The 121,814-nt window shown below is 38.1% G+C and overlaps 1 protein-coding gene across 2 annotated transcripts; it reads right to left on the bottom strand.

Moving 5' to 3' along the window:
* On the bottom strand, window positions 8,091-90,921 carry MICU3 (mitochondrial calcium uptake family member 3). 2 transcript variants are annotated; one of them, XM_018042023.1, is made up of 15 exons: window positions 90,496-90,921; window positions 59,122-59,275; window positions 55,312-55,343; window positions 48,913-48,991; window positions 43,698-43,745; window positions 40,335-40,417; window positions 36,792-36,863; window positions 33,615-33,653; window positions 25,146-25,241; window positions 20,379-20,479; window positions 19,701-19,872; window positions 16,502-16,610; window positions 13,563-13,720; window positions 12,459-12,527; window positions 8,091-10,465 (listed from the first exon to the last, which is right to left on the bottom strand). In XM_018042023.1, the coding sequence occupies exons 1-14, from the start codon at window positions 90,883-90,885 to the stop codon at window positions 12,459-12,461; spliced, it is 1,602 nt and encodes a 533-aa protein (XP_017897512.1). In that variant the 5' UTR covers window positions 90,886-90,921; the 3' UTR covers window positions 8,091-10,465. The 2 variants fall into 2 exon arrangements, with proteins under 2 accessions (XP_017897512.1, XP_017897513.1); XM_018042024.1 differs by lacking the exon at window positions 33,615-33,653.

Genomic DNA, 121,814 nt, shown 5'->3' with positions numbered 1-121,814 from the left:
ACTCACTCACTAGGGTATCTGTTACAGTTGTTTGCCCAGAGCCCACAGCTCAAACCCACAGTTGAAAGTATGTTCTGTGGGTCTTTTAAACCCCTTTTTACCGAAATTCCTTCTGCCTCGTGAAATTTAAACCTTATAACATATTGCTGATTTATTCTTTATAAATTTACATTTTGCTTTAGTTATAAACTTAACTTCATACATTTTCTAAAAAGTGAACCCACTTGGAATGTTTTTGTTAAGTAGGGTCCCTAAGTCACATAGTCAATACTCAAGTGGTCAGTTCAGACAGTTCATCAAAACTGCTGTCTGGACACCAAGTTCTCCTAAGGCCTTAATGCTGTGCTGTTGCCATACACCTTGGGTGTCACGAGCAGCACACTTACACCTTAGCCTTCTTTTCTCTTGTTTTTCTCTAACACAGAAACCATTTTCTCCATTAGTATTTTGAGAAACTCAAAGTCCACTCCCAAGTAGTATAAAATATTGTTTTTCTTTCTTTTTTTTTTTTTTTTTACCATCCTGGATCTCACCAAACCCACAGAGACCCCTGTACAGTGGCCCCAGTGTCCACATCCCAGGGAAGGACTGGCTATATAATTTTTGGAGTCTCGTGCAAAATGAAAATGCAGGGCTCTTTGTTCAATAAAGCAGAAAAAAGGGCTAAGGTATTAAAATATAAAGCTTTTTCTTCCTTCCACAGTCTCTCAGAATATCATGATGTTTTTAATTGGCTATTTAATGTCATTTTAAGTAAATGCAAATTTAAAATTTTAAGTTATCTGCATGACTCTTACCATTCACCTTTATATTATGCAATGCCTGTTTAAGGTGCAAATATCAGAGCATTTACCTTCTACGTGAAATCACTGAAACAATATAATTCATATTTAATGGCACAGCTTCTGAGAATGCTTCTGAGGCATTGCGAGTCAGACTCAGGAAGGCTGGGAGGAGGAAGAGAAGCTTCCTCCAGCATGAAGCAAGCCAAGGGCATGCTCCTTCCAGTACGGGGATGCTTCCAAGGTGAGAGCACACCTCACAGGTGTCCTGGGCCCCCGTCCCGTGACTCAGGGTACACACGCACCTGCTCATGATGGCTGCTGGAAAGATGCACCAGGCTTCAGCTGGGGAGCACCTTGGAGAAGTTCAGACAGATATTTCTTCTTCCTATAGGCGTGGTACCCCAACCCATAGTGGATAAGCCACCCTCAGGGTATTGAGATGTCAAAATTAAAAAGCTCCCAGTCCTCAGGTTAGGGGCAGGCTCATCTAATCAAGCCATGCCCTTTGGCTGGCTGCCCACTGAGGCACCATGGCACCACTAGTCCAGGGCATGATGGTCTCCACCATACTCTGCCCCAAGGCTCTGACTGGTGTGAGTGCCCTTCCCCATTCCTACCCATACCTACACTCAGACCCCTGCCAAGGCACTGGATTCTGGAGGCAGTTGCTGCTCAGGGTGGGGAGGGTGAAGCTGGGCAAAGGAGAGGGTGGCCAAGAACCCATCCTGGGGAGTGGGAAGGAGGACTGGGTGTGAGCAGAGGCTCCAAGCCCCTGCACAAGCTCCAATGTCTCACTGACTTCATTTACAAAACAAAAATCCAAAGGTAACGTTATTAATTTCAAGATGCTGACTGCAGGGCTAAGCATTTTATATAAATTTACTTTCTATGAATTATCTCATCTCATCCTTATAACATGGGGGCAGATATAATTTTTAGCTCTAATTTAAGAGATAAGGAACCTGATATAGGAAAGGCAACCTGTCTAAGACCAGGAAATGAAAGAATGGTCTACTGTGATCAGAGTTTATTACAATACTGTATGATCATTTAATACTAGGAAGCCTATAAAGCAGATATATTGCATGTGGAGATCAAACTGGAAAAATGTTTAATTATCTCAGTTGAAGCTGAAAGGCATTTGAGATGATTCAACACTCATTCCTTTTTTCAAACTCATCCAAAATAAGGAAATAAAGGATAGTTTACTCAGAGGTTAAAGCGTCTGTCTGCAATGCAGGAGACCCAGGTTCAGCTCCTGGGTTGGGAAGATCTCCTGGAGAAGGAAACGGTAACCCACTCCAGTATTCTTGCCTGGAAAATCCCATGGACCGAGAAGCCTGCTAGGCTACAGGCCACGGGGTCGCAACGAGTTGGACATGACTGAGCGACTTCACTTTCACCTTAACAAGATAAACTATTTGTCTCAGATTGACAGGAAAATATTATGCTTAATTTGAAACATTAGATATAATCCTATTGAAACAGGAAATCAAAAGATTCCTGCTATTGCTATTAGTATTTTACATTCTTCTGAAAGCTATACTCAACGCAATAATAAAGGAAATAGAAATATGAGCAGTAAGTTAGGAATGGCAAAGACAGTTACTATCATTTGCATATAATATGACTGACAAACAGAAAACTCAAGAGAATCAATAAACATGTCAGAACTAGTAGGAGTTAAGTGGCTGAATAAATCAAATTGCTTTTCCATATACCAACAGTAATCAGATAGAAAATCTAATGGGAAAAATTCCAACTATTAAAAGCAACCATAAGTATGCAGTAATCTAGAAACTAGTAATCTAGATCTGTAAGTACGCAGGATCTAGAAAAGACCTTCTAAAAAAGACCTTCTAAATATGACTTAGATAGCAAAAGCCATAAATCTTGAGAATAAATAACTGAAATAATTGTTTCTGGGTGGGACAAAAGTATTGTAAAGGTATTATAATGTTCCCAAGTCTCAGGAAGTCCTGAGAACCAAGAGAGCTGAGGGTTTAATTCCAGTCCCAAGGCTGGCAGGCTCAAGAGCCAGTGTTTCAGGTCCAAGGGAGGCAGGCAGGAGGAATTCTGTCTTACTTGGGGGAGAATCAGCCTTTTTGTTTTACTCAGACCCTTGACTGATTGGATGATGCCCACTCACACTACAGAAGCAATCTGCTTTACTCAGTCTACTGATTTAAATGTTCAGTTCAGTTCAGTCACTCAGTTGTGTCCGACTCTTTGCGACCCCATGAACCGCAGCATGTCAGGCTTCCTGTCCATCACCAACTCCAGAGTTCACCCAAACCCATGTCCATCGAGTCAATGATGCCATCCAACCATCTCATCCTCTGTAGTCCCCTTCTCCTCCTGCCCTCAATCTTTCCCAGCCTCAGGGTCTTTTCCAATGAGTCAACTCTTTGCATCAAGTGGCCAAAGTATCAGACTTTCAGCTTCAACATCAATCTCATGCAAAAAAAAAAAAACACCTCTCCCAGAAACACCCAGAGTATTGTTCGACCAAGTATCTGGGTCTTCCATGACCCAGTCAAGATGACACCAAAAAAAATTAACATTACACCTCTATAAGCTGAGTTTTCTGTTGGTCAGTCATGTTATATGCAAATGATAGTAACTGTCTTTGCCATTCCTGTATTATTGTTCATATTTCTATTTCCTTTATTACTGCATTGACTAGAACTTTCAGAAGAATGTAAAATACTAACAGTGATAGCAGGAACCTTTTGATTGCCTCAGTAACTTTTCCTTTTTCTGTTATCAGTTTGGATAGCCTGTATTTCTCTGCCTTTATGTTTACTCATCCTTTCTTTCTCTGTCTCAAATCTTCTATTATGTCCATGTGATGAATTTTTATTGTAAATGTTATCTATTTCAATCCTGGAGTTTCCATTTGGTTATTTTTCATAGTTTTAACTTTACTGTATGTAATTCCCACTTCTCCCATTATGCTCATCCTTTCCTTTAAACCTTTTAATACATTGGGTTCACCAAAAAGTTCATTTGGGTTTTTCCATAACATCTTACAGAAAACCCAATACTTATAAGAAATTTTTTAAAGTTCGTATCTATTAACTCAAACATTTGTTTCCATTGACTGCTTTTTCCCCTGGTTAAGGGTCACATTTTCTTGCTTAGCATATATACTTGTTTACTTTACAGCAGATATTACGGATCCTTTTTTCTTTTACTTTTTTTGTTTTTGTGAGTATATGTACTGTCTTTTTTAAAATATATTTATTTGCTAATTTATTTCTGGCTGTGCTGGGTCTTTGCTGCTGCATACAGGCTTTCTCTAGTTGTGGTGACCAGAGGCTACTCTTCAATGGGGTGCACGGGTTTCTCATTGCAGTGGTTTGTCTTGTTGCAGCATGGGCTCCAGGTATGCGGCCTTCAGTAGATGCACTTGGGTTCAGTAGTTGTGGCTCACAGGCTCTAGAGTGCTGGCTTAGTAGTTATGGTACATGTGCTTAGTTGCTCCGTAGCATGTGGGATCTTCCCAGACCAGGAATCAAATCTATGTTCCCTGCATTGCCAAGTGGATTCTTAATCAGTAGACTATCGGGGAAGTTCTGTTGTGGATGTTATTGAAAATATGGATTTTTGCTATTTTCCTTTAGAGTACTGAATTTTGTTTTGGTGGGTAGTTTCTATATTGGCAAATCAGCTTGCTTCTATTGAGGATTAATTTTAGGTTTTATTATGGTCTAGAGTAGTCTTACTCCTAAGGCATGTCCTTAATTTAATTCTTGGGTTGTTCAGTGAGGACTTTACACAGTGGATGATTTGAATTCCAGTGTCTCCTAGACCTGTGTGACCTCCAGGAGCCATTTTCTCATCTCATTTCTTCCATCTTCTGTTTTGTTTGGGCTTCATTTCTCTCTGTTGCAATGTGGAAAGTGCTTCCAGGCAGCAAGCCAGAGTGAATGTAGAGGCCACTGCATGAATGTCCTTCCTCTCAAGGATCAAAGCCTTGAAGTATTTGTTGCACAATGCTGTAGTTTCTAACTCTAATACCAGTTAATCACAACTGGACCCACAACTCCTGAGTTTTTGATTTAATGCCTGCAGGTTCCCTATCATTCTAGTTTCAAGTACCTGTGAACTTTGTTGCTCTGGCCTGAGATCCTCACCTGTGTTCCTTTTTCCAGGGAGTCCAATTTAGGCTACGAGCTACCTTAATCTACCTAGTTAACTGGGGCTTGGCTTGTGGATTATTTAAAATTTTACTTTTACTTTTTTGGGGGAGGGGAGTCTAGCTATTGTGACGAAGTTAACTTCCGAGTCTCTTAAACTTCAAATATTAGGGAGCAAAAACACAAGCATTAACATTATAATCAGAAAAATAACAGAAAAGGACAACAGGTATCTGTATGAATTAGTAATGTAATATTTATGTGGTAATTAATCACTATGAGAAATTGAATTATTAGTACAATCTACTCAGCATTTTGTGCTGCTTAATTTATTTCTCAAGTTCAGATACTAGCTAAAGGACACTTTCCATAGACTTGAATCTTTGTAAATTTTAGAAAAACATATTTAAGTTGACAAATGAAGACTGACATTTGGCCATGCTTTATTTAATAGGCTGAACACCAACCAAATCCTACTCCTTTATTTGTTCATTTTGCAATAAGTCTTGACATCACCTTCTCCACTTTCTTAAATTTGCTTACTTAGCAGGGCACAATGCAGTTCTGATGTACAATCTGATTTCAAAAGAATCTTTGAGACAGCTAATCTTCTGTACACTCACTGTAATTAAATATTACAGCACAAATGGTACGTAAGATACTCACCTTCTTGAGAACCTCTTAGCACCAAAGAGAAACGACATAAAAAAAAGTATAGATTTTCAGCCTGTTTTTTTGGTAGATTTTTCAGCTTGAACTTTTAACTCTTACAGCACCTAGAGCTTGCAAGGAATAAAGCATTATATACCATGGATTAGAAATATCTTTATTAGTTGTCTTTCCTTCTGTCCTAAACTCTCTTTTTACCACATTTTAAAATCTGCTAGAAGATGAATCTCCTTAACCATCAAGCTGCCTGCTCCATCCTTGAAAATATGCAATAGGAAATGCTGTACTGAATTAGACTAGTGGTCCAGTTCAGTTCTTTGTCTCTTCAGTAAACGTCACCAAAATACATTTTGTAAGACAGTACGGCTGCTATCTTTAACTTTCCAATAACTGATATCCACTAGCTTTCCTTTATCAATTAATGTCTTTCTCATCCCTACCATCCAAGCTTAAATATGTGGTGGTTCCATAAGTCCACAATCACCATCATACTTTAATTTTTCTTAAAACTATTACTATCTGGTTCAAGAAGAGGTAACTTAACTCTGGATTTGGTAAATAAATCCATCTAGCACATGACTTTCATGATTTAGTTTTATTTTTTTCCAGACTGAGGTCCTAAGTTTTTAAAATGTGCTTTTCTCGAAAAAGTAAACAAAGACATGGTGAAAACATTCAAATCGCTCAATAACAGCTCATTAAATATATGAGCTTATGGCTCCCTTCATTAAATATACCTATGGTTCCATCTTCAAAGGGCCTTCTGAAAAAAACAGTAGCTAGGCTGTGGACTACCAGGTAGGAGAACTCTGACCAGGCAAAGAGAAAAAGACCTAGCAATACCGATAGTCAAGGTGCCTCACCTGAAGCGGCCCCGCCAAAAACAGCAGTGAGCCGAACCCATCAATCAAAACTCATTTCGTGCACACAGAGCTTCCAATTTGTTTTAAAATACAAACATATAGCAAAAGAAGACCAGAGATTTGAGAAGAACCTTTAATATGAGACCCCAAAACACAAGCAGAATAACGTAATGAGGCAATGATGAAAGAAGAAAACTTCAAAGAAACTGAAATTAAATAATCGGAGAGAATAAAACTTGAATATACAAAACGTGAATAGCAGACAATAAAAAGTAAATTCAGAGGAAAAAAGTTTTCCTATACGTACATATTTATGATACAGATAATTTACAAATTAGGTACAGAAACTAATAATAAAATAGAACAACTGTAATAATATACTATGATAACAGTTACATGAACATGGCCTCTCTCTCCAAATATCTTCTTACACAAATTAAATGACTTTTCCATCTTAATTGGGCACTTACCACGCTCTGTGACTTTTGCAGCTTGAGGTGTGACAGTAAAACTGGCATGAATTTCTTTTTCCTTCTTCACAATTTCGGGAACAGAAGATTTGTTCTTAGAATGGTAGATCTTAGCAATCTCAGCAAATGATTTGTATTCTTTTCCTTATTAAGTTAAAAACTTTCACTTCACTTAAAAAAAGCACTGTATAGCTTCTTGGGCTTCCCTAGTGGCATAGACAGTAAAGCGTCTGCCTGCAATGCAGGAGACCTGAGTTCAATCCCTGGGTTGGGAAGATCCTCTGAAGAAGGAAATGGCAACTCACTCCAGTATTCTTGCCTGGAGAATCTTACGGACAGAGGAGGCTGGCAGGCTACAGTCCATAGGGTCACATAGAGTTGGACGTGACTGAGCGACTAACACATTCAAGTTCACGGCTTCTCTTTAACATATCCAAATTGCCAGCACCACTAATCTTGTGCTTTGGGGCTATTATTAAGTAAAACAATGGTCACTTGAACTTAAGCACTGTGATACCATGACAATCGATCTGATAACTAACAGGCAAGAGATGCTGAGCAAAGGACTGATATGCAACTCAGGAAGGACATAGTGGGATTTCATCCTGCTACTAAGAATGACATACAGTTTAAAACTTATGGATTATTTATTTCTGGAATTTTCCATTTGATATTTTTGGACCCAAGTTTACCACGGGTAACTGAAATCATGGAACATGAAGCCGTGGATAAAGGAGGACTACTGCAGTTTATTTTGGGAACTAGTAGATTTCTAGGAGTTGTCTTGGTAAGATGATGCCTACAAGATACCAACACTAGTCAAATGGGCTGCTGTAGTGTTGGTATAATTATTTTAAGCCATTTAAATGGCCCACCTACAAAGCAAAGTTGATATTCCATTCACATGTAAACTTTCTGAAAGTTTTCCAGTACCCATGATATAATGTATGACTCCTATTAGGCACTTTGAAAGGTTTTATGGCTCTGTGATTTATTTACTTACAGAAGTGTTGATGAGATTAATTTCTTGGCCTGTACTGATATAGCAGACGGCATAAGATCAATGGAGGTTTGGTAATCAGCAAAGATTTTCAAAGTTTATATGTGACATTTTTCAGAAAGACGTTATTTAGTTCACAAATATACACAGAAGCAAAGTACTACATTTCTGATTTGAGAGCAAGTATATTTATTTTATGATAACATAAGAATGTAAGACAGGTCACTTTACAGTTATTTTTTATAATAAGAACAACAGACTACAACTTAAGTTAAATGAAATTCTTAGTATGAAATGATTTTTAGAAGACCATAAACCTTTTATCATATAGTCTCCTGTAAACAGTATGATACTAAAATTTTATGAATAGCTTCATCTTTCCAAAGAATAATTTGTAGAAGATACTGAGAACTGCATACATGTATTTAGTATAGTACTATTTTCAAAGCATTTAAAATTTCTTAAATTGATGTAAACAGTCCAGTGAGATATTTTTACCTTCCATTTTATAGATGATAAAGTTCAAGAGTGATAACATGGAAAATCACCATAGTTTACTACTCTTTCCCATTTCAATTGATCAGAATACTTTATTTATTTGCAGTATAATATTATGCTGCAGTTTTAGATGAATATCATTGTGATAAGCAATAATGAGTAAAGTTTGCATAGGTAGTATTCCTTGGGAGAATGGCAGAATTATTAATAATCATTAATAATCTTAATGAGCTAATTCAGTTTTAATCTTTATTGATAGGACTGTTCTAAATATCAATTTTTCCATGTATGCAAGGTAACTTAGGTTATAAGATAAAAATAAGTTGCATTATTTCCATTATTATACTTTTCCATTAGTTCCATAAATTCTTTGCATATTTTGCATTATTTTTCCATTATTTTAGATAGTAAATAATATTGAAGACATTCAATGAAGGTAAAATGAAGCTGGGCATGTTAAATGAGAAGGTATTTTCACTTAGCCAATCACAACCTTCAAAGCAGGTGAAATTAAATTATACTATATGAAATCCTAAAACTTACGAGTCATATATTTCTATATCAATATAATAAATAAGTCAGATAAAGAATGTAAAAAGTCTACCAAATGTACTGTCAATGCTAACAGCATTTTCTTGGAAATAATAATACTTTTACAAATAGGCTGATGCAGAACGATCAATTTCACATTTAATAACTTATAAAACCAAAGTCAGTATTTATTTTCCTGTGCAAAGCAAGGTAATAGTTGGAGTGTGTGCAATTTATATTTAATACATCCAAGAAGATAAATTAACTATCTTCCACATACAGTATATAAATTAAATCCACTGTTCTATTTTTGTATAGTATCCTTTTATAAACTACACTCTTTAAATTGAAAAGATTTCCAATAAATAGTATTGAGTTATTTTCCCCATGTGAATATTGAATTTTGTTGTTTTTCTTTTCTTTTTAAAGACATTTTAAAATAATGAATTATATTTAAATTATTCATCATTACTGCCTGTTGGGCTCACTAGTCCATGTGGTCCTTTCACAAGAAACAAAACATTAACTTCTACCTAATATATACATCAGTCTTCTAAACCATTTTATATTAGTCTTTATAGTATTCATTTTGATACTACAGACATATAATAATAATATGCAATAAGTTACAGTGCCATAAGATACTAATTTTATTAGTGTTATTAACATGTACCCATCTGCTGTCAGAGCTGCACCATGTTTAAAACAATAATGGCAATAACAGTGACTACTGCTACAAAAACTACCACTGTTTCCACCATCAATGTATGACTTTTTTTGAGAAAGAAAGATCTACATTTTAAATTTCTTTACTGTACACATAAAAGAATACCAGATATTCTGTTGACCTTGGTAAATGAACAAAAACTTAAAAAAAAAACTTTATATGATTCAAACAATAATGCTAATTAAGTACTTTTAAAAGTTAAAAGTACAATGTAAACCATCATATTGTACAGTAGCTTAATTTCTACTTGTGTTTCAAAATGATTTCAGTGTAATTAAAAACCTGGTAAGTAACAGAGATCTATTAACGATTCTAAGGGCCCTAAGATAAATCTCAAGGAATATTCACTTTCTGAAAATAAGTTCACAGTCCAAAACCAAAGGGAATATGTTGCTGTTCATTTTTAAGTTATTTAGATTCCAGGAGTCATACATTATTCAAAAATGAGACAAATTTCTAATAAATTAAAAAAAACATTTAAAAGACATTCTTATATAGTCACTGGAAGAATCTATACACTTCTGAAGGGAATGAAAAAGTGCAGAGTTCAGTAAATAACACAAAAGCTCAACATAACACGCAACATCTGTAATTAGTAAGAAGATGTATCTTATCTGTCTTACGTTCAAGAATTCAGTTCAAGAAAAAATTATAATTAGCGTTTCACCTTTTCCTTCATTTCTACGAGTTCTGATTTCAGTCTTGCTTCTGCCCTCTGAAATGTTTGCTTCTTGGATTTTCAAGTAGATAATAATCCTTTAAACTCTGCTTTAGCAGTACCTAATTTAAAAAATATGTAATAACATAAAAGTAACATTTATTTAGGATGAAATTCGGACATGATGGCATTAATCAGTTACTATAATAATGACAAGAAACAGTGAGGAGCATAATAAAAACACCCAACTGATAATATAAGAATCAGACTTATAAACGATTTCCTTTAACTTAAAAGTTGAATGAAAACTTATCTAATCCTCAATCTTACAAAGTTCTAGAATCAATGTAGTCATTTTTAGCTATGGTTCCATATTCTACTACATAGAATCAATGATGTTAATGTGACACTATTTTAAGTTGGTTAGATACACTATCTATAGAACATATAAATAGTATAATCCTACTGCTTTTTAAAAAAATGTTTAGTTTAACTTTTTATAATAAGGGCAATATAAAGTTCCCAGAGATTAGGGAGACCTGACCTCTGTTAGCTCAATCATGACAGTTACCCCCTTAGCTAAGTAAATAAGCCTGGTGCTGCTGCTGCTCCTACTGCTGCTAAGTCGCTTTAGTCGTGTCCGACCCTGTGTGACCCCACAGATGGCAGCCCACCAGGCTCTGCCATGCCTGGAATTCTCCAGGCAAGAATACTGGAGTGGGTTGCCATTTCCTTCTCCAATGCATGAAAGTGAAAAGTGGAAGTGAAGTCGCTCAGTCGGACTCTTAACGACCCCTTGGACTGCAGCCCACCAGGCTCCTCCATCCATGGGATTTTCCAGGCAAGAGTACTGGAGTGGGGTGCCACTGCCTTCTCTGAAGTAAATAAGCCTACTTATCACTAAATATTTTAGACCAGCAATCCCCTAATTGAGTTCCATAAAACATTAGGCTTCAAAGCTTTGCAAAATATCAACTACTGCTGTTTTCTTCTAGGGAGACAAATCAATAGTGGCATGTTAAGATCTTAGTCCTATTAAAGTATTTAATCATGTTTATTATGATTGTTTATGTTTCTCATAGTTATTTCAAAATAGCTTTGGTCTTTTAAGTAACATACACTGATATCCTATGCATATGGACCTCGTTGGTAATGATGCTATAGACAAATATAAATGCTTTAAGCTTGAGAAAAATAGGAAAAAACAGATATTTGCAAGCATGTAAATGAGCAAAACTTTCATTTCCAAGAACTAATCAGTACTCACAACTGACCAAAATTTTATAGTTGACTTTTTAAAGAAAAAAGAAAAAAAACTGAAAGAAAAAAGGGAAAACAAATCTCTCATCTTGGAGATCATCAACAAGTTTAAGGTATTTCTTTGGGTTGATACAAACTGAACAAATCTCCTGTATCTTCCTCAACTATTTCATTCTCTGGTGATAGTGCAGTAAATAATAGCTAAGATGGTTTTATCATCACATAGAATGAGGAATTCAAATCCTGTTTTGCAGCTGAGTAGCAAGTTATCTCGGGTAATTGACTCACCAAGTCTCTATTTTCTCTGCTGTTAAATGGGATTTCTGTCTGTAAGGATTAAATGAAATATTGCATGTAGAAGAACACCTAGTATAGCGCCAGGCACCCAAAATAACTAAAAAAAAAAAAGTTGTTATTATTGTAGCAGATGTTTGGACTCATGATTCTAAAAAATAGTAAAAGATATCCCTTAGAGGCTGATGATCCTTGATTATACAAAATGCAATCTGGATTCATTATACTGTACCTGCTCAGATACAAAACTGAAGGTTAAACGGAAAACTTTTCAGTCAAGACATTCCATGAGAATTTCAGCTGGAGTATTCCAGTTCATTTTTAGATCACAACTTAATAGTGGCAAACTAACGCTTTGTTATAACAACTATTCTTGAATTACAGTCCAAAATGAAATCCTTATAAGACTGACTCTGAAATTGAGTTAGTGACCTAAGATTTAAAAATAAATTATAATTCCATTTCTTTTAGCTATTACCTAAATATTATAATAGAAAAATAAATGACCCCTTTCTTTTATTGTTACTGAGAAAATTTTGACAAATAGAGGTGCTAACATACTTATCTACTATGAAGTTCCTTCTTCAGACAGGATTTGAAAGTGGGATACTTCTGAACTGTTTTATAACCCTGTGGAACAGAGGATTAAAAGTATAAATAAAATATGAGGTCATAGATATGCAATAAATAAAGCAAAAATAAAAATGCATAACACCTGAGAGAGGAAGACAGTGTCAGGGGTTTATAGCATATAATCATTTATGTGTTAATTTGATCTTGCTACTCTAAAATATTTGAGGAAAAAAATGATTTTCACTTGACTTGTGCCACCAATGCGAATGTTAACAACTAACCACTAGGTGGCAGTTAAATACACAGTATCTTTATCAGGGCAGTTTGGATTAAAACATTGTCTATGATGAGTCTTGATTTTTTGTACATATATTTTTTTCTCTTTTTAAATGTATAATACTCAGAGGTATTCTTACCAAAGAAGGAAGACTGAATATTCTAGCTGAATAGAAAACAGTTTTTTTTTCTTTTTCTATTTGTGGCATATCAAAATAAATTAAATGTGTAAACATGCACTGATTTATTCACCATTTCACTCTTTAAAATATATTTTTGAGATAAAAATCATTGAATTTCTTGAAATTATTTTGCAGTGTGAGATGTGAACAGGAACAAACAGTTCAACAAACAAAAAAACACTTTTTACCTGATTTTCCATATAAAAAGTACTGAATATGCAGTGACTTAAGAACCTCATGTTGCCTAGTGGAAATCTGCATCACATAAAATGAGAAATGGTGATATTTCTTTGTATACTAACAAGTCTTGAAGAGCCAGTGTTCAGACTGAAGTAATAAAAATGTTTGGCAACATCTCCCCCCGACCCCAAACTGGGACAAATACATTAAACTAATTGAGTATGAAAACAAGTTTTTGAAATTCAAACTGATTTTATATTTTAAAAAGTATGACCTTTTATCACCTCAAATTACTTTTGAAAGTAGGTAGGACTTTATGTTTTACTTTTCAAATATATAACATTTCTTGTTTATATACTTAAATATTCATATAAACTATTTCTGAAACTTAGATGGATTTTTTTTCCCCAAGTTTTTAAAAGGAGAGCAATAGGCTTAAAATGTATAGGTTTACCCGGAATCCTCTATGGAGTCTGTCTTTCATAATTCCAATAAATTCTTTATAGCTTAACTGATCATCTTTGTCAACATCAAAAATCTTGAAGACTGTGTTCACTAAATGTGGTGAAAGTTTGAGGCCAGTGGCTACGTAGACAGCACGCTTAAATTCATCTAGATAAATGACACAGAAAAGGGGTAAACCATTAATATTATTTTTATAATATGTGTTAGTTATCAGCAAAGTTATAATGGAAGTTTTCTTTTCCCCCCATAAATGTGGGTCATGATCTTATGTTAATGTAACTCTTTTCATTAATCATCCTATCTTTTAAGTGAAGTGAAGTGACGTCGCTCAGTCGTGCCCGACTCTGCGACCCCGTGGACTGTAGTTTACAAGGTTCCTCTGTCCATGGAATTTTCCAGGCAAGAGTACTGGAGTGGGTTGCCATTTCCTTCTCCAGGGGATCTTCCCAACCCAGGGATCGAACCCAGGTCTCCCGCATTGCGGGCAGACGCTTTACCGTCTGAGCCACCAGGGAAGCCCTCCTATCTTTTAGGGAACAAAAAATTTTTGTGGTTTTGGTTAAAAGGCTTGGTATCAACCACAGATACTTTAGAGGTTATTAAAGTGAATAAGTTCTCAAGGAACTTGCAGTTCAGGTGGGAGATGAGACACCTGCCCAAATAATCACTGCACAGGATCATGCAGAAAGCAGCAACAGAGCTGCCTTCGCAAAGAATTGGACACAACTGAATGACTGAACTGAACTGAACTGAACCTGAATTAAGGTGCTAGAAGTTGCAACAGAAAAAGAAAAAAAAAAAAAAAGGCAGATCTATTCCTAGCACCTGTCAAGAATGATGTTTTTCATTTCCTAGTTCCACAAAGTAAAAGAGCAGCCTTCCATTCTGCACCAGGTAAGCAGGTACTGACTCTTTTTCTCTTTTAAAGGTTGACTCTCTTTCCTTTTTAAGGTTGATTAGTAGATTTACTGGGCTTCCCTGCTGGCTCAGATGGTAAAGAATCTGTCTGCAATGCAAGAGACCCGGGTTCAACCCCTGGGTTGGGAAGACCTCCTGGAGAAGGGAAAGGCTGCCCACTTCAGTATTCTTGCCTGGAGAATTCCATGGACAGAGGATCCTGGCGGGCTACTCATCCAGATTTATCATGGCAATAAAACACTGGTGTGTTAAGGCAGGGCTCCCAAAGATTTTGGTTTTAATTTTTGAAAAAAAGGTTTTTTGGCTGCACTGCATGTGAGATCCTAGTTCCCCAATCAGGGATCGAACCCATGTCCCCTGCAGTGAAAGCATGGAGCTTAACCACTGGACTGCCAGGGAAGTTCCAGGTTTTGGTTTTAAAACACTAAAATGCATTAAGAACATCGAGATCAGTCAAAGGGTGAAATATGAAAAATTTTCAGGTTTATTTTACTCAGTGAGAAAGTGAATAAAGCTATGGAAGGGAGTCACTGTGTTTTCGAGAGAATTGTCATGTAGGGACTCCAGTGTGCCTTCTCCTATGGAACTTGGTAATAAAATAATGAGACTGTCCTCTGAAATTAAACTGGGGGATTAGCACTTACTAGATATGGCATAGGTAAAATCACTGTAAAGAAATAACCAAAACGTCCTTATATGGCAAGAGTATTTAAAAAATGATATGACCACAAGGGAAGGGAAAATGGTCACAGAATCCTGGGAAAGGACTTGACTTGTAAAGCCTCCCCACAGGAAAGGAAGGAGCTGGCCCTGAGGACAACAGCCAATTTTAGGGCAGCTGTCAGTTCAGTTCAGTCGCTTAGTCGTGTCTGACTCTTTGCGACCCCATGAATCGCAGCACGCCAGGCCTCCCTGTCCATCACCATCTCCCGGAGTTCACTCAGACTCACGTCCATCGAGTCCGTGATGCCATCCAGCCATCTCATCCTCTGTCGTCCCCTTCTCCTCCTGCCCCCAATCCCTCCCAGCATCAGAGTCTTTTCCAATGAGTCAACTCTTCACATGAGGTGGCCAAAGTACTGGAGTTTCAGCTTTAGCATCATTCCTTCCAAAGAAATCCCAGGGCTGATCATCTCCTTCAGAATGGACTGGTTGGATCTCCTTGCAGTCCAAGGGACTCTCAAGAGTCTTCTCCAACACCACAGTTCAAAAGCATCAATTCTTCGGCGCTCAGCCTTCTTCATAGCCCAACTCTCACATCCATACATGACCACAGGAAAAACCATAGCCTTGACTAGACGGACCTTAGTCGGCAAAGTAACGTCTCTGCTTTTGAATATACTATCTAGGTTGGTCATAACTTTGCTTCCAAGGAGTAAGCATCTTTTAATTTCATGGCTGCAGTCACTATCTGCAGTGATTTTGGAGCCCCCAAAAATAAAGTCTGACACTGTTTCCACTGTTTCCCCGTCTATTTCCCATGAAGTGATGGGACCGGGCAGCTGTAGCTTTTGGTAAATTAAGTAAAACTGTCATTTTCATATAACATTCTTAAAACTCGGTTAATTTAAGTCCATCTCTAAGAGGTGGCTTTACTGACAAAATTCGGGTTTCTGAGCCAGCAGAGAGTACAGGTCAAGTCAGTAATACAAACAAATAATATGAATGTCAACCTGTGATGATGTGCGTGGCATGGCTGGCTGGCCCTTCTATAGGGAGACACATACCCTTCTGTTACTGAGCAGCCATGAGGTTTTTTTCCCTTTGAACCTTTACAAACATCATTAGCTTTTCCCCATAATATGTGATGAAAGGCAATAATAAGTTTAATACCAAAATTTAGAATATTTCCCTAAACTGTGCTTAGGGAAAATGAATTTCCCATTGATGTATACACCAGACTTTCAGGCAAATGGATGATGAATATGACAGACATATCTAGTTAATTTGTTGTCAAAGGTTGCTAAAGAATTATGGTTTGCTTTTAATTTTTGGAAGTTTATTACTTACCTTGTCCTATAGAACGACTTGCAAAATTATACATATTTAAAGCTATCGCAAAGTCTTCTAGGTTGTTCAAAAACTGGAAAAATGACCTGAATTCATCAAATGTAATGCCCTATATTGGGAAAATACATGTAAATATATTTAGCATTGTCAAATTAATTAAAATAAATATCCACACTTACTAGATATAAATACACTAAGCTTCAGCAATATATCTTCTAAGTAAATATTTCCAGGGTACTTTCTGAAATGTTCTTTCTCCAAATGGAATGTAAAACTTCACTCAATTTTTTCCCATGGGTAATGTGCTACTATTAGCAATGATAGGTGAAAACACTGTCATAACAGCACAGAGTTTAAAAAAATGCTACAATAAAAATGAACTTAAAAATTTCTATTTTATTTCAAGCCTGGATTTTTTAAGCCTTAAAAGTAAATATAATCATTATGAAAAAAATATTTACAAACTTTCTCCTGTACATATATTCTTTAAATATATTTTGACATTAGGTCATTAATGCCTTTATAATGACAATGCAAAATAAAAATGTCCCAAAACCCACAGCAGTGTGCTTTTACTTGTTCCTGCTATGATAAGGCTGTCAGGACAGAGGAAAGAGGTTCAATGCACATAGAGCTCTGGCAGGCCCAGCACAGGGCTTGGGGCAGGATCATGGACAGGACTCAGTAATGTTATTTACATAAAGTGAAATTATTGCCACTGTTATAGCTTCAGTTAAACAGGAGAGTTACTTGAAGTAAGCACAATGTATCTCTGATAATACAAATTTGGACATGAAGAGCTGTATTTAATTAATGTGTTCTTCTTAGCAAAATGAACAAAACTGAGAGAGAAAAATAAACTGAGAAAGGAGTAGAGCTTAGGCTTAACAAATTCTGACCTTCCTGCTGGGGTAGCAGGAGAGGGGAATATTTTATATAATAGGTACGTATGTATTAGGTTGGAAGGAGAGACCTCATTGAGAAGTAACGCAGTGAGCCATGTGTATATCTAAGAGAAGAGCTTCAGGGACTGTCTATCTCTTTTTCTAGTCCTCATGACCTTTGGTCCTCTTCATAATATTTACCATTATCTGAAAAGACATCATTTACTATTTTTCCTTTACTTGTTTGTTGTACCTCTCCAGTGAAATGTATTCCATGAGAGAAGGATTTTGTTGATCTTATCATTTTATCCACAGTGGCTAGAATAAGGCCTAGTAAACAGCAGAATAAAACCTAGTAAATACTATAAATAATAGCTTAATGTTTCCTCGACAAATGAGAGGAAATGAAAAAGCATTTTAGAAATGTAAAGTGCTATTGAAATACTATTAGTTGTTATTCTTTTGGAGAGATGGAAATGACAGGAAAAAGGAAAGGCAGAAGTAAGATGTGGTAGGAACAACACTGGCCGTGAGAGTCTTGGGTTTGAATCCTTGGCAAGTGTCTTAAGTGCCTGAGAGCCTCAGGTTTCCATTTTCTAAAAAAAAGTTGTCAATATCTGGAAGGTTGCTCTAAGGATTGATGAGATAATGCAGAAAAAAAAAGAAAAAATCAATGAGAATCAATGCTGGTTCACTTGCCATATTTTCCCTTCTCACTGTAATGATCTGTTACGTTTAAGATGTGCTATGCTTAGTCACTCAGTCATGTCTGACTCTTTGTGACTCCATGGACTGTAACCCACCAGGCTCCTCTGTCCATGGGATTCTCCAGGCAAAAATACTGGAGTGGGTTGCCTTGCCTTCCTCCAGGGGATCTTCCCAATCCAGGGATCGAACCTAGGTCTCCTGCCCTTGAAAGTGGATTCCTTACTGTCTGAACCTCCAGGGAAGTCCAAGAAAACTGTATGTTTAAGAGATCTCCATCAATGAAAAGTTTTCAGAAGCTGAATTTAACTTAAAAGGAAACTTTCTGTTTTTTATTTTTTTGGCTACCCCACGTAGCTTGCAAGATCAGAGTTCCCGGACCAGGCCATGGCAGTGAAAGCACCGAGTCCTAACCACTGAAATGCCAGGGAATTACCCAAAGAAAATTTCTTATTTTGAAATAATTTGATGTAAAAAAATAGTTACAAAGAATTCAAATGTAAAAATGTATATGTAAAAAACAGTACAGAGAGTTCCCGACACACTTCACCCTAGAACTGAATTTTTTGAATTACGTATTTTTATAATTTTCCACTGGATAAAAGAGAAAAAGCAGATACCTCAAGGCCCTAAATAATACACCAGTAGCTTGAGAAAATAGTACAGTTTCCAATATTTATTCTTAGGGAAGTGTCTATGAATTGGAAGAAATTTAGTTCAACATGTAAAACAGATTAAAAAAAAAAACAAAACCCTAAAAGATTATATAAACCAATAGTCAAAAACATCCAGTCCTTTTTTCCTCATTCCATGGGGACCTGCAGAATTGTCAGCACCATCACAGTGTAAACAAACTCAAACTGTTTGCAAGTTTTCCTTGGATAGATTAACTTGATCCTTCTACAAACACAAATAGAAGGCAATATATCCCAAACATCCCATGCTTTAAGAGGTGCTTGTAACACCAGTTCTATTCGGTTGCAGTGATGCATTCAAATACCACTAGATAATGTAACTGCTCAGAACTGCTGAAAATATGTGCTACTAAACAAACAGACAATCAGTTGTCCCAGGTTCTTAACCATTCATGCCGTCCAAACTCTTTGAAAAACCTCACTTCAACTACTGATAAAATCATTCACTCATCAATAGCTGTCTTCCAGTGACCTTTTATTAAGGGTATTAGGGAAATGAATAAAGTGTGACTGAAATTATGTCAATATAAACTATTTTATATGAGGTGATGTTTACATAGTAGCCAAAGCATATAGCTCAGCAGAATTCTCTTGAAAAATGATATTCATAATGTGAATAAAACAACTGTTGATAACATTAAAGGTTTTCAACATGTCTAAGAAAAATAAGGGTAAAAATAAATAAAAAATTTAATAATTTTAAAAAAGAAAAATAAGGATATGTACCCAGAATTTTAAATTCATCAGTTTTTAAAATTTAGCAGAGCACTTAAGACACATAGGAACAAAGAGTGGAATATATTCAAAGTATGTATGAATCCACAGGGGAGCAGAACTAACAGGACAATATATTTTACAGACCTATATAATTATAAGCTAATAACTGTTAACAAAATAAAAATGAGGATCAGATACCTTTTCTTCAGGTATACTGTAACGCACATTTTCCAAAAATACTGATGTATTTTCCACATTTGTATATCGTAAAAGAATATGAGCAAAGTCTTCTTCACTGATAGTATTCATCCCATTAGAGTAGGAAAGGAATTCTATTTCTAAAACTTCTGTTTGGAGGTTATCCATGAACCTGTGACAAAAAAAATATATAACCAATGAATAAGATAAGTGAAGAGTGATGGTAACAGATGGTACTTGGCCTCTGAAGACTTTTGCTCCTTACTCTGTAAAATGGGCATAACAATACCTTGCAGGGTAGTGATCAGACTTAAAGGAGTTAATGTGTCCTGCCTAGTATTTACTATCATAAATACTATATATGTGCTTATTATTACTTATTGTTACTGTGGCTTACTAAGACTAAGGAATTGGTAATATTCTTTCTTCTGAACACATAGGAAATAATCCAGATATCTAGACTTTTTTTTTTTAATCATTCAGTGACTTCCTAATATATTTATCAATATGACTACTGGTACACAGGCACTGATGGAAGTAGATATTTGTTATATGTTATAGAGAGTATCTTTAGCTAAAATGAGAGCAGCAAAGAGGTGAGTGTCACTGCAATAGATGACTCCTTTCTGACTTTAGTATGTTAACATTTTTCAATACGAGTATAAAAATTAAGCTCACCTATAAAAATCTTCAAAGTTGAGTTCAGCTTTTCCTTTCTTCCCAAAAAAGTGTACAAGAAGTGTAGTATCTGTTACTAAGTTTGTAATGTCATCAGCACGCTTAAAAAAAAATCACAATTTGAAAGTTAGTTACAGAAAAACAGAATAGGAATGTCCAATATCTCCCAAAGAATGTAAATATATTAAAATTAGAGTAAAAAGCATAAAGATGTATCAACACATGCCATTACAGTTAATAAGAAGTTCAAAATGTGAAAACAAAATTATAGATGAAATTGATGTTTATCTTCAAAAAGCTTAAAGCTCTGATTATATAAGAAGTATTCAACCTCACATTGTGGTTTGAGTCTTTCAAGGCCCTTTATGTGACAATACAGATACTAAAGTGTTAGTTGCTCAGTTGTGTCTGACTGTTTGCAACCCCATGGACTGTAGCCCACCACACTCCTCTGTCCATGGGATTCTCCAGGGCAAGAAGACTGGAGTGGGTTGCCATGTGCTCCTCCAGAGGATCTTTTTGACCCAGGGATCGAACCCAGGTCTCCAGCATTGCAGGCAGATTCTTTGCTGTCTGTCACCAGGGAAGCCCCTATGTGACACTAGGTTAGTATAATTTTTGAGTAGTGCTTGAAAGGCACTACTACTTTTACCAATAACTTTAGGTTGAGGAGGTAGACTGATGTAATGGAAAGAGGAAGGGATTTGAAATCAGAAGACCTCAGCTTACTGACTTTTGATCATCGGCTTCCTTACCTGTAAAATGGGAAAAAGCCTATCTGTAATAACCATTTTGAGGACAAAACTAGAATGTGAGTATAAATGAAATATACAAATGTCCTTATTGGTAGTCATAAGATGTTTTGGACAAAAGCATTAAAACCTTTGGAGGGTGAGAGAAGATATCTCCTGTTAATTACAGACATTCTTCTGTGATTCTGTATAATCAACTCTGGTCAGTTTATTATCCAAGGAACAGCTTAACTTAGGAGGAGGAGGAAATATCAAGGTATTGAGAAGCATGCCTAAATGGAGCATAAGAGTGGAGGCTCAAGCTGATCAGAAGTCAGCAAGGACTGGAGTATTCATCTGCGGGCCAGAGGGATGGGATGTGGAAGGGGTCAGGATGGCTAAGAAGAGGAGCAGGGGGCAGGTTTTAGAACAAGTTGCTACTTCACAAATAAGCAGTAGTGTGATGAGCAAACAGGAACAATGAACTCTAGAGTCAGATATCTGAGCTTTAAATCCTGACTTTTTCCCTCATTGGTTAAGTGGCCTTGGGGAAGTTAATCTCACTGAGGATATTATTATCCTCAGGAATAACAGCAGTACTTACCCTAAAGGGTTGTCATGAGGATTAGATAACCACTGTTAGTCAGCACTATCACTGGCATATTGTAAATGCTCAATAAATGTTAGCTATTATTATTAATTTCTGTCAAATCTGTATATTCTAAGAAGTTGAAAAAGGACAAGACAGGAAATAATGTTGGAACTTAATGCAAAAAAATATTTTTGCTTGGTACACTCTTACTTCTTTTGTGTTATTGAAACTACATGTATTATACAGATCTAACAAAATGCCTTACAATGAGGGGATATAGGAACACTAAAGTTAGTGAACTCAGATAACATAATTACGAATGTTTTCCTCTGGTGTTGTCATGTTCCTGATCTCGAGACATAATACACTGAAATGAGATGGCTTTGTTTCACACAGCTTTTAAATAATGACCTCATTCGGCCAGTTTTTCTCATGCCCATTGAGCAGAGCAAATCTTCATTTACAGTCTTTCATCATCAAAATCTTATTAGACTTAGGTTGCACTTATCCAGATAATCCAGATCCACAGAGGCATAAATAACAGTTGGACATTAGAGAGAAAAATTAGAAAATGGAAATGGTGAAAACCTTTTCGCCTCATTCAGTGAAACAGAGTACTGTTGGCAGTCACTGAAAACTATACCAGTATCCTTGGTATCCTAACAGTGTTATACAACTTAAATCACAGGAGCACTGAGACAAAAATAGAGACTTTATCCCTTTGATTCTTGTGCTTATTGTTAAAATAAAATGAATTCAAGTTTTCATAACAAAGCAAAAAAAAAGAACCCCATGGGCCATTTACATGAAGAGCCATTATCTAACTCTGTTTTGACTAAAAATTACTTTAAATGACTTCATAAAAAATGAAATAAATTTAAAAACCTGCATAAAATAAAAATATGTCAAATTATTAAAGAGTTTAAAGAAATTCTTTCAATGTATTTTTATTGATTACTATGCGATAATAATCTTATCAAGCTCTATTCAACGGCTGGAGGAAACCTTCAAACTCTTGATATATTAGTGAAGGTTTTAAATAACCTACTAAAACTTATTAAGGGTTAGTAATGTTTAAAGCAAATAAGAAAAAAATCTAAATTTCATCTGTAAAGCTCAAAACAGTTTGTATAATTCCAGTACTCACAGACTGTACTCAACAGTTGCACAATAGACATAATATACTATGAATTTATTATCTATTATTTTGGTTAGAAAGTGGTATAATTTTTCTGAAAGCGGCATATTCACATTTTCATTATCACAGGGTTATACTATCACTGAAAAAAATCTATGGTTAGAAACAGCTCTGAAATAAGCATATGAGAGGCTAGTATCAAGTTTACCTACATTATGTAAAGAGACCTGCTTTACTCTCAATATTTACATTTTAAATATAAAAGAAACAAAGAAATACAAATATATACAGATCTAAGCTTTCTGTCTGAACTAATTTGAATACTGATACTATTAACAATTCAATGTTACACTGGCATCTGTAATAACTGATAAGGAATTATAATGAGTTGGAATTTAACTACAGCTAATTCTCAATTATCCTCTCTAATGTTAGGAAGGTAGTAACGGAGATAATCCCTCAATAATTATTTTACCTGAAAACACAAGTTTTGCTTTCTTTTCATTTTACTTCATACTTCCCTTCATCCAATTTATTTTCATGATGTTTTAATTAAATTAGTCAGCTTATGATTATAGCTGTGGATTGATTACAGTCAATGGTGTGCTAGTAAACTAGCTTGCAAAGGGAAAAAAAAAAAAGCCAGATTTGTGGTGTTTGCCAATGTCTAATACACTCCTATCACGGCCACTTTGAAGGTATCAATGGGATGTCACAGAATGCTGAGTTGGGAAGAGATGTGCTATAAAAGCCAGCCCCAGCACAAGTCTGAAAGAGCAATAAACATCTTCAAGAGATCCTATGCGAATCTTATATATAAGATCTTTGAGTATATGTACGAGCCGACTGGTCTTCTGATTTAAACCTCCCAAGATTTAAATTAAAGCAGATTGTGTCTAACTGCAAGAATTTCTTTCTAGCAGAGTTAAATGAGATTAAAGATAGGCGGGAGGCTGAGAGGCGAACAGTCCGTGGTGGAGAGAGATAGCAAGACAGAACTGCTAATTTGAAGCTGGGCACAGCTGGCTTGTAGGGACTCTAAGGACTAGTGTCCCCAGTTGTTCTTACTTTTAGGCACTGACTACTATGTGCCTACATAAATGATTACAGAATCAAGCACTTCTAAAATATGTGTAAGTAGAATATCCATTAGCACTTTATGCCCCCAAATAGCTAGAATTTAAAAAGGTGATTTTTAAACATTAATAATTACTAGCCATAATCACATTATATTTATATATCACATACAGACTAAATATAGGGAAAAATGCTTTATTTACTTGTTTTAGGATTTTAAAATTGAGCACAAGTAGCAAAATTAGCAATTCTAAGTGTCTACCATGCTCTTGAGATGTCAGTTGAGTAACACTGTATATATGGGTAACAGAAGTCATATCTGATCCAGTTTACTTCTCTAGATAGTTTTAAGTGTAATTTTTAAAAACAAAACTTTAGAAAAAGAAATGAGAAGCCAACTTTAAAGACAAAAAGGTAATGAAAAAATACATTTCTTAGTATTTACTGAAAAAGTCCTTTACGATAAGCCAGCCAGCCATCTCTAATAAAGTTCTTAAAAATTCTTAATAGGAAACATAGAACAGTATTCAACCTATAACACATAGCTCATCTTTTAAAATGATAAATTCCTATTAACGGGCAAAAAGAGAGTAGAGTGGTGGGAGCCGTCCGCCTGAGTACAGCAAAAAGGTACGTCTCTATGGAATTCTAAAACAATAATGAGTGATGTAATGGTCGGCCTGCTTTTAATTTTCCATGCACTGGCAATCCTAACCAATGTCAAGGAAAAATGTTCCTCCCTTCCTGGACAGACTGCTCTTAGCACAATTCCCCCATGCCCACTCTGGGTGAGCTGCTCACTATGAATAGTGGGAAATTGGATTGTTTAAATCTACTGTAATTCTAAAGCGTTAGATATCTTTTACTAAGTTCACGTAACATTGAAGTTTATAAGGTTAAAAGAGTCAGTGAAACTATAAATAGTATTTTCAAATTTCCTAAAAGTGATCCTAAAGTGAAAAATAATATTTCCTTTTAATTAGGGTGGAAAGTCAAGTTTCTACAACAAGCAGGTAGATTTAGACAATTAAAGGTGACCTTGCAGCCCCTGCCAGCACAGCTGACATATTCAAATATACCAATTTATATGTAGGAATTATTGCTTTCCTGGAGAAAAGGGAAGATACAAAATACATTTTTGGTTTCATCACTGTGACTCTAAAATGAAACAAGGACCAGATTAAGAAAGTAGCACGTGGTACAAGGACCTAGTTGAGGTCCGATTATACCTCTGCGAGGTCTGAGAAGAGTGCTTGGCTTGTGTTACGTCTTAGTGTATCCCAGTAGCTTCTGGAGACGAGTTCCTCAGCATCTGATTTAAGTACCTGTGGAAGTTTTTAAGAAGCACAACTGAAATCTAAAGAACAGTCCCAAACAATGATAATTTATACACTCTAATCTCTTCTAGCCAAACTTGAAAAGGAAATAAAACACACTAGCTTACCTTTTTTGTTTTCTGCTGCACACAACAGTATTGTATTACATCGCTGGTAAACCCAGGCCATTTTCAAAGCGGTAACGTATATAACCACTATTCCTAAGTACAATGTGGCTTTGTCAAAAAATCACCTTCTTCACTCCCAGGCCCATGCCCTTCTACTGAGACATACATCCCTTCTAAGAAAGTGTGAAATAAAAATTTTATTCACACCTGTGTGAAGTAAATTTATTTGGAGGAGATTTTGGTAATTTTATAGCAACCTGGGAAAATTCTACTTAACTTAAAAATGAATTGTTAGCTAGCATGTGTTAGTGCATCAAAGAGTCAAAATGACCACATCCATACGTTAGAGAAAATTCAGATTAATCCAAAACTTGTCAGGAAGAAGTACGTGAGTTTCAGGCAAACCACTCAGAGCTAATCAAGGATTTCTTAAGTGTATCTATGGTAAATAGATCAGCTACTTTCTGGTTTATCCCAAGGACACAGCACCAGCTTCTACCTCAGCACAGGCTAGTCTGAAGGTGATAATCAAGATGAAGAAGTGTTGTCTAATCTTCATATGAACTGTCGAACTTCAAGCTTAACTTGGGCTGTAAACAAAAGTAATTAAATCTGGTTTCTGTCAGAATTTATCATGGAAGATTTCACAGATTCTCAGGCTTGGTCTTCTTTGGGTTACTGTGAGAAGAAAAATGCTGCATAATGAACCTAGGGGTGAGTGGCTGACGATAAGAGAATTTTCATTTCTCGTGTGTGTTAATTTTCAAAAGTCCAGTGCCCCTAATGAAATAATAAGCATCTGGGAATTATTTCAAAGACCTATATTTTAATTCATAATTATGAACTAGAAAACACTGCCTACTATGTATATTTTAATAAACTCTTGATAAAATGTTTATAATAAGGTATCATTAAGCAGGAGTCACTTATATAACATAGATGTATTTACTACCATAACAGTAAACATAGTAATATGGCAAGAGAGTGTGCTCATCACCTCCTCTAGTAACTAAATAAGCTTTCACCGAGTAAAATTAGCTGAGTGGAGAGCTAACACAGTTCTTTTTCTTTTCCATAGAGATAAGAGAACTTTGATAAATGGTTACTAGATTAAATACTCTGCCAAGTTATCTAAATATTTTGACTGTGGATATATTTTTAAACTGTAACTATAAAGTTGGTATATAATAAAAATAGGATTGTTAAACCAATGAAACTAGAAAATAAGGCTTACTGCACAATTATTAGGAGAATAACAGGAGATTTGTTCTATGAAGCCAGGCCTCTCCCCTACTTTCAAACACTGGTCACCATCACCCCTCCCTGCCATCACACACAGACTTTTATGACAATATTTACAACATATGAAGGGATAAAATTAGTTTGACAACCTATATTGACATGGATCGCTATAGGAAAAAATGTATGTTCTGAGAATAGAAAAGAGAGAAAGGAGGAAGAAAGGAAGGGAAAGAGGAAGAGAGAGAGGAAGGAAGAAGCTAGAGTGAAGCTAGTGTGAAGAATTCAGGTACTGGAACCCTAATCCCCAAGGTGATGGCATCAGGAAGAGGTGGGCCTTTGGGAGGTGATTAGGTCATGAGGCCAGAGCCTGCAAGGATGGGATTGGTGCCCTTAGCAAAGGGGCCTGAAAGACCTCCCTTCCTCTGCCTACCACCTGAGGACACAGTGAGAAGGTACCAGGAAGTAGGCCCTCAGCAACTATCACACTGAGGCTGTTGGCTTGCTGACCTGGGACCTCCAGCTTTCAGAACTATGAAAAAATGAGCATTCATCATAAGTCATCCACTTTATGCTATTTTTATATAGCAGCTCAAACAAACACAGAAGGAAAGAAGTAAGGAAATAAAATAAGGGAGAATGGGAGGCTAGAAGAAGGGAATAAAAAAGGTGGTTAGAGGGAAAAAAAAGACTGATTTAGAGATGGGAATATACCACTGTGGAAAGCAGAACAGTGGTGTCCTAAGGTTGTTCATGTCCAGATAGGCAAATAAACTATATACATAGTATATTTGAGAAAGGTTATACCCAGAGATTAGGTAAACTAGAAGGGAAAAAAATCCCAAAATAGCAGCGCATAGAATTGGTCAGGAAACTGTCTTTGCTATTAGTGATATTTTAAAACACACACAGAAAAATAGAAACAAAGAAAAGAAAATTACATCTTTATAATTTGGGCCAATACAACAACTGTGCCCTGAGACACCATAATCTGAGAATTGTACTTTAAAGTCACACAGGACTGCAGGTCTCTGCAATGTATCACAGAAATACACCCACATACAAGTCTTCCTGGAAAACACACACCCTTAACCCAAGCCTTCAAGAATCACCACAGACACATTCCAACAAATACATGCTCATAATATGAGATCGTGCGTGCGTGCTAAGTCGCTTCAGCCTTATCGGACTCTTTGCAACACCATGCACTTGTAGCCTGCCAGGCTCCTCTGTCTGTAGGATTCTCCAGGCAAGAATACTGGAGTGGGTTGCCATGCCCTTCCATGAAAGAACGTAAGTCACCACAAGTAGGAACTAGCAGAAAAAAACAATAGAACCAGAGCTGCAGATTTCAGATCTGAAATGATTAAATATGGAATACAACATAAGCTTAATAAATTTAAAGAATATGAAGTTGCATGTGACAGGATTTTTTAGGAAAAACAGACTACTGAAAATTATTAGGCTGATTAGAAATAGTAAAACTCCTAGAAATGAAAAACGAACCACTGAAATTTAACTGAACTGAACTATATACAGCTAGAGAGAAAATCATTAAACTTAAAGGTAATATGAATAAACTATACAGAATGCAGTGTGAAAAAATAATGTGGCAAATTAAAGAGGAGTTGACAGACATAAAACATGAATATCTATGAAAGCTCTAGAAAGTCACAGTCGAGAAAATGGGAGGGAGGAAACATTCAGAGAGACACTGGCAGTAAACATTCAAGAAATAATGAAAGCAAACAATCCTCGCATTTGAAAAGCCCAATAAATTTCACGATAAGTAAAAGCAGAAAGATAGACTGTAAGAAAATTGTAGAATAGCAAAGGGAACCTTAAAAGCACCCAGAAAGAAAACTGATTAACTACAAAAGAATAATTAGACCCAAAACGGACTCTTCAATTTCAACAATAGAAGCCAGAAGACTAGAATGACATCACAAGCTGCAGAGAACAAATGTCAATCTATAATAATACACCTAGTAAAATTACCTTTCAAAATAATGGCATGTATACATATATCAAATCATTATACACCTGAAGCTAATATAATATTATACGCAAATCAGTCTCAATTAAAACAAACAAATCCACAGAAACGGAAGAGACTGGCGGTTGCCAGAGGCAGGTGGCTGGAGGGGGCAGGGAACTGGGTGACGGTGGTGAAAAGGGGCAAACTAGCAGGAATAAGGTGAGTGAGTCTTGGGGTGTAATCAACATACCGCCTGGTAACGACGGTCAACAATACTCTACAGTGTACTGAATGCTGCGAAGACAATACATCTTAGTTTTCATCACAAGGAAAAAAAAATTGTAACTAAGTGATGGGACAGATGTCAACTAGACTTACTGTGGTGATTATTCTGTGATAAATATATATATCAAATTATGTTATACACCGTAAACTGATACCATGTTATATGTCAATTATATCTCAATAAACTGGAAAAAAACTAAGGGCAGAATAAAGAGATTTCCTGAGAGAGGGTTTTTAAAAAAATTATCAGAAGATCATCAGTTGGGGATATACTTTGTGAGTATAAGATTATGAGATTTAAGAAGGGGAGAAATTAAAGAGGGAATTACTGAGAAAAGAATAGCAAATTATAAGTAATTTGAAACAAATATGGCTGATACATATTTTAGAAGTCTAACTTGGTAGATTAAAAAAGACAAGGGTAGACGTTGTTTTAAGTACTCATATCAGGAGCAGAAAGAATGGTACTAAAGAAATTTTAAACTCTATTTTTGAGAAAGAGAATAAAGATACACTCCAATCTAAGACTTTATTATTTTAAGTATATTTACTAAAATTTAAAGAATAACTACATAAAGAAAAGAAATACAGTGAATATCTTCTAAACTAAAAATAAATCCAGTTTGTATTTGTATAAATACAAATGAAGAAAGGAGAAAAAAAACAGTATATAGAATGGCTAAAGTGAATCCAAATAAGTTAGTCATCACAGTAGTATAAACTGAATTTCCAATTAAAAAGCCCATGTTATCCACCCAGAAAAAAGAAACCAATAAAGTACACAACATACACTTAAAAAAAAGACATATCCAAAATATAAGGAAAAAAATAGGTTGAAAATGATAAACCAGGCTTCTAGTAATGAAAAGCTAGAAAACAAATGCCAATCTTCTCACTGAGAACAATTGAAGAAACTAGACAAAATATAATACAGATGTATCTTAAAGCATCTTAAAGACACTATCTGCCTTTTATACTGTATTTTCAGGTACAAAAGCAATGGTGGGTAAAATTTCTGAAGCCTTAGTACAATGACAGCAGTGGGACCAAAGACCAAAGTCATTACATTTTTCAGAAACTGTCACATTCTTCAGTTTCATATACTCACATTAAAATAAAATTCACTTAAGAATATACTTGCTGAAGAACAGAACTCATAATTTTGGTAATTTGATCTTTGAGCACACATCTTTTTAACATTCAGTGTGAAGGGAAGCAAGCATAAAGCACTTCTGCTAATGAAGTACTATGGTTGTCTTGAGAAAAAACATCCAGGTGGTGACTTGTGTTGCAAGGTAAATTAGCCACTTTTTTCATGAACCATCATTTTTACTTGAAAGAACAACTGATAAGACAAACTATGGTTATTTAGACCTTGGTATATGGCAGACATCTTTTTGGAAAATGAACACAGTGAGCCTCTAGCTTCAAGGGAAACAACTGATAGTATTTGCTGCCAAAACAATATACTGAATAGACTGAATACAGAAGCCTCTAAGAGAAACTGGCTGTCTTCTAAGTCAGATGTTAAAGAGATTTGAAACAAATGTAAAAATGCTACTTTCCTCATTACATTTTTGAAGTTATTTTTCATAAAAAATGTTTAGGATAACAAGTGAGTTTTTATTATTTTTAAATATATGAATAACTACTTTAAAATTTCTGAGTTTTAATTTCTAATATGGTAAATATAGATAAATATATCCAAAATATGAACAAAACTTCTTTGGATTCTCAATAATAAAGGGGTCCTGAGACCAAAACATTTGAGCACTCTTGCTTATAGTAATAAAAATGAACGAACTAGGACCATTCATTAGATTCAATAACGTAGATGAAGCTGACAATCATGATGAGTCAAAGAAGCAAAACACAGAAAAACTCATATAATATGACCTCATTTAATTGAAGATCAAAGTGGGGAAAATCAAACTGTATCATTTTAGATACATAAAAAGGTTGTAAAATGACAAAGCAGTGATTGACATAAAGGTCATGACTGTGATTATCTTCTCCAGGAGAAGGATTATGACTAGAGATACATAAAAGGGCTTCTTGGGGCATAGTAAACGTAATGCTTAATTTCTTGATCTATATTATATAGTAAACTTCTATTATTTTTTATTTCATATTTACATTTTATCAGCAGCAAATTTCCAAACTAAAATATATATTTAAAAAAAATCAAGGAAAGCTTCATCATTACTAGAGGCAAAAATAGAAAGTAAAAAACACAAAAAGGAAAAAGTCATATGTTAACAAAAATAAAGGTAGTATATTATTTTGACAACTAAAATAGATTTTTAATACAAACACATTTCTAGAGATCTAGGGATAGTATTTAATCAAAGATTTAATTTTCTAAGATAATTTAAGTGATCTAAATATATTCCTATAGAGGCAATAACAAGGCTTAGAAATATATAAAATAAAACTGGAATTACAGGTAGAAATTAATAAGTCTATCATAGGAATGTGTAATTTAACACACTATTTGACCAAACAAGTGGACAAAAATTTAGTAATGACAGAGATTTAAAACACATACTTAATATGTTTGATCATGCATATATTACAACCCTGTACCCCAAGTTGGAGAATACACATTATTTTCAAACAAAGATCATTTATGAATATTGGCATTTAGTCCATAAAACAAGTTCAGTGCATGTTAAAAAATTACATTTTTGGACTCCAATGAAATTTGGATAATAATCTTTAAAAATCTGTCAAATATAAGGCATGTCAAAGTCATGCCTTGACTTTGCATTACTGACCTCATGTTTGCCTTACTTATTCTTCTGGATGTTTTAAATTTCTTTTCACCATAGTAAGATAATCAAGAGTTGACTATATAAGAAATATGAAAAGAATTAGGGTTGTTTGGAACAAAAAAGGCTATAACGTAACTGGCTTTCAGAATATAAAGGAGCATGTTCAATCTTACACTGTAGGAAGGGATAATCTGACAGAGTAGAGGCAAAATATACCATAAGAATGATTAAATTTTGGAACTGGCTACTGCAGACACTACAGAACTTCCATCTGTAATAGTAAAATCCAGGGGTACTGCATTTCCTGAAAGAACTTATCCTTAAAGGTAGAATCTGTTATAATTAGTTCCATGAACTATACTCAAATTACATACTTTATCACTCCAGCTGATCTACAGTTCTGGAAACTAGCAGGTAATTGCCAGCTAATTCATAACATTATACTATTATATTATTCTCTTAGTGTCTAAGTAACTACAATTTGTTTATGTGGCTTAAACTAGACCATATTAGAACCTGTTTCCTTTTAACAATACTACTCCGAAATATATTATTTTTTTTAATGCTTGTCTATTATATGAAAATTATTTATGAGTTTAAAGGAAATATATTAGTTGCCACAGTAGGAAAAATGGCTCATGAAATGACATATTAGATTAGAAAAATAAATAACAAAGTCATAATCATTATTAACATTTATTAAGCTTCATAGGGCATGTGTCATTAGAATCTCTGAGATTTCCATCTTTCACATTCTTATATATTTTTGAAATAATTAACAGAGGAATCTTTAAAAAAAATTTTAAGAGAACAGTAGGCTTTATTCCATGGAAAACAGTGAATTTTGCAGAAAAATTTTAAAGTATTTTGTAAGGAATCAAAACAACCAGTCAGTCATAAGATTCCTATGGATTTGGCTTGTTTTCCAACCCATTCTAGGTCCATTCCTTGTGACTTAGATATTTTACATTTATTTTATGCTTCATCAGCCTTTAGTGTATACTTGAGTCTCAAAGAGAATTAGTTTTTATAGTTTGGAATTTTTATTAAATATCAATTTCAGGAGGCACACAGCTAGAGTCTACACTATAATGGAACCTTTCAATAGGACAATACTGAGTAGGTCACTGTAAATTCGAGAGTTTCTCTCAGGTGGATTTGTATAATTTGAGGGATCTAAGTGACTTAAGGAGGCCAGGGAAAATCAAATGGACTGTGCCTTTTACATTCAGAAGAGACCATGGCCTATTCTCAGTTGTATAGCAACTGGGCTAATCCATAAGCTATGACTTTCTGGGAGAAAGAAAAGAACGAAAGCGTAGCATGAGAAGAATACATCTGGAAGATCATTTGCAAGAACTCCCAATGTTTTCAGGAAAAGACGAGTTTGAAGATCATAATCCTCTTTGAGAAACAACATGATACAGTGATATACTGAACATATCAAGTGCCATCTTATTCAAGACTTTTGTAGAGACCAAAGGCAGTAGGCAAGCATCAAAAGTTTTAGAAAAAAAATGGGGCGAAATACTGAGAACTAGCAAAAGTTTATCCATTAATATCTTTGGTATTAGAATTAAGAAAAGACTGTACATCAGATGGAGAGCTCTAGCTCTTAAAATACCTGTGTCCTGCAGGAGCATAGCCTGAGAATCTGCTCCATAAATTGTACTTAACTCTTCAAATACCACTGAAAAATATAAAAGGTCAATTACTCTACCAGAGTTTTGGGTTCTTGTTCACTCACCTTCACCTTATCTTAATCTAAAGCTAAAGAGAAAGAATTGCTCTGTAAATTTATAGTTTTCTTATAAATCCAGGAAGGAAATAAAAACTGGGGGCTTGGTTTCACATTATTATACTCAATAAATTCCTAAACAGTCTCAATAGTAGATCTGGCTTTATAAAAGAAATAGCATTGTCAAGTATAACAGGTGAGGGCTATTTACATAAAGAACATTTAAAGGGTTGTACATACACTATTAGTAGGAGAATGGTATCCATAAAGTTGAAGACGCTGACATAGAGCACAAAGGGCCAAATGAAGTGTCACATTTCAGAATGAACCCAAGTATAGCAAAAGAAAAAAAAGAAAAAGACGACAAAATAATCAATTAGGAAGGGCAAATCATTATGCTACATTCTCTATAGAGCACGCACACAGTACAAGTGGGATAAATGTTAAAGATGAGTAGCAAAGTTTTTTAAATCTCGTATAATTAAACATTAAGTGAACCTGTGCTCATTTCAACCACTTTCATTCTAACTTTTGATGGGAACTATTGCTTTGAGTTAAACATGGTACTCTGAAGTACGCAGTTTTCCTGAGACATGCTTCAGCAATTCCATGTGCGATCAGGGGGCAGACCTCGATGGAGCAGCATGGTGGTGGGGACAGCATGAGACCTATGCTGGAATCCTGTTCAGTGCCTGTTAGTGCCGTGGACCCAGGCAATTTAATGAACCTCTCTGAGATGGTTTTCTCTTCTGTGCAAAGGTGTGAAGACTTACCTGAGAGAAATGTAATGAGGACTAAATGAGAGTAACGTGTATAATGGAGATAGTACAGACCTTAGCACATAGAAAGTGTCCCAAGAAATATTATGCTCATTTCTCTCTTCTGAAGCAGTTCATTTTGATATGTAAATATTTTAAAATTTATTCTTGCCTAATTTTTGATTTGGGGATGTACTATTCAGTTTAAAATATTCTACTAATTAAAAGAGAATTTCATGTTTCACAATTAGCTAATCTTTTTGAGTATTTATTATATTTCAAACCCTGTTTAGTAGCTACACGATTTAACTCATTTAACCTCCATAATCATCATATGTGCTCATTACTCCTATTCTAGTACAAATGAAGAAACTGAGGCACAGAAAAATTTAAGAACCTGGTTCAAGGTCACAGAGGTAATGAATGGCAGAGCTAATAGTCAAAACTTGAAAAATCTGACTCCTACAATGTCTAACATAATCTATATATTTTCACCATAAGCTAAATTTCAGTTGCTTCAAAACTCAAAAATCTCATCAGTTCAGATATGCATTGTTTAAAATGTGACAGCTATTAATAATGCTACCACTAATTATTACTATTATTGTAAAACACAGTAAAAAAATATTTGAAGAGAGCTGTATTGTCCTAGAGTATTGCTTAGTTCAGAAGCTGTACTAAAGATTATTTCTGGATTGTTTTAAGAAATAGTTCGGATAGCTAAATTCTGTAAGTGAGATTCCAGGAGCATTAATTAAACTGTAACATAAACACCTCTGGGATACCTATGGAGGTCAGTGTCTTTAGCAACATTCATTTCCATATAAGTAAGTGATAGAATACTTAAAAGTTATTTTTATATGTTCTTTAAAACAAGTCTCCTTCCCCATATATTTGCTAGATAATGTTTCACTGATCTACGTATGTTCATATAAAATAACACAATTTAGGGTATACTGATATAATTTAGATTTCATAATGTAGATAGACTTTCCCTAAATAATCCAAGTTAATAAAGTTTTACTATATTACTGTTATGAACTTATTTGCATTATATCATCGGTATTAAATTTACTTCACCTGGGATGCAATGAAGCTTTTGTGCTGACACGGTAGCTTTTCCCAACGTGGGTTGACTGCTATTATTATTCCCCTTCCTCTCTCCCTTTGTTACTCACTTAGGTATTTTAGTAAAGGTTACTGATTAGAATAGGATTGTTACTTTACTGAAAGATCCATAACTCTTTTCTGGAATTAGTATAAATAAACAAACAATTAAATCTGTATCCATTGAAACACTACCTACTTTATCACTGAGGTATACCAAAATATTCATTAACATAATTCAACCTCCTAAATGATATTTTATCAACAACTTGCCTATCCAGTCAATCATTGGCAATCCATCAAAGTTAAAATAATTGTTTACTCTTTCAGTATATTATCAGTAGAGAGTGTCTTCTACAAGTGTCTTCTATAATTTAGTCTATCGCGGAGGTTAAAAAAATACTGATAAATATACCATAGTTAAATATTCTGAGAAATAATAAACATTCATAATCCTGATAATCTGCTTTTATTAATATAAATACACATTTTGTAAATCTACTGGGATGAAAATGACACCCATCTGCTACAAATAACCCATGTTTAAGAAAACCTAATATATATGCTTGTAACAGTGAGAAAAATAAAAAGTGTTGCAACTCTTTGAAGTTAATTATTTGAATTCCAGATAAACCAATTAAACTATTTCACAGGGCCATTAATTTGCAAATAAAACAATTATCATTTACATAGTAACAAAATTCACCATGTTTCTGCTAAGTACCAGAGGAAGAAATATGATACAGTGGGTAAAAGTATAGGTTTTGGAGCTGGCCAGCCATGGGTTCAAATCTTGGCTTTGCCATTGAATAGTTATGGAATTTTAGACAAGATATTAACCTTTCCAAGTGTCAGTTTTCTCATCTATAACTAGATAATAACAGAACTGTTTGGTAGATTAAAAGGGGGCAATGCATGCAAAGCGTCTAATATAAGGCCTCATACTAAAGTCTTAGTACCTGTTTGTTATTTTTACTAAGTGAACCTAGGATGTTGTCAGGCTGAAATATTTACTTGGGACAAGCAAAAAGAAAACTAGAAGGAAAATGGAGGGAAATGTTGCTTAACTCTACCTTCAAAATAAAATGAAACATTACTCTTCCCAGAAAAAGAATCTATAATACATATTTCTATGAATGCAAAGAAACATATTATTTTCTTGTTTTTGCTTCAACATTCATATTATTATAGTACCACTAAATTTACTCACATGTATAATTAAATCTTTGCAATTCACCTTTAAATTTTTACATGCATAATGATCTGTATTAACCTATTATATGATATACCCTTCAAATTTCATGGATAACAACAATATGGATGAAAATGATTTAATGAATATGGTTATGGATACAGATGTTTAATATCAATACTTGATATAAATATTGATATCAAAGCATATAAATACTGAAGTTTTTCTACATAAGAACTTTAGAAAGTTTTCAAGAAACAGACAGATCTAAAGTTACAGGCTTTAATTACTATTTCTCAACATGAATAAAATAATTCTTACCTAGAAAACCCAGCTGAAACCATTATAAATTATTCTTACCAGCATTGCACGCTTTTCTTCATCTCCTTTAGTTTCTCTCTTTTCATTTTTTTTCCTGAATATTTCTTGAAGCTGAAAAGAAAACCAATCAAAAATCAAACACATGATAAGAGTTTCTGGGAATCTATCTAACACCCCATGCTAGATATACTCTAAGAACAAAGAAAATAATTAGCTTCATATACACCAGGAACATTAAAACTAGTATGAATACATTTTCTGATACCAGGTTTTTTCCTAAGAAAAAGTTTTAGGTCCATCATATAGTTTTACTTTATGATAGTATCTCCTATAGTTTATCTTTATTTGTTAAGACACAAAGACATGGAGCCTGTGGTATATACATAAAAAGAGATGAAGCCTACTGAGGAATAAAGGACACTAGGCTTGAGCCCATCTTCTGTCAGAAACCAATTTTATGGATACGGGACAGGTCCTCACTGGGCTCCAATTTGCTCATACATGAAATGAAGATGGACTGAATGACTTCTAAGGTCTCTTTCAGGTAATGGTAGGAACATGGGCTCTGCATGTCTAACCTTTTGAGCAAGTTACTCTAATCATTTAAGGCTTGTTTTCCATATGGGGAATATGAATAATTTCTTACCTTAGAGCAATATTTTTTTTCCTCTAGCTTTACTGATATATAATTGATAGGTCTTATAAAAATAATGTTGTGCAGAGTAGACATTATAAGTAATTACTTAGCACAAGCACATTGCCTGTCACACAGTAACTTCTCAAGAAATGTTAGCAACTATTACACATGGGCTTCCCAGGTAGCACAGTGGTAAAGAACCTGCCTGCCAATGCAGGAGACCCAGGAGACATGGGTTCAATCCCTGGGTTGGGAAGATCCCCTGGAGGAGGACGTGGCAACCCATTCCAGTATTCCTGCCTGGGAAATTTCATGAACAGAGGAGCCTGGTGGGCTACAGTCCATGGGGTCATAAGAGTCAGACACAGCAACTTAGCACATACACCCTATTATACATGGCATTATTTCCTGTTTAAAATCCTCTTTTACACATGGAAGCTTAATTCTATCTTTATCTCAGTTTTCTGGAGAGGTCCCTGTTCTTGTCCGTGTAATTTGAACAGGTATCTCAATTCTTTTACTTCACTTAGTATGGCTAGAGCTGAAATCCAAAATGTATTCCCTCCCAAGATATATAAAAACAATTTAAAACTACAGTACAAACTGTAAATTATTTTATTAACACATATATTCCATACTTTATCTTAGTGAAAAGTTTTTCTCTTTAGCAGGCATTATTAATATTTGCTTTATAAACAGGCAGGAGGATCATAGATTTTACAAATCTATTTTACAAATCTACAAGTAACTCTGCCCAACTCCACCTCTGCTTTTAGGAACTCTTAGCTGTTTATGTGCGTGCGTGCTAAGTCACTTCAGTTGTGTGTGACTCTGCAATGCTATGGACTGCAACCTGCCAGACTCCTCTATCCATGGGATTCTCCAGGCAAGAATACTGGAGTGGGTTGCCATTTCCTCCTCCAGGGGATCTCCCCAACTCAGAGATTGAACTCTAGTCTCTTACATCTCCTGCATTGGCAGGCAGGTTCTTTACCACTAGCACCACCTTGGAAGCCCTTAGCCATTTACAAACAACAACAAACAATAAAACATTAGTATGGCCACTGCAGAGTAGACCACTGCTCTAAAGGAAGAGCAACTTTTCTAAGAGTGTAGAGTAGAAACAAATTGAAATTCTACAAGAAAGTTTTACCTCCCACCTCCACAAACAGACAAGAGTCCCAAAGACATCTACACAGGCAGCTTCCAATGCACTGAGTTCCAAAAGGTAACCTTTAAGACAGTGGGGGTGGAATTTGGACATGTTGCCATAGAAAGTCTGTTGAAGGCTGTTTCCATTACAAGGCCCATTCTGAAAAGTCCTAAAGTTACAGCTGTACACTATCAGGACAGAGCTCTAGTAAACTAAGTTTGCCCATCTTAGGATGTTAGCAACATGTCTCTCTCCATTGCAATGAAACTCCCCACCTCCGCACCATCGCGAGCAGCACTACAGTAAGGGACCCTTTGTGGGTCCAGCTCCCCAGACTTGCTCAGGGGGTGTACTCGGCCAAGGGCTACATGGAAGCCTTTTGACAGATCCCAGTAATTAGTTCCCTGCTTCCTTTTGAGCAGCTGCTAATTCCTACCATGGAAAAGAATGATTTCATAATTTCTCTTCTGTGCTCCAGCCTCTGAAGAAAATACTAAGCTATCTAAGAGGTTTTCCAAGGGATTTTTATTGGCTTGTTACAAAGGAAAAACAGAAAATGAAATGGCTATTTATGTTATTTTCCCCTTCTCTCTTTGCTAAGAGAGCAGAGGTAAATATTGAGTTGCACAAAAAGGCTAAAGGTAGACCTTGTTACTGGGAGGAGTAAACTAATGTTAATCTCTGTTTTGGAGAAAATCAGAAAAGGCATTTTGCCACAGACATAGATATAGAATACATGGGTAAAAAGAGAAAAATTCGGGAAGGAGAGGGTGGTTAAGATGAGTGAGTAGCTGATGATGCTGCCAGACCAGCACCAACATGGGACTAGTCAGGCAAGAAAGCCTGAAAGACAAATACCAAGAACACGCTTATCAGCCCTTGGTCAAAGACAAGGGAACGCAATAGGAGAATGGGCTAAGACTGGAATACAAGGCAGCAACGAGTGGAAGAGAAAAAAAACATTGTAAATCCTTTAAAGAGAAGGAAGGAAGTTTCCACAGGCAGGCAAAGAGCTGCCTATGGCTGGGTGGCTGACATGAGAGGGTCTGGGCGTGTGTAAGCCCAGGATTGCCTGTCTCTCACTTCGTGGAAAATATACATTTCAGACCTCCAGAATATGTGTAAACAATTATAATCATCTTCACGTGTGTGTGTGCTCAGTCACTCAGTCATGGTTGACTCTCTCGAGATCCCACGGACTGTAACCCACTAGGTTCCTCTGTCCATGAGATTTTTCAGGCAAGAATACCACAGTGAGTTGCCATTTCCTTCTCCAGGGGATCTTCCCACCCAGGGATCAAACCTCTGTCTCCTGCATTGGCAGGTGGATTCTTGATCACTGAGCCACCTCAGAAGCCCTATAATCATCTTTATACACTGAATAAATTTATATTTTATAGTGTAAAAATAATTCAAAATAAAGTACATGAGTATAATATACTTTATTAAAGTAAAAGCATAACACTTTTACTCTTTTTTCAACAATGTGCTGTGCTTAGTCACTCAGTCATGTCCGACTCTTTGCGACTCCGTGAACTGTAGCCTGCCAGGGTCCTCTGTCCATGGGGATTCTCTAGGCAAGAATACTGGAGTGGGTTGCCATGTCCTCCTCCAGAGGATCTTCCCAACCCAGGGGTCACACCCAAGTCTCTGGCATTGCAGGTGGATTCTTTACTGTTTGAGCCACCAGGGAAGCCCTTTTTCTACAACGGTATTCTAAATAATGCAAAACCATAAAAAATATAAGTAAGCAATAGATGTATTGATAAAACGTAACCAATAATATACATACCACCAAAAACTCCTTTTTATCCACCATCTCATTGCCATCTGTGTCAAACATGTTGAAAGCTATTCTGAAACCTGCATGTGGCTCTGCCAGACAAAAACAGGAAAGTATTTGTGAAATGGAAAAATGTTTTCAAAGTTCAAAACCCACATTAGTTGTAAACAATTCATATTCTGTGCAGAAATACTTTAACCAAGAAATAAAAAGCAACATGTTACTATTAGTTAAATATAATAAAAGCTATAGGTAAGTATATATACTTCTGTTTCATATATTAGCACACTTAGTAACACAGTTGATAATACACTTGAAATCTACTTGTGTGATACTTGCTGCATATCAGTAAAATCTGATTACCTTCCTTCCAAAAATAAATAGTTCTTTCTTTTCCAAAGTCTGTCACTTTGTTTGAAAGGAAAATATCATCTCAGTACATTTGAAATATTTTTAATATGTCAGCTAGTTAGAGCAGCAGCAGCAAAAAAAAACAAAACAAAACCAATACAATGGACCAGCCTAAAATCCTGGAGAAATTATAACAGAATGACCCACACAAAAAAAAGTCAGGCATGAGAGATTACATACTTGGGGTTGAACTTCCAGAGGCTTCAAATACAGAAATATAAAATAAAAAGGACTTGAATAATTAATTCCTTATTTCCCCCAAATACAAGGAAAAACTGCTTTTCTGAGAAAGACTTTCATACACTATGAACTGCTGTAATTGTATGAAACTTATAATAAGATTCAATACCTCTTCTCCCTCCACTTCTAAAGCAAAAAGAAGAATGCTTGGACAGAAGAAAACTTGAACGCGTCCTTCAAAGCGGATCTCAGTGTGCATGCCTTTTTCAAAACATTTGACCTCTTTTGAGATGACTGGCAAAAAGTTTAAAAAGGGACCTCCCACAGGTACACTTGCCATTATGTGTTTTGAAATTGTGAACCCAGCAAAGGGAAGCACATAGACTTGCTTTCTTAATCAGTAATAGCTGTCTCTGAAAATAATGGAAATGAAAGCCTTTTATGCAAGTTCATTTTTTGCATGTATTTTAGGAATCTAAACTTACTTTCATTCTCACTCACTCAAGGAAGAAATAAAAAGTTACATCATCTCCAAAGACCAAGTTTTAAGCTTTAAAAAGATCTTGAAGATACACACAGAAAGAAGTCCTCACAAGCATTGTTTGGAAGGGAAAATAAAGTCAAAGTAATAAAAAGCAAAGGCAGAGCGGGGGAACTATAGACAGCTAACACGGATTATCTAGCTCACTTCCTGTGTGCTTAGTCGTTCAGTTTTGTTCGACTCTTTTCGACCCCATTGACTATAACCTGCCAGGCTCCTCTGCCCGTGGGGATTCTCCAGGCAAGAATACAGGAGTGGGTTGCCATGGCCTCCCACAGGGGATCTTCCCAACCCAGGCACTGAACCCAGGTCTCTCACACTGCAGGCAGATTCTTTACCATCTGACCCACCAGGAAAACCCAAGAATACTGGATTGGGTAGCCTATCCCTTTTCCAGAGGATCTTCCCGACCCAGGAATTGAACGGGGGTCTCCTGTATTGCAAGCCGATTCTTTACCCACTGAGCTACCAGGGAAAACCCAAACAACACCCATAATTACAGAAAAGTTAGGATTTTTGAGTGCTGTGACTCCATTTGGAATTCAGAACTCATCTTAGAAAAAGAGTTTAAATTGAAAAATTATAATTAAACAACACCCATAAATGTTGTGTGTGTGTGTGTGTGTGTGTGTGTGTGTGTGTGTGTGTGTGTGTGTGTGTGTAAAGAGTCACAGCACTCAAATATCCTAACTTTTCTGTAGCAAGCAAAAATCACTATATGGGATTTTTTCTAACATGCTAAAACCAATCCTGTCCAAACTCAGCATGTGGTTTTCCTCACCAGTTTTGTTTTACTTGTACCTACCACTATGCTGGTTCAGAGACATATAACTTCTAATTTTGCATCCAAAGTTGTTCTAGCTAACAAGATAACTTTAGAACAAGTCTCTGAGACACTCCTTGGCATCCACTCTTCTAATTTCCATGGTGGCATTCATCCTTGACCGGACTCAAAATCCATGGCTTTCCAGTCTGGAATGTCCTCCGGCAGTACTATTACTAACTGCAAAATACTTTTCTTCAGTCATTTTAAATGATTTTGAGCCAGGAGAAAAAAAGCAAGGCCAAAAAAAAAGGCAGTAATTTCTGAAACACACATGTGCACACACATACACATTTCCCAAGCTTCCTGTGACAGAACTCCAACATAACATTATCCATCACTAAATTCAGAATAAAACAGTGGCTGTTTTATCTTCCAATCATAGAAGTACAGGAATTTTAAGACTGGTTTCTAATGATGCAGTTTTATTGATGTTCTTTTTTTCCACACATCTCCATAAATATCCACAATTGGAAATTCCAATAGTCACTTTCTTGCGTTCATTTGCCAGTTATTTTTTGAGAGGCTACCATGTACCTGACACTGTTCTTAATACAGAAATGAACAAAAAAGAAAATCTTTGCTACTGTGGACCCACACAGACAAAAACATGTAAACCAATAAACAAATACTTTCAAATAGTTTCCGTGCTATGAAGAAAATACAACACTGGACAGGGAAAAAAAGGGAGGGGTGGAAGAGGGAGCTATATTAAGGAGAGTGGTTAAGTAGGGCTTCCCTAACCTTTCATGTTTCAAAGAAAACCTGAATTATTTTTATTATATGGAGGATCTTGAGGAAAAGCACTGATGGTAGAAGGAACAGAAAGTACAAATGAGACTTCAGGGATTTAAAATGTCAGATAGATGGTTGGAGCACAGTGAACTACAGGGTGTAAGTTCCCCCATTAAATGCAATGAAATTTAACTGAACAGTTTAGTGAACTCTTCATATATTTCAAAAGAATTGCTGCATATGAAAAGAAGAGAATAATGAAGCTGTTGGAGGATGTATGATGGGTCTCCTGATGGACTCAGTAGTTAAAAGACACACTAATCTTTCACACTAATCTTGCAGAAAATGTGATTTGAATGAGTGTAGCAGAAAATGTACAAATTATTATTTGTCCTTACCTTTAGGCTCCCACATAGATTAAACCACAAGGATTGATGTAGGATTCTTAATTTATGAGCATTTTATTACTATACCATAAGCCGTAATCATATTTATGGTTCTGACACTTCATAGTATTATGCTTAGCATTTTCCACTGGCATTTAGACATGAATTTTGCAAGACAGTGTGGATAGAACTAAACTGATTTTCAAAGTAAGAGAATCTAAAAAAAGATTTATTTCCCAAGGTTATGCTTGAGAAAGAAAACTGCATCCAGAAATAGATTTAAGGAGTACACTTACTTGTTAAAATACATAAAAGAAAAAGATACTCTGTGTAAGAAATCACACCTAGAAGAAAAATAGTATTAGTTATGCTATATATAAAATATTTCTCTTTCATATTTATCAAATAAAATATTGTTCTTATAATAGCAGTAAGTAATAGTTACAAAAAATTCAGACTTTAAAGAAGATGCTAAATATTGTTTTAAATGAGACCAAACTATTACCATAAGATCAGAGCAAAAGAAGCAAGAAATAAATTTTACTTTGTTTCATATGCCCTCTTAGAAACAAAATTCACATTAATGCTTCCAGATATATTGACACAAAAGCAAAATTATTAATAATATTTACATATAGCTGTAAATTTTAAACGTGTTGCTAGAGCTTTCAATATATGAATCTAATTAAAGATTAGATGGTTGAGAATTGTTAACTCTGTGAAGTGCTTAATGACTTCTTAGACATCATTGAATAAAACATTTAGATATTCTTGCTTAGAGATCTGACTGCTGTATTGCATTCAAAAAATACAACTCTATAGTTATTACTTTTCTGCCTTTAAGTTATCATTCATTATTCTTGACACATTTCATGCTTCTATTAAGTCTAAGAAATTTTAATTTTAATTAAATGGCTTACACTTTCTGCATATTGCATCCTGAGTTCTCTGTAATCTCATAATTATAAACTTTAAAAGGAGTTTGTTTAAAGTAAATAAAAATATACATTGTTACTCAAATTCTTGCTTTTGAATGATAACACCCAAAACTAGAATTAATGGCTTAACTGATTTTCCAAGCAGATCCTGACAAAATTAAAATCAGGAATAAGCCAATAATACTCATCCAGATACGAGACAGTCCTCATGTTTGGTAAAACAGTATAAAAATCCTTAAATGATCAGATCATGAACCTTAAAACTCCACTTTACCTGATGTTCTTTGAGGCTATCCTCTTTGTTACAGAACAAAGAGAAGAGGAGGCACTGTCAGGCGGTCTGTCAGGAGAGGTGAAGGGACTGAGCTAGGAGGCCTGAAAGCATTCCTGTCTTTTGTTTATACTAGAATATTGTGACCTATAGACATAGTTCTGGTTGATTGCCATGAATGTTATGGGAGAAAGATTCTGGAATAGTCAATGTGTATAAAGATACAATACCTAGATTCCATAGGGATCCCTCAAAAAAAAAAAAAAAAAAAGAATTGGAAATGGGCTCTGTATCTCCACAATCCAGTCTCACTGACTGTTGTTCTAACTGATGTGGTGGAATACACAAGAGATGCCGGTTCGTGAAAGAAGCTCAATATCTGCTGTACATCTTTTACTTGGTAATCAACTCAAGAGTCCCCTCAGTGAAGGATTACTTAACAGTAGGTGTCTTGATCATGAGCACTGCAGCAGACACTTGTTGGAAGTACAGAGCTTTTGAGGTGTTTCGAGGAGTTTTTGGGTTTTGAGGTGGTGTCATCCACAGCAGAGAAACACAAAGTGAGAAGCTCATGATAAAATTTAATAAAAATGGTCAAGGAGAAGAGAAAATACTACTAAACATGAACTGTAGATTCATGCTTTTAATTACAAAAATGGAGAATCATTAAGACTAATTCAATTTGTTTTAAGGTCACCCAGAGTCAAAAATAAAATAATGGTAAAAGCTAAGCATATAGTAAACTTGTGATCTTTAGAAAAAGAGGATAAGAAAGATGCCAACTAGGTTTCCTTTGAAAGTTCAATTTAAAAAATTCTAAGGGAAGTTCCTTTAAAAGCACCACACTCTTTAGTTCCTATATCCTGATACATTACAGCTGGCTATTATAACTAAGTCTGTGTAATTCATGTTTCCATAAATGTTACATACCAATTAAATTTTTGTAAAACTGTTTAACATTTTCTTGCTGGGTTGTATTTTAAGCTGATAGAATTCTTTGTAAGTTAGTCTTCAACAGCTCTAAAAACTTAGCTTTAAGATTCCTCTTCCACCTAATCTCTTTATTAAAAAATAAGACTGTAACTCTCTACTTTACCTAACCCAATGGTTCTAAAACTTGGGTACATGGGTTACCTTGATAATCCCATCACTATGACATAGATCTGCACTGTTCTACAGGGTAGCCACTGACCACACAGGGCTACTTAAATTTAGAAATAATTAAGAGTAAGTAAAATTTAAAATTCAATTCCTCAGATACAGTAGCCCCATTTCAGGTTTTTCATAGCCACAACTGACTCAAGGCTATGGACTCTAGGGATATGGACATTCCGGCCACTGTAGATAGTTCTATTGTATAGCATTGAATACATTATCTTCCCTGAAAAAAGTACAAATCTGCATACAACTTAAGTAGGATTAGGACTTGCCTAAACCTATGGCTTCCAGATTTAAGTCTCCCTTTAACTAAAAAGAATTTCCTTCTTCTATCCGTTTATCTTTCTTAGATTACATTTGATCCAATTTTATTTTCCCATGAAAGGTATCAAGGAAATACTTTTTACATTCACCAATTTACCCCATTCTTCTGAGCTTTGAACTTTCTTGATCCTATCATTCCACTCTAAGATGTGAATGGCAATCTTTAACACAATTTCCAGAAAAAAATTTCTAAGAACTTTAAAGATATTGTAGCCCAGACTTCACAAAGATATGTAAACCCTAGTTATGAAAAGCCTACAATTAAAGATCAGGTGTCTCCTCCATCCAGAGTCCATGAGATCTAGGTAAAAGCAATTTGAATTTCTAATTCTACTTGGTGGTGGTGGTAGTGGTGAAGTCGTTCAGTTATGTCCGACTCTTTGTGACCCCGTGGACTGTAGCCTACCAGGCTCCTCCGTCCATAGGATTCTCCAGGCAAGAATACTGGAGTGGGTTGCCATTTCCTTCTCCAGGGGATCTTCCTGACCCAGGGATCGAACCCAGGTCTTCCACATTGGAGGCAGACGCTTTAACCTCTGAGCCACCAGGATAAACATATATGAATTATAACTACTCTTTTAAAGTAGTTATCTTCATATTAAATAAATTATTTTCAAACCAATATTGGTTAAGTGATAGAAAAGAAAAAGGTAAGTTTATACAATTGCTTTATATCTTTATTTTGTATATTCTTATATTTGAATATAAAAATATATATTTCTAAGAAATATTCCTTGATAAGATTAAAGAGATTATATTGATTAGTTTCTACTATAAATATTTATAAAAAGTACACTTTAAAAGAAAATTGCAGTAACAGCTATATAATTTGATTGCAAGGACATACACAAATTAATGAGTTAACATATATATAGATGTGGGTAATACAGTAAGTTGAAACAATTGGATTTTGCAGTGAGTTTTGTCTTAAGAAAAATGCTCAAATTGTACAGCCAAAAAATATATCCAATAAGCTTTTCATACTGATTAAATTTAAGAAAATCTGTAATCCCCTGGAAGTAAACAGAAAGAAGAAAAAATATATTTGGAAATCAGTATTTCTGAAAAATACTTTCTATAGGTAAATATAATGTATACTTCTCAATATGGTTAAAAAGGGTTTTTTTAAACTGTGCTGTTTCAAATCCTGAAAGATGATGCTGTGAAAGTGCTGCACTCAATATGCCAGCAAGTTTGGAAAACTCAGCAGTGGCCACAGGACTGGAAAAGGTCAGTTTTCATTCCAATCCCAAAGAAAGGCAATGCCAAAGAATGTCAACCTACCGCACAATTGCACTCATCTCACACGCTAGTAAAGGAATGCTCAAAATTCTCCAAGCCAGGCTTCAGCAATACGTGAACCATGAACTCCCTGATGTTCAAGCTGGTTTTAGACAAGGCAGAGGAACCAGAGATCAAATTGCCAACATCCGCTGGAAAAAGCAAGAGAGTTCCAGAAAAACATCTATTTCTGCTTTCTTGACTATGCCAAAGCCTTTGATTGTGTGGATCACAATAAACTGTGGAAAATTCTGAAAGAGATGGGAATACCAGACCACCTGACCTGCCTCTTGAGAAATCTGTATGCAGGTCAGGAAGCAACAGTTAGAACTGGACATGGAACAACAGACTGGTTCCAAATAGGAAAAGGAGTACGTCAAGGCTGTATATTGTCACCCTGCTTATTCAACTTCTATGCAGAGTACATCATGAGAAACGCTGGACTGGAAGAAACACAAGCTGGAATCAAGATTGCTGGGAGAAATATCAATAACCTCAGATATGCAGATGACACCACCCTTATGGCAGAAAGTGAAGAGGAACTAAAAAGCCTCTTGATGAAAGTGAAAGTGGAGAGTGAAAAAGTTGGTCTAAAGCTCAACATTCAGAAAACGAAGATCATGGCATCCAGTCCCATCACTTCACCTCACTAGATGAGGAAACAGTGGAAACAGTGTCACACTTTATTTTTTTGGGGCTCCAAAATCACTGCAGATGGTGACTGCAGCCATGAAATTAAAAGATGCTTACTCCTTGGAAGGAAAGTTATGACCAACCTAGATAGCATATTCAATAGCAGAGACATTACTTTGCCGACTAAGGTTCGTCTAGTCAAGGCTATGGTTTTTCCTGTGGTCAAGTATGGATGTGAGGGTTGGACTATGGAGAAGGCTGAGCACTGAAGAATTGATGCTTTTGAACTGTGATGTTGGAGAAGACTCTTGAGAGTCCCTTGGACTGCAAGGAGATCCAACCAGTCCATTCTGAAGGAGATCAACCTTGGGATTTCTTTGGAAGGAATGATGCTAAAGCTGAAACTCCAGTACTTTGGCCACTTCATGAGAAGAGCTGACTCATTGGAAAACACTCTGATGCTGGGAGGGATTGGGGGCAGGAGGAGAAGGGGATGACCGAGGATGAGATGGCTGGGTGGCATCACGGACTCGATGGACGTGAGTCTGAGTAAACTCCGGGAGATGGTGATGAACAGGGAGGCCTGGCGTGCTGCGATTCATGGGGTCGCAAAGAGTCAGACACGACTGAGCGACTGAACTGAAGTGAACTGAACTGAAAGTTCACTTTGTTAGAAGATATGAATAATGTATCATAAATAAAGTAACATAAAAACCACCTTTAATCTGACTATCAAGAAACATTCATTATTAATATTTTGGTAATTTTCTTTTTAGTTTTTTTCTCTCTGTACACAGACACATATATAACTGTAAAGTTATTTTAGCATGAGGAAAATATACATGTATAATAGTATAAGCAATACAGTGTCAGTACTAAAATACATAAATACTAAAGTTAACTTACCTTTTTCTTTAAGATTTCGAAAAAGCTTTGATGATCCTTTCCAAACTGGTGGTGTTTCTGATAGCATTTGATTTAATTCCTGTAAAAAGTATCATTATACTGATTAACAGGTAAGCCACTTATTTATAAAATAGACCAAAAATATTTAAATGCCAATGCAAAAAAATTCTCTGCTTAGAAGACCTCCGATAATGGCTGTATTTATACTACTATCTCTGTGGTCCATTCAGCAGTAAAACCCAATATTTGACCAAAAGTGTAAAAGTAAAAATGAGTGATAAAGATGCTACATTAAATTCAGTTAGAGCTACCAAAAATTTCAGATAATGTATTAATTGGGGATATATAGGGCTTCCTCAGAGAAGGCAATGGCGACCCACTCTGGTACTCTTGCCTGGAAAATCCGATGGACGGAGGAGCCTGGTAGGCTGCAGTCCATGGAGTCACTAAGATACAACTGAGCGACTTCACTTTCATGCACTGGAGAAGGAAATGGCAACCCACTCCAGTGTTCTTGCCTGGAGAATCCCAGGGACGGCGGAGCCCGGTGGGCTGCCATCTATGGGGTCACACAGAGTCGGACACAACTGAAGTGACTTAGCAGCAGCAGCACCTCTTTAGGCTAAGTGGAATGACTAGATTTTTCTTTAGGAGAGGACCTTAACTACCTCCTAAAAAATCACTGGTAAGATAAGGCACAGACTGAATTTACACCAAAACCATTTAATGTTTTTTTTTAACTTTGTGTTGTGGACATTATGAGAGAGTAATATAATTACTTCCTACCTTTAGCAGCTATTAACATTTTACCAGTTTTGTTTCACTTATTTCTCTTTTCCCACTTTTCTTCTGTGGGGGACTTCAGGCCTTCCTAGGTGGCGCCTGTGATAATGAATCTACCTGCCGATGCAGGAGATGTAAAAGATGCAGGTTTGATTGCTGGGTAGGGAAGTTGCCCTGGAGTAGGGAATGGCAACGCACTCCAGTATTCTTGCCTAGAAAATCCCATGGACAGAGGAGCCTGGCTGGCTACAGTCCATGGGGTTCCAAAGAGTTGGACACTACTGAGCACCAGCACCACCACATATATATATCATATATGTGTATATATGATAATCTAATTAAGATAAAACACTGAATTTAAGTTCTGGGGCCAGTTAGTAAAGGATGGTTCCATGGAAGCCATAAGAAATGGTGCACGCCTAAGGCAGGTCAGATATGATCAGCAGGTTGCACATACTATCTGTTTTCTGTAGCCCATTTGGGTTTAGGCAGTTCTGGGGTGGATGAAGCAACTGGGCAACAGATTATACTGGGAAAGAATGAAGAGTATTTTATAGTGACTTAAAGAATGACGACATCACGTGAAGTGGGAAAACAGGCTATTGAGTTATTACGGTCACTGTTGCAATTTTTTTCCTAATTTTAACCTAAATATTCAGTAAAGAATACACACTCCAATTGCTGATTAGTCAGCTTTTTTTTTTTTTTTTTAAACCAAGCAGAAGTGGGACTATTTTGGAAAATTTAAACATTTGATTCATTACTCAGATACTAAAACAATTTTGTATTTATTGTGCATACTTGTGTTAAGAGCAACTAAGTGAAAATTATAAATAGGTTAATTGTGAAAAATTATTAAAGGATTTGGTGAGATAACTTGAAATAATTTAAAATTAAAAAAAAATTAGTCTGCTAAGTAACACACTGAAAAACAAACACACACTAGGAAGTGCTTCTTTTCCAGATCTGATTTTTGCTACTCAAAAGTGTGGTTCCCTAAAAGGCCCTGGCATCATTACCTTGGCAGACAGCTTGTTAGAAATGCACAATCTCAGATCTCATCCCAGACCTACCGAACCAGAATCTACTTTTAACAAGATCTACGAATGACTTTAATGTACACAAGTTTGAGAAGCACTTTAGACCAATCCTTTCTGATGTGTGTGCTAAGTCACTTCAGTCGTGTCCAGTTCTTTGCGACCCTGTGGACCATAGTCCATGTATATCAAAATGCTGTCCATGGGATTCTCAGGCAAGAATACTGGAGTGGGTTGCTGTGCCCTCCTCCAAGGGATCTTCCCCCCTTTCCCGATGCCGTTGTACCTTAAAAAGGCCTGTGACATTTATAAACCATCTTTTTCATTACTGAGCTGAGTTAGCAGACAAATAGGGAATCGCTGGGATGCCAAAGGCAGGAGAGGTATTTTTAGGGGATTTATAGAGGCCCTGAAGTCCATCTGTGAGTCCTTGGTCTCACTTCCTTTATACTGTTATTTCCGCACGGCAGGTAACAGATGCCACCAATGCTGAGTACTGTCTCACTAGGATAGCAATGGCACAGAGGTCAGAATTCACAACGACTAATGATGCTTAATGCTTAAACAACAGTAAATTCATGAAGATTTTTGTTAAAACAGGAAAAAAGTATTTTGAGTATACTTTATACACTTTCATTTATACTGTCTCTATTATATTGATATTACCTCTCTTTCTCCCTTTGAACTCTTTCCATGTATTAAAATCCATTTCTTCTGCTCAGTAAAAATTTAAGACCAAAAAATCAGAGCTACCTTTTATTTGAGTTTCTTCTATGTGCTTAGCAACGGGCTAATACACACTTCTTTTAATTCTAAAAATTAATTCTCATTATGCATATATTACTGCATCTTAAGATAAGTAACTCACCCAGGATCACACAATTAATCAGTGACTGGCCAGATCCTTACTCACTCTATGAAGTTTATTTTTGTAATAATTTAGTTCTGTCTGGTCTAGATCATCCAACTGACACACTGATCTTCTTTCATATCAATTTTAGAGACTCTTAAATTTTATTAAAATTTGTATTTCCACGCAGGCTCGGACTCTCTCTCCCCACTGCCAGTGCCTATCTTAGTCTCTTAAAGGCAGTAGTATTGAAGACAGAAAATTTGATCGGCTTTTGTCCCTGGTTTCTGGGAGCAACACTCCATATCCTTAGACCACACCAAAGTGTATGCCGAGGAGAAGAATCAGGATGGGGGCTGACCTTCAAAAACAACCCCGTGACTCAAGGGTTGGGGGTGTGAGCTAGCCTGACCTTTGGGGAGGGGAGAGGAGAGGAGAAGGAATGGAGATTGAATTCATTTGTGTGGTCAATGATTTGATCAATTGCAGCTATGCAATGAAACCCCCAATAAAAACTCTGGACACCAAGCTCAGCAGAGCTTTCAGGTTTGTAAACACTTGGGTGGGCCAGGATGGGGCCATACCCTGATCCTCAGGGAGAAGGCACAGAAGCTGTGTTCGGAACCCTCCTACATCTTGCTGTGTGTGTCTCTCCCTTTGGCTGACCTTGATTTGTTCCCTTTCTTTGGGATTGGAATGAAAACCATCTTGAGAGTCCCTTGGACTGCAAGGAGATCAAACCAGTCTATTCTAAAGAAGATCAGCCCTGGGATTTCTTTGGAAGGAATGATGCTAAAGCTGAAACTCCAGTACTTTGGCCACCTCATGCGAAGAGTTAACTCTTTGGAAAAGACTCTGATGCTGGGAGGGATTGGGGGCAGGAGGAAAAGGGGACGACAGAGGATGAGATGGCTTGATGGCATCACTGACTCGATGGATGTGAGTCTGAGTGAACTCTGGGAGTTGGTGATGGACAGGGAGGCCTGGCGTGCTGCAATTCATGGGGTCGCAAAGAGTCGGACACAACTGAGTGACTGAACTGAACCAAACTGAACTGATTTGTTCCCTTATAACGATAATTATAAATTGGAAATCGAAGTGTAGAATGTTTCTGAGTTCTATGAGTCTGTCTAACAAATTATTAAACTAGAGGGAAGTTGTGGGAACTATCTGAATTTGTAGCCACTTGGTCAGAAGTGTGCGTGTTCTGGAATCCCTTGAAATGCAGCTGGCATCTGAAATGAGGGCAATCTTTTGGAGGATTGGGTCCTTAAATCTGTGGGGTCTGATGATAACTCTGGATGGTCAGTATCAGAATTAAATTGCAGTACTGCAAGTAGGGACTAAATAAATATTTGCTGGGTTGAATTCATTTACCTAGAATTATGGATGCCTCTTAAAGGATTTATACAATTTTCTTGAGTACAATTTTTTTCCTTGTTTTTTTAAAATATAAATTTATTTATTTTAATTGGAGGTTAATTATTTTACAATATTGTATTGGTTTTGCCATACGTCAACATGAATCCGCCACAGGTATACATGTGTTCCCCATCCTGAACCCCCCTCCCTCCTCCCTCCCCGTACCATCCCTCTGGGTCATCTTGGTGCACCAGCCCCAAGCATCCAGTATCATGCATCGAATGTGGACTGGCTATTCATTTCATATATGATATTATACATGTTTCAATGCCATTCTCCCAAATCATCCCACCCTCGCCCTCTCCCACAGAGTCCAAAAGACTGTTCTATATATCTGTGTCTCTTTTGCTGTCTTGCATACAGAGTTATCATTACCATCTTTCTAAATTCCATATATATGTGTTAGTATACTGTATTGGCGTTTTTCTTTCTGGCTTGCTTCACTCTGTATAATAGGCTCCAGTTTCATCCACCTCATTAGAACTGATTCAAATGTATTCTTTTTAATGGCTGAGTAATACTCCATTGTGTATATGTACTATAGCTTTCTTATACATTTTTAAGTAAATACTTAATATATATGTTATAGGAAAATTAGGAAGTGCAGAAAATAAAAACAGATTGTGATCCAGGGATTAACCACAATTAAAATTTTAATTTCATTCTTTATCTATTTATTTTTTGTCATTCTTGTTGCAAATATTGAGTAATTTTCTATGTAAAGTTTTATAACTTACTCTTTGCACTTAATATATCATGATCATATTTTCCTGCCAAACATTCTTCATTTTCATTTTAATGGCTATACAGCAGTTCTGAGTAACTTTTTATATTCTTAAACCTGTGAACCCAGAAGAGATATTGCTTATGTGAATTATATTTAATTATATTTAATGTGTGTGGAAATAGAAATGATACTTTTCTTATTGGTCACACCCCATCGCTTGTGGAATCTTAGTTTCCTGACCAGGGATTGAACCTGTGACCTCAGCAGTGAAAGCGCTGAGTCCTAACCACTGTGGTGGTGGTAGTTAAGTCACTAAGTCATGTCCCACTCTTTGTGACCCCATTGATTTAGCCTGCTAGGCTCATCTGTCCATTCGATTTCCCAGGCAAGAATATTAGCGTGGGTTGCCATATCCTCCTCCAGGGAATCTTCCTGACCCAGGGATCAAATCCGGGTCTCCTGCATTGCAGGTGGATTCTTTACCAAGTGAGCCACCAAGGAAGTGCCCTAACCATTGTGCCACCAGGGAAACGATATATTCCCAAGAAACAATATATTTTTAAACTGCAAAAATACATAAGCACATATTCTATTATCTCTCAGAGTGATGATTTCATCACTCATCATGAAGCCTCTGGAAAACTCCACTGTACCCTTGTGAGAGAATGCGAGTAACAGAACAAGTAACTTCTCTGTTTATTATGAAGATAGTCTTGACTTTATGGATGCCCCCAAAAGGTCTTTGCATGTTAAGAAAAACCAGTTTATATTATTTTATAATGTGCTGTTTTATTCAACCCTATGTTTTTAGGCCTATTCATATTGATAAACATAGCTCTTATGTATTACTCATTTTAGCTCTTCTTCATTTGTCCTTCATATGCCTACTTCACATTCTTTTATTAGTCTTCTACTAATTGACATTTATATTGTTTCTGATTTTTTCAGGACTCCTGGTATAAGCATGCAAATGTTTCTCTTATATACATATCTAGAAATAGAATTTTTGATATGCATAAGATATTACCACATTTCTCTCAAAAGAGAAGATACCAACATACATTCTCACCTGGTTCCTCCTTTCTATCCTTGATAATTACTGGTATTGTTAGATTTCTAGAAGCTGACTACTGGATGGGTGTAAAACAGTATCATATAGTTGGTTTAATTTGTGTATCCCTGATTACTACTGAGGTCTGCATATCCCTGATTACATACATTTATTGGCCTCTCTGGCTATGGCCATCCATTATTTTCTTATTGATTATGTTTTATATATTGATTTACAGGAATTCTATATAATTATAAGATACTTAGCCTTTTCTGTTCATAGGTTGCAAGCATATCCTCCCACATGTCATACCTCTTTTAACATTGTTGATACTGTCTTTTGTGTGCCAAAATTTTTAATATTTAATTTAGCAAAATTTGCCAATAATCTCCTTTGAGTTTAGCTTTATGTATATTTATATATGTATATATCACAATGTATGCATCATAAATATATATGTGTGTGTATATATATACACACACACATTTAATTGTGTGCATGCATATGTATAGCAAGAGCTTTAACTTACCTGCTTGGAAAGTGACTTCCATGTTTTAGCAACTATAAAAAACAAACATAAAAAAGTGGATAATAAATACTTCATGTAATGTATATAAAAATCCAGTAACCAACTACATCATAACTCATGACACTGACTTTTATATCTAAAAGGCAAAGTATTTTTTAACTTCAAGATGTGGAACTATGTATGTTATACATTTTATATTTGTCTCATGTACTATAAACTATTCACAATAATATCAGTGGAGTAGAAAACATATTTTCCATAATCATAATCTCACTTTGGGGATTTCTAGATTTACAAAGTAAATTAACTTACTCCAAGTTAAATATCCTATGGGCTTAAAGCCCAAATAATGATATTCATTAAATGTTGTTAGAATATAAAGTAATAGAGAAATTATAATTCTAAGGTGTTACCCGTGATCTCTGCTATGTTAGTATCTCTGATTACAATTCGAAGGTTGGGTTTCTGTACAGTGAATGGGAAGGACAGGGCAAAGATAAAAAGAGATGAAGGAGAGAACGGGTGATGTTCTAAAAAGACTCGGCCTGTTTTCCACTCTTCTTCTCTAAGAATGTTACAGTTGTATAAAATACCAGAGGTCACTTTCTCTTTCCGATTTCTCCTTACATCCCTGAAGACCTCAAACACTATAAGTCTTATAATATTAAAATAAGTGCAGTCAACACTGTTGTTTCTTTGCTCGGATTTGAACACTGTGAATATATAATGCCTGTGCAAGAATTATCTCCAGGTTTGGATGTGATTAAGTCCTATAAAACAGCTGTATTAGCAACTAGTAAATATTAACTATTTCAGCTACAGCACAATAATGACAAGCAATATTTTTTCTCCATGGTCATGTGGGTTTTTCTATATAATTAACCATAGTTAATATAAATAATATATCAAATTCAAGATTATAAGATAGGCATTTTTGCTATGTACTTCTCTCTCTTTTAAGCAATGTAATAAGTCATTTTAAGATCACAAGGGAAGAACTATATTGTAAAATTTAGCAAACTGATTTCTATGAAGATAGTCTTCTCTATGCAGTAACAACATCCTTTCTTTACCTAAGATAGTTAATATGGAACCCTGTAATCAAGTGATTAAAATCACAGGTCTATAAGGTAGACTTCAGCATTTAACCTTAATTATAATAATTTATACATTCACTTCATAGACATCTTCCTTTACATAGTGAACATAATAATGTAAATAATTTTATTATTCTGTTACTTTTGAAATACAGCAGTAAGAAAGGAAGAAAAGTAAATGGTACAAAAGTACATGCATATGCTCTTATGCAATGTTCAGAAGGTATTTATCAGAAGAGGAAGTTAGACACTCTTGAGTTTTGTAGGGTTTATGAGATTTCCAGGGTCAGTTATTCACAAAAGACATATTCATTCTGCCGGACATGTCACCATGTTCAGTATTACTGGCTTTAAAAAAAATAAAACTAAAGAGCCATTAAGATTGTTCTTCAAAGGGTTTTCTGATTTTCTAAATTCTTTATTTCAAATGATGTTACTGCATATATAAGGTAAAGAGAAACTTCCTTCTTTTGGACATATTTTATTTCTTAGGCTATAGGTTGATGTTCATTATATTTTTAATAATTTTATTTAAGTCTGAATTTTTTAAACAGTAAATTCTTTAAAATTAACAAATACTCGAAGCTACATGAAAATAATTACTTACTTTAGTTCTAGATGGAGATTTTACCTTTTAGGTTCTATATAAGTAGGTAAAATAAATTTTCTTGATTTCAAACATAAAGTTATTATCAGTGATCTGATGTATATCTCAATTAACATTTCTTTGAATTATAATTATTAAGCAAATGTTAACATGGCATAGCATTTTCCTGTTGATGTTGCCATAAAATTAAGGATTTTAAAAAATAATGGTTCTGAATTCAAGTGATAATGATGATGATAACAATGACACCTAGCAAAGCTTATTAAGTTCCTACTCTATATTGGTATTACACTAAACATAACTGATATCATTCAATCCTCAAAAAACCTCCTAAGACTTTTTTACTTTCAGTTTTATAAATGAATAAACAGAAGACTACATAACTTACTCAGGTTCTCAAAGCTCATAAAAAATGCCAAGGTCTAAACACAAGTCTATCTAATTTTAATATGCTACTTTGATATGTATATGATTTAATATTCCATCTCTGAAGCATATTTTCTTTTTTGAGGTAAATATTTCTTTTTAAAGCCCTATACTTAAAAAAAAATTTTTACAAATACCTTGATTTTTAGTTATCACTCTTAATTACAGCTTAGAAGTACTGATTAGAAATTAACTGATGTTGACAGAGAAGGAAAAATATCATATGACATATGACATTTCTTATATGTGGAATCGAAAAAGAAATGAAACAAATGAACTACTTACAAAACAAAAAGAGACTCACAGACTTAGGGAATGAACTTACGGTTGCCTATACACACTGTCGTTCTGTTTAAAATGGATAATCAACAAGGTCCTATGTATAGCACATGGAACTCTGTTCAATGTTATATGTCAGCCTGGATGGGAGGGGAGTTTGGGGGAGAATGGATACATGTATTTGTATGGCCAAGGCCCTTTACTATCCACCCCATCACAACATTGTGAAACGGTTATACCCAATACAAAATAAAAAATTAATTAATTAAATTTTAAAAATAAACTAATGTTAATCTGAGTTTCTTGCTTAAAGAAAACACCTGACAATATTTGTTGTCAATAATAACATCTGAGATTTCGAGTGAAAATTAAAATTTTGGAAAGCTTGTATACACCATGCATTTGACAGCTTTCCGACAAGCAAAGACTTTTCTGATAAGATTCTGATGGTATTAGTGAATGTGATTTTAAAAAAAATATTGTACAATGAAATATGGCAACATTTGACAGATCGGTGTAATTTAATGAACCAATATTTTCTAGTGGATAGTACAAAATTATATCAATATAAAGAAAAAAGAGCCATTCAAATATGCAATGTAGGCCAAAGGATTTTAACAAAATCCTTGACAAAAATGTCAGAGTCCACATTGCAACTAAACTTAAAGAAACTATCAGCAGCCAAGTATTGATATAATACCAAAGCAGAATATCTATGATTATTTGAAAAGGTTTTTGTAATACCCTTCCCTTTTCCTCCTTCTGTATATCTGTTAGGCAGATTTTGTTCATTTGTCAACACTTTCTGAAAACAAACACTGCAACAAATTGAACACAAAGGCAGATATAAGAATCCAGATGTCTTCTATTAAGTCAGCCATTAAAGTGACTTCGTAAGAATGTACATAATGCCAAAAAGTTTGAGAACCACTGCCCTAACACATGGAAAAGTGAGAAACAATCAATCTACATTTACACTGCAGGAACCATGAGATATTCAGAAGAGACACAGGAAAAATTTTTGTCTAAGTCTAACTGCAAAGCCAGTTCTCTGAGTTTTTCTGTCCAGGCTGGATATAAGAACTGATTTGGCAGAATAAGAACCTTTATCAAGAATATTAAAAATAAGGTGGGTGTTTAGTCTGATGTACTGAGAAAGAGGGCACAAATGAAATTTCTGAAAAGAGAAAAGATACCAGTAGGGGTTTATAAGAAGTATTAGTCTGGTAACATTGTATCTTTTGATACACTGTATCAAAACATCAAAGCATAGTATCTTTTGAAGTACCACATTACTTGGTTAGTTGTTCTGAAAAACTTACACTGCTCCACAATTTTAAAAAATAGAGATAAGAAAAAATGTTATAACATTGTTGAGATAAACTTGATAAATATACTTACTTTTGGGCTCATCTGTTGTAACAGCCAAAATAAAATCATAGGGAGTCATGAACAACTGCCCTTCACATTCTATAGAAGCAAACAAACGAAATCGCCTTTCCCGAGATGTAGCATAGAGGTCCAGGTCTTCGACTTCTGTTCTGCCAACAGCAACCTGAAGTTAAGAAAGCAAATAAGTCTGGACTGTGTGAAGTGACACCTCCTTCAAGAAGATACATGTCTTCAATTATGTTGATAGGGAATTAGCAGAGCAAAAGAAAAAAGGTGAAATACATAATCATAAACAAATATTCACATGAATAAAATGAATTAATGTTCAGAAGATCCTACTATGAATATCATTCAGATTCTGAAGACTTTACACTGGCTCTTTGAAGGAGTTGTGCTTTCTTTCTTTAGTTTCAGTCTCGGAGAACGTTAGATTTCCGAGCTAGTAGTTTCTTCAGAAGGAACACCAACACTTGTTGAATGCCTACTATGTACTCTCTATATAGGCCTACTTATTTAATCAGAACTCTTTTCACTGTAGTCTATTAATTTTCTAAAAGAAAGGGAAACCCTGATAGGCTGTTCATGGCAACCACTTAGGAAACCATTTAGTGGCAGAGTTTAGATTTATGCTGAAGTTGCTAACTCTAGATCACTACGCTAGAGTTACCACCAATGGTCACTCTGAATTCCACCCAAGGTTAAGATAAGCAGAATGACGAGTGTATGTGTATGGGGGGAAGGGAATCTCTTTTGTTTTCCTTAATTTTAAAATCTTTCCTTGTAGATAAATAATTTCTATTATTTATTTTCTTTGAACTGTAACAAAACTGTTAATTTTTTTCCTGATTCCATAAGCAATGCATAGCTACTGTATATAATTAGAAGACAGAATTTAAAACTTATAATTGTTTATGGGTTTTTTTGCCAAAAAATCAGGGTTATACTATACTGTCCGGTTATCTGATTCTTTTTACTAATTAATATATCATTTTTCCATGTCACTAGTCTAGTTTTAGTAACTATGCAATATTTCATAGTAAATATTTGTTGCCTAACTAAATTAATGAATTCTACATGGTTGAATATGCATAGTACTTCACTACTATAACACAATGTTATTAACATAATGGCCAGCCTTGGAAATATTTAGATGTATCCATAAATAGTTCCTTGGGATTAATTCCTGGGAGTAAACTTGATTGGTCAAACAGTCATTTCATACACATTATTGAGATGCTTCCGGGAAGCTTATGGCAATTTGCATGGCTACCAACAGTATAAAATTATACCTCTGCACATTTCACACAAAACATTTTATATCAGAAAAAAATTCTTATTTAGGATGACAAACTTAATCTCCTTATTGCCTCTTCTAAGTCATTATCCAAACTGTGTACAAACATAAAATTATTTAAACATCCATTATTTTGAGAAGTTGTATCAAAACAGAACTTTCCATAAGGAAAGTACATTTTATATTTCTAAGTTATACCTTATTAAATGAAAAGCCAGGCAAATTATTAATCTTTTTTCTACTACTCTGAAGACAAAGACTTTTTAAAACATAATGGAAATAGTCAAATAAAAAAATTTTTAAATGCCTTTTTTAAATGGCCTGTATAACAGGTAGAATCTAGTCTCAGCCCTTAAAGAATATATGATTTATGCTGCTGCTGCTAAGCCACTTCAGTCGTGTCCAACTCTGTGCAACCCCACAGACGGTAGCCCACCAGGCCCACCCCCCCACGTCCCTAGGATCCTCCAGGCATGAACACTGGAGTGGGTTGCCATTTCCTTCTCCAATGCACGAAAGTGAAAAGTGAAAGTGAAGTTGCTCAGTCGTGTCCGACTCTTAGTGACACTATAGACTGCAGCCCACCAGGCTCCTCCGTCCATGGGATTTTCAAGGATCTATATAGGTGGACAAAATGCTAGTTGGAGGGACAAAAGGCACAAACATGGAAAAGAAAGTCAGAGTAAATAGAAGAAAAGCACAATAGATTGAGGTTAGTAAGAAGGCTTTAAGAAGATTTCCCTGGTGGCTCAGTCGGCGGAGTCTGCCTGCAATGTGAGAGACCAGGATTTGATCCCCGGATTGGGAAGATCACTTGGAGACATGGCCACCCACTCCAGTATTCTTGCCTGGAGAATCCCTTGGACAGAGAAGCCCTGACAGGCTACAGTCCATGGGGTTCCAAAGAGTTGGACATGACTGAGCAACTAAGCATAGGAAGAAGAACATATGAATTTTAATGTCAGGAAGAGATATGAGCATTCTAGATTTACACAGCGTATTTGAAGGTGGAAATCATCTTCCTGCAACAAAAGTTTTGCATTCATGGAAAAGGGTATAAACTGTTAACAGTCTTTCTGAATGAAAGACTAAAGGACCAGGATTTAATCTGACAGAAAACAAAAATGGCCTTAGGAGATTCTTAAGTGAAGTAATGACAGAAAGAAAATCGGGCTTTACAAAGACAGAAATATAGATCAATGGAACAAAATAGAAAGCCCAGAGATAAAACCTATGGACACCTTATCTTCGACAAAGGAGGCAAGAATATACAATGGATTAAAGACAATCTCTTTAACAAGTGGTGCTGGGAAAACTGGTCAACCACTTGTAAAAGAATGAAACTAGATTACTTTCTAACACCATACACAAAAAGACTCAAAATGGATTAACGATCTAAACGTAAGACCAGAAACTATGAAAATCCTAGAGGAAAACATAGGCAAAACACTCTCAGACATAAATCACAGCAGATCCTCTATGATCCACCTCCCAGAATTCTGGAAATAAAAGCAAAAATAAACAAATGGGATCTAATTAAAATTAAAAGCTTCTGCACAACAAAGGAAACTATAAGCAAGGGGAAAAGACAGCCTTCTGAATGGGAGAAAATAACAGCAAATGAAACAACTGACAAACAACTAATCTCAAAAATACACAAGCAACTTATGCAGCTCAATTCCAGAAAAATAAACGACCCAATCAAAAAACGGGCCAAAGAACTAAATAGACATTTCTCCAAAGAAGACATACAGATGGCTAACAAACACATAAAAAGATGCTCAACATCACTCATTATCAGAGAAATGCAAATCAAAACCACAATGAGGTACCATTTCACACCAGTCAGAATGGCAGCGATCCAAAAGTCTATAAGCAATAAATGCTGGAGAGGGTGTGGAGAAAAGGGAACCCTCCTACACTGTTGGTGGGAATGCAAACTAGTACAGCCACTATGGAGAACAATGTGGAGATTCCTTAAAAAAATTGCAAATAGAACTGCCTTATGACCCAGAAATCCCACTGCTGGGCATACACACCGAGGAAACCAGAATAAAAAGAGATACGTGTACCCCAATGTTCACCACAGCACTGTTTATAATAGCCAGGACATGGAAACAACCTAGATGTCCATCAGCAGATGAATGGATAAGAAAGCTGTGGTACATATACACAATGGAGTATTACTCAGCCATTAAAAAGAATACATTTGAATCAGTTCTAATGAGGTGGATGAAACTGGAGCCGATTATACAGAGTGAAGTAAGCCAGAAAGAAAAACACCAATACAGTATACTAACACATATATATGGAATTTAGAAAGATGGTAACGATACCCCTGTATGCGAGACAGCAAAAGAGACACAGATATATAGAATGGACTTTTGGACTCTGTGGGAGAGGGAAAGGGTGGGATGATTTGGGAGAATAGCATTGAAACATGTATACTATCATGTAAGAAACAAATCACCAGTCTAGGTTCGATACAGGATACAGGATGCTTGGGGCTGGTGCACGGGGATGATCCAGAGGGATGATATGGAGTGGGAGGTGGGAGGGGGGTTTAGGATTGGGAACTCATGTACATCCGTGGCTGATTCATGTCAAAGTATGGCAAAACCAATACAGTACTGTAAAGCAAAATAAAGTAAAAATAAAAATTAAAAAAAAAAAAGAAAGAAAATGGTGCTTTAGAAAGACAAAGCAACCTGGTAACAGAAATAAGCTAGCTCAGCAGTATATTAATAGCAAAGTCAGATAATCCTTGTATTGGGAAGTTATTTGGGCTCTACCATGGGTAAGGAGAGCTTCCCTCATAGCTCAGTCGGTAAAGAGTCTGACAGCAATGCAGGAGACCTGGGTTCAATCCCTGGGTTGGGAAGATCCCCTGGAGAAGGAAATGGCAACCCACTCTGGTATTCTTGCCTGGAGATCCCACGGAGAGAGGAGCCTGGAAGGCTATACAGTCTATGGGGTCGCAAGAGTAGGACACGACTGAGCGACTAAGCGCACATAGGTAAGGAGTCACTCAATCACTCAGTGTCAATAATGAGCAATAATTTCCCTGAATACTCCTCAGGGATCCATCTACCATCTTAAGTCCCCTTCTACATATATATCTCAGGGGCTTTTTCTTCTTCTCTGGGCAGGGGAGCCAATCTTGTCTGTGACCATAGTTTACTCTCCTGTTTTCTTCTTGCTAAGCCATTTCCTTGGGTTGAGGTGGCCTCCATCAACCATGACTCATCTCCAGTGAATTTCCTGGAGGACCATTCGATGTGGGGCATTCACTGCTTCTGCATCATAATCTGAAGTCATGCTTCAATCTAACACCCAGAACCACAGTTTTTGCCTATTTCCTGTGACTTAATATGCACTTTATGTGTGACTTCTGCCCTTACCTGGTGCTGCCACTACTGCCCATGAGGTGCCTGTTGCTTTCTCATCAAACTATCCCTCCTTAGGCCTAGCCCCAGCACACCAAGCCTGCCTGCCTGCTGTAGCTGGTAATTTGATCTACCTATGAACTAATGCTGACAAATCCTCTTTTTCCTTAACTTTTACCAACAATCAATTAACAAAGCCTGTTGTTCTCCCTCTAATTTCTCACATCCACCCACTGCTACTACCTTTGTTTAAGCAATCACTACTTCCCTAAAATTTTAGTCATGGCCTGTGGCTTTCACCTCTATTCTATCCTATGTTGAGAGGAAGAAAGAAAAAACAACAACAACGTGGAACTGTGGAATAATCTGTATTCTTTGAACACAAGAAACAGTTTCAGAAGAAATCTGACTTAAAGGTTTTCATTATAACATCACTGTGTGTATGAGTTCTACCTCTTGCCTTAGCAGAAGTACCCGTCATTTTTGATAATGGCACTAGGTGCCTACTGCTCTATTTATCATCTTAAAAGAAGGTGTGGGGAGGAGTTTGGGAACAGTTTGTGCCCCAGACAAATAGATATATTTATAAATATATATTTCTATCCCTAAAAGGGATATATATATATATACATATATATAAATATACACAGACATATATTTGGTATACATATATAGATCCTAAACGGGAAGAATATGATTTACATATAAAAAAGATAACCAGAGCCTGAACGCTTAAAAGGGCCTTCAGCTACTGCAGTTCTGTAGGTTCCTCCATTGCATCTGCTCAATTTAGTGTGATAAATCACATGTTGCAATTATACACATCGTTGTTGTTCAGTCACTAAGTTGTGTCCAACTCTTTGCCACCCCATGGACTGCAGCACGACAGGGTTCCCTGTCCTTCACCATCTCTTGAAGCTTGCTCCAAACTCATGTCCATTGAGTCGGTGATGCCATCCAACCATCTCATCCTCTGTCACCCCCTTCTTCGCCTGCCCTCAATCTTTCCCAGCATCAGGATCTTTTCCAATGAGTCCTTTCTTGGCATCAGGTGGCTAAAGTATTAGAGCTTCAGCTTCAGTCCTTCCAATGAATATTCAGGGTTGATTTCCTTTAGGATTGACTGGTTGGATCTCCTTGCAGTCCAAGGGACTCTCAAGAGTCTTCTCCAGCACCACAAATTGAATGCAACAATTATTTGTCATTCAGCCTTCCTTATGGTCCAACCCTCTCATCCATATATGACTACTGGAAAAACCATAGTTTGACTAGACGGACCTTTGTTGGCAAACTGATGTCTCTGCTTTTAATTACTCTGTCTAGGTTTGTCATAGCTTTTCTTCCAAAGAGCAAATGTCTTTTAATTTCATGTCTGCAGTCAACATCTGCAGTGATTTTGGAGCCCAAGAATATAAAATCTGTCACTGTTTTCACTTTTTCCCCATCTTTTTGCCATGAAGTTGGCAAAAACCAGATTGGTAGTAAGCAAAAAACAATTTTCTCATGCGATCACAGCAAACCAGCCTGATCCTAGAGAATTCTAGTTATCATTAGCTGGTAGGACTGGGCTCATGTGGCTGGAGGATCTGATGGGATAGAGAGCAAAACAGAAAATCAATACTTGGGTCGGTTTTTATACTCTCTGTTCACTTCTACTGACTGATTTGTCTCTTCATACTCAAATACCATAATGCTTTAACTGCTATAGCTTTTTGATCATGTTTTTGACTTTAGGTAAAGCGAGACTCCATATGACTGTCAATCTTTTAAAAATATTTTTGCTGACTGATATGCAATTTTTTCTTCTACGTGAGATTTGAAATTAATCTATCAGGTTCTGTTTTTAAAATTCCATTGATACTTTGGGAGTACACTGAGTTTTGGTGCAATTTAGGATGACTTGACTATAACAAAAAAGCAGCAGACTCACAGATATAGAGTACAAACTAGTGGTTACCAGTGGGGAGAGGGAAGGGAGGCACAGTATAGGGGTGGAGGAGTGTGAGATACAAACTCTTGGATGTAAGATAGGTTACAAGGATGCACAATGCAACACAACACAGGGAATACAGCCAATATTTTGCTATAATAGTAAACGGAGTGTAACCTTTAAAAATTGTATAAAAAACTTAAAATTTTTTTCAAAATTGCCTTTTCATTTTACAGCTGCTGAGAAATTGCATTTTACATGTTTTAGGAAATTATTTCATGGGATTTGTATAACATTCTTTTCAAGTTTGCTGAAAATGTTTAGGGAATCTTCTTTCTAGCTCTAAAAAAAAATGCTATTTACTGAGAAGTTGTAAAACATTCTACATTCGAGTTCTATAATCTCAGTCTTGTTACTTACAAAAATAGAACATATACATGTATATATATACAGAAATAAAATTTTCAAACATACCTGTAAAATAACAGTTATAATTTAGTAATAAAAATAAGTAATGATCATTTTCAGGTAACTGTGGATCCTCTAAATTATGCCAACTTAAGTAAGACAAGTGGTTTAAGAAAACAATAGAAATGATAAAAGTTACATTTTTAATTACCTCATCTTCCCAAAAGAAATAAAAAAATACTGTGTCAATGCAATTATTTTCTCTGGAATTTCCAAGCTCAGACCTTTGCAACTAGTACTTGGATGTTACTTCTTAAGGTACTGAAATGAGGGCCTTCAGGCCACATCATTATCCTTCCTGTGAATAACAGAAAGCAAAGGTTCACTGCCAAGGCACAGGCTCATGTTACTTCAGGTCAGCAATTCGAAAATTTACTCTGTAGTAAGGTCTGGTTTTCCCAAGGAGGCAAGATTAAATGCCAGATAAAGGATTCACTACTTAACAATTAGAGAAACTGATGCTTACAAGCTGATAATAACCTAAAAAGGTAACTTGAAACAATTATATCAATTATCTAAACACCATAAAATGCATTACCTTTTAGCAGCTGAGAATCGGAGACCTGAGAACAAAGGATGGAAGAAGGAAAAATAAAAACCATTTGTACTGAGTAAAATTATTTCAATTACTCATGCTTACTAGTTTATTTTTTAAATGTTTTATAAAATCAAATCAGTACTATTTTTTTAAAGTAAAGAATGATTAAAACATGCATTTGATTTCATGTAGGATGGTGATCATTTGCTATGAGGCCCTACCTCATAGGCAACTGTACCAACATTTTTATGAAACATTAAAAAGCAAATATCATTTGAATTTAGATCTTTATTTTCTATTTTCTAGGCAAGAATCTTATGAAATGTGCATGAGATTCTATTCACATCTATTTTTATTCTAGCTAAAAAGACATTCATGGAAGTATTACATTTGGCTTTCTCAAATGGCTTCAGGCTGATTTAAAAGCTTCTAAGAAGATAAAAGGGGTAACATTTTCTTTGCTTGTTGGGTGGTCGAAAGGTTAAACATCAAGTTCTCAGTGTGGGAAAATCCCAAAGTCCTCTCAAAGAAATGTTTTGATGCTTGGTAAATGTGTCCATTTGGAAATAAACACAACTGAAGATCAGTCAAGAAGCACTTCCCTGGCTGACATCACATTGGGAAAAAAAGTAACTGACCACTTAAAGTCTCCACTTGCACTGTTACATTAGCTTACATTACAGGATTCTTTTATAAGTTTACAAAGCACCTTCACATATATCATCTCATTATTTGATAGGACGGTAGGTGAACATATCTCTGAGGTGTTAGTAATCACGGTTGATACGTACATCTAGCCTCTTCCTGTTATTCCAGGGCCTTGCTCCAGCAGTGACCTCCCCTGCCTTTCCTACCTCACTGTTTTTGCCTCTTCCATGCCCACTGAGTGCTTCCCTTCAGTGCACACACATTTCTCTCATCTTGGAAGCTTTCCGGCCCACCTCTCCATCCGCTTGTCACAGCGGGTTTCCTCTCAGCAAGCCCTCCCCTTCACCACTCCACTAATACTGCTTGTAAGGTCACTGATGACCTCCATGTTGCTAAATCCAGAGGTCAATTCTCGGTCAATTCATCTTACAGCATCTGACCCAGTTGATAACTCTCTTTTCCTTGCAACAATTTTTCCTCTCCAAGTCCACCCATTCCTCATTTCCCTTCTATTACCCAGGCAGTTCCTTTGTGGTACTTTTGTTGATACTGCCCTAGGCCAGTCCTTGGACTTCCTCTCTTTTTTGAATCTATACTTACTTTGTTAATCATCTCATCTAGCCTTTACAGATTATAAATATACTGACAAATCCAAAATTTCCATCTCCAGCCTTCTGTGATAATAAAAATTCCATGAAGCCAGGAATTTTTGTCTGACTGGTACACTTTTGCTTCCCCAGTGCCTAGAAGAGTTTCTGGCTTGGAACAAGCTCTCAAATATTTGCTGAATAAATGAATGACTGAATATGTTTGTAAAACTTACTGTAATTGTTAAATAAGGATTCCCTTAAAAATTAAAACATACTATTAAAAAACAAAGTTGATAACTCTTTTCCTTCCTCAGCGATCAATGCAAGGAAAGAGGAAAACAACAGAATGGGAAAGGCTAGAGATCTTGTCAAGAACATTAGAGATGCCAAGGGAACATTTCATGCAAAGATGGGCTCAATAAAGGACAGAAATGGTATGGACCTAACAGAAGCAGAAGAGATTAAGAAGAGGTGGCAAGAACACACAGAAAAACTGTACAAAAAAGATCTTCACGACCCAGATAATCACGATGGTGTGATCACTCATCTAGAGCCAGACATCCTGGAATGTGAAGTCAAGTGGGCCTTAGAAAGCATCACTACAAACAAAGCTAGTGGAGGTGAAGGAATTCCAGTTGAGCTATTTCAAATCCTGAAAGATGATGCTGTGAAAGTGCTGCACTCAATATGCCAGCAAATTTGGAAAACTCAGCAGTGGACACAGGACTGGAAAAGGTCGGTTTTCATTCTAATCCCAAAGAAAGGCAATGCCAAAGAATGCTCAAACTACTGCACAATTGCACTCATCTCACACGCTAGTAAAGTAATGCTCAGAATTCTCCAAGCCAGGCTTCAGCAATACGTGAACTGTGAACTTCCAGATGTTTAAGCTGGTTTTAGACAAGGCAGAGGAACCAGAGATCAAATTGCCAACATCCGCTGGATCATGGAAAAAGCAAGAGAGTTCCAGAAAAATATATATTTCTGCTTTATTGACTATGCCAAAGCCTTTGACTGTGTGGACCACAATAAACTGTGGAAAATTCTGAGAGAGATGGGAATACCAGACCACCTGACCTGCCTCTTGAGAAACCTATCTGCAGGTCAGGAAGCAACAGTTAGAACTGGACATGGAACAACAGACTGGTTCCAAATAGGAAAAGGAGTACGTCAAGGCTGCATATTGTCACCCTGCTTATTTAACTTATATGCAGAGTACATCATGAGAAATGCTGGGCTGGATGAAGCACAAGCTGGAATCAAGACTGCTGGGAGAAATATCAATGACCTCAGATATGCAGATGACACCACCCTTATGGCAGAAAGTGAAGAGGAACTAAAAAGCCTCTTGATGAAAGTGGAAGTGGAGAGTGAAAAAGTTGGCTTAAAGCTCAACATTCAGAAAACTAAGATCATGGCACCTGGTCCCATCACTTCATAGCAAATAGATGGGGAAACAGTGGAAACAGTGTCAGACTTTATTTTGGGGGGCTCCAAAATCACTGCAGATGGTGATTGCAGCCACAAAATTAAAAGACTCTTTACTCCTTGGAAGGAAAGTTATGGCCAACCTAGACAGCATATTGAAAAGCAGAGACATTACTTTGCCAACAAATGTCTGTCTAGTCAAGGCTATGGTTTTTCCAGTGGTCACATATGGATATGAGAGCTGGACTGTGAAGAAAACTGAAGAATTGATGCTTTTGAACTGTGGTGTTGGAGAAGACTCTTGAGAGTCCCTTGGACTGCAAGGAGATCCAACCAGACCATCCTAAAGGAGATCAGTACTGGTTGTTCATTGGAAGGACTGATGCTGAAGCTGAAACTCCAATACTCTGGCCACCTCATGCAAAGAGCTGACTCATTGGAAAAGACCCTGATGCTGGGAGGGATTGGGGGCAGGGGGAGAAGGGGACGATAGAGGATGAGATGGCTAGATGGCATCACCGACTCAATGGACTTGCTGCTGCTGCTGCTAAGTCGCTTCAGTCATGTCCGACTCTGTGCAACCCCATAGACGGCAGCCCACCAGGCTCCCCCATCCCTAGGACATGAGTTTGGGTAAACTCCGGGAGTTGGTGATGGACAGGTGTGCTGCGACTCATGGGGTCGCAAAGAGTCAGACACAACTGAGCGACTGAACTGAACTGAACTGAGCAGGAGTGGGGAAGGTGATACAGGAAAACATGTTCAACGACGTGTCTTTTTTTGGAATGGTAATTTGTCTTTTTTTGGACTGGTAAATTTTCTTATACCAATTTATATCATATTTGAGATGTATGTATTAAAATATATACAGTTTGTTAAAGTGATATATAACCACTTGGAGACTGGAAATAGGACGTATAATTCTCAAAGCACTAGAGGAAGAGAAATGATAAAGGAAGAAAAGACCAGTCTAATGCCAGGTGATAAGGGGAAAGAGATAATAACACATACACATAATACAGTAAAAACGCACGCAAACATGTCCACAATTATAATAAGCAAGTTTGGGTCAAACTCCTCCATTAAAATGAGCAACTCTCATATTGTGGTTTTTAAAAAAAACTATTAAATGTTCCTTACAGAATAAAACAATACCAAGAGTGTTTGAAAATACACAGAATTAAGAACGAAAAGTGTTAAATGGGACAAAGAAAGATTCACCAAGAAGGTACTACACACATGAACAAAGCAGCTTAAAATTATATGGTGAAAAAACCGTTAAAAGAATGCAATCTGATCAACTCACAATCATGGCTGAGATGTCAATACTTCTTTACTAGAAATGGATAGGTCAAGCGGAGAAACAAGAAAAAGGATCTGAGTAACTAAACAAAGGAGGTGCTTATTAACTTTGATTTCAGTAAACCAAGAATGGAAAAATTTTATCATGAAAACATCAATAAGATAAAACTGTGAAAGTTATACAGGTTTAATGAAATATTCATATAGTAGAGGATTCTACAGGAATGAAAATAAACTAGAAGTACATGTGTCTAGATGGATAAATGTCTGAAACATTAACTTAAAAGACAAATTATAAAAAGGTAGGTACTGTTTATATAAAATATTTCAGTTGCAAAATAAGTTCAGCTCAGTTCAGTCGCTTAGTCCTGTCCGACTCTTTGCGACCCCATGAATCGCAGCACGCCAGGCCTCCCTGTCCATCACCATCTCCCGGAGTTCATTCAGACTCACGTCCATCGAGTCAGTGATGCCATCCAGCCATCTCATCCTCTGTCATCCCCTTTTCCTCCTGCCCCCAATCCCTCCCAGCATCAGGGTCTCTTCCAATGAGAAAGTGTATACTATTCAGAGATACATCCATTTGCAATAAAACTATGAAAACTTATGGGAATGATAAAATGGTTATCTCTTTGGGGAAGAGAGGATCATGACAAGAGAAGGTACATATATTGGTAGTTTTTCCTTTAAGCTGCTAGTACATACACAGCTAATATGCATTTCAGCATTACTATCTATTTAAAAGTTAGATATGTTCCATTTTAAAAAATAAATTCTTTCAAAGCTTATTCCCTGATGCACATGGGAAAATGCTAAAAAGACTAAAAGAAAAAAGGCCACTTCAGAAAATTTAAGATACACTATTAAATAAACAATGATTGTATTAAAAAAGAAATAAAAACTGAGATTATAAGCTTTTTGTAAATAAATGACACTTAGGAATTTACAAACAGCCCCCTGTATAATTTTGTCAATGTCATTACTGACATAAAAAAATTCATCTATGTATTTTACTATAAGAACAATTCAGAATTTAAAATTAATGAACTAAGTATTTATTTGCTAAGTCGCTTCAGTCGTGTCCAACTCTGTGTGACCCCATAGACGGCAGCCCACCAGGATCCCCCATCCCTGGGATTCTCCAGGCAAGAACACTGGAGTGGGTTGCCATTTCCTTCTCCAATGTGTGAAAGTGAAAAGTGAAAGTGAAGTCGCTCAGTCGTGTCTGACTCTTCACGACCCCATGGACTGCAGCCCACCAGGCTCCTCTGCCCATGGGGTTTTCCAGGCAAGAGTACTGGAGTGGGTTGCCATTTCCTTTTCCAAAGTATTTATTTACATAGAAACTAAAAAAGAGGATACGAACTCAAGAAGTTAAAAAAGAAGATACATTTGATGAAAATAGAAGGGAATAGACAATAAAGATAAAAGCAGAAATAAACTCCCCCAATAAAACATTAAACACAAAAAAGTGGCATTTGAAAAGATATAGTAAAACAGACAAACCTCTATCAAGTCTGATTTTTTTAAAAAAACTGAAAATGGAATAAACATTAAACTTGAATTATGACATATCCATAGTTTGGAAGAGCATCCAAATATAAGAAGAGACCTATAATATATTGATATCTCAGTATATCAGTTTAAAAGGCAAGAACAATATGTACAGTATGGTCACATTTTTGCTAAAAGGGAAATGATATGTGTTTAGTTTACAGGCCTGTAAAATACATTTTTAATAGCACTGAGGGCAGAAAAGCATTTGTGACCTATAAAGTAGAAACAGGATTTAATATTTTGGCATATTCTAAAAATCAGTCAATAAAAAATAAAAGTTGGCAAAGGATATTAATGGGCAATCCCCAGGAAACTATAAATAAACAAAAAGTTCTCCACTTCACTAACAATCAGAGAAGTAGAAATTATAACAAGCATGATAAATCATTTTTCATACTCAAATTGGGAAAACAAATTTGGCAAAGTGAAAGGGGATACTGGACGCCAATTACTTAATTCTGGCAAAAGTATACCTTAGTATAACCATTTTGAAGAACAAATTGATAGTTTCATCAAAATATAATAGCTATGGACCCAGCAACTTAACATTTGCATCTACAAAGAACCCTGGATATTCACCGCAGCACAGTTAACAGTGGAAAAATAGAAACAATCAAAATTCCCATCAGTAGAGCAATGGTTAAATAAATTATGGCACATCACTGGAGTGGTCTGTGGTCATTTAAAAAGGATTCGATTAGGTAGATCTAGAAGTGGTTTTATGGTAAGAACCATAAGACACATAGCAGAGTGAGAAAAAGCAAATTACGGAAGAATGGGTAAAAAATAAAAAGATAAAATCAAAAAAAGCTCATTCTTAAACATAAATCATTTATATCACATATAAATACATACACATATACACATGCGTACACAGACATATGTGTATAGACAGAAAAAATTGTGGAATGGTGTATTATTTCTTAAAAAGCAAATGGAATATATATTAGCTCCACTTTACAAAAGAGTTAGTTTAGTCCAGTATCTAGACAGGACTTAATCAGGGCCACTCAGGCAGCAAATGAATCTGAGACCAAAACTCAGGTTTCAGGACACCCAACTGAGTGTTCTTCCACATTACACAACTTGGTACACTGAAATACAAGCGCACCAATTTTACAATCCTCCAGGCCTATGTTCAAATGCCAGTTTCAATACTTCCTAATTAGGTAAACTTCGAAAAAGAGATTTCTAAACTTTAGCATTTTCACTGTAAAATGGACAAATTAAGACTAACTCTTCTGGTTTCCCCAGTGGCTCAGCTGGTAAAGAATCTGCCTGCAATGCAGGAGACCCAGGTTCGATCCCTGGATTTGGGAGATTCCCTGGAAAAGGAAATGGCAACCCACTCCAGTATTCTTGGCTGTAGAATCTCAAGGACACAGGAGCTTGGCGGGCTACAGTCCATGGGGTAGCAAAGAATCGGATACGACTGAGCAACTACACAGTGAACATTAACCACAAAGTGTAAACATTACATGAAAATTAAATGAGAACACTTCCATCTCCTCTGGTTAATAAAATCAGTTTACGAAGAGTATCCTATGTGTTAATCAGCAGGGTCCAGAAATAGTCTTTGACACCTCAGATCCACGCATATATTTGCCAGCTCAGTACTTCCCTGTCACTCTAAGTTGGGAGTTCTCTAAATACGTCCATGGTGACCAAACAATTCCAATTGCCTGACATTTCCTTGTGGCTCCCATCTGCTTCATGTGCTACGACCTTTCTCTCAATCATCCTGACGCAGCTCCAAACACCTAGATTATGCAATACGTGCATATTGCATATGCAATACCACATATTCTACTGATTTCTTGAGAGTGACGGCTGACCCTCAATGACAAAACCTCTGGCTATGCAGAGAGCCATTGTCTTTGGGGCCTGATTACACAATCACTCCAAACAGTTTTTCTAGATTACAACTGAAAGAAACAAACACACCATACCATTAATAGTCGGCTATTTTTCCTTAAATAAGTCACCTTGAATTTACCTGCAGCTATAACAAAATAGCAGAGACTGGATGGCTTACTGACAGAATTTACTTTGTCACAGTTCTGGAAGCTAGAAGTCCGAGATCAAGGTGCCAGGACTGACGTGGTATGATCTCTCTCTCTGGCTTGCAGACTGCCACGTTCCTTCTACGTCCCCACATGGCCCTTCTGCAGGGTGTGGGCACACAGAGAGAGGGCAAGCTCTCTGGTGCCTCTGCTTACACTAATCCTATCAGATCGGGAGCCCACTCTCCTGACCTCATTTAACCTTAATTACTCCCTTGGAGGTCTCACTTTCTAATACAACCCTAATCGAGGGGTTAGGGCTTCAGCATATGAATTTTGGGGAGATACAGACCATTGGGCTTCCCTGGTGGCTCAGATGGTAAAGCGTCTGCCCACAATGCAGGAGACCTGGGTTCGATCCCTGCGTCGGGAAGATCCCCTGGAGAAGGAAATGGCAACCCACTCCAGTACTCTTGCCTGGAAAATTCCATGGACAGAGGAACCTTGTAAACTACAGTCCACGGGGTCGCAACGTCAGGCACGACTGAGCGACGTCACTTCACTTCACTTCACTTCACAGACCATTTAGTCCAGAACACCAACCACAGAGCAATCCACCTGCCTTGTCCTTTACTCACATATATAGTCCTTAAAAATGTTCTTTTATAGGCCATTCCAATCAAGTTGGAAATTTACTCTCTGGAAGAACTTGAATATCTGGAGATTTAACTACCCTCTCTTTTGGATAATTTATAAACAACCAAACAAAAAACATTAAATAAAATCAGTCTCAGACTCCTCAACCTACCTGTACCCCAGTGGGGGTGAGGGTGGCGGATCCCTGCTTGCTAGTCACAACTTAAGATTCTCAGCCCAACTAGCCTTGGCCTGTATGCTTCCCAGCTGGGGGTGGGGGGAGTGGGGTCAGGCATTTCCCGTCCAGGATTCCCTGTCTGCCAACACTGGCCCAGTGGTACCCCAGCAGGAGGCTTGCAGACTGCCGGTCCCTGCTTGTGGTTCTTTCTATGCCAGCCTTGGCCCAGCAACTTGGATAAACTCTAGCAGTGAACACACCTCTTCCAACGAGGCCTGATTCCCAACCGAGGGAGGCCACTGCTGCTGTCCTTTCAACTTTGTTCCTTCCTTGGGTACCCTCTCTTAGCCCAAGGGTATTCTTTATAATCCTGATTCCTTCTTAGTAGTTAATCCCCTGTAAATGGTTAATATTTCTTTACACTGAGCCTTAACTGTTCAAGTTACCATGTGGCTTTTGTTTCTGACTGTTGAAATTATAAGGATAAACAAGTTTTAAAATGATGTAGTTTGGGTAGTTTATTCCCATTACACTGGCATTAAATTTTTTGGAAGAACTTAAATGTTACCTGAATTTAATAGAAAGGAAAGCTGAAAAAGCATTATCTGGGACAAAGTTTATAAAACTACTGCCTTCATTTATAAAACAGATTTAAAAATTAAGTTTGGAGAGGATTAAGGGATGAGAACAAAATTAAAGCTACTACTAATAACCCAATAAAGTATTCAGTTCAGTTCAGTTGCTCAGTCATGTCCGACTCTTTGTGACCCATGGACTGCAGCACACCAGGCTTTCCTGTCCATCACCAACTCCCGGAGCCTGCTCAAACTCACATCCATTGAGTCGGTGATGCCATCCAACCATCTCATCCTCTACTGTCCCCTCTCCTCCTGCATTCAATCTTTTCCAGCATCAGGGTCTTTTCAAATGAGTCAGTTCTTCATATCAGGTGGCCAAAGTATTGGAGTTTCAGCTTCAGCATCAGTCCTTCCAATGAATATTTAGAGCTGATTTCCTTTAGGATTGACTGGATGGATCTCCTTGCAGTCCAAGGGACTCTCAAGAGTCTTCTCCCAACACCACAGTTCAAAAGCATCAATTCTTCAGCGCTCAGCTTTCTTTATAGTACAACTCTCACATCCGTACATGACTATCGGAAAAACCATAGCTTTGGATAGACAGACATTTGCTGGGAAAGTAATGTCTCTACTTTTGAATATGCTGTCTAGGTTTGTCATAGCTTTTCTTCCAAGGAGTAAGCATCTTTTAATTTCACGAGTGCAGTCACCATCTGCAGTGATCTTGGAGCCCAAGAAAATAAAAGTCTCTTACTGCTTCCATTTTTTCCCCATCTATTTGCTATGAAGTGATAGGACCAGTTGCCATGATCTTAGTTCTCTGAATGTGGAGTTTTAAGCCAACTTTTTCACTTTCCTCTCTTACTTTCATCAAGAAGCTCTTTAGTTTTTCTTTGCTTTCTGCCATAAGGGTGGTGTCATCTGCATATCTGAGGTTATTGATATTTCTCCTGGCAATCTTGACTCCAGCTTGTGTTTCATCCAGCCTGGCATGTCGCATGATGTACTCTGCACGTAAGTTAAACAAGCAGGGTGACAGTATACAGCCTTGACGTACTCCTTTCCCAGTTTGGAACCAGTCCATTGTTCCATGTCCAGTTCTAACTTTCTAATATTAGAAAGAGTAAAATGATTTTGAGATTAAAAAAACTATATAGGTGAAACAGACCTTACAGATTCAAATCACCCATCCCTACACCTAATCGGTAGGGTGTTTCACTATAGTTGTATTTCCCTATTGCTAGTGATATTAAGCATCTTTTCATGTATTTATAGGTCTTTTGAATATCTTACTCCTGAATTGCCTATTCGGACCTTTTGTCCATTTTTCTATTGTGTTGTTGTTTTTCTTATTAATCTGTAGATCATCACTATATATTCTGGATACTTACTTCATGGGAGTGCTATGTATCTTAAGTATCTTCTTCCATTCCAAGACTTCTTTGTATTTTCATAGATATTTTTGTTTTATTGAAGTGAAATGAGGCAGTGTTTTCCATCCGAAATTGTGTTCTTTGCCTTATTTTGAAAATCCTCCTTCTCCTAGGGTCAAAATTTCATTTTCATATATTTTTCTCTAAATATCTTGAAGTTTTACTTGTCACCTTTAAGGCTGTAATCCACCTGGGTTATTATTGCAATGGGGTAGGCATCTAATTTTCAAGATTGATGCAACTGGCCTGAATCGTGGCCATGGGCACTTCGGAGGCCAGAGTGAGCAGAACACCCTGAACCAGCTGCTCATGGAGATGGGTGGATTCAACTCTACCATGAACATCATTGTGCTGGCCGGCACTAACCGCCCAGACGTCCTTGACCCAGCCCTGATGCCGCCGGGCTGCTTCGACTGTCAGATTTACATTGGCCTCCTGGAAATCAAAGGCAGGTCGTCTATCTTCAGGGTCCACCTGCGACCACTCAAGGTGGACGAGAGCCTCAGCAAGGATGCCCTGGCGAAGAAGCTTGCGGCCCTCACTCCAGGCTTCACAGGTGCTGATATTTCTAATGTTTGCAATGAAGCCACCCTAACCACCGCCCACCACCTAAACCCCTCTGTGGGGGAGAAGCACTTCAAGCAGGCCATTGAGAGGGTCACTGGAGGCCTTGAGAAGAAGACACAGGTCCTGCAGCCCAGCGAGAAGATGATGGTGGCCTACCAGGAGCCTGGCCATGCCATGGTGGGCTGGTTCCTGGAACACGCAGACCCCCTGCTCAAGGTGTCTATCGTCCCTCGGGGCAAGGGGCTCGGCTATGCCCAGTGCCTGCCCAGGGAGCAGTATCTGTACACATGGGAGCAGCTCTTTGAGCGCATGTGCGCCATGCTGGGCAGCCACGTGGCTGAGCAGCTGTTCTTCCGGCGTGTCACCATGGGGGGCCAGGACGACCTGAAGAAGGTCACCCAGAGCACCTATGCCCAGATTGTGCAGCTCAGGATGAGCGAGAAGCTGGCCCAGGTGTCCTTCGATTTCCCACGGCCAGGCGAGGCACTGGTGGAGAGGCCGTTCAGCGAGGCCACGACCCAGCTCATAGACGAGGAGGTGCAGCGGCTCAGTGGCTCCGCGCCTGCGCACACCCTGGACCTGCTCACACACTGCCGCTGAGCAGGTGGACAAGGTGGGCAGGCAGCTGCTGGAGAAGGAGGTGTTGGAGTGGGCCATGGTGGAGCTGCTCGGGCCGCGGCCGTACACCAAGAAGATCACCTACGAGGAGCTCCTGGAGGGCACGGGCGGCCTGGAGGCGGGCACGGCCCTTCCTGAGGGTCTGCAGGGCTGGCGTTGGGGGGCCCGCTGCAGGAGAGCCCAGCCTAGCGCCTCCGCCTGGAGAGCAGCCTCCGGGACCCCCAGGAAGCAAATTAAAGCACATGTAACCCGAAGCAATGGCACCCCACTCCAGTACTCTTGCCTGGAAAATCCCACGGACGGAGGAGCCTGGTGGGCTGCAGTCCATGGGGTCACTAAGAGTCGGACACGACTGAGCAACTTCACTTTCACTTTTCACTTTCACACACTGGAGAAGGAAATAGCAACCCACTCCAGTGTTCTTGCCTGGAGAATCCCAGGGTCGAGGGATCCTGGTGGGCTGCCGTCTATGGGGTCGCAGAGAGTCGGACACGACTGAAGCGACTTAGAAGCAGCAGCAGCAGGCATCTAATTTTACTTTTGCTTCCCACACAGAACAGTTCAACTCTAATCAAGTCCTACTGTTTTGTATATCATTGTTATCCAATATTTGAGATCCAGTTTGGTTTAGCTTTCAAGATAATAATAATTATTCTTGTAATATGTAGTCAATATTTAAGATTTACTTCATCTTTACTGATTTCTTTATTTACTGTTGCTTCTTAAATTTCACCCTTTTTTCATGTTCATTTCTTCCTGATAGTCACTGTTTAATAGTTCCTTCAATGATGATCAGAGATTGGTAAGCAATCTCAGACTTTGAAAAATGAATTTATTTTATCCTCATTCCTAAATGATAATTTATCTAGGTAAAGATATCTAATGGTAGTTATTTTCTCTTATCTCTTTGAAAATACAGTCTAGTTGTTTCCTGACTTTTATCCATTGTCACAAATTAGTCTTCAATCAGGCCAACAGCCATGCCTTTCTAGGAAACGTTCTATCTTCCTTTATTTTTGATTTTCAGTTTCACTATAATCTGACCATTTTTATTTATCCTGCTCAGGACTGTTTATGCTTCCTGAATCTGAGGATTAATGTTTGTGTTCCTTCTAAGAATTGTTCAGGTATTCTCTCTTAGAATACTGCTTCTCATTCTCTCGGTTCTCTGACCCTTTCAGTCTATCTTCCACATCTCTTAAACACTCCTTAGTATTTGCCATCTCTCTTTTTTTTTTTTTTTTGGCTGTGATGGGTCTTGGTCACTGTGTGGGCTTTGCTCTAGTTGAGACAAGTAGGGGCTACTCTCTAGTTGTGACCTCAAAGGCTTCTAATTGTGATGGCTTCTCCTGCTGCAGAGCATGGACCCTAGTGTACTCAGGCTTCAGTAGCGGCGGCTTACAGGCTTAGAACACAGGCTCAGTAGTTGTGGCACACGGGCTTAGCTGCCCCATAGCATGTGGGATCTCCCTAGACCAGGGATCTAATCCATTTCTCCTGCATTGGCAGGTGGATTCTTTACCACTGGACCACCAGGGAAGTTCTGCCATTTCTTTAAAAGTGTGTTACATTCTGTGTAGTTCCTCAAAATTATCTTCCAGATTACTAATTGCCTCTTCAGTTATGTTTTATATGCTGTCTAATCTATCCAACCTCAAAGACCATATTTTACATTATGAGAAGTTCTATTTGATTCTTTATTATAATCTACCATTCTTCATACTGATTTCCCATTATGCCTTTAATCATTCTGAATATCCTTAACTGACAGACTCAACCAAATGATCCTATTATTAAACTGTGAGGAATATAACCACTCAGTTTGCTGAGTTTATGAGTTTATCCTCCTAGAGGCCTTCTCTGTAGAAATTACAGGTGGCCGGTATTTAGGGAATCTCCCTCAAAGAAGTTTTGCATTTTTTTCTGCTGGCTTTATCAGTTTGTTTGTTTGTTTGTTTGTTTGCACCCAGGGTAATAGAAGTGCTAACTCTAAACCCATATGAGGCAGTGTTGTTGTTTATTTGCTAAGTCATGTCCAACTCTTTTGCAACCCCATGAACTGTAGCTCACCAGGTTCCTCTGTTCAGGGATTTCCCAGACAAGAATATTGACGTGGGTTGCCACTTTTCACAGGGATCTTCCCAACCCAGGGATTGAACCCCCATCTCCTGCATTTGCAGGCGGATTCTTTACCACTGAGTCACCTGGGAAGCCCCATGAGATAGTGTGGGACCATTTTTATACATTCTCAGGAGAGTCCTTTTTTCCACTTAGAGCCCATGCAGACATCTTCAGGCTTCCCTGTCATTGCCTAGTACCGGGAGGGAGGGGAGGGGTCTGGGGAATCACTCGTTCATCATCTGTTCTGTTGCTGTAGGCTCTGGCTTTAGGGAGATAGAATTTCAGTTCCAACTTTCCAAGGTCTTGTTTCCTGTCCCCACAAAGGCCTTAAAATCCAAACCCCCAGGATTCCATGAATAACGACTCACTGCTCTCTCACTGAAGCCAGAGCTCACACTATTCTAGCTCCTAGTTTCCTCTTTACTTCTGCCCTGGCAATTTCCTTTAGTTTCTTTAAAGGGTGGAATGGTATTTAAAAGGATGTTTAAAATATTTTGATGACAGATTATGGAGCATGCTGTATGGATAAAACCAGAAGTCTAAACCATTTATTTTATTAAGTGAACATCCCATAATTTATTTAGGAGCATTTTCTTTTCACTTAAAAGCTATTCTCCCAACACAATATATTTCACAACCGACAAAGACCAATATATACCTACTGCTCATTCTCTAGTTTTTCCTTAGAAAGAGGACTCATGTTAGCTGGGCCCAAGAGCACATAGAACAAGGTCATATCTCTCAGGCTTTGTTGCAGTTGGATAGGCCGTTTGATGAAGTTTTTGCTAATGTAAATAAAACTGTTTTTTGAGACTTCCTGGAAAGTCAATTTAAAGGCTGCTGACTCAGCCAGACAGGGCACAGGAGAGTAAAGGCAAGGTCATCATCCTGACTTCTTTCTCCTGATCTCAAGCCAGCTGCTCCTCATGGCAGGTTGCTTTTACTTATTTCAACCTATGTTATTTCCACAATCACTTTAATCCCTGAGTTTAAAGCTGTGGCACAGGGCAATCAGTAGTCATTTACAGATGTGAGAGTTGGACCATAAAGAATGCTGTTCAGTTCAGTTGTTCAGTCGTGTCCGACTCTTTGCAACCCCATGAATCACAGCACGCCAGGCCTCCCTGTCCATCACCAACTCCCAGAGTTCACACAAACTCATGTCCATCGAGTTGGTGATGCCATCCAGCCATCTCATCCTCTGTCATCCCCTATTCCCCCTGCCCCCAAATCCCTCCCAGCATCAGGGTCTTTTCCAATGAGTCAACTCTGCGCATGAGGTGGCCAAAGTACTGGAGTTTCAGCTTCAGCATCAGTCCTTCCAGTGAACATCCAGGAATGATCTCCTTTAGGATGGACTGGTTGGATCTCCTTGCAGTCCAATGGACTCTCAAGAGTCTTCTCCAACACCACAGTTCAAAAACATCAATTCTTTGGCGCTCAGCTTTCTTCACAGTCCAACTTTTACATCCATACATGACCACTGGAAAAACCATAGCCTTGACTAGACAGACCTGGCAAAGTAATGTCTCTGCTTTTGAATATGCTATCTAGAATGGCCAGAACTTTCCTTCCAAGGAGTAAGTGTCTTTTAATTTAATGGATGCAGTCGCCATCTGCAGTGATTTTGGAGTCCAAAAAAATTAAGTCTGATACTGTTTCCACTGATTCCCCATCTATTTCCCATGAAGTGATGGGACCAGATGCCATGATCTTCGTTTTCTGAATGTTGAGCTTTAAGCCAACTTTTTCACTCTCCTCTTTCACTTTCATCAAGAGGCTTTTTAGTTCCTCTTCACTTTCTGCCATAAGGGTGGTGTCATCTGCATATCTGAGGTTATTGATATTTCTCTCGGCAATCTTGATTCCAGCTTGTGCTTCTTCCAGCCCGGCATTTCTCATGATGTACTCTGCATAAAAGTGAAATAAACGGGGTGACAATATGCAGCCTTGACGTACTCCTTTTCCTATTTGGAACCAGTCTGTTGTTCCATGTCCAGTTCTAACTGTTGCTTCCTGACCTGCAGATAGGTTTCTCAAGAGGCAGGTGGTCTAGTATTCCCATCTCTTTCAGAATTTTCCACAGTTTATTGTGATCCACACAGTCAAAGGTTTTGGCATAGTCAATAAAGCAGAAATAGATGTTTTTCTGGAACTCTCTTGCTTTTTCCATGATCCAGCAGATGTTGGCAATTTGATCTCTGGTTCCTCTGCCTTTTCTAAATCCAGCTTGAACATCTGGAATTTCATGGTTCACATATTGCTGAAGCCTGGCTTGGAGAATTTTGAGCATTACTTTACTAGCGTGTGAGATGAGTGCAATTGTGCGGGAGTTTGAGCATTCTTTGGCATTGCCTTTCTTTGGGATTGGAATGAAAACTGACCTTTTCCAGTCCTGTGGCCACTGCTGAGTTTTCCAAATTTGCTGACATATTGAGTGCAGCACTTTCACAGCATCATCTTTCAGGATTTGAAATAGCTCAACTGGAATTCCTTCACCTCCACTAGCTTTGTTTGTAGTGATGCTTTCTAAGGCCCACTTGACTTCACATTCCAGGATGTCTGGCTCTAGATGAGTGATCACACCATCATGATTATCTGGGTCGTGAAGATCTTTTTCGTACAGTTCTTCCATGTATTCTTGCCACCTCTTCTTAATATCTTCTGCTTCTGTTAGGTCCATAGCATTTCTGTCCTTTATCGAGCCCATCTTTGCATGAAATGTTCCCTTGGTATCTCTAATTTTCTTGACGAGATCTCTAGTCTTTCCCATTCTGTTGTTTTCCTCTATTTCTTTGCTGAGTGGCCAAGAATTGATGCTTTTGAACTGTGGTGCTGGAGAAGACTCTTGAGAGTCCCTTGGACTGCAAGGAGATCCAACCAGTCCATCCTAAAGGAGATCAACTGCGAATATTCATTGGTAGGACTGATGCTGAAGCTCCAACACTTTGGCCACCTGATGTGAAGAGCCAACACACTGAAAAAGACCTTGTTGCTGGGAAAGACTGAAGGTGAAAGGAGAAGGGGGTGACAGTGGATGAGATGGTTGGATGGCATCACCGATTCAAAGGACATGAGTTTAAGCAGACTCTGGGAGATAGTGAAGAACAGGGAAGCCCGCCATGCTGCAGTCCATGAGGTTGCAAAGAGTCAGACACCACTTAGCAACTGAATGACTACAACAGGGCAATCACAAGCAGCCTTGGGCAGAGATCACTGTAGAGGGAGGACAGGAGGGAAAGAAAGGGGAGGAAGATCTGTACTTTCTCAGGCAGAAGCTAAACATTAAGTGAAGATCAAATTGCTTCTGACTAGTATGTGATACTGTGAGTGAATCAGGAGTTACACCAGAGTGTCTCCACCCATTTTTCTAGGTCAGGTAACTGTCCCATCTGGCCCCCAATACCTTTTTAGTCCAAAGGAATTAAACTTCCTAGGGAGTCACTGTACCCACCTACAATTAAGAGAGCACAGCTGCAGATACGTGAATTATATATGCATTGAAGAATGCCACTTTCTCTACAGATTTTAAGAGAATCTAAGTCCTGAATAAAACATATCAATGAAACATGGAAGAGTCATGTTTCTAGAATTTTTCTCTCAGCCGATCATCAAACAATGCACCCCCTATAATCCCAGTAACTTCTGCCCTTATAAATCTTGACATTTAGATCACTCTACTGTGGTTCATTTTCCCATATCCTCCCAGTTTTCACCATTCTACTGAAGATCAATGTTCAACTCAATCTATGGCTTCAGCCAAGCTTCGAATTCTGAGAGATGAGGGGTGTGGGGAAGAAGACACAAGTGCTATTCTCTTATAATCTGCCAGCAGGTGGCAGGCACCTTGAGAAGTTTGCCTCCTGGCCTACAGTTTTTTGTTTTTTTTTTTAAATTTTAAAATCTTTAATTCTTAGGCCTACAGTTTTATAAAACCTTTTAAGTAACTACCATAATGACTCAGGATAAGTTCTAGATTTTAATTATTTGGTGATATATAGGTGCAATATTTTTGAAAGTTAAATACTTAGTTCATGATAGCACTTTTGAGTAATAAACTTTAGAATATTTGAATTGCAATCTTTTGTTGGTTTCCGTGACCTTTCTGGCTTTCTTTAATCTGTCTGGGTCTCAGCTTTTTGCAGAGTTCCATTTCTCTGTTGGTCTTGTAAATTGCTGATGCTCACCAGGGCTCTCTCCTTAAGTGCTTTTTCTTGTTATGTGTATTCTGAATAATGTCATACATTCGTACGACTTTCAACACTTGACAACTCCCAAGTCAGTATCTATAGTACAGATTTCTCTCCAGTGCTTCTGACCTATGTATTGAGCTAGAAACATCCCTTCAGCTGTCCAAAGATCCTTTGATCCACTGTGCAAGTTAGAAATTCATCATCCATGTACACTACCCCTAACCTGTCTTTTTGTTATTTCTCCTGAGGACCTAGTCTCAGTGAACTGCTGCACTACCCACCCAAGTCACCCAAAACAAAAACTTGAATCTCATCCTAGACACTTCCATCTCTCTCATTCCTGAAGACCAATCAACTGCCAATCCTGTTGACCTCCTAATCTCTCTCCCATCCAGCAACTTCTAAGTGCCTCACTGTCATTTTCCTAGTAAAGCCACAACCATCTCTTGTCTAAAGAAATATCACTGTTAAAAACTGCTTGCCATGGAAATTCCTTGGTGGTCCAGTGGTTAGATCCCATGCTCTCTCTACTGAGGGCCTCAGTCAGAGAACTACGATCCCACAAGCCTCAAAGCACAGCAAAAATGAAACAACATAAACTGCTTGATGTGTATTTTCTTTTTAACCGAGAATGTGGAGAACCATACCATCTAACATTCTCTCCTAAGAGGCAATAGCATCTCACCTGGGCACCCTGTGACAAATAAATCTACCAGATCCTGAAAGTGAAAAAGTGAAGGTGTTAGTGAACTCTTTGTGACCCTATGGACTGTATGTAGGCCATCAGGCCCCTCTGTCCATGGAAGTCTCCAGGCAAGGTACTGGAGTGGGTTGCCATGCCCTTCTCTAGGGGACCTCCCCAACCCAGGGATCAAACCCAGGTTTCCTGCATTGTAGGCAGATTCTTTACCATCTTAGCCACATGGGAAACCCAGATTCTATCAGGAAAACAAAAGAGGGGATCACCTAGTTTAACTTCCTATACAACCAGGTTATTCTACACAGAATTTACCTATCTTCAGCTTCCCATCTACGTGACTCCTCTCATAAAATTCTTCTACATTTACACATCTGGCAAGTTCTTCAATATTCCGAGAAAGAAGAAGCATTACCTCAAGTATCAAAATGTGTTGCCTTAAAAAGAGGTCAGAAAAGGTATACAGCGAAAGAAACTTAAAAATACATGATTACTGGCCTTTATTATAGAAATACACAAAAGAGGTAAAAAATAAAAAAAATATTGTTCTCTTTTCTTCTTAAGACGAACAAATCATAAACTAGGTCATGCCTTACAAATAATATATAAAATAGTAGGTTAAGGTATGTTAAGCAACCTAGCAGATTTAAAAAATTCTGACCCTGAAACAGAAAGCCAGTTTTAGAACAAAAATTTTTCCACTGATAAAAATAGTGCTTTAAGGTTAACTGTAGGGTTCTAAACAAAATCTTGTCAACATCTCTGTATAACATAAATAACATTCAAGTCCATATTTACAGAAAAATTTTGGCAAGCCAAGCTTGCACAATTAAAACAAATAAAATGTCACATGATTTGGTCTCCCAAAGCCCGGAATTTTGACCTTGGCTGAAGTCTTCCCAATTCTAATGCTATAAATAACTACTTTACTTGAATAAAATATGAAACTATTAATTCTCACAGGATGGGGTTGTGTCTTTTCAATGTGTATGTCCTGGGCAAATATTTAGCATGGGTTTATTTGCTCAACAAATATTTACTGTGTGCCTACTAAGATTAGAGGGCTTCCCTGCCGGCTCAGCGGTAAAGAATCCGCCTGCCAATGCAGGAGACACAAGAGACGCGGGTTCAGTCCCTGAGTTGGGAAGATCCCTGCCAGAAAAAATGGCAACCCACTCCAGTATTCTTGCCTGGAGAATCCCATGGACAGAGGAGCCTGGCAGGCTACAGTTCATGGGGTGGCAAAGAGTCGGACACAACTGAAGGACTAAACAACAAGAAACCAGGAATAGGCTCCATACCAGGCAATGAAGTATAAAGGTGATCAAGACCAACACTATGCTGCTCCTTAAAAGACTAAGACAGCAGAGAAGACAGTTAACAAAAAATTGCAAAAAGTCATCATCTGGGAATACAGGATAAGCAGGGGTATTGGAACAAATCTATCAGGGAAGGCCTTCTGGAGGAAGTTCAGAGGCAGTGTCTTTAAAACAAACATCTTCAAGGTAACAGAACTGTATGTCTGTAGGCTACTGTTGTTCACTCCCATCAGTTATATTATTCTCATAACAGCTACAGGTTAATTTATATGCTAGGTTTATGTTCAATATAAAATGAAGCTTAAAAGAGGCTTTATAAATCAAAGTTTCTTAGCTATAGTATGAAACATCAAAAGGAATCACTTCTACCACTTCAGGGAAATCAAATATCAGCATAATAAATGAAGAGGCAACACAAGTTGAAACTATTTCTGACACATGGCAGATTGAGCTCATGACTTTCAGCCCCTTCCTCTTTTAACCACATTAAAATCACAATAAATGAATCTCTCAAAAAGTGTAAACACACAAGGACTAAAAAAGGAAAGGAGACTTAAACACTCAAGATAATTCATCAGGCTTGTAAAATTGCAGACCTGGAGGAGTGATAATTGACCTAGAGAAGCAGAGGCGCTCCCTGGGTGCCGTGGAGGAGGAGGCCAAACATAAGTTGGCTGATTTTCAGCACACACCCCAGAAAGGATGAGGCCCAGGGAACACATGTTGTTGTGGAAGCAAAGCAAGCAGTGGGGCTGAAGACAGAGGATGAGATAACAGCATGGAAGCCCATCCCTGGACACTCCCCCAGCACACACGTACTCACAAGAACATGCACCTGTGCCTGAATCCAGACGACAACTCCTCCTCCCAACTCACCTATTCTTTACAGAAGTGCAATGACACCAGAGAAAAAGACTTTTAAAATACTGACATTTGGATGCCACCCTAATGAAAAGCCCAGATTACCAAATGAAAAGTCATGCTCAGGTACAAAGAGCTTCTCAAATTCAGACAGGCAGCAACCACAGGTAAGCAAGGCAAACCTCCAAAAAGGAAGTGACAGCTTAGAAAATCAAACAAAAATTAAAAAAAAAAATCTGGAAGAAACAACACAATGCATAGAGTAGTAGATTATTTTTTAAAATCCTATGATTAATATCCTTATGATACAAAGAGTACTTTAGCAGCCATAAAACAAAACAGAATGCTGAAACACATGAATAGCAGGGAACACAAAATAGTTCTTAAGGCAGGTTAGAAGATAAAGTCAAAGATACTTCTCATAAAAGTAAACAGATTAAAAAGCTGGAATTTAAGTAAGATTAGAATTTGAATTAGATTAGGATCTGTCAGGAAGTGTAACTTCAGACTGACACAGATTCCAGAAAAAGAAAACAGAGAAGAAACTCTCCAAGAAATAATACAAGAAAAGTACAAAGAACTTTCAGATGTTAATTTCCTTACTGAAAGGATCCTTAAGTATAAGGCACAATAAACGAAAAAATGCCCACACCAAAGCTCATTATCCTGAAATTTTCAAACACCAGGGATAAAAAGATTATAAAAGTTTTCAGAGGGCAGGAAAAATAAAATACAAAAGGAATAAGGGTAAGACACAGTTCAGTTCAGTCGCTCAGTCGTGTCCGACTCTTCGCGACCCCATGAATTGCAGCACGCCAGGCCTCCCTGTCCATCACCAACTCCCAGAGTTCACTCAGACTCACATCCATCGAGTCAGTGATGCCATCCAGCCATCTCATTCGTATTATTTGATTTTTAAAACAATGTACAAGAATTTTATAAACACCAAGCAATAATAATGTAGGTAAATAAATACAGACAATAAATAAGTAAACAAATGAATAAAATAAAAATAAAAATTTGCTGAATGCTCACTACATGCTAGGAGTGCCATTCTAACTCCTTTAAATATATTAACTCATTTAACTGTCACAACTCTATGAGACAGACTCTATTATTTTCACAGATGAGGAAACAGGCATTGAGTTTCAGTAATGACACGACTAGGAAGTGATAAAACCAGAGTCCCAGCTTTCTGAGTGTGGGCTTTCAAAAACTGCATGACACTCTCTCAACTTTAACAGCAAAACTGATTTTTTAGAAAGAAGAAAATACCATTTGAATCTTCAATGTTCCCAGATAACTGTGGTTGATTAAAAGGCTTCCCTTGTGGCTCAGCTGGTAAAGAAACACCCTGCAATGTGGGAGACCTAGGTTCGATCCCTGGGTTGGGAAGATCCCCTGGAGAAGGGAAAGGCTAGCCACTCCAGTATTCTGGCCTGGAGAATTCCGTGGACTGTATAGTCCATGGGGTCACAAAGCCTTGGACACGACTGAGCACCTTTCACTTTCACTTGGTTAAACAGGACACAAGCTTAACATGTGTTTGTGGCAGGGGCAAGGGGGTGAAGGTTGAGGGTATTTGCTAGTATTTTAAGCATTCACTGTATAAATATACTTTGTGCTATGTATCTGTGATTTGCTACTAGAAGGTCCTTAATATAGATTCCCTGCTCTAAATACACCAAAAGAACTGATGAACTTACATCAGATCACCATCACCTATTTGGGCAAAGAATAAAGGGTATATAAATTATATTAAAGTTCAAAACAGAATAGCTCTTTCCCCAATTATTGTCATCTAAGCCCTTCACATTCTTCCTGTCTTGCAAGAATTTTCCTAGATGACTTCCTAGTCATGCATGACTCAATACACTAGTAAGACAAAAGCTTCCTGCCACTCTTCTCACTCTTGCCTCATACTCACCTTTATCTTATATTGTCAACTACATGATACCTGAACAGTTTCCTCTGAAGTTCCTCTACAAGAGTTAATCCTCTTTCAGTTTTCTACTTTTACTGTCCTATCCAACTTCTCGCTTATTGACCGTACTCAAGAGTATCTCGGAGAAGGCAATGGCACCCCACTCCAGTACTCTTGCCTGGAAAATCCCATGCGCGGAGGAGCCTGGTGGGGCCGCAGTCCATGGGGACACTAAGAGTCGGACACGACTGAGCGACTTCACTTTCACTTTTCACTTTCATGCATTGGAGAAGGAAATGGCAACCCACTCCGGTGTTCTTGCCTGGAGAATCCCAGGGACGGGGGAGCCTCATGGGCTGCCGTCTATGGGGTCGCACAGAGTCGGACACGACTGAAGCGACTTAGCAGCAGCAGCAAGAGTATCTGGCTTTACTGGGGGAGGAGGGAGAGAGAGAAATATACTTCTTGAATAATTGTTGTTGTTTTTTAATCTGGTGACATCTTCACTGTTCTTTCTGACCTATGTATGATAAGGAGGCTACACAGTTTTGGCGTTTCCGCTCTTGGGACTCATAAACCTCCATACAATAATGCAGTGGCTTCTGTGATCTCAGACCACGCCTTTGATGCGCTCCTATGGCGCTGAACCTCCTTGATCATGCGCTGAGGCCCGGGAGTATGTTCTCTAGCGTTATGCAGCCCTTCTTTTTGCCATGACTTTCAGCCTCCCTTGTCCTTGGCTTCGGCTGGGTCGGGGTTTTTTGTTTTATTTTGTCGTGGGTTTGGGCTTTGGTGGCTAGGTGGCGGCTGCAGCAACCTAAAGGTCCTGATGTGATGCGTCAAGACATGTGATGCACCAGGTGTGTCTTCCCCACGCTGGGTGTACAGACTCGGGGCTGCCCGGCCTAGAAGGTTTCGGTCTCGCTCACAGGACGTCCCCGATCGGCGGCCCCAGAGTCACACCGCGACAACCCCCAACGTCGGGTCTCACGCGCGCCCCGCGCGGCCGTCACCCCGTCTCTCCCGGCGCTCAGGTGTTAACACCTGGCCGTCCTCACCCCAGGAGTCACCTGCCGGCCAGCCCAGGCGCGCGCAGGCGCTCCCACGCACGTACCGTCTCCTTGGCAGCGGCGACCGGGATGGGAAGTAGCCCCCCGCCGCCGGGCGGGTCCTCTGGCTCGGCAGCCGCGCTCTCCGAGGGGAGCCAGGCGCCCGCCGCCCGCGCGGAGTCGGCCCTGGGGTCCCCGTACAGCTGGTAGCACACCAGGCCGACCAGACCCCCGCCGGCCGCGGCCGCGAAGCTTAGCTCCCGCCAGCGCCGCCGCCGCCTCCAAGCCGCCTCCGCCACAGCCCCCTCGTCCTCCTCCCGGCAGGAGAAGGGCCGGCCCGGAGGGCCCGGGGCTGTCCCCGCAGGCCGCCCCCACGGCCCAGGGGCAGGATGGTGAGGCGAGCACGGAGGCGGCAGCCGAGGCGGCGGCCACAGGAGCCTCCGCAGCGCAGCCATAGCGGGAGCTGCCGGCGCCTCAGCCAGGAGGGGGCGGGTGAGGGGGCGGAAGGGGGGGCCGAAACCTCGCGAGAAGTCGGTGCGCCGAGCTTCGCCGCTGGTCGAGAGCGACCGTACGATTGCCGCCCCTCACTCGAGTCACCTGTTGGAGCGCCTTCGGCTGAGGGGTGTAGAGGAGTTAGGGGGGTCTCTGGCTGCGAATAAGCCTGGGGAGGAAGAGGCACAACCGGCTGCTCCTCTGTCCTGCATTCCCGGCCCAACCCCGCGGTCATAAATATCTTGCGCCTGCCTCCGGAGACACCTGACTGCGCGAGAAGCCAACACCGCAGGCTACAGCCCGGGTCGGCGGGACTGGGCCGAGCCCTCGGTTGCCAGGGTGTCCCGGCGCCCCTCCGCCGACTGGGTCCTCCGCCTCTGCTTCGCGGGGGTGGGTCTCCGTCAGCCTAGCGCCCCGCTAAGAAAGTCACATCCCCTAACGGTATCCTGATCTTCAGATAGACGGTGAATAATTTGCAATTGTATCTTCAGGCGTTGCGACAATAAATGGCACATAAAAACTTGGCTCAAGTCATAAAACTATTAAATTAAGTCAAAGAATTTTTTTTTATTACGTGACAGTTTCTGATATTTTGATGGGAGAAGGCTAATACTGTTTGAGGGAAGAAGGCTAATACATTTTTTTTTTTTTGAAGGAGAGGTGCAACTGCTTTACAGCGTTGCGTTAGCTTCTACTGCGTGACAAAGTGAATCAGCTATACTTAAACACGTATCCCTTTTGAGCTTCCGTCCCAGCCACCCCTTCCCGTCCCACCCGTCTAGGAGATCAGAGCACAGAGCTGAGCTTCTGTGCTGTACAGCAGCTTTCCACTAGCTATGTGGATCGTCTTAGAGTCTTGTCGCTCAGAGTTGTCAGGAAGAGAAAAACAAATAGAGTATATTAACCAGTATATGTGGAGTTTAGAAAAATGGTACAGATAAACCCATTTCCAGGGCAGGCATAGAGAAGCAGAGTAGAGAACACACACGTGGGAGGCGTGGAGAAGGGGAGATGGATGATCTGGGAGATTAGGATTGGCATACCTGCTGTTTTTTAGTTATCCTCCATGTGTTTAAAAAACATTACCATACCTGCAGTGACTTCATTCAATACAACAGAGCTGTCTTGAAAGATACTTTTGGGAGAAGCTGTTGATATAAGATAAATAATGGGTAAGCACATTGTGTCATTTTTGTTATTTCTGTACTTGTTTGTTTGCTATACTTCATGAGAAAGTGTTTATGACATTTTTATCAGTTTCCTACCCCTGAAGGCAGTTTTGGTAACTTGGTTACCTAGCTTTGGTATTTATATTCTGAAATGTTTAGAGGAGCCCTTCAAATATTCTGGATCTAGGGATGTGCACAATTAAATTTAGTAATCTCAATTGAGCTGTAGTCACAAGGGGTTTGAGTGCATGCTATCACTTCAGTCATGTTTGACTCTTTGTGACCCTATGGACTGTAGCCAGCCTGGCTCCTCTGTCCATAGTATTCTCCAGGCAAGAATCCTGAAGTCAATTGCCATGCCCTTCTCCAGGAAATCTTTCCCATCCAAGGATCGAACACCCAGTTCTCCTATAGCTCCTGCATTGCAGACGGATTCTTTACCACTGAGCCACCAGGGAAACATCCACAAGGGGTTTAGATCCTGGCAATTCTTATGAAGACTAAGGGTTTTCAGAGGCAAACAAAATGAGATTTTCTGGCCCAGATTCTGAAATTGCCATTCCTAACAAAGCCCTTGCCTATAAGTAATCTATCAGATACACCTCAATTACTTCTTATTTTAATATAGGCTAATGCCAACATCTGTTGGATCATCCAAAATGCAGGAGAGTTCCAGAAAAACATCTACTTCTGCTTTATTGACTAAGCCAAAGCCTTTGATTGTGTGGATCACAACAAACTGTGGAAAATTCTTAGAGATGGTAATACCAGACCACCTGGTCTGCTTCCTGAGAAATCTGTATACAGGTCAAGAAGCAACAGTTAGAACTGGACATGGAACAACAGACTGGTTCCAAACAGGGAAAGGAGTACATCAAGGCTGTATATTGTCACCCTGCTTGTTTAACTAATATGCAGAGTACATCATGTGAAATGCCAGGTTGGATGAAGCACAAGCTGGAATCAAGATTACCGGGAGAAATATCAATAACCTCAGATATGCAGATGACACGACCTTTATGGCAGAAAGTTCAGAAGAACTAAAGAGCCTCTTGATGAAACTGAAAGAGGAGAGTGAAAAAGTTGGCTCAGGACTCAACATTCAGAAAACTAAGAACATAGCATACAGTGCCATCACTTCATGGCAAATAGATGGGGAAACAGTGGAAACAGTGACGGACTTGATTTGGAGGGGGCTCCAAAATCACCATAGATGGTAACTGCAGCCATGAAATTAAAAGACGCTTGTTCCTTGGAAGAAAGGCTATGACCAACCTGCTACTGCTGCTGCTAAGTCACTTCAGTCGTGTCCGACTCTGTGCGACCCCAAAGATGGCAGCCTACCAGGCTCCCCCATCCCTGGGATTCTCCAGGCAAGAATACCGGAGTGGGTTGCCGTTTCCTTCTTCAATGCATGAAAGTGAAAAGTGAAAGTGAAGTCGCTTAGCCATGTCCTACTCTTAGCGACCCTATGGACTGCAGCCTACCAGCCTCCTCCGCCCAGGGGATTTTCCAGGCAACCCAGGAGTGGGTTGCTATTGCCTTCGCTGATGACCAACCTAGAGAGTATATTAAAAAGCAGAGACGTTACTTTGCCAACAAAGATCTGTCTAGTCAAAGCTATGGTTTTTCCAGTAGTCATGTATGGGTGTGAGAATTGGACCATAAAGAAGGCTGAGCACAAAAGAATTGATGCTTTTGAACTGCGGTGTTGGAGAAGACACTTGCGAGTTCTTTGGACTGCAAGGAGATCCAACCAGTCAATCCTAAAGGAAATCAGTCCTGAATATTCATTGGAAGGACTGATGCTGAAGCTGAAACTCCAAAACTTTGGCCACCTGATGTGAAGAACTGACTCATTAGAAAAGACCCTGATGCTGGGAAAGATTGAAGGCAGGAGGAGAAGGGACGACAGAGGATGAGATGGTTGGATGGCATCACCGACTCAATGGACATGGGTTTGGGTAAGCTCCAGGAGTTGGTGATGGACAGGGAAGCCTGGAGTGCTGCAGTCCATGGGGTGGCAAAGAGTCGGACACAACTGAGCGATTGCACTGAACTGAACTGAATGGAATTTTTCTTTCTTAAAGCCACTAAAAGTGATAAACAGAAAAGTCCTCTATTACATGAAACAAATGTGTCTATTTCAGGATGCCATCTCTGTTTCTTTTACTTTCAGCCTGTTGGTTTTATGTATTCAGTACGATAAGGAAAACTCTGTGGTGGCTCCCTGTTTTATCACCAAGATTCCTTCAAATTCTGGTTCCTCTGAATTCTGAAAATTTCCACAGAAGCATTTATTCTCTGGATATATAATGCAGTTCTTCTTCTGGCATTGTTTACTTTGAGCTAAATACAATTTGTGGATTTTTCTCATAAATTTTTCACATGGCCTAATAGCAGAGTTCTTGGACAGACTGATGAATTTTTAATAGACACATACTAAAAACCAAGTAGGTATAAAGAGAATTAGGGAGGTAATACAATAAGGTATTACAGATAAGAAACATGACAGAAATTCTCTACCTAACATGATTTCAGATATATATCTAACTCATTATAATTTCTCTCTAGTTAAAAATTTGTAGAGTTCTTGCAGGCCATTTCTTTGGCTCAAAATCAAGTTCTGCTGTGAGAGTTGCTGGGTTTAGTAGGTTCTCCAAATATTCAGAAGGCTTTGGGTAAAAGGTCTCTCTGCATGCAGAAGTTATTCTAATTATAGAATAATTAGATGATTTCCTTCGTACCTCCCTCCTAAAAGCTGTGGTGGTGCTGATTTAGTCACTAAGTTGTGTCTGACTCTTTGTGACCCCATGGATGGTAGCCCACCAGGCTCCTCTGTCCATGGGAATTCTCCAGGCAAGAATACTGGAGTGGGTTGCCATTTCTGCCTCCAGGGGACCTTCCCGACCCAGGGATGGAACCTGTATCTCCTGTGGCTCCTGCATTGGCAAGCAGATTCTTTATCACCCAGCCACCTGCGAAGCCTGCTTTGGAGACTCGTTTCCTACAAAATAATGGAATATAGGTGATCACCTTCTGAACCCATGAGCCTAATTAACCAAAATGCTCCAAGCTCATTAGTAAACCGAATATAAATACTTTCTTCATAGCATTTTTCATATGTCATTTCCCTTCTTGAAACCCATGCTGCTGTGCTGTGCTTGTTCGCTCAGTCGTGTCAGGCTCTTTCGACCCCATGGACTGTAGCCCGCCAGGCTCCTCTGACCATGGGGATTCTCCAGGCAAGAATACTGGAGTGGGTTGCCATGCCCTCCTCCAGGGGGTCTTCCCAACCCAGGGATGGAACCCAAGTCTCCCACATTGTAGGCAGATTCTTTTACTGTCTCAGCCACCAGGGAAGCCCTTCAAAACCCATAATTGCCCTATAGTTGCTTTTTTCTTTCCAATTACAATTCCATCTTATGACCCAATTATTTTCACCTTTTAATACTTTAAAATTGCTAACAAAATGAGTGACTTTTAAATTTTGAAAATGTGAAATTTAAGTGTAATATGTGTCATGCCTAGGCAGAAATGTCCTGTTTAACAAAAACTCCTATTAAAATAATCCTGCTTGTCTAGTTTTATTCATTCTGAGCACTAGAATCTTGACTGGTTGGAAGAGGAGCAATTATATCTGAGATCCTACATCAGGGCAGATGAGCCCTGCCCCCATCCTTAGGCCTACTCAATCCTGACAGAGGGAGGCCACCAGCCAAAGGCTGCAGCAAGCCACTCCCCTCTTGGGAATGTGGTCCTCATCTTCAGTGCTGTTTTCCTTGGGGGAATAATTGGCAAAGTCAAAAGAGAAAGTGATGGGAAAGTATGTTCTGTGGAGTTGCAGCCTTTTCTTGGTCATTTGTCTTTAGAGGGCCAGCCTCTAGGAGCCTAGAACTTTATTCCCCAGCATCTAGAGCAATGGAAACCCATTTATGGAAGGTGCTAAGGATTCTTTTTCTATTTTGACCAGCTTCCACTACCAAAGACAGGTTGATAATGGTTTGCACTCTGACCTCTCCCCTTGGTCAAAGTAAAGCCTCCTAGCTCCATGAAGCCAGATCATCTACTTAGTCCAACTGCTTGCACATAGTAGGACTTCAACAAATGTTTATTAAATGAAGAAGGGAATTTATTATTGTTGTGAGGGGTAGAGGGAGAGGCTAAGATAGGAAGGTGAATTAGGAGACAAGAAAATAAAGTAGGTCACCTGATGCTAAAGAAGTTGATAAAGTAAGCAACACATCCTAAAATGCAATTAATGCAAATAGAAGCAAAAAAGGAGAAAGCAAGAGGTTGGCATGGAAAGGTTGTGGTCATGACAGAGGGCAGATTCAGAAACAAAGTTTGTGATTTGAAGCCATCCTCTTACATATTATAATTTAGCATAATCTAGCAACATTTATCGGAGAAGACAATGGCAACCCACTCCAGTGCTCTTGCCTGAAAAATCCTATGGACGGAGGAGCCTGGTGGGCTGCAGTCCATGGGGTTGCTAGGAGCTGGACACAACTGAGCGAATTTACTTTCACTTTTGCATTGGAGAAAGAAATGGCAACCCACTCCAGTGTTCTTGCCTGGAGAATCCCAGGGACGGGGGAGCCTGGTGGGCTGCAGTCTCTGGGGTCGCACAGAGTCAGACATGACTGAAGCGACTTAGCAGCAGCAGCAGCAGCAGCAACATTTACAGCCTTAAAGCAGTAAGCTTCTGCCTGGTTCTTTCTGTGCTCTGAGAAATTCCAGGCTGCTCCATGGACAAAGTTCAATGACTTGACCTTGATACTTTCCTTTTGTTCTTACATGTCTCACTGGTGACACCACCAAGCTATCAGTGGTATACATTTAAATACCTAACATCAAGACCAGTAATAATATTACTTTGACCATTACATCTGACCTATCTGATTTATGTAATTTCTGGTTTTATAAAAGTTCCACGATCTTTGCTGATAGTGTATCATCGTTCAATTGTTATTGTCTTTATCCTCCATTTGGTGGCAGGGACATCTTTTTTTATGTCTTTTGGAAACAAGGACCAGTAGAGCTGGCTGCCTGAAACATGTGAGCCCTTTCTTAATAGGCCTGTTCTCATGCCTGATAGTAATTAAGTTTCCAAGCCCACAAAAAGCTGTCTTCTAGTGAAGAATGACTTCTGAGTAATATATCCATCATCCATTATGCAAGCATGACACTTGGGTAAGAAAACAAATACCATCTTTTTAAAAGTATTGGCTATAACTACTAGAGTTTAGCATATGCATACCCTATGACCCATTAATTTCATCCCTAGATGAAATATTCAACAGCAATGAGTATTTATGTGCATCAAAAGACACATAGAAGAATATTTGTAATTGGCCAGAAACTAGAAAGTATTCGTAAGTTCATCAACAATGCCCTGGATTTTTAAAAATTGTGATATAGTCACAAAATTGACTGCTGTATAGCAGTGAAAATTACTAAAATGCAGCTCCATGTAATTACATGGTTCAAAGAAGGCAGGCACAACAGAAATGTGTTATTCTATTTATAATGTTCAAACACAACAACATATATACATATACATGTGGTGTCAGAAATCATGCTGGTAGTTTCTTTGGGCACAGGGTAGTGACTGACAGCGGAAGAAGGGGGGTCCTACAGTCCTGTTCATGTTCTGTTCCTTGATGTGGGTGCTGGTTAAACAAGGATATTCCCTCTGTGAAAATTCCTAGAACTATCCAGTTACAATGGCTATTTGTATATCATTTTAATGCATATAATACTTCAACAAAAAGTTTATATATTAAGTCAGTGCAAACTTAACTGGGGTTTTGAACCATGAATTTTAAATCATTAAAACCAGGCTCAAACATACCTTTATTAGTCAAAACAGGAACCATTGTAATCAACACATTTTTGCCAATGAGAAAATAAGTTAGTTTATTCCTGTACTGTAAAAATCCATGCTTCAAGACTCGACAAACTCTTGGAATATTTCTGCCTCCTGCTGGCTGTGGAAGCATTTCTTCTGCAAAAAGTTGTCGAGATGCTTGAAAAAGTGGCAGTCGGTTGGCAAGGGGTCAGGTGAATATGGCGGATGGGGCAAAATTTCATAACCCAATTTATTCAACTTTTTAAGCTCTGGTTGTGCAATGTGTGGTCAGTCATTGTTGTGGAGAAGATTGGGCCCTTTCTGTTGATCAATGCTGGCTGTAGTTGTTGCAGTTTTCAGCTCAGCTCATCAATTTGCTGAGCACACTTCTCAGATGAAATGGTTTCATGGGGATTCAGAAAGCTTTAGTGGATCAGATGGGCAGCAGACAACCAAACAGTGACCATGACCAATTTTTGGTACAAGTTTGGCTTCAGAAAGTGCTTTGGAGCTTCCTCTTGATCCAACCACTGAACTGGCCATCGCTGGTTATCCACTTTTCATTGCATGCCACAATCGATCAAGAAATAGTTTGTTGTTACTATGTAGACTAAGCAAAGACAGTACTTCAAAACAATGATTTTTTGATTTTCAGTCAACTCATGAGGCACCCGCTTATTGAGCCTGATCTTTCCAATTTGCTCCAAATGCTAAATGACTGTAAAATGGTTGTCACTGAGTTCTTTGACAACCTCTTGTGTAGTTTTAAGAGGATCAGTTTCAATGATCCTCTCAATTGGTTGTTGTCAACTTCCCATGGCCCACCACTAGGCTCCTCATCTTCAAGGCTCTTGTCTCCTTTGCAAAATTTCTTGAACCACCACTGCACGGTGTGTTCATTGACAGTTCTTGAGTCAAATGTGTCATTACTGTTTTGAGTTGTCTCTGATGCTTTACGACCCATTTTGAACTCAAATTTTAAAAACTGCTCAAATTTGCTTTTTGTCTAACATCATTTCCATAGTCTAAAATAAATATAAAACACACAGCAAGTAGTAAGTTATTAGAAAAAAAGCATAAAGTGAGAAATGCACGTTAAAATGATGTATAACATAACCATATTTATTTAAGAATGTATTCCAATATCAAATGGCAAAGTTTAACAGTGCACAACTGCAATCACTTTTGCACCAATCTAATAAAAAATAGATTTTCTTCTTAATGCTCTAGATTGATATGCTGCTTGCTATGGTGTGTTAAAACTTGGTTAGTTATGTACTATGTGACTTAAAAGAAATTGAGCTTGTAAAGCATTAAGAGGAAAAATTGAAAAATTGGAAACTAACAGAAAAGGTAGATAATCTTGGTACAGCCTAAAGAGATATTTTTTTAGCATCTATAATGATATCTTCTGTTTAATTGTTTTAAACTTTTCATTTTGTAATGAAGTATAACCAAATAACAGTGCTGTGATAGTTTCAGGTGCGTAGCAGAGTGACTCAGCTGTACATACACATGTATCCATTCTCCACCAAACTCCCATCCCATCCATAGCCTAAAGAGATTGAATGAAGGAGCATCCTAAAAAGTGTTCTAATAAAAACAAAAAGTGCTTTAGTACACAAAAATCCTTAAGAAGCTGCTCATGAACTATTTTCCTTATTTAGAAAGGAAAGGTATTTTAAGAAACAACCTAGTGTTTCATCTTCTTTGACTTCCAGCACTCTCTCCTGTGAAATGTCCATATGGACAGGCTCAGTAGGTACCTGGTGGTACACCCTAGTGCAACCAGTATATACTCTCATCTCTGGCTTGAACCCCAGACTGTCAGGTGTTGGATGGGAAATTGTTTTAAGGGCAGATAACCAAACAGAAGGGCAGCCTTCAGAACAGATGGAAAGCTCAGCACCAAGAGGGAACCATTAGAGAAATCAAGCATAGCATAAGGTAAGTCTGTGTATGTACATGCAGAAGCTTAGCGGGACAGCAAACCAGTCTCATTTCTTGCCAGTTCCAGTTGATTTTTACATGTTCCCCAGAACACTGTGCTGAGCAACGTTTTCAGACCAGGTCCAGAATTTCCAGTAAATAACACCAGAGTGTCTCTTAGTTGAAAACAGGGGGACATCTGGATCCTGCCTACTTAAAGCTCTCTTTAAACACCCACAGTCAGGCCTGAAGCATCTTGGTACAACCTTCAGACTTAAAAACCATGAAAATGTACACGCATTTAATTTTTTTCTGATGAGTGAAAGAATTAAATAATTTTCTGTGGGTCATGCAACCAGAACTTGAGCCTTCATATTCTGCCCTCCATCTGCATAGTTTCTATATTGCAATCAGAAACTAAGAATTTAAGACAGTTTCTCTTAAGACACATTAATTTGTGAACAGTAGAATAGAAATTGCATTAGCTCAAATAAGAGATATGCTTTACGGATAAAATCCACATCAAATTGGGGAAAAGTGGTACCATGAGATAAAAGTGGTACTGTAAGTATGTAAGTAAGTGTGGTAATCAGGTAGACTCTACATACCCACATAGTAAGAGTTCAAGGACATTTATTCTAACATACTGCTGTGACCATGTCACAGTCTAATTTCATCAGTTTCTATGAATCTTAGTTCAGAGCCTAAAGAGAAAATGTTGGTTTGATCTAGCCTAGAGGGGCTTTACATTTTAGTTAGTTCCTTACTCTAAGACCAATCTGCTGTGCCTGGGATGAAAGAGGTGGAGTCACATGTAGGAACGGTTTTTGGAAAATGCAGGAATTGCTTTTCTTAGACAGCTTAGTGTTCAGGCCCCAGTGCTGTACTGGTAAAAGTTTAACAGCTGGTTCTTGGGTAGAAGGCAGGAGAGTCCTGATTTTTAGTGTTTACAGATTTCCACAGTATAAATACACCCACCATGGCTGATTTCAAGCTACCAACATGACATTACCAGTGGTAGAGTTGTAAAAAGATGCACAGTAGCACCACATCATATAGAATTTTCATGATACACATATCAAAGAGGTAATAAGAATAGTAAAATAATTGGGGAGTGATGAGTTTTTAGCACTTATTACTTTTGATTTTAATATAATTTATCTACTTATAAATTTATATAACATTTTAAAATAATGCCTCTTACAACTTGGCTCACTAAATGCCTGAGAATTTAACAATCAGTTCTATTGAGCTTGAGCAAGCAGCCTGCAGAACACTGCTACCAGGTATTTAAAGATTACTATATCCATTAAGGAGTCTGGGAGATCTTGAAGATCAGTGTTTGACACCAGAAAGAAACAGAACAGGAAGGATGTATTGTGTAGCACAGGGGGCTCTACTCAACGCACTGTGGTGACTTGAATGGGAAAGAAATCCGAAAGGGAGGGGATATATGTACATGTATGGCTGATGCACTTTGCTGTACAGTAGAAACTAACACAACATTGTAAAGCAACTATACTCCAATAAAAATTAATTAAAATAATTTGAGGGATTTAAATAAAAATATGAACACAGTATGGGGAAAAATAGAAGGACACAAAACTAACCCAAAAAAGATCAGGATTAAGAATTTGCCTTTATCCACAAATGGCAAATGAATTTACCCATCCTTTAATCAAGAAGAGGGTTAGAGACTTCCATGGCAATCCAGAAGTTAAGATTCCACACTTCCACATGCAGGGGCTGTGTGTTCAATCTCTGGTTCCTGCCTGCTGTGAGGTGTGGCCAAAAAATAAAACTAAAATTTAAAAAAAAAAGAAGAAGAGGGTTAACAACCTTCTCTCTATTCTTGCGGTTGTTAATTGTTTTAAAGCCACCTGCATATAGATATTACTATGGAATTATTTTTATTCGTTCCTATTAATTCTGTTTGTTTTTCCAAAGAGTTGGAGTTAAAGAATCATCTCAGGTTTGGATGAGTACAACTGACTACCCAGAACCAAATAAAGACTATTTTTGTTTTGAATTTGCAATTACTTAGATGAAAAGCATTGCAATAACAGCTGATACCAGATAGGGATGAACTTCATTTGATATTGACAGGTTGTTAGGTCTTGCTGAATGCTAATATTAATCTTTAGGTTTGAATAAAATTTGTTATTTCAAATTTAAAACACAGCAATAGAATATACCTAAACAATACTTGAATTTATTATGTTTAAAATTCAGGGGTTTTGTTCACAAGAAGGTATTCACTCTTAAACCAAAGTAACAGTCAAGTTGTTTTGGTCACTATGTAGTATCTTTTTATGTTAGAATAAATCAGCTTGCCTCAAACACTAGAGATTAATCTAAAAGCAAAATGTCTCAAAATATGGGTGTTCATAAATTTCTTGGCAACTGAAGCATATCAAAATTCTTGTGCTTTGAAAATGATTGTTTTTTTTTTTTTTTCAGGATTGTCTCAAATCTTGTGGTCAGGAACCTGCAAACCTCAGACCACCACATCAAGGGAAATAAAGCGAACCTTTCACTCGGTGACAAGACTTTATAGAACATCACTACACAAGTTGCTCTAAGATCATCATGCAGGTGCAGGGGGCTCCTTGAACAAATTATTCAAGAATAAGGAGGTCTGTTCCTTCATCCTTCCAGTGTTATACAAGAAAACAGTGTTTGATTAGAATGTCATTGTGTGCAGTATTTGTTTCGGGGCATATGCTTTGATCAAAATCTATGTAATGGAAGCCTGTGTTCTATGATATCCAGAATTAATCATTGAACTCTTGACTATGGTTAAATATAATAATTACACTCACTTACTTATTAAACACCTATGAACCTGTGAAGAGTTTGTCTCTAAAGTGAATTTTAAATAAAGAGAAACATCAAACAGCGATAAAGCCAACATATGAAACTCAAGGTCATTATACAAACCAGGTGCTTTCTCAAAGTGAAAATGAATCAAATTAAGAAAGAAAGAGCTAGAAGTTGAACAGATGTAATTCATCATTCTTAGTCTCTTAAAAGTAGAAACAAATGAGAAATAAATTTCAGAACACAGTGTGAAGATTCCTTTTTTCTCATTTCCAGTCTGTAGGTTAAAATTAAATTTCCTTCTAATCTTTCTCTGATAATTGTGTCTGATTGATATGACATCCAACTGGAAGAGGCCACCAGGCAGTCAGAGATGTGAAACTGGAGAGAGATCTTAAAAGTGATACCACTATGCGGCTTTGTGTTGAAACTTAGAGTTTTAAATGTGATTTTAATTAAAAATAACATACTTTGAAAGAAAGTTTATATATACTCTAAGCGGACTATGTTAGAGTCAAAAATTATAAAATTATGTGATGTTTACATAATAATGGAAGCTTGCAGATACATCTAAAGAAATACTGTGTTGTGTTTAAGAGCACCTCAGAAGTTGGAAGTGCATGTATAAATATCTTTATGTACACATTTGTTTTGCTAAAATATCAGTATTTGAGTCTCATAATTAGAATCACTCATCTTCCTTACTCTCTAGTTTTAAGGGATGAAGAACTGAAGTAATTCGAAAAAATCGGTTTGTGAAAATCAGTGTATAAAGCAAAGTTACTGAATTCTATCTTCCAGTTAAATTTTACCTTGAAATTTGGATAGAGAATCATAAAATGTTAGGTTGAATGGGGCCATGGGGATAATCTAGTCCAAGACCTGTGTTTTAGAGGAGGATCAGGAGGAATGTTGTAGTCTGCATTCTGTTTGCTTCCCCTCTTCAACAGGACTCTGCTGGATGCAACTTCTTCCTGAATGCTTCTCCTATTCCAACACTGGTTTAGTCTACCCTGCCACCTGCTTTCAACGAAATACCTTGAACTTTCCCATCATAACCGACACCCCCCCCCACATACACACACACACACTATAACGTTCTCCTTTACTTGTTTATCAGCCAATTAGAATGTGGGAGACCAGAGTTTGATCCCTGGGTCAGGAAGATTCCCTGGAGAAGGAAATGGCAACCCACTTCAGTACTCCTGCCTAGAAAATCCCATGGATGGAGGAGTCTAGTGCAGGCTACTGTCCAGGGGGTTGCAAAGAGTCGGACATGACTAAGTGACTGAGCGACTTCACTTTCAGTTTTCAGACTGTAAACTACAGGACGATGGTGTGGAGATGGTGTTTCGCCATTTAACAAACACAGACAGTGCTTCTTACATAGTGAGAACTTATGCATTTTTTGAATGAGAGGCAAATAATCGTTTTTATAAAATTATGTAGAAGGCATGCAAATTTAACACAAACAGAAATTTTAAGGATATTAAAGATATACATTAAATTGTTCAAAGTTCAGAAACCCGCTAATGAACTACTAGGTTAAAATAATTCCCCTGAAAAATACATCACAATCATAACAGCTCATTGAAATACAATATATTATATTCATAACTTTGAGGAACTTGTAGTGGGTCTGATTTTACTGAAGTCAGTTGTGAAAGGCTGTTGTCTGAACCTTTCACCTCTTACTTAAAAAAAAATACACATAAAGGTTATTTGCTATTGTGATTGTGTCTTTTTTCTTGTGTATTTTGGTTCATTCAGTTTTATGGGTGATACAATTCTCAAAGAAGAACTGCTCTTTGAAATTTCCTGGCCATCCAATAGCTGAGGCTCTGCGCTTCCACTTCAGGGGCACAGGTTTGACCTCTGGTGGGTGAACTAAGATCTGGCCTGCCCTGCGACTAGGTCAAAAAAGTCAAATAAAAAAGGAGCTGCTCAGACTACTCTAGAATCCAGTTCCTTGCTGTTTCACTTACTTGGCTCAGCTCCTTGTCCTTGAACTCGTTTCACAATTTCATTGCCAGCGAGAAACGTACAGCCTTGTTGGTAGGAACGGCTTCAGTCAAACACTGAGCGTCAACACTTTCGCAATGTCCTGACAGCTGCACCAAATCAGCTGAAGCTGCGTTTTATTTCCCATCAGGATTATTGACATTTTCACATTTCCTGGATTTTTTTTTTTCTTTGCCAAGGACCTCCTCAGAATAGTGCTGTTTTTCTGTTTTCATATATGGAAATGAGATCCCCATGAGGAATTTACCAACAGCAAAGCAGGAGCTGGAGAAGCGAAACTTGGCAGAATTCCTTCCTCTCTGTCAAGGTCCCTCTTGGCAAGGGTCTGGCAGTGACTGTGCCCACACCGTCCCCTAGTGGCTGGCCCCACAGCGGGCCCCTCAGGGCCGGGCATCTCCTGTGCCCTGGTGACCAACAGCTCTTTCTCTCAGAACATGGCTTTTATGCCCAGGGGCGATCTTTCAAAGATATATTTTCTCTTGTGTGCAAGAGAAATATATTTGTTTCTCTTGTGTTTTCTGACAGTTTTATGTCTTTGAATAAACATTCTATGACTTAGAACCTTTCTAAGGGGAAATAGAAAAATAAGTTCAAACATCATACCATGTACTATAGGTTTCTGAAAAAGTCTTAGAGTGCCTGTCAATCAAGCAACAGATATTTCTCAAGCATAAAAAGTATACCAGACACTGTTGTGGGCACTTGTTATATATTCATGAACAAAACAAAGATCCCTGCCCAATGGAGTATATGTTCTAGTATCAGAGAGTATGAGAAGAGCACTAATAATGGACATTTCCTTAGAGTAACATTCAAACCAGGTTACTTGTAAATGTGATGTATTCAATAACTGTACTACTGTGAGCTGTTTTTGCATCCAGTGATGTAGTTGATATTTGTTTCACCTTCTCTAACTTGCAGTCAGGGTAAGCTGTGAGTGACTGCAAGGTGTTACTCCTATAGCTGGTCCCTGCCCCAGGCACTCCTTGCCATACAAATGTGTTACTCGGCTCCCATATGCTAATTTTCTCACTCTAGGTGGCCATTATGGAGAGATAGGTATGTCTTCCTAAGTTCAGTTCAGTCGCTCAGTTGTGTCTGACTTTGACCCCATGGACTGCAGCATGCCAGGCTTCCCTGTCCATCACCAACTCCTGAGCCTACTCAAATTCATGTTCATCGTGTCTGTGATACCATCCAATCATCTCATCCTCTGTTGTCCCCTTCTCCCGCTGTCCATCTTTCCCAGCATCAGGGTCTTTTCCAATGAGTCAGTTCTTTGCATCAGGTGGCCAAAGTTTTGGAGTTTCAGCTTTAGCATCAGTCCTTCCAATGAATATTCAGGACTGATTGCCTTTAGGATGGACTGGTTAGTCTCTTTGAAGTCCAAGAGACTTTCAAGAGTCTTCTCCAATACCACAGTTCAAAAGCATCATTCTTCACCTCTCAGCTTTCTTTATAGTACAAATCTCACATCCATACATGACTACAGGAAAAACATAGCTTTGACTAGATGGATCTTTGCTGGTAAAGTCTTTTACCTTCTCTGATTTTCACTATGCTGTCTAGGTTGGTCACAGCTTTTCTTCCAAGGAGCTGCGGCTGCTGCTGCTAAGTTGCTTCAGTCGTGTCCGACTCTGTGCGACCCCATAGATGGCAGCCCACCAGGCTCCCCTGTCCCTGGGATTCTCCAGGCAAGAACAATGGAGTAGGTTGCCATTTCTTTCTCCAATGCATAAAAGTGAAAAGTGAAAGTGAAGTCGCTCAGTCGTGTCCGACTCTTAGTGATCCAATGGACTGCAGCTCACCAGGCTCCTCCGTCCATGGAATTTTCCAGGCAAGAGTACTGGAGTGGAGTGCCATTGCCTTCTCCTTCCAAGGAGCAAGCATCTTTTAATTTCATGGCTGCAGTCACCATCTGCACTTTGGAGCCCAAGGAAATAAAGTCTGTCACTGTTTCCATTGTTTCCCCATCTATTTGCCATGAAGTCATGGGACCAGATGCCACCTTAGTTTTCTGAATGTTGAGTTTTAAACAAACTTTTTCACTCTCCTCTTTAGCCTTCATCAAGAAGCTCTTACAATTCAGTTCAGTTCAGTTCAGTTCAGTCCCTCAGTTGTGTCTGACTTTTTGCGACTCCATGAACTGCAGCATGCCAGGCCTCCCTGTCCATCACCAACTCCTGGAGTTCACACAAACTCATGTCCGTTGAGTCGGTGATGCCATCCAGCCATCTCATCCTCTTTTGTCCCCTTCTCCTCCAGCCCCCAATCCCTCCCAGCATCAGAGATTTTTTCAATGAGTCAACTCTTGAGGTGGCCAAAATATTGGAATTTCAGCTTTAGCATCAGTCCTTCCAAAGAACACCCAGGACTGATCTCCTTCAGAATGGACTGGGTGGATCTCCTTGCAGTCCAAGGGACTCTCAAGAGTCTTCTCCAACACCACAGTTCAAAAGCATCAATTCTTCGGTGCTCAGCTTTCTTCACAGTCCAACTTTCACATCCATACATGACCACTGGAAAAACCATAGCCTTGACTAGACAGACATTTGTTGGCAAAGTAATGTCTCTGCTTTTGAATATGCCATCTAGGTTGGTCATAACTTTCCTTCCAAGGAGTAAGTGTCTTTTAATTTCATGGCTGCAGTCACCATCTGCAGTGATTTTGGAGCACCCCAAAATAAAGTCTGACACTGTTTCCACTGTTTCTCCATCTATTTCTCATAAAGTGATGGGACCAGATGCCCTGATCTTCGTTTTCTGAATGTTGAGCTTTAAGCCAACTTTTTCGCTCTCCTCTTTCACTTTCATCAAGAGGCTTTTTAGTTTCTCTTCACTTTCTGCCATAAGAGTGGTGTCATCTGCATATCTGAGGTTATTGATCTTTCTCCCAGCAATCCTGATTCCAGCTTGTGCTTCTTCCAGCCCAGCATTTCTCATGATACACTCTGCATATAAGTTAAATAAGCAGGGTGACAGTATACAACCTTGACGTACTCCTTTTCCTATTTGGAACCAGTCTGTTGTTCCATGTCCAGTTCTAACTGTTGCTTCCTGACCTGCAGATAGGTTTCTCAAGAGGCTGGTCAGGTAGTCTGGTATTCCCATCTCTTTCAGAATTTTCCACAGTTTATTGTGGTCCACACAGTCAAAGGCTTTGGCATAGTCAATAAAGCAGAAATAGATGTTTTTCTGGAACTCTCTTGCTTTTTCCATGATCCAGCAGATGTTGGCAATTTGATCTCTGGTTCCTCTGCCTTTTCTAAAACCAGCTTGAACATCTGGAAGTTTACAGTTCACATATTGCTGAAGCCTGGCTTGGAGAATTTTGAGCATTACCTTACTAGAGTGTGAGATGAGTGCAATTGTGCAGGAGTTTGAGCATTCTTTGGCATTGCCTTTCTTTGGGATTAGAATGAAAACTGACCTTTTCCAGTCCTGTGGCCACTGCTGAGTTTTCCAAATTTGCTGACATATTGAGTGCAGCACTTTCACAGCATCTTCTTCCAGTATTTGAAATAGCTCAACTGGAATTCCATCACCTCCACTAGCTTTGTTCGTAGTGATGCTTTCTAAGGCCCACTTGACTTCACATTCCAGGATGTCTGGTTCTAGGTGAGTGATCACACCATCGTGATTATCTGGGTCGTGAAGATTTTTTGTACAGTTCTTCTGTGTATTCTTGCCACCTCTTCTTAATATCTTCTGCTTCTGTTAGGTCCATACCATTTCTGTCCTTTATCAAGCCCATCTTTGCATGAAATGTTCCCTTGGTATCTCTAATTTTTTTTGAAGAGATCCCTAGTCTTTCCCATTCTGTTGTTTTCCTCTATTTCTTTGCATTGATTGCTGAGGAAGGCTTTCTTATCTCTCCTTGCTATTCTTTGGAACTCTGCATTCAGATGCTTATGTATTTCCTTTTTGCCTTTGCTTTTCGCTTCTCTTCTTTTCACAGCTATTTGTAAGGGTTCCCCAAACAGCCATTTAGCTTTTTTGCATTTCTTTTCCGTGGGGATGGTCTTGATCCCTGTATCCTGTACAATGTCACAAACCTCATTCCATAGTTCATCAGGTACTCTATCTATCAAATCTAGTCCCTTAAGTCTATTTCTCACTTCCACTGTATAATCATAAGGGATATGATTTAGGTCATACCTGAATGGTCTAGCGGCTTTCCCTACTTTCTTTAATTAAAGTCTGAATTTGGCAATAAGGAGTTCATGATCTGAGCCACGTTCTTCACTTTTTGCCATAAGGGTGGTGTCATCTGCATATCTGAGATTATTGATATTTCTCCTGGCAATCTTGATTCCAGATTGTGCTTCATCTAGCCCAGCATTTCTCACGATGTATCTGCATATAAGTTAAATAAGCAGGGTGATGACATACAGACTTGATGTACTCCTTTCCCAATTTGGAACCAGTCTTTTGTTCCATGTCCAGTTCTAACTGTTGTTTTTTGACCTGCATACAAGTTTTTCAGGATGCAGGTCATGGGGTCTGGTATTTCCATCTCTTTAAAGGCCAAAAGCTATGTCTTCCTAAACTCTGTGCCAAAATGTAATCGTGTCCTTCCAGTCTTCCCTCCTGGCCACTTTTCCCAATGCTCTGCCCTCCAGGGGTGGACACTCACGGCCCCCCTCCTTCAGCATCACTTGCCTGAAGAACTCCTGGGCAAGTGTTGCCTGGGGCTGCGCTCTAGTTCACATTAACAGGCCCAGTTATCTCAGGCCTCTATGGTTGAAAAAAACGGGTAAATAAAGTTTTAGTACTCTTATCTCATTACTGTGCTTAAAAGACATGAAATTGCAAAGTAATTTAATAAATTACTTTTTCATTTTCTGACTTTTAAAGGAAATGTGTGCATGTGTGCCTGCTCAGTCATGTCCCCAATTCTGCAACCCTGTGGACTGCAGCCTGCTAGGCTCCTCTGTCTATGGGATTCTCCAGGCAAGAATACTGGAGTATGTTCCCATTTCCTTCTCCACTGGATCTTCCTGACCCAGACCCAGCGATTGAACCCACATTTCCTCCATTGGCAGGTGGGTTCTTTACTATTGAGCCACATAGGAAGCCCAAAGGAAATATAGTAATTTATATTATTAATGTTGTAAAAGATTAAACACTTATATCTCCATTTTGTAATGATGTCTTTTATTTCTAACTAATTCTAGGGAGAGACAATGAACAAACTCATTAATTGTTTAAATTTAGTGATTTCCTAAATTTTATAAATAGATTTTCTTATTTTGAAAGGTGTCATTCGAAAAGATCTGATGTCAATTCTATGCCCTCCAAAAATATAGTTTATTTTTAATATTGATGATTTAATTTTATTATAATAAAATTTTCTTTAGTGTTTATATGGCATTATGTTTCAGTAGGCTGAAGCACATTTATATAATTTAAAATACTGTTTCTTTATTTTTTTTTTAGAAAAGTATTTATTTTTATTTATTTATTTGGCTGTGCCTTAGTTGTGGCATGTGGGACTTTTGTTGTGGCATTGGAACCCTGAGTTGTAGATTGAGAATTCTTAGTTGCTAGGATTCAGTTCCCTGACCAGGAATCGAACTTAGGACCCCTCCATTGGTTGTGCAGAGTCTTAGCCACTGGACCACCAGAGAAGCTCCTTGTTTCTTTACTTTGAAAATGGAGAAAGGAAAACAAAGAGGCTTAGTGGTATCTGTGGATACATTCATAGTAGTTCAGTTCAGTTTAGTTGCTTAGTCATGTCCGACTCTCTATGAACCCATGGACTGCAGGGCGTCCCTGGTTCCATGCCAGGCCTCCCTGTCCATCACCAACTCCTGGAGCTTGCTCAACTCATGTCCATTGAGTTGGTGATGACATGCAACCATCTCATCCTCTGTCGTCCCCTTCTCTTCCTGCCCTCAATCTTGCCCAGTATCAGGGTCTTTTCCAATGAGTTAGTTCTTTATAGGGTTGCCAGAGTATTGGAGTTTCAGCTTCAGCACCAGTCCTTCCAGTGAATATTCAGGACTGACTTCTTTTAGGATGGACTGGTTGGATCTCTTTTTAATCCAAGGGACTCTCAAGAATCTCCAACACCACAGTTCAAAAGCATCAGTTATTTTGTGCTCAGCCTTCTTTATGGATGTGTCCAACATTCACATCCATACATGACTACTGGAAAAACCATAGCTTTGACTAGACGGACCTTTGTTAGCGAAGTAATGTCTTTGCTTTTTAGTAGGCTGTCTAGGTTTGTCACAGCTTTTCTTCCAAGGAGCAAGCAGCATCTTTTAATTTCGTGGCTACAGTCACCATCTGCAGTGATTTTGGAGCCCAAGAAAATAAAGTCTTTCACTGTTTCTTTTGTTTCCCCATCTATTTGCCGTGAAGTAATGGGACTGGATGCCAAGATCCTCAATTTTTGAATGTTGAATTTTAAGACATCTTTTTCACTCTCCTCTTTCACTTTCATCAAGAGGCTTTTTAGTTCCTCTTGGCTTTCTGCCATAAAGGTGGCGTCATCTGCATATCTGAGGTTATTGTTATTTCTCCCTGCAATCTTAATTCCAGCTTGTGCTTCATCCAGCCCGGGATTTTGCATGATGTACAACCAGTCTATCCTAAAGGAGATCAGTCCGGGGTATTCATTAGAAAGACTGATGTTGAAGCTGAAACTCCAATACTTTGGCTACCTGATGCGAAGAGCTAACTCATTTGGAAAGACCCTGATGCTGGGAAGGATTGAAGGCAGGAGGAGAAGGGGATGACAGAGGATGAGATGGTTGGATGGCATCACCGACTTAATGGACATGGATTTGGCTAGACTCCATCAGTTGATGATGGATAGGGAGGCCTGGAGTGCTGTGGTTCATGGGTCACAAAGAGTCAGACACGATTGAGCGACTGAACTGAACTGAACTGAACTCTCCGTAGAAGTTAAATAAGCAGGGTGACAATATATGGCCTTGACACGCTCCTTTCCCATTCTGGAACCAGTCCATTGTTCCATGTCCGGTTCTAACTGTTGCTTCTTGACCTGCATACAGGTTTCTCAGGAGGCAGGTCAGGTGGTCTGATATTCCCATCTCTTGAAGAATTTTCCAGTTTGTGGTGATCCACACCGTCAAAGGCTTTAGTGTAGTCAATGAAACAGAAGCAGATGTTTTTCTGGAATTCTCTTGCTTTTTCTATAATCCAAAGGATGTTGGCAATTTGACCTCTGGTTCCTCTGCCTTTTCTAAATCCAGCTTGAACATCTCGAAGTTCTTGGTTCACATACTGTTGAAGCCTGGATTGGAGAATTTTGAGCATTACTTTACTAGTGTGTGAAATGAGTGCAATTGTGTGGTAGTTTGAGCATTCTTTGGCATTACCTTTCTTTGGGATTGAAATGAAAACTGACCTCTGCCAGTCCTCTGGCTACTGTTGAGTTTTCCAAATTTGCTGACATATTGAGTGCAGCACTTTCACAGCATCATCATTTAGGATTTGAAATGTCTCAGCTGGAATCCCATCACCTCCACTAGCTCTGTTTGTAGTGATGCTTCCTAAGGCCCACTTGACTTTGCACTCCAGGATGTCTGTCTGTAAGTGAGTGATCACACCACTGTGGTTATCTGGATCATTAACATCTTTTCTGTATAGTTCTTTGTATTCTTGCCACCTCTTCTTAATATCTTCTGCTTCTGTTAGATCCATACCATTTCTGTCCTTTATCGAGCCCATCTTTGCATGAAATGTTCCTTGGTAACTCTAATTTTCTTGAAGGGATCTCTAGTCTTTCCCATTCTATTGTTTTCTCTATTTCTTTGCACTGATCACTGAGGAAGACTTTCTTATCTCTCCTTGCTGTTCTTTGGAACTCTGAATTCAGATGGATGTATCTTTTCTTTTCTCCTTTGCCTTTCATTTCTCTTCATTTCTCAGTTATTTTTAAGGCCTCCTCAGACAACCATTTTGCCCTTTTGCATTTCTTCTTCTTGGGGAAGGTTTTGATCACTGCCTCCTTGATGTCCATGTGGAGAGTCATCTCTTGTGTTGTTGGAAAAGGGTGCTTGCTATTACCAGTGTGTTCTCTTGGCAAAACTCTATTAGCCTTTGCCCTGCTTCATTTTGTATTCCAAGGCCAAACTTGCCTGTTACTCCAGGTATCTCTTGACTTCCTACTTTTGCATTCCACTCCCCTCTGATGTAAAGGATGTCACCTTTTGGTGTTAGTTCTAGAAGGTCTTGTAACTCTTCATACACCCATTCAGCTTCAGCTTTTTCAACATTACTAGTTGGTACATCGGAGAACGCAATGGCACCCTACTCCAGTACTCTTGCCTTGGAAAATCCCATGGATGGAGGAGCCTGGTAGGCTGTGGTCCATGGGGTCGCTCAGAGTCGGACACGACTGAGCGACTTCACTTTCACTTTTCACTTTCATGCATTAGGGAAAGAAATAGCAACCCACTCCAGTGTTCTTGCCTGGAGAATCCCAGGGACGGGGGAGCCTGGTAGGCTGCCGTCTATGGGATTGCACAGAGTTGGATGCGACTGAAGCGACTTAGCAGCAGCAGCAGGGGTTGGTACATAGACTTGGATTACTGTGGTATTGAATGGTTTGCCTTGGAAATGAACAGTGGTCATTCTGTTATTTTTAGATTGCACCTAAGTACTACATTTTGGACTGTTTTATGTACTATAAGTGCTACTCCATTTCTTCTAACATTTATAGTAAGGAGGTAATAAAGCAATGGAAAAAAACAACCATAACTGTTTTTCCTAATCCACTATTTAGTTGCTGCTCCTGGGAGTAACCAAATAAAGTGTTGTATGTGAGCAATGATATAAATTTTTTGGAAAAAGGTATGTACTTCAGTTTTGCTAGAGAATCAGCTTCTATTACTCTTTGGACATTTGAGCATTATTTGATGGTGTTGGATGTGAAATATTTAACTAAAAATTATGATATTTTAATGATTTCCCATTAACAAGGTGACAGTTGCAAGATTAAGATGTTCCATTGAGGTAACTTGGCAAATTCCTTCCAAAAGAAGAAAAGTAGAAATTACTTTCATACTATAATTTTGTGATATATTCAGATGATGACTGAAGACCTTATAAAAGACAAATAAATGATGTAGAGTCATCCAGGTGCTGTGGCTACTTCCAAAACATCTTGTATTGGGAGCATATTTCCTTCCAACCTCTCTCAAAATACTATTGGTGAAAACTTTCATTGATGGAAGCATAAATATCATTTTTTCTGTGCTCCAAATAAGGACCACTATAAATCCCGTAAGTCATCTTTCTCTTCTTGCAACTTTGAGCAGAACATGGAATTTCAAGTGGCCCCAAACCCAGGGAAAATAGATACTGATTATCTTCATTCACATAATTACTTAGATGTTGTGTAACTAATGGAACTTCATATGCATTTATCCACATAGTTCCTATAATACTTCTTCACGTTAGACACATTATACTTTATCTTAATTTTATAGAGGAAAAACTGAGCTCCAGGGAGGTAATATAATTTTCCCAGGGTCTTCTAACTATCAAGTGGCAAATATCTTGCCTGTATCTAGCCAGGTGAACAGGAAAAAATAAAATACAAGGCTAAAATCAAACTATATTTGTTGTTTATTACTCTTGCTCTTTGTGGTGGGGAAACTGAGAAATGGGATTGGATTACAATAGTTAACATTGCTGAACTAAGGAAGCAATAACAAAGATATTCAATTTGTGTCTTCATTCTGCCTAAATTTGATCCCCCAAATTATATGACTTCGTGGTGAGTTAATACTCCTTTTTCCATGAATGTTCAATACTATGCACAGGAAGATATCCAACCTTGTTTTGCTCAAGGTTTGAAATTTTGTGCAGACTGCGACCTTTCTATGCACATAGTTCAAATTCAGGAATTCTGATTTATCTCAATTACTTTACATAGTAGCTGTTGAATTCAGATATTCTCGCCTATAACCGAAGTACTTCTAATATTTGTCATAAACTTTCAAATTTTACCTTAATAATAATGTCATACTTACAGAAAAGTTACAAGAGCACTGCAAAGAATTTCGCATACCCTATATTCACTTTCTTTAACTGTTAACATTTCACTCACCTGCTTTATCATCTATTTTCTCTTTTTTTGTATATAGTTGTATATAAACTTTTCCCGAACCATTTGAGAATAATTTTGCAGCTATCACGTTATCTTTATCCATAAAGTTTTATTTTGTATTTCCTAAGACTTTTCTTTATATATTCACAGTAAAACTGTCAACATTAGGAAAATTAGCATTGATATAATACTATTGTTTCATTCACAGTTCATAGTAACCGTTTCCCCATTGTCTCAATAAGGTCCCTTATGTTGGTTTATTTGTTTTTCTGTTTTAGGCTCCATATCAGGATTATCATCAGATTCAGTTTTCACGTCTCTTTAGTTTCCTTTCATCTGGAGCAGGTTCTCAACCTTTGTCTTCTTGACAAAGCATTTTGGAGGAGTAGAGGCCAGTTGTTTTGTAGACTGTTCCTTATTATTTGGGGTTTAGTTTATGTCTCTTCATGATTAGATTCAGGATGTATTTTTCTACAGTGACATCAAATAAGTGACAATGTATTCTTCCCAGGATGTCAAGAAGCTCATGGTGTTGGTTTGTCCCATTATTTTTGTTTACATTTATTATGCGGTAAAAATAGTTGTTGTTGTTGTTTAGTCACTCAAATGTGTCCAACTCTTTTGTGATTCCACAGCCTGTAGCTCTCCAGGCTCCTGTGTCCATGGGATTTCCCAGGAAAGAATACTGGGGTGGACTGCCTTTTCCTTCTCCAGGGGTTCTTCCCAATCCAGGGGTTGAGCATCTCCTGCATTGGAGGCAGATTCTTTACTGCTGAGCCACTGGAGAAGTCCCAGTTAAAACGGGGTTTACTACATTAATCCATATAATGTTATTATTTTCTCTTTATGGTCAAGAGACAATTTGTAGGAGGATATTTGAGACTACGTACATAGCCTCTTCCAGGATTTGAAATAGCTCAACTAGAATTCCATCACCTCCACTAGCTTTGTTTGAAGTGATGCTTCCTAAGGCCCACTTGACTTCACATTCCAGGATGTCTGGCTCCAGGTGAGTGATCACACCATCGTGATTATCTGGGTCGTGAAGATCTTGTTTGTACAGTTCTTCTGTGTATTCTTGCCATCTCTTCTTAATATCTTCTGCTTCTGTTAGATCCATACCATTTCTGTCCTTTATTGAGCCCATCTTTGCATGAAATGTTCCCTTGGTATCTCTAATTTTCTTGAAGAGATCTCTAGTCTTTCCCATTCTGTTCTTTTCCTCTATTTCTTTGCATTGATTGCTGAGGAAGGCTTTCTTATTTCTCCTCGCTATTCTTTGGAACTCTGTATTCAGATGCTTATATCTTTCCTTTCCTCCTTTGCTTTTCGCTTCTCTTCTTTTCACAGCTATTTGTAAGGCCTCCCCAGACAGCCATTTTGCCTTTATGCATTTTTTTCCCATCAGGATGGTCTTGATCTCTGTCTCCTGTAAAGTATCATGAACATCCACCCATAGTCCATCAGGCATTCTGTCTATCAGATCTAGTCCCTTAAATCTATTTCTCACTTCCACTGTGTAATCATAAGGGATTTGGTTTAGGTCATACCTGAATGGTCTAGTGGTTTTTTCCTACTTTCTTCAATTTAAGTCTGAATTTGGCAATAAGGAGTTCATGATCTGAGCTACAATCAGCTCCCAGTCTTGTTTTTGCTGACCATATAGAGCTTCTCCATCTTTGGCTGCATAGAATATAATCAATCTGATTTTGGTGTTGACCATCTGGTGATGTCCATGTGTAGAGTCTTCTCTTGTTTTTTTGGAAGAGGGTGTTTGCTATGACCAGTGCGTTCTCTTGGCAAAACCCTATTAGCCTTTGCCCTGCTTCATTCCGTATTCCAAGGCCAAATTTGCCTGTTACCCCAGGTGTTTCTTGACTTCCTACTTTTGCATTCCAGTCCCCTATCATGAAAAGGACATCTTTTTTAGGTGTTAGTTCTAAAAGGTCTTGTAGGTCTTCACAGAATTGTTCAACTTCAGCCTCTTCAGTGTTACTTCTTGGGGCATAGGCTTGGATTACTGTGATATTGAATGGTTTGTCTTGGAAGTGAACAGAGATCATTCTGTTATTTCTGAGACTGCACCCAAGTACTGCATTTTGGACTCTTTGTTGACAATGATGGCTACTCCATTTCTTCTAAGGGATTCCTGCCCACAGTAGTACATATAATGGTCATCTGAGTTAAATTTCAAATCCTAGAAGAAGATGCTGTGAAAGTGCTGCACTCAATATGCCAGCAAATTTGGAAAATGCAGCAGTGGCCACAGGACTGGAAAAGGGCAGTTTTCATTCTAATCCCAAAGAAAGGCAATGCCAAAGAATGCACAGTTGCACTCATCTCACACGCTAGTAAAGGAATGCTCAAAATTCTCCAAGCCAGGCTTCAGCAATACGTGAACCGTGAACTTCCAGAAGTTCAAGCTGGATTTAGAAAAGGCAGAGGAACCAGAGATCAAATTGCCAACATCCGCTGGATCATGGAAAAAGCAAGAGAGTTCCAGAAAAACATCTATTTCTGTTTTATTGACTATGCCAAAGCCTTTGACTGTGTGGACCACAATAAACTGTGGAAAATTCTGAAAGAGATGGGAATACCAGACCACCTGACCTGCCTCTTGAGAAACCTATCTGCAGGTCAGGAAGCAACAGTTAGAACTGGACATGGAACAGACTGGTTCCAAATAGGAAAAAGAGTACATCAAGGCTATATATTATCACCCTACTTATTTAACTTATATGCAGAGTGTATCATGAGAAATGCTGGGCTGGAAGAAGCACAAGCTGGAATCAAGATTGCTGGGAGAAATATCAATAACCTCAGATATGCAGATGACACCACCCTTATGGCAGAAAGTGAAGAGGAACTGAGGGGCCTCTTGATGAAAGTGAAAGAGGAGAGTGAAAAAGTTGGCTTAAAGCTCAACATTCGGAAAACTAAGATCATGGCATCATGGTTACTTGGTTTTTAAAAAAAAAACATTATTATTCCCTTCATTGTGGTTAATGTTATTCACTTGGATTTAATTAAGTTCATTTGTACCTGGTTTTAATCCATTCTCCCTCCCTCCATTCTTATTTATTTATTTAAAAAGATCTAAAACATTAACATTTTTCTAAAAGTCAAAACTCTATAAAAAGTTTTCAAAGGTAAGTCATTCTCCATCTCTTCTGCTCCATTCATATCCAACTAAGGTACACAATTAACAACATAACCAATTTCATTAGCTTCTGATTTATCCAACCTGTATTTATTTGGGGGAAAAAAAAGCACATATAAAAAGCTTTTTATTTCCTTTCTTTGTTAGCAAAAAATAGCACATTATATATAAAGCATGCTAAAACTTTGCTCTTTTACAAATAATACTATTTTCTGGGCCCATTCCATGTTAGTTCATGTAGGTCTATCTCATTCTTTTTTGATCGCTGATGAAAGCTTTCTTATCTCTCCTTGCTATTCTTTGGAACTCTGCATTCAAATGGGTATATCTTTCCTTTTTTCCTTTGCTTTCACTTCCCTTTTTCATCATGAGAAACGCTGGGCTAGAGGAAGCACAAGCTGGAATCAAGATTGCTGGGAGAAATATCAATAACCTCAGATATGCAGATGACACCACCCTTATTACAGAGTGAAGAAAAACTAGAGTCTCTTGATGAAAGTGAAAGAGGAGAGTGAAAAAATTGGCTTAAAGCTCAACATTCAGAAAACTAACGTCATGGCATCTGGTCCCATCACTTCATGGCAGATAGATGGGAAAACAGCGGAAACAGTGTCAGACTTTATTTTTCTGGGCTCCATAATCACTGCAGATGGTGATTGCAGCCAAAAAATTAAAAGATGCTTACTCCTTGGAAGGAAACTTATGACCAACCTAGATAGCATAATAAAAAACAGAGACATTATTTTGTCAACAAAGTTTCATCTAGTCAAGGCTATGGTTTTTTCAGTGGTCATGTATGGATGTGAGAGTTGGACTATAAAGAAGCTGAGCGCCGAAGAATTGATGCTTTTGAACTGTGGTGTTGGAGAAGATTCTTGAGAGTCCCTTGGACTCCAAGGAGATCTAACCAGTTGATCCTAAAGGAGACCAGTCCTGGGTTATCATTGGAAGGACTGATGTTGAAGCTGAAACTCCAATACTTTGGCCACCTGATGCAAAGAGCTGACTCATTTGAAAAGACCCTGATGCTGGGAAAGATTGAGGGCAGGAGGAGAAGGAGACAAGAGAGGATGAGATGGTTGGATGGCATCACCGACTCAACGGACATGGGTTTGGGTGGACTCCAGGAGTTGTTGATGGACAGGGAGGCCTGGTGTGCTGCGGTTCACATGGTCACAAACAGTCAGACACGACTGAGTGACTGAACTGAACTCATCTCATTCTTTTATTCCAGCTACATAATGCTCCATCGTATGAGTGTACCATAATTTATCCAGTCATTTTCCCAAGTGTAGAAATTTATATGCTGCCAATAACTTGTAATTACAAATAATAAACAATGTTGGGCAAAGGTACTTGTAATTTATTGAGAGTATAAGCCATGACTTATACTCTTAATCAGCTCTTTTCTTTTTCTCAAGTTAGACACATGTCGAACTATTAAAAGACATTAATTCCTTTTTTATATACAAAAGATTCCTTTGCCATTGATTCATAACACTGTGCTTGCTGCAAAACTACATCAGAATCATATAGCCTGGAAAATTGTAAGGACATTTTGTGGAAGTAGAAATTGTACCACGTATTTGTATAACAGCAAGGCAAGTGTGGTCTCTAGGAAGTATAGGTAAAGTTGATTAGATTGCAGTGTATACTTAAAAGCTGAATAATGCACTCTTGTAAAACACTCTTCAAAATTATTTAACTTCCCATGATATCATCACAGCATGTGCAAAAAAAAAAATCTTTAGTGTTATCTTTTCCTGTCACATGACTAGTGCAAACAAAAGAAATCCTTATCTTTTTGTTTCTATTCTGGCCCTTCATAAAATGGCATTAAGCACCATTCAAAATTTACACAGTAAGGACTTAGTTTGAGGAAAAAAGATTCATTTTGTGTTTCAAACAAATTATACTTGCTAAATTGTAAAGCAAAAGTTTTCTCAACAACTATAGATTTCTAGCATTTTACATGTGCAGAAAATATTTTAGTTTTAAAACCACTTTCCTAGGTATTTTTACATGTAAGTCTCATAGCAAACCTTGGCATAGAGAATTATGCAGGAGTTCTAATTGTACATAAGGTTTCTATAAGTACAATATATTATACTTATTTTGCAAAAGGGGAAAGAGAGGCATTTAGAGAGTTTAAGGAAATTTCTGTGGGATGTAAGATTCTGAACTAAACCCTGAACTAGAATCCAGGACATTTTTTTTCATTTAAAAAGTGAAATGTGCCTATTTCATAGCATTATTGTGGTGACCAAATAAGGTCATAGACTTGAAAATGTTAAAGTTGTACAGAGGTAGTAATTTTATTATTCAAGTTTTGGGGCTTTTGCAACTATGGGTAAAATGTCTCTATATTTTACTATTTAGATACATATATATTTGTATACATATATGTAATACAAGTGACTTAACAGTTGGAGAGAGATAAATTTCACAGCAAGACTCAAAGTGTTCATGTGGGGAAATATTTTATAGATTGAACTGGTACCTCTAGGAGCAAATGATGATGTTATATATTCACTGTGGAATAATTAACAGCATTATATATTGTACAGAAGTTAGACCTTGAAGCAAACCTCATTAAAGGTACTTGATCTTAGTTTTAAACCTTTAAGTATCTTCTTTAAAAGTGATCAATGTACGTACTGGCTACTTTGGTTATCCTGCTATGAGATTCATAGAACTTTGATCTAACTTTCTTTGATTTAACTCTGCAATTAAGAAGATTTGGTTCAAAGTAAAAGCTCATTGGTTGATGTTTTCCACTGATGTGATAATGTTTACACAGATGTGCTTTGAAATCTTGATTATGGTGGATTTGGGGGTCCTACCACAAGACAGATTGCTGTTATTTGAAAGGTGAAATAATATGACACTTACCTGGTACAACCTTTAAAACAGACTTAGCTGAGTACATTTCTAAAGTGATTTATTTGTTTATTGTTTTAAGCCAGTGTTTTTGTTTTATTTCATATCTATCAACAGTAAATCACTGGCTTTAAGGACTCTTTTATAACTTGGTTGCATAAGGGTCAGTACTTAGGGCCATAGTGATGAAAAGGTGTAACTTTACCTACTTTAAAGTATCTGCCAATTAATTAGCAAAAATCCCTTCAGAGCAAATAAAATAAAAAATCCCATCCATCTGCACTCCCAAGTTGAGGCCTTTGTTAAGCAGACCGTGAAATAGGGCTGAAAAACTCATTTTCAGTGAGTCCCTAAAATTTTTGCTTAGAGGAAGTGTAAAAACCTGCCAAATGATTCTCAACACTTTGGCCACTGAAAAACTGTAACATGAAGATCTCAAATTTAACTAGTGGTACAAAACCAAAGTTTGAAGTTTTAAATGCATGTGTATCCATCTCCCTCACCTTGATGACTTTGGATCTGGCAAATATGCACTGGGCAGTTCCACATGCAATTTTCTGGGTCTCAAAAACACATCAAGAAGCAACACCATTTTTCATTTATTTGTTTTCATAATTCAAATGTGAACAATCAAAAAAAATTTAGTCTGAAAGCAAATGCAACCAAGAATAGGGAGGTACTCTTAGACTGGATAAGGGTCCCAGAGGTCACTTGTCATTTATGACCCTATTACAGATATTCATTTTCTGTTTGTGGTATCCATAAGAATATGGACCATCTCTTTTCAGCCTGCTTGGATTTACTCTTAATCCGTAGATTCACAATTAGATTATGTTATTATATTAAGATGCTTAAAAGTTCACAAACTTAGCACACAATTTTAAATTTCCATGCTTATAGAAGGTTATATCATGTGTTATCTGAGTAAAGATAAACATTAAAGAGAAGCTGGGTAGGGGGCGGTGTGT

Source organism: Capra hircus, chromosome 27 (assembly GCF_001704415.2).
Source record: "Capra hircus breed San Clemente chromosome 27, ASM170441v1, whole genome shotgun sequence".
NCBI lineage: Eukaryota > Metazoa > Chordata > Mammalia > Artiodactyla > Bovidae > Capra > Capra hircus.
The sequence above is the reverse complement of the archived record's forward strand: the minus strand, read 5'-3'. Positions and strand labels throughout refer to the sequence as shown.

Excerpts from the sequence above, each read along its gene's own strand:
- MICU3 (XM_018042023.1), bottom strand. The coding sequence starts at position 90,885 with ATGGCTGCGCTGCGGAGGCTCCTGTGGCCGCCGCCTCGGCTGCCGCCT. Across the intron at positions 48,992-55,311 it reads GGAAGTCACTTTCCAAGCAG|GAATTAAATCAAATGCTATC; the intron begins GTAAGTTAAAGC and ends TACTTTTTACAG. Across the intron at positions 16,611-19,700 it reads ACAGTATACCTGAAGAAAAG|GGCATTACATTTGATGAATT; the intron begins GTATCTGATCCT and ends TTCCCAATATAG.